At 41.3% G+C, this 124,109-nt stretch overlaps 2 protein-coding genes across 2 annotated transcripts; both read right to left on the bottom strand.

Annotated features, from left to right (window-relative positions):
- Window positions 1–20,396: 20,396 nt before the first annotated feature.
- On the bottom strand, window positions 20,397–26,929 carry ADGRF4 (adhesion G protein-coupled receptor F4). Its single transcript, XM_009937839.2, has 8 exons — window positions 26,852–26,929; window positions 25,887–25,923; window positions 25,592–25,752; window positions 24,741–25,031; window positions 22,713–24,077; window positions 21,982–22,023; window positions 21,820–21,879; window positions 20,397–20,435 (listed from the first exon to the last, which is right to left on the bottom strand). The coding sequence occupies exons 1-8, from the start codon at window positions 26,927–26,929 to the stop codon at window positions 20,397–20,399; spliced, it is 2,073 nt and encodes a 690-aa protein (XP_009936141.2).
- Window positions 26,930–35,291: 8,362 nt separating this feature from the next.
- Window positions 35,292–121,177, bottom strand: CD2AP (CD2 associated protein). Its single transcript, XM_075414947.1, has 18 exons — window positions 121,007–121,177; window positions 96,633–96,793; window positions 77,399–77,552; window positions 73,571–73,671; window positions 69,136–69,256; window positions 66,479–66,663; window positions 62,026–62,134; window positions 58,056–58,147; window positions 55,140–55,244; window positions 52,628–52,664; window positions 52,194–52,256; window positions 48,623–48,782; window positions 46,337–46,479; window positions 40,094–40,209; window positions 39,162–39,248; window positions 38,346–38,530; window positions 37,424–37,487; window positions 35,292–36,298 (listed from the first exon to the last, which is right to left on the bottom strand). Exons 1-18 carry the CDS (start codon window positions 121,008–121,010, stop codon window positions 36,257–36,259), a joined length of 1,929 nt encoding a protein of 642 aa, XP_075271062.1. The 5' UTR covers window positions 121,011–121,177; the 3' UTR covers window positions 35,292–36,256.
- Between the last annotated feature and the right edge of the window lie 2,932 nt (window positions 121,178–124,109).

Genomic DNA, 124,109 nt, shown 5'->3' on the forward strand with positions numbered 1-124,109 from the left:
GCACAGACAGCAGGCTGGAAATACCTTCCTCAGAAATAAACCCACTTTTTCTCTTACTGTTTTACACCTTTGCAAAATGTGTGACATGCAATGGCAATAGTGGCTTACAGGGGTGATCCCACTTCGAAGACATCTCTGTCATGTTGACTGTCTCCAGGGTGCCAGGACTTTCTGACTGGTTCTGCAGCTACAAAAGTGGTGCCAAAAAGTGTAGAAGATGGGAGTCAGCTCTATAGGGGCATGTTGCCCCAGACAGCATCTGCTGTGTCTAGGCATGCCACAGCAGGAGAGCAATAGGTGAAGACACCATTGTCAGCTTTGCTAGATGACTGTCCAAGAGATGCCGTCACCAGCAACACATATGAAACACAGGTCCGTCCTGGCAATGGCATTTCTACACCCATGTGTCAAGCATTGCGAAACCACCGTGCAGAAAATACCAGCAAAGAATATTCAGAACATTTTTCTGCTATTTTACCTATATTTTTGTTTACCATAAAAGCAGTGCTACTGTCCTAAACCAGCTCAAGAACGTAAATTACTTGTTTTCCCCTGCTAAAGTAAGTTTATAATTCCCTTAATCCTAAAAGCTTGTTCTTTCTTTAAATCATTCATCCTGTGTGGATGGATTAATTAAAGTGTTATAAAAGCTGCTACTGGATCAGTTACATTCACCGTCTACAAAAGACTCTGTGATAAACTCTTTTCTGGCTGGTAGAAGGTAGGTTAAAAAGGATGGGGTCATCCATGGAACAGTTTGTCTGAACAGCACCCGTTCACCTAGAATTCAAGCTCTGTCTTTGGACACAGAAACTCCCAAAGGCAAATTGTACCACTGTGTGTTTACCAGTGCCAGCTGAAACAATACGTCTTCTTTCTAAATTTATATATAACGTAAACATCTATATCAGATACAGAAATATATAGAGAGACACCATATTAAAAGGCTGATTTCCACGTAGCTAATATGTGATTTACAGACCTACATGAATGAAGAGAGAACACAGCACTAGGAAGAATGTTTGGAGCTATGAAATCTCATCACCCAGCACTGCAGGCAACCTGTGTGTAAGTCGATGATTCTCTCCTCCCCTCCTCTCCTACAGCTTGGCTATTTGTCCCTTTAGATTTTACCTTAGGTGTATTCTGACTTTCATCCAATGATGATTAGAAATCTTTCTGTAATGTCCAGCCTGAACATACACCTATTTGTTAACTGTGTTGAAATTCTCCTGCATATCCGATAACTCTTTACCTGTTCCAGCATTTATTTCCCCAGTGTATTGCAGGAACCAATATCATTTCAACCTTCATTTTGCCATCCAAATAAACAAAGAACCTTTAGTTTCTTTATGAAGAGAGAGTCCCCATTTCTCAGATCAGTTAGTCACTTTCAGAATCTGTGTTAATTTATCTTTGTTTAATATGAGACACTACATCCTAGATGAAGTTTTATAAGTATCACATACCTGGAGGATTCATTCTCCCTGTATTTTTTGAAAGACTTCTCTGATACGATTTAGGAGACCATTCAGCTTACTAACCACAGTGGAATAAGGGTCTGTGTTGAGCCCGTGATGGGACGGTCCTTCACGTCAAGATAATCTGAGTTCTGGAAACAACATAATAGTGGTTCCTGCCGCTACTTCCTAAGGGCATACCCTGTACTTTGTCCTTATCTACTTCATCCCATTTCCACTTATTTCAGACTTCAGGGTGACTGTTTTTATGAGCCATATTCCTACTAGGAAATTATTCCCTGTCACTGAATCACAGTCACGTACACTTATTAAGCAAATTGTGTACTCTCTGGCACATTTTTGGCCATGACAAACCAGCACTCTACCAACAAATCCCAACCATGCGCCAGGAATGATTCCCAGAAGATAGCCTGGATGTGGCCACACCATTTTGGAGGTCAAGGGAGTTTCATAACATTGAAATACTGGCTAGCTTCAGGGCCAAAGAGCTGTCTGTGATCCTACTAACATTCCTAGTGCCAATGCACCCAATGTGTGCTGTTTTAATCCCCTCTTCATTAAGCAAGATCAATTAGCATAGCTACAGAACTGGCTTATTGTTGCTGATTTAAATCAGCCAAAAGCAGTACATTTACCTCTGCTCTAAGGATGATTTTTGCCTCTATAGCAGCTAGGTGTGGGTGTAAAGAACTACAATCAGAAAAGTCTGTCAGTTCCTGAGGAAATATTGACATTTTCATTTCCCAGTCCATGTGATTTATGAGATACAGCTTAATACTGGATGACCAAATATAAACTATTGTAGTATGGCACTGCAGAAGCCAAGTAGTGATTTTTATTTACATTGAGAGGCTACTGAAAAAAAAGACTACCCATAACATCTAGCTACAAATAACTAGAGCAGAGAAATCGTGAGACTGTCACAGAATTCCAGAAACAGAACGTACATGACCTTTGAAAGTATAAAGCTTGCAGAATGGAGACCATATAGCATTAGTAAAAATGAGCATTTTGTCCTTTTAAATACTAAAACATATGCAAGATTTGACTTCTTAATTTTTTCCTTTTTCTTTTCTTCTTTTTAATATAGCAATTAAAATAATGTCCTCAAATAACCCCGAGTGGTATTTTTGTCTCACCCCAAAGCAATATTACACAAGATGCTAAAGATAGTAAAAGGAATCAATTCCTGTGAATAAAATCTCATTCTTTGACTAGTCATCATGCTATTCATGCATTTCTAATAAAAGAGTTACTTCTCCACTTCTTACTAAGGAAAGCAGCACCAAGAACTTTTGCAGTCTAAAAAAATGAAGCATAAGCATTCTGAATAACAATAAAATGGATTTTAAGGACTTTTTGATCATTATCTGAATAGGAAACAAATGTATATCTGCTTCTATAGAAGATATGTCGTGATAACAACAACAAAATGTTGCCTAATTCTTGAAACCTCCATTGTATTAATTGTACCTTTTCTCCACAAACAAAAGGATTACCATTTAATGACGAAGTACTATACCAAGATATTGCAAAGATAATGCCTTTATTGTCCTCAAATTGTGAACTATCATAAAATCCAAAAACCTTATACATAAATCAAACTATGGCTCATGGTGGGGCATTTCATCACTTCAACACGCACAGAAGCAAAGAATCTACTTTCTGATGTTATCATGTATGTAAGATATTAAGCATGTATTTAGCATAAGAAAGTTCAACCTGCTTTTAAATTATTTTAATATAATACATACATTTTTAACAAGATGCTTGAAGTTCTGATCCCAAAGTAGGTTAATTTGCAGATCATAAATGAACATAGTAAGAACTACAGTGTGAATAAGATCATATGAAGAACTGTAACTATTTAAGAAAATCTTGAGAGATTATATTCACTAAGAGACATAGATCAAAGAAGAGCTAGAGCACCGAGTGACTGCACCATGGAGGGGTGAAGATGTAACCAGAACTCATGGCCGTAGCTCATGCAGCTAAACCTGGCTCAGTCTTGTAAAAATCAGTAAGAACAAACTCATTTTTCTTTTTTCTAAGTCCTTCTTTTATGGTGTTCTCACTGCAGTATAAATCATACTACCAAAGGGATGGAGAAAACTTCTGCATAAATAAGAGTCCTCTACATTCAGTAGGTTAATTTTACTGTCTTCACATTATGAGAGCCTAATGTCCCACATGGCAACTGAGCAAAGTTCCAGTAAAAATGTGTAATCTGAAGTGCTATCCTCTAAAAACTTTATTTTCCTAAAAAAATAAAAGATTTGAAAACACGCAACCCCATGATGGTGGATCAGCCTTCACCTTAATCATTCCAAGTGTTCAGAAGAGGTCTATATTTTAAATCCCTTGCTGTTCACAGTCTCTCTCTCTAAATGGCGACACGTCAATGTTTTGATGTCTGCTGGGGTACTGGGATCTCCCAGTCAGAGGGCCGGACCTTATAACACGAACTGGAACTTGAAAATAAAGCCTATCCAAGAAGCAGAAAGTGCTTTAACAAAAAAACTCTTAGTAATTGTTAACATATCATTTCAACATAATGTGCCCTGGAAGGCACAGAAGTTAAAAAGATAATTACTGAAATGCTAGCTGGAGTTTTTATAACTTTGAGAGAAATCCCTTGCGGACAGGTAAATGGCTAACATCTTCACATTGAAGTAAAGAGATTAAAAAAAAAAAAGACTCATGACAGGGAACCACACGCTAACCAGCCACTGCTGAACTTGCTTAGATTATTTCAAGAGCATCAACACAAATTACATATAGACTGCACATCTGCACTTAAATACACTGGTAGGAGGTGGTGTGGTCCATATTTCCAAGGTCACTAAGCTCTTCTCTAGGAAAAAGTGTTTTGCCATTCATATTTGAAGTGAAAAAGAAAGAAACCACAAGTAATTTCACTCTGTTATATCAAGCCCACCAAAAATGGGAAATGCAGATCAAACTGACTGGAATGGCACATTGGCAATTTCTTTTAGTAACAAGAACAGCAAAGTTTTCCACCTCTATTCAGCAAGACTTTTATCCCAAGGGCTTATAGCAAAAGTGAAGTACAGAGCTACAATGAAAGTAAGAAAGAAAGGTACAAATACAGGTTTGATGAAGAATCCAGGAAGCAGAGTATTTTTCCTTTACTCCTGAGAAGTGGGGATGGAGAACATGAACTTAGCTTTGTGGTTCGGATGAGGGATGCAAAGCAATGTGGCCAAGGAGAAAGTTAAGCATTGTGCAAGTCCAACACAAAATGTAATAGCAGGATCATGTGTGCATGCTACACTGGTGAAAGTGAGCAGAAAGAGATATTCCAGTGTCCTCTGGGAGAGCCAGGGTCTTCCATATCTTGAATTCAGAGGGACTATTCATGGTTTTTAGGTCTCAGGGAACTTAGCTGCCATACTTTGGAAAACAGGAGAAATAGTCATTGTGTTGTAAAGAAGATTATAATTTCTGCTGAATGTCCCTTTGGTCCTCAGCCTGAGTCATCAGCTTGGGAATAGCCAACAAAATCCCCTGGGGCATTGTGGTGCCCAGCCTCGTGCAAAAGCAATCAGGCACAATTCATGGGGAGGGACATCTGTCACCCTCTCTGTGTACTAGCATGTGTCATAGTACACAAAAGCATGTGAAGGGCAAGGAAGCAGGATCCATTTCCCTTAAACATAGTGTCCCTGAAATAAGGCATCCAGTCCAAGGCAGTGTGTAAACTCCATAGATAGTGGTGACATGCAGGTACCTCCAGACTGAGATTCAGTCCCAACTCAGCATGGAAGTACACAGAGATATCCCATGGGAAGGGCTACACCCAAGAACACTGGAATTCATAAATAAGGCACTACTACACAGTACTTTGGGAAAAAGTTGTAAGGAATGCAAACCATTCAAAATATGGGAATATTTTGCTCGTCACATAAATACAATTCCTGCTTCACGAACTCATTATCTAGGAGGCAGACACTCACACAACAGTGAATATTTATAGGTACTTGGCTGAATTATTCTTATCTGTGTGTTGGTAAGGTCTCCAGTCTGTCCATGCCACAAAAAGAAAATGGATTTACTTTTGCAGTATCACAAACACACACAGTTCAGCCATTCAACCATCCCTACCAGCGCAGACCATGTAACTCACCACCTAGCAGCTACAAACCGCCACTGAAAGCTGCAGCCTGTAATGCGTCACCGGAAACATGCCCATCTGCCTTCACATGCACAATGGAGAAGATTTCTTATAATAATTTTATTTTGATCCTTTACCACATTATGGCCCTCTAAATAAAGTACTGGTAAAGTAAAGGTCTGCTTAACCTTGGAAAGGTCTTCTGGCTAAAATCTTTGATATGTCAACTACATGAGCTTGAGATGTGCGATATTATTTGTTTCTGAATTACTTATTAGGATACTATTAGGCTTGTTTCTTAATTCAGATAGAAAATCTAAAGAGACTACTTAAACTCTCTGGAGCAGAGAGATGTAAGTAAATTTCTTTCTTGTTCTCACATAACTGTACTATTTGATTAAAGGCTCACAGACATTGCACAGAAATGTTTTCTCCTTACACCCCAAAATAATACTAAAATTGTTTAAGCAATGATTTTCTATATCTATGATACCATCCATTAAATTACAGAGTGCCTTCTTCCCATTCAATCTCCTTGAGATTTTTGGAGTCCTGAAATATAGCTGTAATATTTCTAAGTTTCCAAGATTACTGTTCGCAAGACATCAGAGAGAATACTAAAGAGATACTTGTCTATACCTTTGTGATGGGCTTTTAAGAGTTTTGATAAACATAATTACGGTTTGTTTAATCAACAATTTGCCAGCCAGATTAGCGCATGTCATATTTATGCTAAAGTTCAAGATAATCGGTATATATAGGTGATTTTTCTGAGAAAAGTTCACAGGCAGAAATATTGCCTCAAGAATGTTAATTTAATCAAATCACACTGACATTTTCCCCTAAAGATAAATCAGATAATAACAGAAAAAAGTCACATCATCTCCTAATGCTAATGAAAACAAATAATATATCTAATATATCTTAGTACAAGTGACAAGGCTGTGCATTACCAAGAGCATAAAATGTTTCACTGATGCAGCCATTTTACACGTGCAAAAGTGAAATCATGCATTAACTTGCTGAGACAAAAAGATGTTTCCATTATTCTCCCTGAGGAATTTCTTTAAACCTTTTTTCCCTAATATGTGATTACATCTTACACCACAACTGACAGCCCCAATGAAAGAGGATTTCTTAAAATCCTCAATAGCACAGAAAATCTAGGAAAATCATTAAGACAAGGTGATTTTCTGAGAGTATATTTAGTGCTAGCGGCAAATCAGCAAAATCGTATCTTGATATTAAGAAAAAGAGAAGAAAGTCTCAAGTATGGAGGGGACAAAGGTTGTGGATTAATTAGAAAGTGTATGTTGGACATTCTTTTAGATTAGACACACTTTGACTAAATTTGAGTAAAACTTTCAGTCAGAGAGGTACCAAACTGGTATTAGTTACTCCACATGGGAAAGGCCTGGAACAAATACAGGTGTCAAGTAGAGAAACAGAGCAACAGAGTAGTAACCAGCCTTCTAATACACCTGCTTGGAATTGCCTGTAATGCAGGAAGCAGAAATGGAGATGATGTTTGTTGTTTATGTTACATTTGCAACCTGTGGTATAATTGTACTGCTAAATTCACCAAATTGTCTCCAGGTATTTCTCAGGAACAGCTCGACTGACACTAGCGAAGAGTTCAGCAAAACATAGGTATGAAAGTCGAGTTTTGGTATCAAGTAAACCCGAAGAAGAGTGCTTTCACAGAGAGACTGCAGACTTACAGTTTTCATAAAGTGTTTATAAGAATGTTCACAAATTGAAAAGAACCCCAACCTTTTTCGCAAAAGAATGGTGACAGGAAACTCAGAATAGAGTTCCAGTTTTATTCAAACTCTTTGTTCTGTCATTTTTTTAAATTTTAAACATCAGGATACAGAAAGAAGACTCATGAGTCATATAGGACAACATCCACATTAACAAATCCATACATATTGGGCATATAGCTGCTTCTGCAGATGATCCAGGACTTCCTTCCCTCTCCCTGTCCGTCAGCTGGCCCACCCCCTTGGTACCAGGGGATAAACATTGTGTGCACAGCTGTCCATGGGAGAAAAACGCAATTATCCTCTGGAGCAAGATCAGGCTCATCCCAGCTGTAGGGCAAGGTAGATGTATTTTTTATTTTTTCCAGAACTATTGCATTTTGCTCATATAATGCCTTGCCATACAGCTGAGGAAGGCCTAGAAGGGCCCCTGCCATAAGCAGAGGAAAGAACTCGGCTGCAAATGCCTCCTTTTGCAAATTTCTCCATTTCCTCCTAATATCCCTGTGGGTAAAGGGAATAACCTAAATGTGACAATTCCAGGGAAAGGGATGGCAAGGTGCAGGCTGGAGGCCAGGCGAATTTTTTCCTGAGCTAGATGTGGTTTGGATCTTCACCTCATCATCCTTGCTCTAAATAGTTGGGTCAATATTTACAGCAAATAAAAAAAGACAATTTCAGATATCAAAGATTTCTGAAAGTTCCCAGTAAAACCCAGCTAAAATTACAGTATGTCACACCAGTAGTACCATTCTATATATGAAATTAAAAATGTTTATGCAAGGTCTGTCATTCAATTTTAAGATGTCAAGTCTGTAAACCATGCAGACTCCCCAGCCTACCTGGGCTTTGTTGCCTTTTTGTACAATGCAAGCTCTTTGATAGACATTATGAAATAAATGCACCGTTTTAAGGTAAGTGGCTTAACATTGACAGGTTGCATATTTTCGCTCATGAAGGGAAGTTTTTTCTGTCCAATGGTAAAGACAAGATTTGTAGATGCCACTAAATCGTCTCTCCAAATCCTGACAGAGGGGATGGTGCTTATTAGTGCTGTTCCTGGTATATTCAAGTAATGTAGGAGATGCTTAGCAGTGAGCATGGATTATTATCCTGCACGGACACAGATGCCATCAAAAATGGGCTATGTTTAATAATCTCATGCACGCTTTCCACTACACTAGAGCTGGGCTCAGCAAGATGGAGAATTGTTTTACTGGGGAGAATGCAAGTTCCCTGTATTTTGCTTACAGGCTTACATGGTTATATGACTGACATGAATAATCTGGGTAAGGCTAAGGCTATATGCATCTCTAATACCTCTCCAGAACTGTTGATATCCGGAAAGAAGAGTTATGGTTATGCCTTGGGCCCAGGAATGAAAAAAATTCTGTCAGTTTGGTTTAGGACCTCATCAATAAAGATGGCAAGTTTTGATGTTAGTGTGTATTATCCCTTCAAATACATATTTTTGTGGTTTAAAAAAATCACGCATTTCCTTTTGGATGACTCTGGTTGATAAAGTGCTTCACGGGATGGAAAGCTCAGAGCTTCTGACACCGCAAATTCCCCGTGGGTCTGTGCTAACACCGACCAAAGAGGGGGAAAATCTATGACATTAAAATGACAGATTCCATTATACTTGCACCTTCAGTGGCTGTCTGGTCAGGAAAATGAAAGTGTGAATGTGCTGAGCAAGATGACTTTGACTTGTGAAAACTGCTTTTATCAAGGTCACACAAGCAGCCCAAAGTTTTAATTGGGCATCATCCCCTTACCACGGGGATGCTCACCTTGGCTGTCTCTGCCTTTACACAGCATTAACAAGCTGCTTTCAATGTGATGGGGAGTCAGACCAGCCATTTTGAAAGGTGCTCAGCTTACAGCCCAGCAGGAAAAGATGTTTCAGAGATGGTTGTCAGTGCTGCATCGAGCACACATGCCTAAAGAAGCTGAGAATTGAAAAAAAAAACTAAAACCACAGCCTATCCAAAAGTATATCAGACAGTTCCTGTGGCAGCTAAAGCAGCAAGCAAAAGGGTAAGAAAAGTCATTACTGGGTTCACACTACAGACAGGAAATATTGAGCAAGGATTCAAAGTCAGATTTTCATCTCAAATTCAACACTGCCAAAGGATACACAAGAATTGTTTTCATTAGCTTTTTCTCATAATGAAGTTGCTTTCAATTCTTTTGGTGGACCATTTCAGAGAGGGTGGAGGATCCTTCTGCTCCTCCCAGAAAATGTTTTTTGATTGTTGTTACTAAAACAACAAACCTCCAAAACATTCAGATTTTTTAACCTAAAGGTATTATTTCTTTGTAAGCAAAATGTTTTGGGTCAGGCATTTTTCCATATTGTTTCCATATTTTCTTTCTTACACACGGTTTGCCTTTTTAAAATCCTTCAGTCAACCTTTGGGGAAAAAATTCTTGCCTTCACCTCAGCCTCTCCAAGAAGCTACTGTCTGTATCTTTGATGATTAAAAATTAGAAGAAGGAAATTCATTTATGTTTTTCCTCTTCCTTCTCTTACATCAATGCAGGCAACAAAAAAAATCACATTACTCTGTAGCCCCAGCCATGCATGCTCTAACAGATATCACATCTTTGCTGCTGACCACAAATCAGTAAATTTTAATCCTATCAGAGATATTTCACTTCATTTATTTGGTGGTTTATTTTTAATAGCTTTACTTCTACAAAGCCCTATTAAGATGTTAACAGACACAATTTATTCCATGCACAGCCTCTTATTCACATTACATGGACAGATTTATTTTTTCCTGCACATAGAAAGTCTATGTAACGTATTTTTCACATTCATGTACATACACATACCTTGAAGTCTGGTTACAAAGCCAAAGAAATATCTTTCATCCACAAATTAATCTACCACTTCCTATCTTTACAGCATCTTAGTAAGAAATTTAGAGTTTATACACTGAGAAGTGTGCTGCTGGAGAAAATAAAATCATAAACTTCTCCTGAAAGATGCTACAGAGTTATACAACCTGAAACAGCATTAGGAGTTTCATATTTAGGGTTACTCTTTGGGGGAAAAAAAAAAAACTTACAGCAGCACTCGGTGAGTCTGTTGACAGCAAAGTGGCTCATCAAGCTGCCGTGACATTTTGGCTCAGATGTGAACATCCAGTGTGCAGACAGACCGGCTCTGCCCGGGATATTTCATGGCAAAAGCTTCCTCAAATCTAGGAGAACTGATGTCTTTCAGTTACCTTTCAACAGAGAAGGAACACAACTGGAACAATGCAAAATTATTACACTAACAATAATTCTGCAAGAAAGGCTGAAGGTTCACTGAATAGCCCAGAAAACACCAAAAGAGTTGAAGTTCAGATGGAAGTTGCCTCAAATGCTACTTTCCAAATCAGTATTTTGTTGCACTGATGCTTTCTTCATTCCTAACTTGTACAGGAACTGGGCTGAACAAATACCAAGATGATCTCGATATAAAAGCAAGACAACTGAGGTTACAGAATTTTTTACCTTAGTTGCTCCTTCAAACTCTCAGTTTTTAGTTACTTATTAGGACAATTGCACTGTTGTACGAGGGAACTGAGCAAAGCCCGTTATATTTGTTTTCTATTTTTCTTGTTTGCATGATTTCTCTTTACTGCACCAATAAAATAACTTTGATCTGAAAGCAGCAATAAAGCACTCTGAAAATCATGGGTTTACCCTGAAGAAATAATCCAAGAATTTTCATACTGTTTGCTTTTAATTACACTGTCAGAAGATCTACCTCTGAGCCACATGACTGGTGTTTATTTCCTGGAAACAATGACTTAGTTATGTCAAATCATATCAAGCTAATGAGAGTTCAAGCCCAGAGATCAGCAATTGAAAATAATATAATTTTTAACAGAGTTTCTTACATAGAAACACATGACTCCAAGCATAATGTCTGTAGGATACTCTTTTTGCCTTGTATCATCAAAATTAACAATTAAAAACTTTGGTAAGTGATTGTTAATACTTTTCTGCCTGCAGCAGAAGATTATCTTCTGCTACTAAATCACATCACTTCTACCTAGAAATGCACCGGGCAACGACTTTTGTTTATCAGGTACATATTTGCAAATATTTCTTTTACCTGTCACCAACATATTTCAGAGTGTAATTTCATAAACACATGCATAATGAAAAATATTCAAAAAGGAAGTCTTTGGAGTCTCTAGCATTATTATTTTTATTATTCACTTATACTGTGGCATCACACAGGATCTTGAACCATGGTCCAGGACTCCAGCATGCCAAGCTCTGGTCAACCATAGCACATATGGACTCGATGATCGTAAAGGTCTTTTCCAACCTAAATGATTTAATAGCATAAAAGAATAGGTCGTGTTCTCAATATTTATACTTGCTACTTAGGTCAGGTTTGTGTTACTCCACTTCACCAAGGGAGAAGTTAACCAAGGTCAGAGAATACAGCTGCCAGTGTTGAGACTTTCGAGAAATAAAATCCAAGGTTATAGCCCTAATGACATAAGTAATCATCCACAGAAATGCTTGGACTGGTCAACTTTTACAAAAACCTAGTTATCGACAACTTTCACTAAGATAAATAACATGCATGGATTTTTTTTAAACAGAAATTGAAAATACAAACATATGTAGGTCCCTGTAAACAACACTGAGGTAGATCCACATTTGAAGGTATTAATGCTTTGCTACATGAATGATTAGATTAATTGGGCAGAGAACCACCTGATGAGGTTCAACAAAGGCAAATGCAGGGTCCTGCACATGGGGAGGAACAACCCCATGCATCAGTACAGGCTTGGGGCGGACCTGCCAGAGAGCAGCTCTGCGGAGAGGGACCTGGGTGTCCTGGTGGACGACAGGTTAACCATGAGACAGCAGTGTGCCCTGGCTGCCAAGAAAGCCAATGGGATCCTGGGGTACATCAAGAAGAGTGTGGCCAGCAGGTCGAGGGAGGTTCTCCTTCCCCTCTACACTGCCCTAGTGAGGCCCCATCTGGAGTACTGTGTCCAGTTCTGGGCTCCCCAATTCAAGAAAGATGAAGAGCTACTGGAGAGAGTCCAGCAGAGGGCTACAAGGATGGTGAGGAGACTGGAGCATCTCTCCTACGAGGAGAGGCTGAGGGAGCTGGCCTGAAGAAGAGAAAGCTGAGAGGGGACCTAATATATACTTATAAATATCTGAAGAGTGGGTGTCAGGAGGATGGGGCTAAGCTCTTTTCAGTGGTGCCCAGCGACAGGACAAGGAGCAATGGGCACAAACTGAGGCACAGGAAGTTCCATCTGAATATGAGGAAGAACTTCTTGCCTCTGAGGGTGATGGAGCACTGGAACAGGCTGCCCAGGGACGTTGTGGAGTCTCCTTCTCTGGAGATATTCAAGACCCACCTGGACAAGGTCCTCTACAGCCTGCTGTAGGTGACCCTGCTTCAGCAGGAAGGTTGGACTAGGTGACCCACAGAGGTCCCTTCCAACCCTTACTATTCTGTGATTCTGTGATTCTGTAATTAAAGCATTCAGATTCTGAATGTGTTTAACTATGAGCTGTGGTTTGTCCCAGTCCTGATTACACTCAGCCTGATGCAAAACAACATACAATCCATAAAACATTTTGCTTTCTGAACAACTGCATTCTGAGCAAGGAATTATACAGCAGGATAGGGCCTGAAAACCAGTATCAGACCTTCTCCATGGCAAACGGGGTGGTTTTTTTGGTCTCATTAAAGAGCAAACACTGAGTTTTCAGCAGCTCTACCTGTGGTCATTTCTGCTTGAGGACTGGTGCCCATGCCCAATACATCCAGTGTTCTGTTCTGCACTGAGACTCCCCAGGCATCTCCTCCACAGAGGACACCAGCCTTAGAGCTATTCTTGGATACAATTATCTGCACTGATTTTAGAAAAGGAGGATTCAGGCTTACGCTCCCCACACACACTTCTTGAGGTTCCCCAAGAGAATTTCCACACTGTGAGAAATTAGGACTGACTGACAGCAGTTCAGCTAACCTCTGGAGAAAGATGACTATTCCATCATCAGAACAATTAAATTTCAGGCATATTTCAGCTGAAAATCATGCTCATTTTACTTATACAGCTTCACATTTTTTTCACCTCTCTGCAAACTAGTATTCATAGTAAAGCTGGAAGTAACGACGGCGTTTCTCACTCAGTCCATCTTTCTCCCCTCTGCCTCCAAGTTCCACTTCCATAAAGCACATTTGTTTTTAAGAATCTTGTAGTAGCTCAAGTGATCAGGAACACATGCCAGCTATTATACAGCTCTATAATTTAAGTGATTTATGATTGTGACAAGCAAAAAGGAAAGAATTCCTTTAGAAGAAAGGAGTCACGCATTAATCAGGAGAATCCCATTTTGTGTGCTAATTCCTCATAAACCCTCCCTAGTAAAGCATCCTACACAGAGGCTGCTTTCTGGTGCTGCTAGACAACTGCAGAGCTCCAGATTACCCAGCAGAGCAATCCTTGGAGATCTCGTCACCTTCTGCGTCACCCTTTGCTTTCAGTTTCCAACATAGCGACCGAGTTGTTTCATTTCAGTTTCAGAAGTCAACCCTTATTTTTTATGAATTCTATTCTTGTATTTGCAGCTTGAGTCTCAATAATGAAAAATTTTGCCTCGACTCCTTTTTTCTTGAGGGTTTTCACACACATTCATTACAGGAAGACGACCCAGATTTCTATTAGTTTAACACAGCTTGCAACCTGAAGGATGCATTTTTATACTAAATTAATTCTTCTGCCTGCTAGAAAAAAAATGGAAATCAATACAAATTCAGTACTACAGCTCCTCTTCTGAAAGGAAAAAGACAGGTCAATCTATCTAGCTTGCACAAAAGAAGGTTGAAAGGTAGTCTGCTTAATCTCAACGGTTCCTTTTGGCCTAAAAAAGAATAGCTTAAAAAAATAGCATCAGTGAACCTTTACCCAAGAGCAGACATTTTCAAGACACTTGTTTCTTGAGAGTTGGGTTTAGAGTCAGTTGGAATTTTACTACCAATCAGCACACTTCAAAGTCAGCCTTTAAATCTTGTCTTCCACAGATCTTTTGGCAGATCCTGACCCACATTATACCCTAGTAGCTTTACAGCTTATTGATCAAAAGGTCAAAAGCCCTCTACTCTGCTGCCCTATTCCTGCTACGCCCAGCAGAGCCTATACTTGCAGTCCAGGAGATAAAGAGAGGATTTCTGATGTACCTCTCCAGCTGGCCAGATGAATACCTTGGGCTCTCTGCAGCGAGCAGAGATTAAGATAACATTCTATAATAAAGCAGAAGCTAGGCAAGAAATCCAAGCTGCCCCAGAGCTCCCACGCCAACCAACCCAGCAATGTGGGAGATTTGCAGTTACACCACAACAGAAAAAAGGATTGCACGAATAACTGTCATTACCCAGAAGAAAAATGAACCCTTTACAGTGGAAATGGCGATTGCTCAGAGAGACGCATGATGGATCTGACGTGATTTAAACAGGCGCGTCGTACCCCAAGTCCGGTTCTGCTCTCTTGTACCACAAGAAGTCAGTGTTAACTACTGACATCAATGGGGTATTTCTGAAAGAAAAACACTCTTCCAAATGGGGCCAAAGATACCACTAATGAGTATTAGGGTTTACTAAAAATTGTCATCCAAGACCCATTGAAAAGGGAGAGGGGTGCCTGGGAATGGCCATCTATAATGTTAGAAAATCACATTTGGCTAGAGATAACAATGCTGAAAGGGAAAGACAGACCTGGGATAGTTATCAAGTGTTAAGGGCAGAAGTTTCACAGGCTGGGGAACCGCTTTCACACCCAGTAATTAGTGTTTACTGAAAGCCTGATTTAGCAACACCAGAGAAACAAAGCCCCACTGTTTCTCCGAATACTTGGTTCCACTACTAACCTACCCTTCTTAAGCAAGGGTATTAGAAGCTGGATAAATTCCAGCTAAATATAGCTAGATCTTCCAATAGCCCAGTAACCACACTAGTCTGCCTGTTCCCTGGCCAGAGACGCTGCAGCATGAATAAGAAGTGAATTATAAAACTCAAGTTGCAGTCTTCAGGAGTCGGAATGATCTTTCTAATCAATCCGTTGTTCAACGCTTTATTTTCAAACAACCTAAAAAGAGGATTTATTACCGGTCTCAATCCAAAACAAAAGTACCCCAAAGGGCACATATACATCTTTCATGTAGGTTGAAGGGCTACAAGTAAACACTGATGCTTAAAGCAAGCAGGAGAGCACTGGGCTTTGCAAGTTCAGCACCACTGGACAAAAAAAAGTGCAATTCCATTTATTGGCTGCCCTTAAGTAAATAAATTGACCAAAGGTGACCTTTTCCATTTGTGAAAAAGAACGACTTTAGCACGTGGCTGCAGTAATTAGTGACAGATGAACTATTTTTATAATCGGAAGAGGCATGCACTTTTTCCCAAAGTTTGAACTGGCCTCAAGGTGTCACTGAAGTCAGGCTGGGTTTCAGATATGATGGGAAGCTGAGGGCCCCGAGGTACATGGTGTCCAAGCAAATGCGACCTGAAATATAGATTGCATGTAAACAAGCTTACAAACTTTACACCATTAGAAAGATTTCTCTGTTACATCCAGATGAAAGCAGTTCAAGAGAAACACCTCTGACTACAGTGTTCGGAGCAAAACCATGGAAAGATTTGATTTGCATCAAAAGATAACAGAAAAGTTAAAATTATACACAACTCCAATGGCATTTGATATTGACTTTATCCCCCTTGGGAGAACGAAATCAAAAATATCTGGCTTATAGTGCAGAAGATGTTAGAAATCATAAACTAAGTCATCAGCAACACTCTGCTTACAGGACACTAATGGGACATCAGACCTAGGGGTCAGGGAGGGGGAAGACTGTCAGTTTTATAATTTTAACCTCATCACATTCACAAATGTGCTGAAAATACATTGCCATTGTATTATTAGCCTAAAAAATCCCATTGAAGCTGGATCCAGAGGAGGCAGCAGTAGTCCTGAGGGCCTCTCCCCCAGGAGTGGGACATTACCCTACAAACACTTCTTGTCTAGCAACACGTACTGTTAACACCTAAAGCCAAGGAGTCTGACCACAGGGCATCGCAACACTTCTCGGTGAGCCAGACCCAGCAGTACACAATGCCTTTGTGAAGGACCACAGGTCAGGCACCCACTGGTTCTTGGAGCTGCGGGCATAAGGCTGGAAGCATGCCTGGAGTTAGCAACGCCAAGATTCATGGTGCAAGCAAGCATCTACCATAAGCACATTTTATGGGGCAGCCCAGCAGCCTTGTTAACAACCTGCCAAGACTCTGCTGGTTTGGCATCTTCCTCTCTTTTGATTCACCAACTGTGAAGGAGATGCCTGTGCTAGCTAGAAAAGAGAGGGGGAAAATTGCCTGGCTCTGGAAAGGCAAAGCAAAACTTGAGGTATTTGATGTAAATTAATGTTCTGGCCAAGAACTTGTTTTGGTGTCAACCTTGACACAAGAGAATTCAATTTTACTAGCCTGGCCAAGGAGGTCTGATGTCTCTCTGTGCTTGGCCATGTAACTAATGTTGTGAGTCTATGGGAAAAAAAGGGTTCTCCCACAGATTATGACACCTGGTGAAGAGCAGCACTTGGGGTTTTCAAGTCTGATCACTGTGGCAGGCAGGGTAGAACAACTCCAAAACAAGCTCCTGCACATCCAGGGGTCTGTATGACACATTCAGCACTGACATTATTAAGCTGTTGCAACACTGGTAATTTGGGAAACTGGCAGAATTCCAACTCAACTGATTTTCTTCCCCCTGCCAGCTGCAATTAGAACTGGGCCATCAGGCCACGGCATTTAAAGAAATACCAGCTCACAACCCATAGAGGACAGCTACAGCTTTCACTTCTCAGAAACATTTATTCATTAAATGCTCCTAGTCAGTTTAATTTTAGGGTATTAAAAATAAAACTTCCATGCTCATCCTCATCCTCTACCATTAACTGGTTCTCTTTAAGACTCCAGTTATTTTTAAATAGGTAAATGATCATAAAACACAGCGTAAAACACTCTGCTGCGTGCCAGCTTCTGAAAATAAACGCCATACTTCAAACACCCTTTGATAAACAGCTTAGATGCTTTTCTCAGCGAACTGCAAATGAAACAGATTCCTTCTGCAGTGTTTTTGCCTGGGCAAGACTCCTGCTGAATTTCCTGGGAATTTGGAGGGGGGGTGTATAATCCAGGAAGCCTCATCCGAGACTGTCTACAAACCCACAGCTGTAATGGACTGTGGTGCCACATCCATAAGTGTGCACATGCGAGAGAAGGGTAAGGCGCTAGGATGAAGCCAGTTCTCCTAAATTTTCAGGCACTAAAAAAAAAAAAAAAAAAATCACATTTCATTAATAAATTTTCACTGTTAACAGTAAAACAAGAGAACAAAAAATACCAGCTGAGTTAAACGCCATCCCAAGTTGAAGAGTGGTGGGAAACAGTTGTTTTCTCCACGCTGTCGCCTGCACAGCGTGGTCCCCTTCCTTCAGAGGTGACAGAGGTACCTGTCCAAGGGTTTATGGCTGCAAAGGACACACGCTGAGCACTGACCAACACCTTCACCTGCCACTACGCATCCTTTGTCAGTCTTTGAACTATTCTTTAAAATACAGTAGCCAATTCATGAATCGGGTGTACAACACTACCATGATGAAATAAACCCCTCAAGCATGAGAGTCACGTAGCTCTGATACTACATTGAAAAAGGCCATACAGGGACTTGGAGGAGATGCTACTGATGCTGAAAAAGGTTTAAACAGGGACAACTGCAAGATAGAGGGAACTTAAGGGCAGGAGGGAAGGGAATGAAAGAAACAGCCCTCCAATTGCTTCAAGGAGAGGAAGAAGGTAAACACAGAAGATGCTGCTTGACATTATGGAGCAGACTTTGGGGTAACAGTCTTTTTAAATTTATGTTACAGCAGCACATAAGCTCAATTTTCTCTCTATTTGATCAAAGCTCTCCAATGTGCAAATGCGCTGTATGAAGGGAGCGGGGATAGTGTCTCGTTACAAGACCACAGTCTGCGAGGAAAGCCGATAAGAGAGAAAGGCACGAAGAAGGAAGAGAGTCCTGTGGATGAGAAGAACTGTCTCATGGCCCGAGGCAGAGCTCTGCCTTCCAGATTGCCCCCTCCAGAGCCCCAGCTTCTTCCCCCCGAGACATCTGGCTGTGGGTTTTTTCATAGTACGTATCACATGCCTCACACCCCACAACTCATCTGCCATGGCATTTTTCTCCCTCTTTGGTAAAGTGATGTTGATAACATTAAACAGTATTATTTCGATTCAGTCTTCTACATTTCAAACATATGTGAAGCCACATGGCGATAAGTGATTTCTGACTACTACCAGCTAATATTAAAGGCCATTTATCTACTTTTTTTTTAGTAGAAGAGGACAAGGACCACTTATTAGAAACAATGACAAAATTTCATCTTTATTTCCATTTTAAAGCATCGATTTGTCCTGCCAAGAGACAACAACATTTCTATCAAAGCTTTCATTAGAAAGGGTTTCTCAGACCAAGGACTGATTTTCTAATGAAACCAGGTACACCATCTGACCATTTCCTTTGTTAGCAGATTGCATGGGACATGGGAGATCTCCATCCACTTGATTCAACTCTGAAGTACATTCAAAGCTTGCTTTCCCACATCTAAAGAGGGAAACTAATTATTTGCAGAGTGCTCTTTCTTGTTTATCTCTGTCATCGTCTTGCAGGACTGAAAAAAGGATGAAAATTCTGTCCTGACAGACCAAAAAAGGGCTTTGTACTATTCCTCTGACACACAAGTACTGAGACGGAGAGAACAAATATTGAGATAGAGAGAATGGCTGTAAAGCAGAAATAGATTTATACCGTCCATCAGCCTGGGAGGATAGATAGAAATGATTAACACAGTGCCACCTAATAGAATCATCATCAGCTAGATAACACTCAACATTTGTACATCACATTAAAAATTAAATAATTTTAGAACAGTTCCACATGCTGTACAGATCCTTCTTGCACTCACATAAAAACAAAAGAAAGAAATTGAAGCACTGAAATGGCAAACGAGGACAAACTCTCCTCACAGCAGTTTTCACAAAGGTATGAATAAAATGTTACGTATTGGTGTGTTTCCTCCAAGGGTTGAAGCAAAACTGATGGTTTCCTGCTCCTGACAGCAGGTTCAGGGCCTTTTCTCTTCTGGTTTTCATGATGCTTCCCGTGGCTGTGCTCCAAGACAGTGCTGTCCACGCTTCAAGCTGGGCAGCCCCTTCGGCTCATCTCAAAACAGGATTTCTGTGTAAGAATTCTCCTTTTCCTCTTGCTGGTCAGATCCACTGAAGACAACTGTCCACTGCTAGGACTAGGAGAAAAGAAATCAGCAGGTCAGATTAGATTACATCATCCATGTATGTGGAGGTCCCATTTCAAACAGGAGGTACCTCAGAGTCCTGTGAGAAACACCACAGCAGACTGTCATCTTAAAATCTGACCCAGAAGAAAGTCTCTTACGTGTCTGGAGAAACTAGGAGGCTTGAACCAAGAGTATGCATAACCCATCTAGACATATTACATACTCACGATTCAAACCCCAGATACACCATCCCATTCTGAATCTCTTTGAAACACGATTTTTTTTTTTTTTAACAATCATATTGCATATTTCAGGTGTGACAAACCTTTCCAGCTCTCATGAGTTGTTCCATATTTACACTCCAGTTTACAAGTGGATGACTAACATTTCCGCCTCTCTGTTATGCAATGGTAAACACCTACATGTGGTCTCTTCCACCTAGGTGAGTGACAACATCGACCCAAGTTCTTAGGCACATGCAGCCATGGTTTCCATCACTTAATACTTTTAGTCAATGTTGCTGACTCATGGGATTATAGTGATGTTTTCATCTCTCTTTTCCAGAGTATCGCATTGGTGGTGACTTCAGAGAATTTTAACTTTCAGACTTTCAATCCTGACCTAATGTTTCACATCTTCACTGTCATCTGGATCCTGGATCTGTAAAAGCAGGAATTATAATCTCTGTTTGTTAAATAAGGAACGATCTCAAGCACTTCCCTTCTCTCTTTCATCTGTTAGGTAGGAAATAGTTCATCTCAGCAGAGGTTTTTGGGGTTGGTCCTTTGGTATAGTTTTGGTTCGTTGCTTTGTTGTGGGGTTTTTTGTTTGTTTGTTTGGGGGTTTTGGGGTATTTAAGAGAGGACCTTCTGCACCGCGTTTAAACTTAGAACCTGGACATTCTGCACTGCGTTTAAACTCAGCATGTGCAAGGCTGGATGCAACTGGAGACCAAAATGGAGAGGAAGGAAGCAGAAGAATCAGAAGCTGCACAAACGTGCTGGCTCTCTTGCACCAAATGACCCAAAGCAGACCAGGCAACACTAATAGCAGAAGGTGGGTGTAGTTTCCTTGACCTCTCTATTTTTCCCTCATAAACCAAGTACGTTTGGACACACTGTCACTAAAAGACATTCTGCAGCTCTCAATACTAGAATCAGGACTGACTAATAAACAGAATGGAGAAAAGCAAGGAAATAACAGGAGCACTGCAGACAATTCTTGTGAGACAGCTAAAGGGGATTGTCTTATATAAATACAGCATAAAACCATTAAAGCCATGGTGCCAAAAGAAATCTAACAAACAGCAGACAAAAGTTTCTTTAGGAAACACTAAGTCAATTATCTGAACACATCAGTCCTTCCAGCATTTTCCTAGGAAGCTGCTGAAACCTATTTGTTGCCTTGAGGTTTAAACATTTCCTCTTAATGAACTGCCCTAATATTTAAAAAAACTGAAGCTCTTCTGAGTACGCAGCATTGATTAGCACCAAACGTACTGGCTGGGCTCTGAGTGGTTTCCATCCTGAGCTGATATTCATCTGGAAGCAGAACCAGCCTCTGACATCCTAGAGCAGCCCCACTGTCATACAGATACGTATTTTTGTGAAGGTGGCAAACAGGTCACTACATTGGAATTATGGACTCTTAATTCTGTTCCTTACTTAGTCAGTAACCTTAAAGTAGATCTATTCTACAGATGGGAAAAAAGTCATAGACATTCTCTGTCTAAAGGGCTGTGATATCTACAGGTGAAAATATTTGATTAAAATACCATTTTTAATTTTGTAACAGCAGCAGCAGGTTACGTAGAGTTCATAAAAATCTGCTGATTACCACTGCTAATATTTAGAAGTTTAATAACCTCAATGTACATTTGAAATACCTGTATTTCCTTCAGCAAGCACTTTCCTTGGAAAAATGTTAAACTAGGCAAGATTTCGTGCATAGTTCCATTCTCTCCATGAACAAATAAGAAGGTATGTACGTTGGTATGAATTTTAAATTAAGCCATTGGGAGAGGGACGGGGCGGGGAATCTTTACCTTTGCTGGACTGCACTTCTGCTTTGATGAAAGGCAGTTCATCCTTAAGGCTTCTCTTGTCTGTAGATTTAAAAAAAATATTAAACATATTAAGGGAACAGTTTCTCAAAGTGTAGAAATTGTTCATATAATCCAGAATAAGTATTGAAGTGACCCAAGTACCTTTCTGTCCAGAAGTGTTCCAAATAACAGGATGAAGAATCCCTAAAAAATTGCAAAACCAGTTAACAAAACCAGCATAATCGCACAATGTTTCTTAAATGCTTTTAGATGTCATTTCCTTAAGGACAGATCTCCTCGCCTCTGACTCGGATAACAGCAATGAGCAAAAGGAGTTTACCCACCCAGGTCAGACGGGCTCTCTGCGAACGTCAGGAATGGATACACAACCCGTGCTAATTCTCATCACAAACTGGACTCATGGATTACACACCAGGACTTTCTCAACCCACTCAGCAGCAGTATTAGCCAAGCAGAGCTCAGGCAGACTGAGTATACAACGTGATGTCAGGCAACATTGGATGTCCAAACTGATGAGGTAAACGAAACCATCTTCAATGGCAAGTGAGAATTTTCTGCGTGTTTGTTAACTGACGAGGATGAGACTTCTTTGCAGTTACTGGACATTAACCAGTGTATTTTGTGTTTAACAAATTCATCAGTTTAATTCTTCATCACACTTTACACCAATTAGTTTGTCCCATTACCCATCTGCGTTTACTGTGTCAATGCAGGATGCCTAATGCATGTACCATGTAAAATAGTTGAGCCAAGAGGAAAGCTTAGATCCTGTTTTTGATTCACAACACACGCTGCCAGCCCCTCTTTGATCTGCTACCTTTTCCCAGGCTCAAAGTCTGAGCACATGCTATTCCCAGTCGTGCAGACTTTACCTGGAAGGCATTCAGTAGTGCAAACGTAACATGGAATGCCAGAGAGCGACTGTTGATGATCGTTGCTAATCCAAACCCCCAGGTGAGACCCAGGAGGGGTGTCAGAAGTGCAACGTTTTTGCTAATTCGGATCACGTTGCTCAAATCTTGTGACTTGCAGCCTTCTCCAACCGAGGATCTCCCTGTCTTCATCACAACCACTATCACCACCACTATGTTCACAACAATGATGCTCAGAGCAGGTACAACAAAGGCCAAAAGGGCTTTCGTCTCATGCCAATTGAGCCAGCAGGCTCCACTCCTTAAATACCCATTTTTTGGTTCAGCAATAGCAACAGTGAGGATAGATATGACCAAGGGACATCCATATCCAATAGAGAATGCTGTAGCTATGCATGCAGATCTTGTTATCTTAAAAAAAATTAATAATAATCCATACAGAATCAAGAGGCCTAGGGTGAACATCCAAAAAAACAAAGCAAGATAGAAGAAGTGAAGGAAAAAAGTGGCCGCTACACACAACTGGTAGTTTAGGGCTGTATTGTGCACAATAGCCGCCAAAATGAACAAAACATCAGCAATGAGAAGCGATATAGCAATGTTGACCAAACAAAAATGGCGCATATAGGTTATTTTAGTTTTTGTAACATGATGCCAGACAACAGTCTCGATGATAAGGCAAAGAACCAAGCTGAAAATGGAAAGGCCTAACCCTACACGTGTAATGTAATCCAGCACTGCATTGCGCAGCATGGTGGGGGACATCAATATGGAGAAGGATTTGACTGTCCGATGGTGATGCTTGCAGAGGCAAACAACACTGCTGATGTTGTCCGACTTCATCGTGCACGCCCTGTTATCCCATCTCCTTTCGGTAGAGTGCCACCCAACACACTGCGCCTCCACGTTCTCCAGTTTATTCACCTTTTCGAAGGTGAGCAAAATGTGTTGGAGCTCTTCTGGCAGAGACACTGATAACACCAGTCCATTCACAAAACCAGGGTCCAACTGGCTGGTTTCTATAATGGCTCCAAGCGTTGGAAATGCAATACTGACAGCTTTGAAAGTCTTGGGTAACTTCAGAAGCTCTTCTTCTGGAATGGCCAAGTGCCCAGTGATATTGCCTGTGTTAATGAATTCCATAGAAAAATCAAAGGTCTTCCCTGAAGTATTTTTATGTATGCTGTAGCCTTTTGTAGAGATGAACCGTTCCTGTACACTTTCTGACCCATTCCTTAGAATAAGTTTCCTGGCAAATAAATTCACTGAGTCCAGTAATATCGAACTGGCATTTCTGTCCCTTACAAAAGCCCAGTTGGAAATGATGGAGCTGTTGAGAATATGGTTTGCTATCCTGCTGTAACTCTGAAACAAACAAGAAGAAAAAGGTTATTTTTTTTATGTTAAAAGAAACCAACAGTTATTCCACTGGCAGAGCCTCCAGAAAGGATCATTTCATTCAGGAGTGATTTCCATAAAAGGAATATACTTTTTTGACAATCAAACCCAAACATCTCATTGGCATGAGTCACTAACAGAATTGTCCTATTCTCCTCATATGATCGCTCAAAACACCCTTGGAGAAGCAAGTATAAAGCAAAAATCAGGACACCTAAGTTCTATTCCAGACGCTGACCCACATTGCAGGCCTGCTTACATCACCTTCCCTACATTTCTTTCTCCGCCTCTGTGATTTCTGTGTTCATCATGGAAAGATTTCAGTTTCCATTGTGCAACACATGACCGCACAGCTGTGGGTCAGCATCTCCAAGTGTCATACTTTAAAAATAAATCCTTCCTTGTACTGCTCTCCTATGTCTATAACAGCAGTTCCTGAAAACTTTTCCTTTTAAAGAAAGTAATTTCCACAGAGTATTATCACCATACATGAATAGGTCGAACAGTTTCTCTGACAACAAAACATGGCTTTCTCTGGAAACTCTATCCAGGTGATCTCCATGGACAAAACACTGTACAGACGCTCTGGCAAGCTCAGAAACACCTCTTGAAGCTCATAAAAGTAAATACCTGCATTTTTCCTCTCGTGACATTCTCTGATAACAGCAGGGAAACCTTCTTTAGCAATTCCACTATATCAGCAATATTTCCTGGAATGGTTGGTGAAGACAGGATATCAGGGATGATGCATGAAAAATCAGCTTGGCAGTTACTGTTTCTGTCGTCATCAGCACCAAAATATTTTGCTCCGTCTCCAGGCTTCCCATGCACTGGCTTTCCTTCCCCTAAAAAAGGAAGGCGTCCTCCAGCAACACTAACATGTCCTCCACAGCTTGGAACGAGTTCACGTTCAGAAATCCTCTGGAGGGAGGAAAATAAATTTGAGAAAACTAATGAACAGAATGAAAATGAAACTACAGCTACAACCCGGCCAGAGGTACAGTGCTGGGGTGTGCAACATATGTGCAGATGGCCTGAGACCAGGGACCAAGGCTCACCTGAGAAGAATGTCTTGCTTGTACAACATGAAGGAAGGGGCAAGAACTAAATGAAGTGCCTTGTTCTCAAAGTGACTTGAAAACTGTTCTTTATTTTGTAGTTCAGGAGAATTCACCACAAATCATCTGTTTATTACAGATAGTTGTGATGCATTTTTCTCAGGTTCACTGTCGTGGTTTAGATCCACGCAAAGAACACAGGCCAAGCGAACATGGCAATTTCATTTCTGAATTGTGTTTCCACACAGGGATTTCCTAAATTCATTCAGGATTTAACATTAAGTCAAAGCCTGTTGTCAAAGTAATCTGTGTTTTCAGATCGCATTTGTTCCCTTTTCTCAGGATTTAAGAGGAACAGAGGAAGGGGGTGTCTTTGCCAGAAATTATGAGCACATGCCAAAGCAGATGCATAAGATACAACACCTGAAAAAGGGACTGAACATCCAGGCTTGCACAGGTGTCTGCGAACATTTGCCACTTTCTGTCTTCGCAGACGAAGCTTGTCTCCCCACGGAAGGAGGGAGAACAAGGCTGAAGACACATAGCTCCGTTCTCTTTGCACGGAAGGAGATTTACACACCCATCTGGAAAACAAGCCAAGTACATATTGTTATGAGGTGTAAGACAGCACGCCCCTGGTCCGTGGTGCAAGCATCAGGGGTAAAGTATTGTTAACCGATAACAAAGAATTAGAGAGACGCATAGCTATTCACTGTACCTTGCTGATTACCAGTCTTCGATTCCTTACCGAGAACCTGAAAAATAAGGAAAAACAGAAGGGAGATGGAATGTTAAAATAAAGAAGTAAAAGATGACTCCTTGGCACAAACTGGAAAGGTGATTTCAAGGGCAAAATAGTCCTTTTGAGGTCCAGAAGCCTTTTCAAGGTCCAGAATGCAGAGGTCATGGCCTCTTGCTCACACAGACCAACTGAGAACTCTCTGCTAACAGTTTGTCCCTCTATATTAAGCCTTTAGTTGCACCCTTCTGCTGAAGCAACACACTCACACATGCTCCCAGCAGTTATTACTCAGCCAAAGTCTGTGTTAGACGTAAGCCTTCCAGTATTTTCACGTTGATGAGAATATTTGACTTGTTGATAAGAATATGTGATCTATATGACTATTGCCGTAAGACAAAGGTACATTTGTACAAATATATGAATATCCGCTTTGCTCCTCTCCTGATCGGGAAGCAACGCCAAGGTGGGTGTCCCGGGTCCCGCAGGCAGGACCACTTGCTGGGACTGCATCTCGTACAGCTGGGCACAATCTAGACCAGCGACCATCACTGCTTGGTCAAATGGTCACCTGCAACCAGCCAATCCCTGCCAGTCGGGAAGCAGAGCTTGGATATGTGACGCCCTGGAAATCGCACAGTTATTGCTGGGTAGAGCGGGCTGAACGGCAGATTTCTAATGCTCCAAGAGTTGTGCTGGAGGTTGCTTGGCATATTGAGCGTATTAAATACTTCAAAGTATTTTCTCCTGTAGTGACAGGACGAGGGGCAACGGTTTTAAACCAAAAGAAGACAGATTTAGATCAGATGAGGAAGACATTTTTTATGATGAGGGTGGTGAGGCACTGGCACAGTTGCCCAAAGAGGTTGTGGATGTCCCATTCCTGGCAGTGTCCAAGGCCAGGCTGGACGGGGCTTTGAGCTACCTGGTCTAGTGAATCTTACCCTGAGAGCAGCGCGTGGCGCGGCTGGGAAGAGGTGCACAGCCCAAAGGAGGAGGCAGTGGGCCACCCTCACATCCATCGCCTCGCATTGACTGCTTTCCTCCTGGAAGAAAGATATGCTAAACTTTAGACATCTCTGTTTTCACTTTTGAACACAGTCCGGTTCCTAGTAAGAAAGCAGTTAAACCCTTCCCAAAGACTGTCCTGACGGGGCTTGTAAAGTGATTTTTAGACATTTATCATTGATTAACTTTTGTACTGTGAATTATTTGTGAACCTTTCCTTAAAAAAATAAAAAATAAAAATCCGTCCAACACTGGCAGTTACTGCATCAATAATTTACTGTAAACTGTGAGGTGGAGAGCTTATTAAAGCAGTTCAGCGGGTGGGTCTCTTCCAAAGCCATTTAAGACAGCCCCGTCTCCACCGAGTTCAACACTGCTGCTCTCCTCAGGAAGTTCCTGGTGAGATCTGCCATGTGAGGTAGGAAACTTGGGCCCTCGGGCCTTGGATATCAAAATCTGAGAAACAAGGACCAGAATGAAATGTTATTTACCTCGCAGAAGGATTCAGGCCTCTACTCCCTCCATCAAGTTTCCTGTGGTCCTTGGCAAAGGCTTAATATCCTGGGATGCAACTTGTTACAGGCATATCTGCCGGAGGAAAATAATCCATTAAAGGGAACAAAGGAAAAATCATGCATTACATCAGATCTGATTATTAGATGTTATATAGGTCCAAGGCAAAAGAAACAGCTGCTGTAGATTCTAAAGATTTGAGACACTGATCTTCTGTCACTGGATGTATAAGGAGATTAAGCCATGTACTAAAAAAAAAATAAAATGCATAAAATAGGTGAGCTAAAACACTAAAGCACGAAACAAATGCAAAGTGGCAAAGTAGGATGATGGCTGCATTTCAGGGGATGCACACACAAAAAAGCTCATCAAATCACCATGCCTTGATAGAAGCCACTCAATTTCCCCCCCCCCCCCCCCTACACACTGACCACGACTGAGGATGCTGAAACAGAAGGGTCCTGCACTGGTGGAGCAACGATGTATTTTTCTACCAAAGAAACTCCAAGCTCTCACCATGTGATGGCACCAAAGGGTCAGGCACACAGCTGGCTGCCCCTTTCATCTGCGACATTTCCTCACCTGAGACCCACAGGTTTATTACTTAATTATGAAAAGATCATAAAAGGAAGAGCTAGATTGCATGGAATTTCTAAGTTAGCTCTAAAGAAGAACATTGTGCCAGCGTCTAGGATTCGACTGGTATTAGTAAAAGCATTTTCTGGGTTTAAAGCTAGCAACCTTTAGCTCTTGTAAGGAAATAAAATGGGCAAGGAGAATTGAACCAAAAGACTCAGCTCAATATTGCCAAAGAACGGGAGGTGGCTGGGAAACACCTCGAGGTTTCAGGCAAAGGGTTGTATCAAATTCTTTTCTCATTTCTGCAATCATTAAATGTTTATTGTATTCTCGTAGCCCTGATTCCATTTCACAACTGGGAATCCTTGAGCTCATCGTGTTTCATCACTAATTAATTCATATTCATTTTGTATTTAATGACTGATGTAACTCCACCTAGGGCTGTTACCTTCAAGTGAGGTAGAAATCTGGGATGGCTCCAGGCATCTAAGGCTCACCGAGATACTGGCCCACGTTACCAGTGAAACACCAGTCTCACTCAGCTGCATCGCTTGACTCCTCATGGAAACCACCCAGTCTCACAACTGCAAGAACATGACAAGATTACTATGCAGCAATAGAAACTTGGAGCAAAAGAAGTAATACAGCAGCAAGTCACTGTCACTTCAGGGAAAAACCCTGGATACACTGACATAAGGCCATTTGAAGCATATACAGCTATTCCTTTCCCTCCAAGGCATCCAATTATGGTACTTTAGGTAGAGGACAATAAGTATCTAACCATAAATTATCTACTACCATTAACAGGAACACACAGTGTGAACGCAGAGTATCAGTGATCTCTTGGTCCAAACTCAGGCAACGCACTATTTTTTTGGAGAAAGGACCATAAAGAGCAACTGAGCTGTTAATCCAAGACACCACAGTTAGAAACTTGACACTTTTTGAAAATCATTCCCTGGGTGAAGAACACCTCGGCCCTCCATGCACCCATCCTTGCTGGGATTCATTCACATGTGAAGGGCAACGGCAGGAGCACTAGGCTATTAATTTCACCTCCTTTTTTAAGAAACTGTAAACATGTTACTCTCTTCCAGATGTTTCTGCTCCATCACTCCATCAGGGCATAGGCACATAAGCAGCTGAGATGTCAAAACCCTCTTACGTGGAACAGACTTTCTAGTAAGAGGACACTTCCATACCCTCAGGTATCTCCCACCTAACTCAGGAGATTGCCACCAGCTGCTGATCCTCCTGCTCCAGCTCATTTCATTTGGTCACAGCACCCCAGGGGGGAGGGCAAAGCTCCTCAACAGGAGGGAAAGAGTGAGGAGTGGCTAGACGGTCATTATGAGAGAGAAAAAGCCTATTAAACTGTAAAAAAAGGTAAAACTGATCATGTATTAGAAAGCAATCCTGATGTTGGTTAATGTATCATAGCCTTAAATTCAAAGCCCTTACTCTGCGACTTCTATTGGTTTAAAATCAAAGTGTTTTGCAAAACCTTACAAAACCCTCCCTCCTTTCCTCTACCCCAAGCACTTCTTGCTTTCAGTTTCTGTCAGGACACACGACGAGGCAGCCTGGCCCCACACGGTTGCAGCTACCAGAGAGCTCAGACCAAGCAGCGACAACCGTGGGAACTACACACCAGGCTGGTGGACCCAAGGTCTCTGGCCAAAGGGTGCTCCACCACCTGGGGTCACAGCTTGCCCCTCTCCACTACTCCAGAAGACAGCCCATACTTAACTTTATCTGCACAAAAATTACACGCACATATTGTACAGAATAAAAATTGACACCGGGCTTGCCATAACTAGCTAGACAAATCTATTTTCCCAAATGCTGCAATCTCGCACTGTGTGTATTTAACACTTAAAAGAAAAATATTAACTCCTTTGTTACAGAACCTAATCTATTATTCTTAGGGCTCGAACGGCTACGTGGCTAGCTTAAAACTCAATAAATCGCCATAAAGTGATCGCTTGCCATTGCTACCTAGCAAGTTAAAAAGGCGCAGCAAGAGATCTTAGAGTCTGCACAGTCATTCAAGATAAAAATCAAAGCTCTTAATTATACAGAATGGTATTAGTTGTATTTTTAAAGGGATCACACCTGGAAAACATGAATTTAAGTAAAGCAAGTTCTGGAGAAGAGAAGGCTCTGGGGAGACCTTATTGGAGCCTTCCAGTACTTAAAGGGGGCTTATAAGAAAGATGGCAACAGGCTTTTTAGCAGGGTCTGTTGCAACAGGACAAGGGGTAATGGTTTTAAACTGGAAGAGGGAAGATTTAGACTGGATATAAGAAAGAAATTCTTCACTCTGAGGGTGATTAGGCACCGGCACAGGTTGCCCAGAGAAGCTGTGGCTGCCCCCTCCCTGGCAGTGTTCAAGGTCAGGCTGGATGGAGCTCTGAGCAACCTGGTCTGGTGGAAGATGTCCCTGTCCATGGCAGGGGGAGTGGAACGAGATGATCTATAAGGTCCCTTCCAACCCAAACCATTCTATGATTCCAAGATCTCTATGGTAACTTTAGATATAAGAAAGTTTCAGATTTTCTTAGAAGTGACAACACCATGATTAGAGACAAATTACAGAACTACGAGCAAAAAGATCAGAGGATAATTAAGACATCTAATTCTTTCCACCGACCTTATAAACCAGCAGAAATAAGGGTGAAGTAAACACAGCCTAGGCAGTTCAGTGCATTTTAGCTTGCAAATGAATCAATTCCACAGACCACTGATAATTTTCAAGCAGTTCTGGAAAAATGTTGGTTTGTGATCGTACTTACTGTTTTCAGAAGTCTGGGTTCTGCTGCAGGCGGAATTAACAGAGCTGGAGATCCTCATTATACCACAGGCGAGTGTCTAACCATTTGTCTGCTGCCATCGTGCTCCAGCCTCACTCTTCTGGTCCTACCCAGCACTGCCTGGGTGCTCTGATTCATTTTTTTTCTCATGAAGAAATAACCTTGGGCAACAGCCTGCTTCTTTTCTTGTCCGACTGGATTAACACTGAGGAACCTGCAGATGACAATAAAGGTGTTGCACTGCAAAATGATAAAACAAGTTACAAACACACCCACAAAACTGCCAGATTGCCACCTTTGCTAGGAGTCCACACAGATGAATCACACCTATGTGGTTTGTACCCGTCCTGGTGGAGGAGGCATCTTCTGCTCTTCTGTACTTAACAAATCTTTTAGACTTCAAAGATCAAAAAAATTCACGATCAACATCTGGCCAAGTTAATGCGTTACCCTTCATAAATCAAAGATGACACTACCGACAGTATCTTGCACAGCTAAAACGCTCGATGAGCAAGTAATCATCTTTCCTTTCTGGGCTGCACCCATCGTAAGGGTTGGGAGTTTTCTGCTGAACCTTGTGCCATGTTCACTGTTGGCTTTCTTAATACTGGCTCAACTCCAACAGCCAGATCTCCAATAGCCAGTAATTTACAGCAAGTAATTTATTAGAAGCAAAATTTCTAACTCTCTTTCTACTCACAAGGCTGCTTTGGTCACTGATTTTTTCCACAGTCCTGCAATGTGTTTGTCACGAGCTCCTAGCGTTTCCTGAGATAATGTCACTTTGTCTGCTACCACAATGTCAGTCAGTCCTCAGCCACAAGGTAGGTCTCCAGCTTTAGCCTAAAGGTAGGCATTATTTACTGTTCTGTTTCGATACAGCCAGCTTTACATCTCTCACGGGTATCAAGTAGGAATTAAGCCAAGCACAAGTGGACACAGCCAACGCTACCCACTGGGACAAGTTAAATGACTTGCACTTGATAGAGCACTGAGCAGAGATGAATTAAAAGGTGGCACCTTAGCAGCCTTTTAAGTCAGAAGGGCCAACGTCCAGATCCATGTCAAGGTACGAGCACCTGTTTTAAAAGGCGGCTTCTCCAAGTCACCTGGAGTTGTGCTTCTACATGCTCCCTGCGCCTTTGCTATGATGGCAAGACTGAATACCCCTCAATTCTCCAACACTTCCTCAACCTAAGCAGTAGTCCTCTGAAGGACACAAAGGCTGGCCTACTTCAACATGGACACACGCACATGCTTCTCCCAGAGGGCAGAGGTGTGAGTCCATGCTTCTGGGGGCTGAGATCATTCACACCATGACTTCCAACAAGCACGGAGGGCTCTTCAAACCCTGAACCAGTGGCACCAGCCTCACGCTTCACAAGCTGGTCAAGGCTGGCTGCATTCTTCAAGCTGGGAGGTATGTGCCCAGGCACCTAGCAGGGAGTGGTTTGTCTTTTCAGCTCTTGCAAAATCCATTTACCCAAGATGTATGAGCAGCTGCTTTGACACCGCTCTGAGAAAGCAAACATCCAGCAATCAGGAACATCTTGGAGAACTTTAACAGCAGCCAAAAGTACGGCAGCTATGAAATCTTGTTGTTACCATTCCCTTTGGAAACAGTTAACAGACTTCTGCTAATTTATGACTTAAATACCTTGTATTCATTAAAAAGTTCAGCAGATACTTTGCTACACAACTCATAGTCAAATCTTGAAATACATTACAGGTTTTCATCAGAAACTTTATTCCCCTAAAGCAACATTAATGAAAAATGTTATCTTCACAATATCGGTTAAATAAATTTTTAAAAAATAAGCAGACGTATATTTTTATTTTAAAAAAATGTACCTTCTATGCAAACAAAAGCTTCTTAGAGAATGTGACGAAGATTGAATGAAAAGCTTGAAGTGTAAAAATGACTTTCTGTTCTCTTCTTCAGTTGCCTTTTCCCTCTTCCATACCTCTTTTAAACATGCCACAATCTCAGTCTTCAGTTCTTCACTAAGTATTTAAGAAGTGATTGAAACACGCCTTTAGCCATGTTACTGAGTGGTAATAGGGATCTTAATAAAAAAAAAAAAAAAAAAAGGCTCTGAAGATGCACAGTAAGGTCATAGAATGGTAAGGGTTGGAAGGGACCTTATAGATCATCTCGTTCCAATCCCCCTGCCATGAGCAGGGACACCTTCCACCAGACCAGGTTGCTCAAAGCCCCGTCCAACCTGGCCTTGAACACTGCCAGGGAGGGGGCAGCCACAGCTTCTCTGGGCAACCTGGGCCAGGGCCTCACCACCCTTCTAGTGAAGAATTTCTTTCTTATATCCAGTCTAAATTTACCCTCTTTCAGTCTGAAGCCACTACCCCTTGTCCTGTCACTCCATGCCCTTGTCAAAGTCCCTCTCCAACTCTGTTGCAGGCCCCTTCAGGTACTGAATGCTGCAGTAAGGTCTCCCTGGAGCCTTCTCTCCTCCAGGCTGACCAGCCCCAGCTCTCCCAGCCTTTCCTCCCAGCAGAGGGGTTCCAGCCCTCAGATCATTGCTGGGGCCTCCTCTGGCCCCGCTCCAACAGCTCCAGGTCTGTCCTGTGCTGAGGGCTCCAGAGCTGGACGCAGGACTCCCGGGGGAGGTCTCAGCAGAGCGGGGCAGAGGGGCAGAATCCCCTCCCTCGGCCTGTGCCCACGCTGCTGGGGATGCAGCCCAGGGTATGGTTGGCTTTCTGGGTTGCCAGCGCACATTGCTGCGTCATGTTGAGTTTCTCATCAACCAGTACCCCCAAGTCCTTCTCTTCAGGGCTGCTCTCAACCCATTCTCTGCCCAGCCTGGATTTGTGCTTGGGATTGCCCTGACCCATGTGCAGGACCCTAGGTCTGTTCAGTACAGACCAACAGAAAGAAAAAACAAGGGAACAAAGAAATACCAAGAATTTAACATTCCCGGTTAGACCTGCAAAGAAAAACAGTAAGCTTTCCAACTGTTTGGATCCAAAGCCATCCTGACAGTCGGGAACCAGAGCATCCTAGTGAGTAAACTGCAGTCTGAAAGCCTCAAAGGGGGACTACATAAATAATCATACACCTTGCTCCCACCCCTGAACTCCTCCTGCAAAGAACAGCATACAAAATATTCCTGAATAAAACTGAGCAGACATTTCAACAGGTTTTTAAACTTCTTTTATTTGCTGAGTTTGGATAGCATGCATCATTTTACAGCACCGGTAAACAAGTCAGTGAAGCATACTGCTCTTAGGAACTCGTACTGTGGAATGTCTTCAAACCCATTACCCGCTCCCCCTCCACTTCAGTACGTAACACTAGCTGAAGACAAGACAGACATATATCAGGGCAGCTTCCCTATGGCTAAAAATATTCGTAGCAGCGACCTTAAAGGAGGGTTTTATTCAATCAAGTCATTGCACTTGGGTCATTTATTGCTATAGCAAACAAGGGCCATTAAATAACGAACACCCTTTGTTTGTAGTTTTATCTGATTGTCTTGTTCTGTTCATCTGCTACAAGCTTACACGCAGACACAATTTCTGTAATCCATTCCGAGATTTGTTTCATGCTCTAATCACAGTGAAGCGCTTGTATAACGAAACTGGCTATTCCACTAGGCTCAATTCTTGCTTTTCATCACCTGACTTAGAGGTATGAACTCTAAGTAAGAGTTTAGTGTCTGACGAGAAGCATTACTGCTGCACATTATTCCTCAACGTAAAGATCCGGCTCAATCCTTCATCTGTGATGCATCAAGGCAACCAGAAGTTAAAACATTAATATTGAACCAGCTTATTAGCAATGTGACTAGCAAATATTACCTAATACTTGCATAGTACACTAATCAAATTTTATGACAACTTAAAATCAGCAACTGACAAACATCCTCCAATTGACTTTTTGAAGTTTGTATTTTATGATGCATCAACTGTGGAAGAAGTATACTCTCAAGAAGTAACACACTCCTGTCACTAGCTCAAGTGACATACCACATAATTACTAGGTTTATGACTGTTCCCATGAATAGAAACTTAATCACTTCTCTTACAGATGAAGCTGCCAAACTATGTGACATGTTTTTGTCATTTAAATTCTAGTAGACCAAAAGGGAGATAAGGTGATACTAACAGATAGAATGCATTTGACTGGTTTTCTAAAGCTGTATGTTTTTTTAATTCTATAATCAAATGAACACATCAATATCATTGTCTCCCATCACTTTGCATATTATTTGTATATTATTCTGGCGCACTATGTTGAGCTCAAGGGTTAAAGCTAATGGCAATCCACAAGATTTCAACTGTTTTCCATAAAATGTGAAAGACACTGTCTTGGAAACCAGCGCAATGCTGTCAAAGCAACTGTTCCACTCACTCATTAAAATACAAAGGTGTTATTAAATTTAGAGGTACACAATACACTGATAAAGTTTATGGCATAAATATATAAATATTGAGACTTTCTGAGAGTATCAAAGTTCCAAAGGAATTTATTTGGAGATATATTATAAACAAAACCCAACTATTGTAAAAACAGATCAAGATGCGCATTTAACCACTAAAAAGACTGACAACCTCAGTGTAGATACACAGAAGCACAGACGTCATGACTTAAGGTTTACGTTTTCCATGCTGTAGTATTTTAGGCACAACAGGTTGAGTTAAGACTGGATTCTAGTCTTGTTTCTGTATTTCTTGCATTTTGCGGTTTTAAAAACTAATTTTGTCATAACTTCATGATTCAGTCCTAAATCCCTTTTTAATCCAATAGTGCAAGTGACAAAATGCTCTGCTAAACCACTCAGATTATATCACTCGTTCTTACTACAATGCATAGGAGTTTCACCTGTTTCACTGCATTAACAAATTCCTATCTCGTTACTCAATTTAGAAACAGCATATTATTAATATTCTCACTGCAGACAGGCACAACAGCACAACCCTGGGTAAAACTGCCAAAATTATACAAATATCATATATTCCCTTTTGTGTGTACGGGAAAAGTAGTGACTACAATTACGATACAGTTATTCCATCCCTCCCAATAGACTATTTTACAGATTAGTTGTAAAGATAGATCACCCTATTTATAGTATAGATCTCTTTAAAAATTAAGCTACAGGTATTCAATAAAAATCTATTAAGAATTCCCTCTCCTTTCTATACAGATTCAGTAGTATTTTCAAGCAAACCAAAAAATAAGGTCTGCAATTCCAGCACAGTAAGAAATAAGGCCTCTTTTATATTGGCAAAAAAATTACACCATTATTCTTTTTTGTTTTCTTATGTCTCTGAATAAAAGACTATATTCCTTTTTTTACTATATTTTTTTCTGTAAGACTGTAGAACACCAGCATCCATTATTATGAAATGAGTCAGTTCTCCTCGTGTTCAGCTTTGAATTCCTGGTGAGTTAAAAACATTGAGTCCATAGCTGTCTCATGTAGACATCACTGCTTTCTTCAATTTTTCTACTTCAAGCTGGAAAATGGACATTTTGAAAAGAAGAAGAGTCAATATTAAAGTAGCAATAATCTAAAATCTTTCATCAAAATTATAACCTTTGTATTTCAAAGACACTTAAGTCAACCAAAGCGTAACACAGAAGCATTTGACAGTTCAATATTTACATCTTATTTTACACCACTTTATTGCTAAATAAACAAGAATTTAAAATCATTAAGAATTTGCCTATAGTTCTGGTACATCTTACTGGAGAAATTCACTCTGAATAAGCAGCCAAAGCTGGGTTGTGGAATCACTTGCACGCCCCCAACGTAATGCTGCACCATCACCTCAGACTAACTTCCCAAAGCAAAACACCGAACCATGATTAATTTGTATTTCTTTAACTGGATTTAAAGGATACGTGGAAGTTACCTCCTCTTCATCCCCAGTGCATATTTAAGGCAACATCATTGATTGCCATAGAGACGCATTAAAAAGAGGACTCAACAAAAGTTCTTCTCAACTTTCAAAAGTAGCTTTGCAGTCAATAAGAAGTACTATTTCACAAATAAAATGCTCTTTTGTACCAGACTGAAACAGTTTTCTACACTGAGCTCATCCTTTTAACTAAACGGCATCATACTGTAATGCAAGTAGCCTTCCTCATCAATAAATTGAGAGGAGTGGTATTCATTCATAAGGAAATTTTTCAGATGCATTTTGTTCTTTCGGCAAATTATCCACTTCATATTTAAACAGTTCATCAAAAATTTAGGAAAAGTTTACTTTTGCCCTGATTTTCTTCTGATTACAGAAAGCAAATTTGTCCTTCAAGTCTTACAAAAGCAAAGTATTAATCTTCTCTCTTGGAACACATCCAGATGGATGCATCTCTAGCAAAGAGCAGAATCTAGCAACACTAAACTGAACTCACATCCCAACACTCATATTGTTAAAAATCATTTTCCAGATAAAGCAAGCTGCACCAAGACGAACTGTGAATCTTCTACATACATCCGACTGCCTCATGAAGCATTCATTCAACACAGCAATAAAAAAAAGGCTGAGCAGGTTCGTTCAGACTTTCCTGTGGCACCAAGTTGCAGAACACTGCCTGCATACTTCTAAACTTCACCCCCCTCAAATTGCTAATACTACCTCCAGATTGCTTCGCAACAGCTTCTCCTCTTCCAAATCCTTCCTTAGTTTTTCCAGTTCTCTCCTAATAGCAGTTAAGAGATCAGAAACACAAGTTAGAAGGGGAAAAAAATTTCACATTACTGAACACGAATCACAGGCCTTGTTTAAATTTTACAAGAGGAATTCGCATAACTGTCTGATGTTACACCTTACAAATAAAACTCCCGCAAACGTACATGCCCACTAGTGAACTGGTACTCAAATCTGGTGGACCACAAGCTTCCACCAACTCTCATCATTTCTTCCTTATCACTATGCACTTATCCCTAACTTATAATCACGATTTTAAGTAGACTAGTTAAAAATTTGTACTGTTATTTTACTTGGACAGTTGAATTTAAACCAAAATAACCTGGCAACTTGTACACAGAAAATAGAAATTCTTTAGAATAGACAGTTCCTAAAATATGTTTTATTTCAGAACTGTGTTCAGGCATGAAAGTGCTTAGAATTATCACCAAGTCGCTGAAGAACTAGTTCATTAATCTCCAGAACTCATAATTTACTAGTTTGCTTTGGGGACCAACTGATCCTGGTGTTTTATAACCAGTACCAAAATGAACGTCTGTCCTGTAAAACTAAAAACAGAAAAGGTGTACTTCCCACAGACTGGTCTTCATTATGTTTACTCAAACACCAGTTGCTTTTTTCTTGTACATCATTCTCCAAACGCAACCCTAGCCACATGCACACAGGTGATGGGGCCACCATGATCACCAATTTGAAAATCTCACAAATATCTGTCCCTACTATCAGTCACGTCAATACTGCAATTACATGTGTGCAGTGTTACACAAGGCCAGCACATGTACTTATGTTAAATACCACAAAAATTATCTACTTTTCCTTTCATTGAAAGATTGAGCAGGAAAATATTTACCCATGTTCTTTCTGCAGTGCGTCTACTAAACCCATCAAATCTTTAATCTGAGTCCTGAGCTCTTCCACAGAAATTTTTTCATCATCCGTTTCTCCTTTAAGCTGGATGTCTCCAGGAAAAAAGTTGAGTATAACAGAACTCGGTCTCTGAGATGAAGATGGAATTGGTGGACTGAATGCAGATGGCTGAAAAAAATGAATCAGCAGAAAGCTAAGAAATGAAATCATACTGACCACTTACAGCACACAGGTAGTACTGTTATGGGAGCTACATGCGCACAAGTTTCCTTCATTTTCTACCCAAAAGGTAAAAAATCATGTCCAGTTCAAAGGGACTACTGTAGTATATAAGACACAGTTATTTTATACATCTCTTTATTAAGAGGCTCCTGCAGTCACTAAAAGAAAAGTGCTCACATTGCAGTTCTCTATACCTTAGAAAAAAACCCAAGTGATTTAATGGAGCCCATTGGTTCATTACAAACAATCTTTGTGCGCCTTTCTGATCTGTTCAGTTGTTCTGTCTGTCAAGAGACTAAAGGCTGAGCAGACATGAGGCTTATTTGGGAAACAATATCACAGTTTCATGCTACCTGATACAATAGTTCTCATGAGAACTGATGAGCTTTATACTAATGTATAAATGAGCTTTATACTAAAATTTCTAACATGAACTCTGTAATAAATGATGTGGCTCACTTGCATTTAAATACAACCATTTGTATTTAGGTGGTTGTATCAATTTAAACTGGAAATATGAACAAGACGAACAGAACACCTAGTTGCCTGGTACTTCTCTAGCTCCTTGGTATCATACCTTTTTCGTTTCAACTGGCTTTGGTTTGGCACTTTCTTCTTCTTTCTGCACCTTCAGATTTTTTTCTGGACTCACATTTTGACTTGCCTGATAAACCATTCACAAAAAATGAAAATGTTTTCAGAATTTAAAAAAAAAAGTAAACAAAAAAGAACTGTCACATGTTTCTAAAGACAGAACAGAGAAAAAGAAAAACAGCACCCCAAACTTCAATTGCTACACTACCATCATTTTCCTTCCCTGCCAGTCAGAACTTTCCTTCCCCACAACACTCATTCATCTGAATTTAAAATAAACATATGCATTCTGGGCAGGATTTTCAAGCATCTCTGTAGTACTTAACAAGTCCTTGATGTTTGGGAGCCTGTGGGTGCCTCTGTAAAACACAAACATTACAAGGCAGTAACTGTAGAAGGTAACTGGCACGACTGAGCTATACAATATCTGACAATATAAACTGATTTCAAGGACTCTGCATCACCTGATTCTCATGGTCTGAGAATCTCATGACTTAGCACATGTGATCACAAGTCCCACATTACACCAACATTAAATCACAAATTTGTTGTGGTCAAAGACTACATCTATCATTAGGCTTGTAAGGCAGTAAAGACACTTTGAGAGTCGTATGTACGCACAACACCTATTTCATCGTCAGTGATGCTAGAAGAGCCGAGTGCTTACTGCAGCAATACCCCACAGACCAGAAAGACTCCTTCAGCCACGAGGGAGTCGCATTATTTCCCTTATGTACACCTCCCTCCTGGGGAGGGAAATTCCTGTATCAAAAGGCTTCAGGAACTGAACCTCGGCCGCATTTTGCATTTCGCTCTCAGGTAAATGGCCCATAAGACTGTTTTCCCAGTTCAACGCTGCTTCCTGGGAAGTCAGTTCTTAGTTCACTGCTAGGAAAACCCACCCAACGTACTCACAGGAATACTGCTACTGAAACGCGAAGGCAGCCTCCTGCCAGTCATCTTGGGTCGGTTTGCAGTGGGGTGTGATAGATTAACTGAGGTAGCTATTACATCGTCAAAGCTTAACAGATCTAGAAAAAGACGAAAACACAGACCACCATCAAGACCAAAAGGTTTAGCTGTGTTCTTTTTTTATCACTTTTTTTCCTTAAGACAAAACAGAAAAAAACCCAAGAATTTATCAGAATTTTTACAGTGTCAAAGGTTTTCAGCCTATACAACACACGAGCCATAGGAATCAACTACATGACTTTGGCATATCTGGGAAACCACATTTCCCCCATTCAAAAAAAATTAATTCAACTGGCATTTAAATGCAAGCTCCCAACAGAAGAAGTGCTGCATAAAACAGACCAAACAAGTAACTGGAGAGAAGTGTATTTACGACTGTTTTTTTGAGAGGTGCCATATTCAATTATTTAAGAGAGTGTATTTTCTTGTCGCTAAACTTGCGGGAAAAGCATGAAAATCCAAGTTTAGTGACTAAGCCAAAAATAAAAGCAACGTGGTAAACCACATGTGCAAAGGTTCATGAAAGTAATTTAACAAGACATTAACTGCAAGTATTTCTGTGTAGGGGAGTTTTTTCATATGCAGTACTTTGTCTCAAATATAATACACGACTTCAGAAAGTCTGCAATACAACATTTCAAAACTCTATTCTCATACTTCATTAAATCATACAGATTTCTGCTGATTAGTCGCTCTGTGCTCATAGCTCTAGGTAAACTCTCTCCTAGATCAGCAGAAATTCTTTACATCCTATGGGAAGACACAACCTTAGGAAAAAAAAAAAATCTATTAATAGGAAGAACAGAACATACCTAACATAACAACACAAGTAGTTCACCTCATTATCAATGGGACTTCTTAACTGTTGCTCCACAAAAATAACAATAATACTTACCTGTCAACAGATGCGTAATGAGACAGGTTTTTGATTATTAAGATTATGGACAATATCTATGATTTTACAACACAAATTTATTTGACTTATTCTGGAGACTCTAAATGTTTAACTAACACACCTCACAGAATTTACTACAGGCACCATAAGTAACATTCAATGTTTGAGGTTTTGGTTTGTTTGGGGGGTGGTGTAGTGTGCGTGTGAGGGGGTGTTGAGGTTTTGTTTGGCAATCCCTGATTTTTACATGACATTATGATTTATCAAACAGAAACTAAGACACTTTCCTTCCTATTTTCTCATCCATTTTGAAGCTACAGCAAGAGATCAAGTAAGAAAAAAAACCCCTATGAACACTGGGCCAAAACCAATCACGCCACTTCAGTGTTTGCATGACCTGAAGTCATCCAATTGCTCCAAGTTTTATTCACGCTTAGCCAAAACTAATTTATATCTGTAAGAACTAGGTTTTCCACTGAATGTTTTAAGGGATTTTAATGTCTTCTACTCTGTGTTACTGTCCCTGAAGTCCTTAAAATATTCACATCTTTCGGACATCCCTGACCTTACCTACTTCATCATTGACTTCACCATCTGTTGCCTTGTGGAAATGTAAGCTTTTTTAACACTATCTGTTACCAATCAGGTTTGCTGCTTTTTAATGTTATTGAAGAGAATGTAAAGACAGCGTTTTGTTAACATGTAACCATATTTGCAATTAAAAAAAAAAAACAGGAAGGAAAACAAAGTAGGAAGAAACAGAAGCGTGATGAATGGCAAGCAGCTGACGGAAGAAGAGGATGAGGGAGAAATAAGTAACTATGAAGGTATTTCTGTTGTAATCTGTGCCAATAAAATATTTAACTTATTAGAAGTCAAGAAAAAGTGACCAAAAGATATATCTTCATGTTGTTTATTCATTTATCAGTAATCCCAGAGCACTAACCCATGCCAAAACGTAAACCTGGATTTATGTTAGTCAGGTATTATTAAAAAGGTAACAAGAAGGCAAGAAAAAATATATGTCTTTTCCCCATCTCAGTATTTTTTGCTTTTAAACGATCCTCCTTTTGTCATTCTATAGAAGTGACACATCATTTGGCAGTAAATTTAATTAAGAACTATAAATTGCATTGCTATTATGATTGTAGTACCAGCTCTGTCTCCATGAATAAAGTAAACATCAGGCATATTAAGAACATACGAAGAATAAAGTGTATTTCTGAAAAAAATACAGTATTTCACAAGGCTTGAAGATGAAGACTAATACAGTCTTGAATTGTGTATGATTTAAATATAGATGGTGGGATGACACTAAAGCAAGGAGGGATTTTTTCTATCTCCAAGAGCTTCTAAAGGAAACTGCTACCCCTGAGACAATTGCTCAGCATTAAAATATTACCAGCACCTTACAGTCAGAGGGAATTCTGACTGTACTTCCATTTTCTGTTTTACCTTTCCATTTAGTTGCTTTGATATTTCAAAACCAGATTAAAACACAGGCTGGTGGGGATTAGGGTTTGTGGGTTTGATGGTGGTGGCTTTGTGTGGTTGATTTGTTGTGGGTTTGGGGGGGTTGTTTGTTTGTATTTCTTTTTAAACAGCATTCCTAATTATCTTAGGAGAAAGCTTGTCCCCACTGAAACCAATAGAGATACTGATCAAACCCACTGAAATTTCACAATTTACACTCATTTCAGTCAATAAAGTGATTTATCAATTCACTTTCTTACAGACAGCCTGTGGGCAATTGTTAAAGGAAATCCCATAATAGTGTCAAAAGAGCAACACCACACATCTGTGGACAGTTTGAGTCAAAAACTGATTTTAAGGCTGAGCAAGAGCACCTTTCTTTCTAGAAAGTTACTTAGGACAGACCATTAGAAACGTCTCTTCTGCAAGCTTAACACGGACCCATATGCTACAGAACTGTTAGGAGCTTTAACAGATACAATTAGCTGAGAGGTTTTGTTAAGGTTTGTGAAGGCTTCAAGTATTCATACCAGTTTGTCTTGAAAAGCCTTCACAAAAAGAAGCAAAGCTGAAGGGGTGTTTGAAGAAATTATGGTTCCAACATCTCATGTGACTGGGGTTTAAAAAACCCGTGACAGAAGTAAAATGTATTCAATATTTCAGAAGACAAGACCTCATATTGCAGCCCTTTTTCCTATTATTCATCTTGCTGAGATTGCACCCCAAAAATCTGGGGGACAGATACAAGCTTCAGCATATTTAAAATTGCAGTCAGCAACAGTAAGGTATTTGCTACAATTAAGCACCTGCCTAATATGTAACTTTCAAAAATACTATTTTATAAGACTCATGATACTAAGTAGCCAACATCAGTGGATTCAGTGCCCGAATTGCACAGTTTGTGTGTACAGAAAGATAAAGCCATTCAACCTACAGACACCAGAAGTGCTATAAGCATGGAACACATTTCATTATAAACACTAGGTTTCGCTTATCAATAGCTGGACTGTCAAGTTATTCTTATTTTTATTTTCTTTTTGGTTTTTTTTCCACCTCTTCAAGTTCCTAACTGAAAAGTATTCTTTAAGTAACTTCTTGTTTAACAGCTCAGGAAAACATGCATTCAAACAAACAAAAAAAAAAGGCATTTTAAATTGAAACCCAAATATTTTAGTATCAATAACTGCAACTGAAAATTACGCTTATGACGTTAAGAAGAGGCTATGCGTATGGCATAAAGCATTTGGATTTCCTTATAGATTGTTATCTTACCAAAATGGAGAAGGGTAGGGTAATTTCCTGACACGTAAGAAGGGAAACATGGCAAACAGGATAGGAAACAAAATCTGGAAAGAAAAGTCAAGGAGAGGAATGTCTAGAAAAAGATTCTGAACAAAAAAATTATTTTACAAAGCAGGAAAAAGAAACATTTGTAGAAGAAACAGAATCGCTTTACATGTTCAGCATGCTAGTATGACAGCTTTAGTCTTTTACAGTGCTTTAATTCTAACCAAACAGAGAAACATTTATGCAATTTTTCACATAAAGCTTCAAGAGGAGCTATTTCAACACAATCAATGTTTCCGAATGCTTTTGAGTATTTGTCCTTATCTGATGGCCGGGGGCCTAATTTTGGTGTGGGAAGGGTCATTTTTTCCTATAAATACACAATATTTACAGCTTCTCCTTAGGCTAAATTGAAAGTGCCTGAACTGACACCACACTTCATTGTCAAACTAAGTCGCAAAAAAATAAGACCCCAAACTTCTTTTCTAAAAATTCATTCACTTCAGGATCTCATTCTAAAGGGTAGAGGGGAATTAAAGAAATAAAAATAAAAAAAGAGAGACTCTGCTAATGCAGTTGCCAACCTCAGCCATATATTTCCCCCCATGTTTTAGTATCTATTCTAGTTCTTGTAAGATTAAACAATTTTAAACTTTATCTAAGGACCTAACATCTTTGGAGCTTTATATAGCCTTAGCTGCTGCATGGAATATTTTGTCTTCAGCACTAGAAAGCATGTACAGACATAAAGCATGGGACTCATCACACTGTGCTGGCAGGAGGTTGGACTAGTCTTCTTTCACAAGAGCAGTAAAACTAAAAGTGACTTCTGCAGGTAGTTCTAAACAAGGGCTGTTTCACATAACAGAGGGTTTTTGAAACTTTCCTTAAACAGCAGCTCCTTGACACGCTCAGCGCTGCACCCCTGCACAGACTGCCTGCGCCTCCCCCGCTTGCTGGGTGCCCAACAAGGAGCACGGAACAGACCTCACCCGCTCGCTCATCATGCACCCCTGTCCCCTGCCCAGTCTACGTATTAAAATCTTGAATTTCTTCACGAGCCTGCAAAAATCTTCTATTAGCAAATCAGAATTCATAGATTTTTTTTTTCTAAATCTGTACAAAATTAGGGCGGTTTTATATACAGATACTTAATATCACAGCTACTATGTTGTCACTCTGGTTATTAAAGATGACAAAATAAATATACTTAAATTAAAAAAAGGCATTCCATCTGTTTTCACAGGGAGTTTTTTCCTGGGGAGAAATTATACTATGCTACACAATAACACATCTAGTACAATCCTAGAAGGCTTACATTTTTAAGGCTAGGTTGTGCATCGTTTTTTCATCTCTCAGCTTGCTTTGGCCTGAAAGTTTCTTCTGTACCCTCACTCAAACTCATCTTTAAAAACATGGCATATCACAGCATATGCACAGATTTTACTGGGGAATAAAAAAAGAACTTATAAATACTTCACGGTAACACTGATATTATTTGTAATATTTCAGGATATTTTAATACCTGCTGAAGTCCAGATTTCTGTGGCTCAGAAAAATACACTGTCTGTATTAAAAACATACATGAACTAACCTTTCCTCACGCAAAGCATTTAAGCTTAGAAGCACATTTTAAAATGCTTAACAGAAAAATGAGGAGTACTCTTTCCTACTCATAAACTGCTTCAGTTTAAAGCATTATTTTTATCTCCCAGATGAATTTATTACACTTTAGGACCAACTATTCTACAACCTGAAAATCATAATCAGCCTAAAAAAAAAATAAAATCAATCAAGTTATACTATTTTAAAATGTATTACTATTAAAACCTTTACTGCAGGTCCAATTCACTAAAGCCTCTTCTGCAGTGGTTAATCCTACAATAAAAATAATTTGGAGTTTAAAAGAAATATATGCCCACAGCAGACGATCTCTGCTTAAGAGGCACACGGAGGACTGAGATCAGTTGTAATGTCAGTAAAAGACAAAAGGTAACTATATAATAGCTCAGAGTCTAATCATCAATGTGGGTGCTTTAATCAGTATTAAAGTTTTTACTGGAAAAATAAGGTATGATAAAGTCATAATCTAGAATAGCTATGAACTTAATCACAGAATGCTGAAGGTAATGGCATTACTAAAAATACGCAAGTTAGCTAGAAAAGCAAAAGTTATCTGAAATGCAAGAGCAGAACAAACAGAACCAGTCAGTAAGGAAAACAATTTCATAAAAACTCAATATAAAAGTGGCAGCAAAAAAAACATGCTTTCAAATTAGAATAACAGACTATTACCTCTGTTTTTCCCTTCCTGTCAACTGTTAGAACATGGAGCTCACCAACTACATCCAAAAGCCTACGGACATCTGTTCAACGCTCACTGACTCTTACCTTCAGCTACCTACAGCAGTTCTAAAAAAAAAAATAGAACTCTGTGGTATTTTGAATAAATTACTTAAAGCTTATTCTAACCTTATGAAGTACTGCAAACTGAACAGAATGACCCAAAAGGACATTTATTCTTTCCTTACCTGATTCCTTAGAGCTCTTTACCACAAGTGAATCTACCTCTGCTGATTTTGGTCTAAGTGGTAATGGTTCAGAGTCTAATTTTGGTTTTGCTACTGGCTCAACTTCAGATTTTGGTCGAAGAGAAACAACTTCTCCGTTAGATCTGTGGTAAGAAAAAAACGACAAGACATACGTAGTCAGGAGATTAAAGAGCTTACAACTGAAACATATAAACTATTAGAAATAATGGAAAATTTTCAGTAGATTTCATTATTTTCTAAAGCTTTGCTTAAAATCAAGTCTTTCAGAGAGTAATTCTAGTCCTATAAAAGACAATTCTTCTGTTCCAGCTCCCGCAGAGCTGTCAACCATGTGCAATTCCTTTGTAAAAATAATCCAAAACTTTTACTACAGGGCACATTTTGGAACTTAAATCTAAAATACTACACTTCAGTGCAACAGAAAACAAGAGGGCTGAATAGCACCTTCAGTAATATTTCCTGAGATATTCAGAAACATACTGAGACTCCCTGACAACAGAATCTTCCTGTTAAGAAGAAAGTTGCCTAGAACAAATTATTTCCCTCTGTGTATAAAATATCTTTTATTCAACCACGCATTCTTTGCACGTCTGGTCATATCATTCAGGGACAAAAAACTATCCTGTTCAAAAAAAATATACACACACACAGAAAAAAAAAAAAAGAACAGATGACTTTTTCATTTACAAATCCTGCCATCATTTATGCCACAGAATAAAGTCGATAAATGGACCAGCTGCCAGCTTCAATGTGTCACTGTCATTAACTCATCTCCCAAATCCTTTATTTGGAAGTTTTATTGCAGTAGAAAAAGAGACAGCAGCTTTATCTTCCTAGAGCAATGTTAAACTTTCAGACATTTAAACACATTTAAATACCCCTCAGATTTAAAGTTTTCAGTCATTAAAGGACCACAGTTTACTACAGACCTTTATTTTAACTGCACATGTGTATCCCTTTACATCTATAATTATTTTCTAAAATGGGGTAGGGGAACATGATTTGTGACTTTAAAAAAAAACAAAAAACAAAAACAAAAACAAACTTTACTTGGTAAACTCTAAAATACCAGACACGGAGAACACAATTACACACTGAAAATCTAGAAAGAAGTAAGATGGCAGTGGTGTAACTCCTCAATCAGGCACCCAGTGTTCCCAGGGCTGTGCAGGGTGGGATCAGAGGCAGTTCTGCCTAGACAGCCCTCGGTTGGAGCCAACCTCCAAAGTGTATGCCTTACCCACACACCCTTTCCCCACTGCCCTCCTCCTCACTGCCATCTCCCTTTAGATAGTCCTCCTTTTGGTTCAGCTATACGGGACCTGTTGTAAAAAAAGATAAACCTTGACAAATGCTTGCAGCCACCCTGTACCTTTGCAGGTATTTGAGGTGCAAGCTCTTCGACATAGCAGCTATCTGCTCCTTTATTTGTACCAGGCCAAATTCACGTTGACGTTACTTTCTCATGATTCTTTCAAGTCAGCTGAACATTCCAAAGGGACAGTTATCCGTCAGCAGTTTATCTGTAGTTTTGGGTAAGGAGCTGGCAAACACTTTGATGGAGGCAGAAAGGGAAACTGTGTGTGTGAGGTTGTACTGATGCGAAATCAGTCTTGGCAAAACATCACAAATAACTGTTACAAACTGATGAGAAAAAAAAAAAATTAGAGGTGGATCTAAAAGAAAAAGTGAGAGATTACTTGCTGTTACCCTCCCTATCTGTCGAGTAACTCAACTGAGAATACTCAAGACAGAGATTGGATGTGGTTCTGTAAGGAGTGCTTTCCTACCCAGAACAGCACGAACTACAGCGAGTACCTTCCGTGCAGGTACTAACCGTCCTCATCTCTTCCTTTCCGGCTATCTTACTCCACATAAAGTGCTGAAACATTGAAAGCTGACGCAGCTCAAACCCTCGGGTTCTTTCCAACATGGTAATAATTCTCAAGTGCCACATCCACAGATTCTTTTAAAGCATACTGCTATTGTAGCTACAACATCTTCAGTACAGGGCAGGCTTGTAGTAAAGCAGCCCACAGATTTGCAGCTTCACCTGACCCATGGTTAGTTATGCCGTGATATTTCCTCCAAGATGGACTTAATCTCTTAAAGAATCAGAAAGTTAGAAATTCACATCGATACACACTTGGAGAAACAAGACACTGGCAGGTGTAGGGCAAAACTTGTCCTTACATCCTTTTCACCCTAAAAACACATGAAGGAAGATAAAATACATTTGGTGTATATGATTTAAGTTACACTGACCTGGATACAGATGATGGCAAAACTGGTTTATCCGGACGTTTTGGGTGCAGAAGCCCCGCTCTCAGTAAGCTGTTAGTCTTGCTTGGAGGAATAGGCTTCTTGGGTGGTACTTGGGGAGCCTGTGGCTTCAAAGGCTTCTGATCCAAAGCTCCTTTGTCATCTGACAAAGTAAGTCACCACAGCATTTTAAAAAACCACGTTGTCTAGAATTCTTTCAATGCCAATCAATTAGAAAGTAATTGCTGCCAGAAATACTTTCTTTGAAGATCAAAGTGAAAAACAGATATGCAAGTGTCTTAAGGGATACCTCATCAAAACACACAAACTACCTACCTGAATTTAAAAAACATTATGTTGAAGTAAGCAAAATGTCTTTCTACTGACATGAAACAGTAGCAAGAAATTATGGATTCTCATAACTGTACTGCAAGTGACAGCTACGAACCAAGAATCTCTCCGTACTGCTACCGCTTTCTCTTTTCTATGAATTCACCTTATCTCCTCTTAAAAAGGTAGGGTTTGTTTTTTTGTTTTGTTGTAACTAGACTTCTTCTACACACACAATCAGCATAATGCATCTATGGAAAAAAAAGGGGGGGGGGGAGAATATTTATCTGAATAACTGAATTTATTTTAGATAAAGTCTACCTTCCTACAAATCCAAGATACAAATTAAGTACAGATAATCTAACAAGAAAAAAAAAGTTAAATCTATCATTCAACGACTGCATGACCTAATTGAGTATTGTCCAGAGAAGGTGACATACACATGTGAGACACTGAAAAATTCAAGCTGCTTCACAAATACTAGTTGAATAGTCTTCAATTTATGTTCCCTAATCACACCTTGTGGGGTATCCTAAGCATAGCTTCTACTTTTCCTTGTAAAACCATGCTACAGCTCACTCAGGCATGCAGAAAATATTGCAGATGTAAAAGTTATTGTTAGGTTACAGTGAGGAGTTAGTCCTTTACAATTACTGCCCTTACAGGGCAATAAATCAGTACATCTGGTTGAAGAAACTGACCTTCAGCTTTGATTCTCCCTATCCTCCCCTCCTAGGACTTTGCTTTTAACCGAGTATTGGTCTCAGGTAAAATGCTGACATACACTAACCATTTGGGTGTAGGGTTGGAAATTTGGCTCAGCTCCATCCCAGCTAAGTGCCTGAACTGCCAGGTCTACGACTGACTTCCTTTGGAGCAGTCCTGCAGCTGTTGCCTGTCAGCCCTCCAACTGTCAAGTGGGAAACCACCGATTTTCTTTCACAGGAATACTTGGAAGTAATCAGATCATAGTGATACTTCTGCAAAAAAAGCATTATCCAGGGCAGAATTGTCTTCCTGCTCTGGGACATGTGAACACTGGGAGATGTGAACAAAAAACCCTAAACCAGCTGGCATCCCCTTCCAGTCTCTCTCAGTATTGAGTTAAAAAAATATAAAATACTGAATAGCAGAAGGATGTTGCCACACGGTGGTGCTGACCGCCCTGTGTGAAACAGCCCGTTAGCAGTGCTAGCTCCTTCTGCCTACCGATCCCACAGGCAAGATTTAAACTCTAAGCGCCCAACAGCAGTCAGTATTACTGAAGATCAATTAGCTTTCTTTTAGCTATGCTGAACACAAGTAGAGAAATACGCCTTTCGATTTTAAGAATAAGTTGGTTCATAAACAGGGCAGAAAAAATGCTGTCATCAAATGGTATTACTGAACTTCCACCTGGCAGTTTGCCTTTCAATTATTCCCACGCAAAATCTGAATATAAAACTGGTCCACAGCTAAGCGGAAAAAGGTAATACCAAAGGTCAAGATTCACCGCGAGCACAGAAGTTGGATGGCTCTGCTGGACAAAATGACATCCCTCCTTCCTGGATTTTGCTCCGCAAGGAAAAAGGTAAGAGTTGGCTAAAAATGAGCAGCTTAGTAATGGAATTAAAAAAAAAAAAAAAAAAAAATCTGAAGACTTCTACACTACACAAAAATTTCTACATGATATCACTAAGTGTCCTTCACTATAAATACACAAATACTTATGGAGTACTGCTTTTAATTTTTGATCACAGTTATAGGCGGATTTATTAGTCTCCCAATAGGCATAAAGAAAATTGCATGGTTTGAGAGCTTGTGATTAAAGCTGTTCGGTTAATTTTTTTTTGAAAACTAATTACAGTATAATTTCATCCTTAATTAATTTAATCACTAGTATCATCATGGTTATTTTTCCACCAGTAAAACTGCACTGATAAATGAGCATTTCTTCTGGTAGAACACGACTGCTATCTAAATAAGTAACTTTCAAGACCTGACCTTCAACTGAATACAAGATAAACATTTCCTCCACCAATTCCTGTACCACAATAACGGACAGTTCTCTACCTTACTTAATTTTTCAGAAGCTTTCATGTTCCTAAGCATTTTGGATAGTGTCATTCAATATTTTTTCCACCTATACTCCTCCATGAACAGTTGAACTCCGCTATGCAAAGGGTAACACCATCGTACAAAGAGAACCAGTCCAAAATTAAACTTACTTCAATTTAAACAAATTTAAACTTATAGAGAGCCAAGTGATCTAAATTCCTAAAAACATACAGTTGATCTGAAGATACTGCTCCAACACGAAAATAATTTGTTTTGCTCACATGCAGAGGAAACATAGCTGATATTAGCAAGTATTCCAATGAAACACCCGAGAACGTGCTCTGTTTAAAATGTGGGTTACAAAAACTGCCCAAGGAAGCCAGGAATCCTATCCAGCAGGCTTACTTGTTGAAATGCTGTTTAGCCACGGTCAGCCACAGTTCATGGAACAGAGTATGTTTTTGTAATATGGTTAAGCCGCAGGAACATCAGAATTTCTTCTTTTAAGAGCCAACCAGCATGTATGTGTAAGTTTCTGACTTCTAAACACCATCATAACAGTTTAACGGTTTGACTTGGCAAGTTTCTCAAATATGAAAAGGAGCCTTTTGGAAACCTGCCTGGGTGATAAAAAGGTGTCCTGTAAATTTTACGTATAAAGTGGTACACATCTCCATATTCTGTGGAACTGGACAACATGGAATACAGCAAGAATTAACCGACAAGAAATCTCAATTTCTGAGCACTGTGACTGTAACCACTTTAAGGAGTGTTGCAACTGTCCCGTGTATTTCTTTCAAAAATATTTTCCATCAGAGACCGATTTTGGCCACAACATTCAGAAGCAGTAACAAATGTTTTCATTTCTAATAACCTACTATTGCTATTCAAAGCAGCAGTTACTATCACAGAACTATCCTTAAATTAATTCAATAGTAAATGCGTTCTTACGCAGTGTAACAAATCTTTTTCAGAATGTAATTTAGTAACAAAAAATAAACATTCCATAAAAGCATAGCTGCTCTTCTAATCACTCTAAAGACACTTCTGTAACTTCACAGACGCGACAACTTCCGTAGATGGTATCAAGAGAATCTGTACGATGTCTTCCGAACAGGCACATACTGCAGTGAGCAGCCAAGCTAAATACTGTGACTTGTAAACAAGAGCACGGTCTGAACTTCACAATGCAGAAAACCGGTCTCACCTTTTTCTTCAGGCCTCAAAGAAGGGAATTTCTTCTCTCCAGTTGGCAGTTCAGGCTTTGGAGCTGAATGCAAAAATAAACCATAGACATTTCTCAAAGAGCTTTAATTATCTTAGTCACTAACTAAAAATACGACATACACCAATTTGTGTTTTTAGTTTTTCCTTTGCAAGGAGCGTAATACCACTTATAAACACTCCTTTGAGCCCAGAAAACGGTACGCTGGTATTCAAATGTTTCCAAACTAGGCTCCATCATAATTTCAAAAAAATATATAGCAGCAGTAAAACACATAAAGCACAAAAAGTAACCTCAAACTGTGACTATAGGTGGCTGCAGTACTAGGAAATGCAAAGCTACTTCTGATTTTTCTTTTGAAGTCATGCACTGCTTCTGAAATCTAGTATTTCCTCAGACATGTACCACCTACGTACCTGGACTTTTAACTGGAGGCGGAGGTTTCTTTGGCTTCTACAAAATGAAAAAAAAAAAAAAGGCAAATAAATAAAAAGCCAGATATTCTCCAAGACAGACTTCTTTGTGTTTTGTTTTACATACTGTAACATCTAGCTTGTTTACTAGCTGATTTCAAAGTCTTTCACAAAGGAGGCAATCAATCCAGACAGGAATCACAGAGCCCGGGAGGAATTCCTCTGAGACCTGCCAGACAACGAGTTGCAAAAAAGGAACAAAACGCAAGTTTCTTCAAGTCAGATCAGTGCTTCAGCAACATGCATGAGCAGCAGGGTGTACGAAGAAGTAAAAGCTAAGAATTACATCCTTTCTAGTCCAAAGAATTGCTCTGAGCACACCTATTTTAATTTCAATATGTAAACCTCAATCTTCGTTAGTATGATGCAATTTTAAAAGAGTTATCAGGTAAATTTTTGAAGCAAAAATGGTCACTTTCACTGAAGAAAGAAAAGGTTCAAAATTAAGTATCAGAAGAAATATTTCAATTAATTTCCAAATTACAGCAGTGTAAGAAAAAAAAATTGGTAGTGGCATTTGCAACGTAAACACTGCAGTTACATGAAAAACATTGTTTTGAGCTTCCTTACCACTGTATATTTAAGTGGGAAAGGTGGACAAACTGCTGTAGTCACTAAAAATTTACAAAGCATTATGGTGCCATAGATTGTCCATTGAAAATAACTCTATTTTAAGGTGCCGTCACTCGTCACCTATCTTAAATTGGTAAAATTGAATTTCTCTCCAGTTGAAGTAGTACTGGCACTTCTCGGGACAGCCATTGCAAGCCACTTCATCTTCAGAATCCGATTCACGCACTTGCTCTAGAAAAGGAGTCTTTGTGGTTGTACGAAGGACAAGACTCGCTAATAAAATGTTCACAGAAGCCTACAAAAACACTTGTTTTTATACAAGCACTGCTGAAACCTTATGGGCTCAGTCTAATAAAGCCCGTCCAAAAACGCCTTGCAGTGGGTATTTTTGAAACAATTGCCATGGATGGATTTCACTTCTGTGCCCCTACTGCCACTGAATAAGCTCTTCTTAATGCAGAAACATTTTATTCTGACAAGTGAAATGTAATTAAGAAAGCACGAAAACTCATCTTAAATGTCTTTCTCTAGTTTCAGAGAACACAAAAGCTACTGAACTTTAGTAACAAGACCGTATTTTTTTTCTTTCCCCAAAAAGTGAAGACATTATCCAGCTGTGCAGCATTGCTGCCTATATAAAAACCAATTACACTGAGAGTACAGCATCAACTTCCCATTATAAGATTCCAATCTGTGTTTTTATTCAGTCGATATCAAATAGCTGGTTACAGTAATCAACCATCCAGTGCCTTGAACTTTAAAGGTGCTCAGTGCAAGGTGAATCCCCATACTGAGACACACCACACAAAGCAGAATAAAGGATCAAAGTAAGGTCTGCCTACAGGAAACATTGTTTATGGTAAAAAAAACAGTCTTTTTTCCCTCTCAAGGGAGCAATTCTGTATTGCAAAACAGCGATACTACCCACCCATCAACCCTCAAATCAAGTCAGCTGTATGTTACAGCATTTATGCCATCCTTGCAAAGCTGAGAATCAATCTGAAAAAGAAAACGCTGACTACAGTTTCTGTGTGTCAGGTAACTGAGGTTAAATGCTAAGTTAATAACTATCTGTTAAATTGTACCTACCAATCTTCTGTCCCCAATTCCAGACCAAATGGCACTAAATTACCACAAAACTCTGTCCTGCTGAGATACAGGCTTCAACAGTTAGATGCCCTGATCTGGAGCTGAATCCATCCCATCTGGAGATGACGTACATTTGCGAATTAACACAACCATCTTTGCTACACAAACTTGTCAGCACCCAAACATCACACTAATCTTAACAAAAAAAATTATAAAATAAGAACCATAATTACGAGACCAAGGAGTACCACATGAAAACATGAATTTCTACAAGTTAGCACACAAGATGGTAAAAAAAGTACTTCTAGATCCCACCCAAAGCTTAACCTTGACACACTCCAAACTACTGGCAAATCTTAACGTGGAAAAATCCCAGTCCGTCCCACAGGGGTCATTCAGTATTTTGCAGTTATAGTTACAGGACTACAGATGGAAGAGACCGACTGCTTACCTCCAGTAAGCAGGTTTAATTCAGTAATCAGTTACACATAACACCACATCATCAGAACTATATCCTTTTCTATACGATTCCATCGTCCTCGTTAAACTTCTTAAATATTAATTAAACTTCTTAAATATTAAACTGAGGCATGCTTTTTGAGATTAACAGTAATTAAACAGAAACATTAATCTTTAAATCTTTTTTCTTGGTTATAGCTAATTCAAGACAATGTTAAAAATTGCCATGATAGTAATAACATTTTGTGCAGCATAATGTGCTGTGAAGTCTTTTATTACTTGCATTTCCATCAATACTGTTTTGTGATACTAAACAATACACATAAGAACTTACAGGGAAGTCTTTATCAGATTCTTGTATTTGAACAGCAAAATTATCTGGGAAGACTCCTTCTTTACCATTGAGTTCTCCTTTCCACCAGCCTGGCTCTCCAGTATCCTAAAATACACAACAGGATGTTTCAATCAATATTTACTTCTTCCCCAGGACAGATACAGTTACAGGAACAATTTTTTTGCTTTTACCTATAATACACAGTAATTGTTTATCTGAAATATTGCGTTTGTAAAAGGAATACTTCAGCCACCTTGGCAAGGGGAAACAGATACAGATCAGCTCAGGTTTCGTTGCTTTTTGTTGCTTTCTAAAAAGCAGGATGAAATTATATTACATCACATATTAGATAAGGATTAAAGATCTGCAAAGGGTACGAAAGTACATAAACCAAGTTATGACACAATGCACTTTATTCACTATTCTCAACTTTCTTGACCATCAACTTAGTAAATACTTAAGTGTCATTGGAATAACAAACAATTCTACCAAATAAAAGTGATTCTGTTATGATTAATTAAGTGCACTGGTCTCAAAAGGATGAAGAAGCAAGAGGATATACCCTAGTGAAGGAAAAACTAACCACATTAAGATGTAAGGAAAAAAAAAAAAGGGAAAATTCAGTGGCACAGAAACTCACTACATGATCTTATTGGATCAAGGCTTTAGTTTATCCATAACAGAAAGTATTATATTATTTGAACATTACAGCAGTATATATACCCACTTTCCTCTGTGCCTTAGATCCAAAACACTGCAGATGTCACTCCTCCATGCAAGCCCAAGAGAATTGCCGCTGATATGTGCCACCATCAGCAGCATCAAGTAGCTAATCCCAAATATCAGTACACAAAATGACAATTCAGCACTCAGTTCAGCTAAGACACTAACCAGGCTAAAGAGAAGCGAAAAATAAAATATAAAATAAAATAATTTTTAAAAAATCCCACCCCACATTAAACTAAAGGAGGAAGAAGACCTGAATAGGTGATTAGAGCTGAAAGTGAAAGTCTGCTAAAGTTTTTTTCCATTTCTCCCACCGTCCCCCTTCCAAATAAGTACTGTTAGAGTCCAATTTCTGACTAGCGTGCTGTCGTGAGTGGGATACGGCATCTATTGCTAAACTTCATGTAGACAGTGCTGAGGCACGCTAGCAAGTCAGAGACAACTCCATGCAAAGGGATCACATGCGGAACAAGCAGAAAAGAAATGGCTGAGGGGCACCGGATTTACACAAATTGAACGGGCTAGAAGAAAATACCTTAACACTTGCAAGATCAAAACCCTGGACTGAGTCAGCCACCTGACAGTTAAATGAATACACTTAGACTTCAGCAATGGATTTGGAGGAAGAGCTCTGCTCTGGATAACTCTTTGCTCCAGTTTGGACTAGGGTGTGCTTTGGGTAAATCAGTATTAAAAAAAAAAAAGAAAACAAAAAACAAAAACAAAAAACCACACACACACAAAAAAAAAAACACAACAAAAAAAAAAACCCAAAAAACCACAAAAAGAGAGGCAAGAGACACAGGGAAGACAATCCTCTGGGAAAAGGGCTGCCGTGTTTAAAAATGTGCCTTCCATAACTACACTTTTCCACTGTAATTATAGTCAATAATGCTGATAATATCAATTTTCTTGTTAAGAAAAGTGGCAATCTTTTCCATGAACTTAAAATCCTTCTAAAGAAACAAAGCGTTCCTTTTCATCTGCAACTGTGCAAAAGGTGAAAACAAACAAACAAAAATGAAACTTTCCACTTTTTTTAGGCAAATTGTTACTGCTTAATATAGTAGCATGTAAACAGTAGCTGACAAAAGACTGCCGAGTACTGCAGGAAAATTAAGTGTGGGTAGGTTCATTTTTTGTTAAAAACCATCTTTATAACAAGATGAACTTTCAAAAAGGTGTTTTCAATATTCCACACAAATAGAAATATTCAGCTAAATAATCACCTTTCTCTAAACAGCCAGGCAGGATCATTAACTTCTGTAGGGTTATTCTGAAACGCAAAGTGTCTCTAACACCTGGCCTTCATTCTCCTACCGAAAACATTTGGTCAGCTTTCTTCACAATACCTGGATCACAGAATCATGGAATGGTAAGGGTTGGAAGAGACCTTAAAGATCATCTCGTTCTAACCACCGTGCCATGAGCAGGGACATCTTCCACCAGACCAGGTTGCTCAGAGCTCCATTCAGCCTGGCCTTGAACACTGACAGGGAGGGGGCAGCCACAGCTTCTCTGGGCAATGAGTGCCAGTGTTTCACCACCCTCATGGTGAAGAATTTCCTCCTAATATCTAATCTAAATCTGCTCTCTTTTAGTTTAAAGCCATTCCCCCTTGTCCTATCACTACACACCCTCGTAAAAAGTCCCTCTCCATCCTTCCTGTAGGCCCCTTCAGGTACTGGAAGGTTCCAATAAGGTCACCCTGGAGCCTCCTCTTCTCCAGGCTGAACAGCCCCAACTCTCTTAGCCTGTCCTCGTAGGAGATCAAAACCAGTTCATTACAGAACTTAATTTCTCGCCTTTTGACATGATAATACTTCCCAAACACCATCTCTAGGCCAGCCTGCTGTATCACCAGAGAAAAAGTACAAGAAGTTCTGAAGGTGAAAGGGCTATTTGCAAAGCTTTTCCAATTTCCTCACTGAGAAGGCATTTGGTACTGGGTGTATGCTGATCCGACTGGCCTTCGAGGAATCTAAGATAACTTCCCACTCTGGAATGATCTTTAAGGACATCTGTATCTCCACTGAGTGCAGAAGCACAGAGTTGACCTCATATGAGATAAATCAGTCTATGGGAATATCTACTCCAATAGATTCTCCTGCTTTCATATTTTACACATTACCTACTTGTACAAAACCCACTAAAGCTATATATGTGGCTCAAGCAGAGCGAACATCTTACCTTACTGATTATTTGAATGATCTCGCCTTCTTTAAAGCTGAGTTCATCATTTGAGCCTTCATAGGAAAATATTGTCCTGCAATATTCCTTGGCTGAAACAAAGCAGCACAATTACCAGACACTTGCATACCATGGGTAGTAATATACATAATATCAGCTCACTTGTGCTGTCTGAAAGAAGAGCTCAGGAATTAACACTGTCATCACACTTCCCTTCTTGGCCAGCTATCAGAGAGTGCTTTGCAAGTGTTCACTATGTCATTCATATCACAAGAAAAACAAGATTATATATTTACAGAGCAACGGAGATTAATCTTTCTGAAGTCAGTAGTTTAAGCTCTAAAACATTTTTCCACAACAGCAACTTAAGTATTCAGACATCAGAGGGAGAAGAGAGGAGCATACTTTTCAAAAAATTGACCTAAATTTCAAATTTACAATCCTAATTAAATACATGCAATTGTTTCAAGGTGACAACCGTTACTAACACGTACAACTGCAGAAGCTTCAGACCCCCAAGCAGCACATTTGCTGAAATTCTGCAGTGAAATCACGTCACTGACGCAAAGGAACTCCTTGGTTAAGCACCTGAAATCAGAGCTCATCTGAGTGACCAACTCAGACAGTTACAGCCTCTTCTGAAAAAGTAGAAAGAATAATTTCTTTCTTTCCATTTGGTACAGTTCAATGAGTAATCCATTTAAAATTGTGATAATGATTTCAGGTGAGAAAGCAGGAGGATTTGTTTTCCTTTCCCACGCCAGAACAAAAACAATGTGAGAAAGGCCAAAACACATCAATACAGAAATCTTGATTGCAAAGCATTTTTTGCACCTTTTTTATCCTCAGCACATCTAAAATTATGTAGCAGATAAAAAGGCTGTATCTGACAGACTAAGGAAGAGGAAACAAACAAAATGGACTCTAACGTGCTGCCACAACCTATCAGGTATCTGGCACCGACACGACGCACAGGCGAGCGGCTGCATCAACCCTCCGTTTGAGAGCAGCACAAGGTCCAGGCACCATTAGGATCGTCTGCCTTTTGCGTAACGACTGCCTTTTGCTGGATGGGAAGAAAATAAATGAACGAGTTGCAACTGCATCTTTTTAATGTTGTATTTTGTTTAACGGAGTCATAAAGCTGTAGTTAAAAGAAACCACAACTGTATTCTTAAATAAAAAACTACCTAGGTCAGTGCCAACCACTGATAAATGCAAAAGTATGCCAAGCTAAAGAGACAGATATATATATAGATATACATAGATATGTACCTAGGATTATTCATATGGTTACAAGAACATGCATTATTTTAGTGCCTTATCTAGTGATCAAAAATGCTCAATTATAGATTGATTATATTGTGGTTTGTGAAGAATTACAGAAACATCAGAAGAACCCTGGCAAGGAAATCAATGTTTAAATCAAGGTCCAAAAAAGAAGAAAGGGAAAAAAAAAATAAAAAAAAAAATCACACTAACTAAAAAAAAAATTTCAACAGGTGCACTACAAATGTCAAATTCAGTGATTTTATTCGTTAGTGATGAGTAAGTGTAACACAAGTGTAATACATTTCTATACACCCTGATTCTGTAAAAAAACACCCTTTTCCTTACTGCCTGGGGATTTGGCTAGTACAGCTGAACAACACAATCCTCCTTTTCTCTCCTCCTTCTCCCAGCACTTCTCCCCTCCTCATATTACACCGAGTCCCACAACAGACAGAAAATCCTGCCCAAAAGGGAGCCTTTCCCTCTTCCCCAGCTGCAGGAGGGCTGGAGACGGGGAGCCCTGCGGACTGCCCAGCTGCCAGCCCCAGCAGTCGGCACCCCCCGAGAAACCCAGCCATGGACATTAAAAGTACATACGATTTGCCACTTCGGCATCTTATTTTGTGAGCCTGATATTCTGCCAGTAGTTAAGATGCAGAGTCCAGCTAAACTTTCCAGCACTTAAATCTAAGATGGTATTTACAAAACAGTAAGTCTGAACATCAGTAATTCTTTTTAATAAAAGGTAGCTTAAAAATGACTCTTTTCCAAAGACTCGGGACTAACAATACAGTAGCAAGAATCACAGCTGTTGTATTCTAACATAACGGGGGGGAAAGAGGGGTCAAATTGTGATTATTTTATTTTTTTAAACAAAATGTTTTTACATACTTGCACCAGAGGCCAAAACAAGCTTCCCAGAAACAGTGGAGCCACACCAAAATAAGCCACACTAGTCTAAACATTTTAGAGATCTCTGTTTATTTGCTAACATATTGAACAGAGTTTATTTTAAACTTGCTCTCTCAAAACCAAGGATGATATACATAACCTGTAATATGGTCTATATTAAAATAAAAACACTAAGGAAGAAAACCAAGCCTTCTTCCAAAGGTTGGAAGGTGTTCATAAAGGGTGTCTATAGGTATCATCTACTGATGTTCCCCTACAATATCTATTACTACCATATTTAAGTTCCTCTCTGATGTATTTGTTTCGCTGGGGAGCAGAGACTAAGCACGACTACAGATCAGTCCAACTGTTATGCTTTTAGCATGACATGCACCTTCAAAAGAGCTGAATACTGTATGTTCTGAGTGTTCAGCACTGAATTTTCAGATTTTTTAGGCAGATTTGGGTTAATTTTCATGCGAAGTTTTAGACAAGGCAAATTTCACAATGCTCAGGGCTCCACTCTGTTGCTGGCTCTTACAGCAACAGCACTGGAAGGGTTTAAAAGCAAGATCCCAAGACTATTCCAATTTCAAAGTTCAGTAAAGATTTCAAAATTTGCATGTAAGCATCAACTTCCATCAAACGCATAGTACACAGACTTTTGAGACACGCCTTGTGAAGGCAAATGTAAGTATTCGCTACTCTCCAGCCATTACATCAAACACTTCTTGACAGTAATCAGCTGTTTGTAAGCATGGTGATGCCATTTGTGGCTATCACATTCAATAAAGCCAAAATACAGCCAAAATGGCATGGATGCCCTATATACTTCTATAGTTACAGAAACTAGGGCTCTGACTAACAAACTTGCCATTTCAAGTGCCCTGTTGTGCTAGGTTACACCACTCTTGAACACAGGGAAAAAGTCAATTGTTAGTTGCAATTTTCTTATTTCTGCAAATTATGCATTCCAAGTAAAGCAACTCATGCCAAACTAAGGGATTTCCACATAAAACAAAAATATACTTGGAATTACAATATAAAAGTTGAAAAAATGCCTGCTCTGGAAGCAGGCGAAATGAGCTGTCTACACATCACATAACTGAAGTTAATTTTTTATATGGGCTTGGCACTCCCGCAAGATGTTTTGCGTTGGTTTGAAAATATCTCTCTAGATAAAACTATGCAATTTGGTAGTTAAATGAAGTCATAAATTCTTAGAGATAACAAAAAAGAAAAATAAAAAAGAAGTTGTTATAAACAGAATCACAATGGAACTGGATTATCTAGGGAACAGACTTCAACAACACACAAGTACCAACTTTCTGATGCAAGAAACTTGGCGTACAGTTATGACAGCACACTGGCAACTCCACAGTAAATCCTGAGCCTAGAGAGTCACTTCTATAGCCTAGGGACAGAAACTGAGTTAGGGGACTGCTCCTTAGCAATGGACTTCCAGCATCCCAGCTGAACACTAAAAGCTAGGCAGAAAGTCAGTCAGTTTGGGCACGTCAGCATAACAAATTAATAAAACGGGGTTGCTGCAATAAAACTTCATATCCTAGCCTTACTTTGTTCTGGAAGACAGCCCTACAAATGCTTGTGATTCATTTTCCACAGAAACGCAAGCAAAAAAAATCCTTCAGACTTTTGCATTTGCGTAACTCCTCAAAAGTACAGAACATTATACAAATACCCAATATACACAAAAATTTAAGATTGTAACACAAAAAAATTGACAATCAAATGCTTCTCTAGAGAAGACTACCAAGTAATCGACATATATTTCCATCAGCCTTACCTTTTGGTTTACTTTCCGCTTCTGACTTTACTACTTCTGACAAGTTTTCAGTTTTCGTTGTACTGGGAAAGTGAATTAGCTTTGTTCCAGAGGGATGGTTAGGTGATGGCTATATGAACGAAAGAGAACTTTGTTAACAAAAACTCATTATGAGTTCTAGTTTTGATTAGGCTACAGAACGTACTGAGGTTTTCATTAGTTGAGATGATGTGAATTACCATCTCCAAGAGATTCAATGGGCTTTTCCATTTACTAAACTTACTGCAGTTATTTCATTACAGTCACTGCAATTAGAATTTTGTCTACTGATTAAAGACACAGCACAGCTTTCAAACTGGAAGCCAATCTCAGGACATTGTCAGATACACTTTTGCAATTGTATTTCAGCAGTTCCAAGTGTTAGTCTTCCATTATCCTGAAAATTGCCTGAATTTAACAGCTCTGCTGAAAGTATCTTGCTGACCACGCTTACTTTCCACTAGAATAAAGCAGGAATATTCAGTACCCATCCACCACCTCAGCCGCAGAGGCAATGAGTTTTTAGCTACTCAGACAAAGGTAAGAGCACACGAAAGCCCGTCCCAGCTTCCCTTCACTCTCGGCAATTCGTACAGGACAGAACCAGAACAGATAAATATCACTAGAGATTTCTCCTGAACCAAAAAAAAACCACAGAGGCACTGCAACTGGTAACAAGTTTCAGAGTTAGTATCTAACCAAAATAACTGTTCCAATATTCCCCCCCCAGGAGACTTACTGACCTGCCAGGAAGATTCAGACAGCTTCAGCTGCATCTACTCTGAGCTACAAACATAGAATATGATCTTACAGTCAGTACTTACCTGAGCAGCCCTAACAGCACTACTGATGTGAAAAATCCCATTGCCTTTAGTAACTCTGTTCATTTTCATTCACAGTTAAACTTTGCAGACTTGCTACTGTCAAAGAAACTAGATTTAATCTCCTTAAAACCAGAGGATGCCTGTGGGCTGGTGCTTGGTACCTCTGACATACCATAGAGGAAGCCACAGTCACTTGAGATGTTCTTGGAGTACATAAGCAATTTAACTCACTCCAGAATGCTATATGAAGGAAGCACCAAAATAACCCACCTATGAGATTAAACAGGTCCAATGTAAAAATAGTTCTCTACATTTCCCCCTTCCAAAATGAGATGCAATTAGAAGTGCAAGGGGAAGTTTAGGCAGACAGGGTATAAATAGCCTGAGTCCAGGCAGGATGCTTGGGACAAGCTGAAACCTATCTGCCTGTCTCCTGCAAAAGCATATATACACTTGAGCACTTGAGATACATCAGCACTCAGCCTTCCTCTGCTGAGCAGTCTCTGGATTCCCCAAGGGAAAAAAGCCCTCTCTGCTCTAGTTTCCTGATGACAGCTTTTTTTCTTTACTGGCTTAAAGACTGCGAATGCCCTTCTAGCATCCCTCCATCTAACTTGAAAGTGAGTTGAGCACAAAGAAGCCACCCATTTTCACAAGACCTTCACGAGAGTATCTCCCTAGGGCTCTCCAGGCTGTTCTGTAAGTCTGTCCACCTTTGGGATGACTTTGACAACAAGCATCAGTGGAATATTAAGCACCAAACTCCACTGTTTATTTCATTGTCTTTAAGCTATGCAAAATTGTTTTCTCACTTCATTTCCCCTCTTGCTGAGAAATGGCCTACAACAACTTTCCAGACAAGCCAACTAACAAGAGCGCCAACATATTTTAGTGTTTACACGCAGTCGAATAACACATTTCAAAACATCTGAGCAGACTTCACATGAATTGAACATATTTTAGATAGGCTCTTTATACTCCCAAGTGACAAGGCAGGAAGTATGGAAACACAGTTTTGAACAATCAATGCCATGACAAGAAAGCAAGTTGAAAGCTAGGTCCTGAAACCCTGGTCTAACAGCATTCACATGAAAACGTCGTGATCCCACAGGCTCTTACTTCAGGGGACCACACCTGGAGAGAACCAAGGAAAATCAATGTGCCTTCACAGAACCACAGAATGGTCTGGGTTGGAAGGGACCTTCAATGATCATCTAGTTCCAACTTCCCTGCCGTGGGCAGGGACACCTTCCACTAGACCAGATAGCTCAAAGCCCCATCCAACCTGACTTTGAACACTTCCAACAATGGGGCAACCACATCTTCTCTGAGTAATCTGTGCCAGTGTCTCACCACCTTCCTAATAAAGAATTTCTTCCTTATGTCCAATCTAAATCTACCCTCCTTCAGTTTAAAACCACTGCCCTTTGTCCTGTCACTACAGACCTCAGTAAAAAGTCTCTCTCCATCTTCTCAAGTCCCCTTTGAGTACTGGAAGGATACTATAAGGTCTCTCTGGAGCCTTCCCTTCTCCAAGCTTTAGGAGATAACATTCCCTGAGCCTTAAACAGAAGGTGACACACTTTCAACTTTCGTTTTCTGAATCATCTGATGTTTTGACTGGACCAGAAACAAAGAGGACACACACCATTTCTACAGGAGCATGAACACTGCTCTTAGCACTGCTACAGAGGGCAAACACATTCAAGGAAGTCTCTGTCCCTACCCTCTTCCCAGGGACTGGCCCCACCTCTTGCCCTGCACCATTACAATTACTTCTCCATAGCAGCAGAGGAAAGCAAATCTGTCAGCAAAACTGCGTTAATGACCATAACTCACAGACAAAAACCTGAAATTGGACAAAGATTTTAAATGCTTTCTTGATCACCTGAGTAAAAACTGAAACACGGGATTATCTCTGCTGCCTTTATGAAAAGCTGAAAATCCATTCAGAAGCTCTTGATATAAACAACGCATAAGGTGAAGATAAAGGACTGAGCATTGCTGTTGTGCTTCCAAGGTGTAAGAGTACTCTTGGGTTCAGATCCAAATAAAACTCAAACTAAAGCAATTTCACTGTCATCACATTATCTGCTCTCTCCTAAGCTTTATGTTCGGCATCGGGAATAAAAGTGCTCCTTATCCCACTCACTCATAAAAAAGGGGGAAAGAAAATGAAAGAGAACACAAAATTGTAGAAGAGTATTTTTCAAGCTTACACAATCTGTGCAGCTCATTAACCTAATACAACACCAAAGCCAAAAGCCTGGCAGCATTCACTGAGGGACATTTACAGTGGTAGTGACGGTTGACACCTAGAACAGAAATCTCAACATCCATCAAAACTTGGAAGGAAACCCCAAACCAAAAACTAAACAAATCCCAGAATATTCCTTGTTTTAAAGGCCAAGTTTAACTTGTATAGGAAGACTTAACATTTTTGACCCAGATTATACACAAAGACTGTTACAAAGAGAACTACAAGTGACCTCGTACTGCAGACACGTTTGACAATCACAGAATCACAGAATGGTAGGGGTTGGAAGGGACCTCTGTGGGTCATCCAGTCCAACCCTCCTGCCGAAGCAGGGTCACCTACAGTAGGCTGCACAGGACCTTGTCCAGGTGGGTCTTGAATGTCTCCAGAGAAGGAGACTCCACAACCTCCCTGGGCAGCCTGGGTCAGGGCTCCATCACCCTCAGAGGGAAGAAGTTCTTCCTCATGTTCAGACGGAACTTCCTCTGCTTCAGTTTGTGCCTGTTGCCCCTTGTCCTGTTGCTGGGCACCACTGAAAAGAGCTTGGCCCCATCCTCCTGACACCCACCCTTCAGATATTTAGAAGCATTTATTAGGTCCCCTTGCAGCCTTCTCTTCTTCAGGCTGAACAAGCCCAGCTCCCTCAACCTCTCCTCATAGGAGAGATGTTCCAGTCCCCTCACCATCCTTGTAGCCCTCCGCTGGACTCTCTCCAGTAGCTCTTCATCTTTCTTGAACTGGGGAGCCCAGAACTGGACACAGTACTCCAGATGGGGCCTCATCAGGGCAGTGTAGAGGGGAAGGAGAACCTCCCTCGTCCTGCTGGCCACACTCTTCTTGATGCACCCCAGGATCCCATTGGCTTTCTTGGCAGCCAGGGCACACTGCTGGCTCATGGTTAACCTGTCGTCCACCAGGACACCCAGGTCCCTCTCCGCAGAGCTGCTGTCCAGCAGGTCCCCCCCAAGCCTGTACTGATGCATGGGGTTGTTCCTCCCCAGGTGCAGGACCCTGCATTTGCCTTTGTTGAACCTCATCAGGTTCGTTATGTCTTACACCACAGGGCTTTGAAATGACAATTTTTATATCAGCTTGGTTTTCCCTCTCTAATGTTTTAAACACCAAGACATTTGAATAAGCCTTTCGGATTCAATGTTAAGTATAACTTACTACAAAAGAAGTTTGAGGGAGTTTTTTTTGAGCCCTTTGAGATGATTACGGTCATATTATGGAACGATACCGACAAATTTTAAGACGGTCAGCATATTCAGCATCTGTAAGACACTATGTCTTCAGATTCCATGTCTTTATTTTTACAGGAAACCCCAAAATAACAATATGAACGACTACAAACCTTATCTTGCTTTTTATCTTCTGATTCATTACTGGATAATCTTGTCTTAAGTTTCACTGAGCCTTCTTTAAAGATATCTCCAAATCCAATACCTCGTATTTTCTTTGGCTGTGCTGGTCCAGATCCAGGTTCACTCCCATTTCCTGGAGAGACCACAGGTGAGGTAGGACCACTGAAAACAGACTCTGAAAGTGAAAAAAAGGAAAGAAAAAGTATTAGTATCTGAAATTATTTATTTGCTTTTCTGGGGAAAAAATTGGCAGTAACACAGCTGTGTGCACTGCTCTTGCTAAACAGCTTTTCTAAGAATATTATTGTAGCTGTAATACCTCCCATTTGTTCTAGTCATATATTTAACATCAGACCATTTGAAAATGACACCAGTGTTGCACTGAATACTCTGGCAACTAAGTCATTAGATCACTAATATTTCTTGCTGTTTCTTTTATCACTCAGACTCCACAAACTGTTAACGTCAATGTCACATTTTCCGTTAATTTTATGAAACATTGGTTATGCATTCTCTGAAGATGTGGTTTTAGTCCAACATTTAAAAGCTTGTCCTTTGCACAGCTATAGCTGCTGAAAGCCATAATCAATAAAGGTCCATATTGAGCCCTACCATGTTTCAACAGCCACAGGAAAAAACAGTGTGGTTCAGTAGCAGAGTGATGCCTCTTCAAGGCACCAAAGTGAAATTTTCCTATTGCTCAAAATGCACTACCAAAAATACCTCAAAAGAGTTTCTTGCAAATTTATTTAAATAGCTTTTTACCCTGATAACACTCAAAACCTATTTTAAAAAAGTGAAACACTCAAATCAGACATAGTTGTTTGAGATTAATCACTGGTAGATAACAAGTATTTAAGATTCTTTTAATTTTTCAGTTTCAAGGGACAACATTTAACCACCCCCAAAAATGTAGTTCAGAGAAGAACTTCTTTAGGCATTAGGAGGTTTTAAGACTTTTTTTATTTCTTTTTAAATTTTTAAGTTACAGTCAAATCTGTTAAAACCTACAAGCTAGAATCTACAGGCAAATTATTTCTATCTGCAGAACTCCAGCAGCTAGTAATGTGAAAACAGACAGCATTTATAAATCGAATTCAAAACAGCCTCCACATCTCTCAGCCTTTCAGTTCAGTTCTTCTCAGTGTATTCATGCCTGAGAATTGCAGCAAAGATTAAAGCCTCTTCCCTCAACACAGATTTTAGGAGTTTTGATAATACCGCAAAGTCACACTGCCTCTTGACTTCAGTTTCTCACCTTACCTCAACCGAGTTACTTTTCCATTAGTTATATCCCTCTTGGATATCTAAAAGCATAGCTAGAAATTTCACTGATGAGAAAAGTCCAGGTTGCATGTTCGAAAGACCACAGCTCAGAGAATGAGGCATTTACAGTTTCCCAGGAGTGAGGAAAGAACTAGCAGATACTAGAGATCCTGACTGTGAAAGTACTGAGCATTAAATATAACCCCGGGGGGTGTGCAGGGCTGAAAATCAGAGCTTGTTAGTTACTGACAGAATACACAATCACTGCCACTGACTGTTCAGTCCCACTGATTTCAGCATTCTCGAATTAAGATCAACACATACCTGTTTGTAAAGTCATCTCACCAGACCCCACTAAACTCAGGGAACTTGACCTCCAAAGAGACAGCCACTGAGCTATTTGGGACTGCTCAAGTCAAACAACTCTTATTTTACACTACAGCAATTATTTCCACAATTTACCAAAAAAAATTCAAACCAGAATTTTCTTTCCTATCTCTGAGCAACCCTTTGCTAGAAACAATCAATATTGAACATCCTGTAAATGAGAGCACACATTACTAAAAGGAAAAAAAGATATCATTGTTTCCCTTGAATACCACACGGCTGTCTTTAGGCACTGAATAATCTGTGTTTAAGAATGTTGCCCCCGAAGAACACTCCCATTCCAGCAGTATCATATCACAAGTCCCCAGTCTTCAAACAGGTCTTCACAGACAGAATGCCTCTAAAGTGCAGTTTCAGGTGAACACAGTAATGGCCTGCAAACACGCACCTGCCTGGCACCACTCAGCTCCTTTTCAGCCACGGACCATCTGCTTCTGCCCGAGCTATACAGTCATAGCCACAAAGGAACAGCTAAATGTAAACACTGCCTTAAAGGCATTTTATTGTTAGATTAAAACATAACAAAGAACCAGGGCCCCCTTCACAGGATTCATTTTAAAGTTGAGGCTCTCTATGCTATTCGGCTCTTTAATTCTCAACTAACATGGCTAATCGCTTAAGTTATCCATGTTTCTCACAGAACTCAGGTCTGTGAGAATAAGACTGAAAAAAACCCTATTAAATGCAAGAATAATTTTATACCCAATACTAAAAAAATCTCCACTCTGAGTATGATCAAAATTCTAGTGATAAAATGCAGAATATACATTTGCAAGATCAAAACCTTGACTGCAATTTTATTAGAAGTGTATTCGGGAACAAGACACCTATCTTCATACTCAGCATTAATATTTTTAGAAGGAAATTAAATACTTACCCTTTTTAGGAAGCTTGAATTCTTTACAACTTGTGTTGTACTACAATCATTATACTCCAAATTACATCCAAAATCTAAAATGACTTTGCTAAGGGTTTACAACAAACAGAACACCACCTGTGTCATCCAGAGCGTCCTGTGTTTCTCCATCATCCGTTGAGTCCAATTCTTTCACAAAGTTTGAAGGAAACAACCCTGCCTTGCCATTTAGTGTTCCGCTCCACCAGCCTTCTTCTACCTGTGTAGAAACATTTTGCACATTAGCAGTAAAGCAAAAGGAAATTCCTACCAATTCCATCCATACTTCGCTTATAAAACTGCACAAACAACCTTCAGAAAGTTCAGATGACCGTGAACTCTCTTGTAAAGAAACCTATTAAAGATGTAGAAACAGCAAGCAAGAAGAGGAATAAGAAAATAATTTACTGTCACTTCTATCACTGTTAAAATGTTCATGAAATAAAGATGCAACTTCCAGCCTGGCTTTCTAAGGAAATTTTGACATATTCTTGCTGTCCATCTGTCTTTGTCTTGTCCAGTTTCCACCAGTCCTATTCCCACTGGTCTTGTATCCACTGAATGGCTTCAAACCATTTTGATTCAAAAACACAAGTTCCAAAAAGATAATTTCTGCAGATAACATTGGGTAGAACAGAGAAAAGTCCTTAAGGACATGACAGAGTAATGGAAAACTAAGCTGTCCATCCTTTCTAACAGGAGGCAACTGGCAGAACAGCATAGACCTAGCTCTGGTTGTGTCAGAAGTACAGACACTTTCCTACCAGAGCTGGCCAGCTGAGAGGCACGAGGATTTTGTGGTGGCACACAGCAGTCCTAAGGACACCAGTCTGCTGGATGCCAAATGTTGCTGGCTTTACTATTCACAAAACAACTCGTTTTTGCACTGGAAATAAACTTGTTCAGGAATTGGGGAACATAATGACTCTAATGCTCAGTTATATGCTTGGATTCCTGGTGTGTCATTTACACTGCAATACTCCACAACTTAATGGAACAGTTATAAGGAATACCCCACGGTCCAAAGCAGAACAAGCAAAAGCTGGGCATGCACAGGTGACGGTGTAAAACAACGCCAGAAGACTGAGTGAGAATCGTGCCCTTCAAATTTATGAACAGTTTTCAAAATGTCTTAAATAAATTGAACATATTTGCCTAATAAGCGCTATTTAAAAACTATAAGTAAGGGTGATTTTCAAAATCTTTCATTTCATTTGCTTTGTTTTGGGGCTGGAAAGCTGTTTTTAGATAAGAAAGAAAAGCAGTGGGGCGGGGGGGAAACCCAGCAGCTGTTTACATTATCTTTTTTTAGCCTTGTTTTGTAGGTCACTGCATCTGACACACAGGCATAGTTTTTAAACACCAGCCCACCTCCAGGCAAGCAGAACGCATGCAAAGTCTGGCAGTTACAGACAAGCAATGAAAAGAGCACTGTTAGTTTTAAAGGCATCCTGGTGCTCAAATACAGCTTTGCTGTGTATAGTTCAAATGCAGAGTCTGGTGCTCTAAAACAAATTTTAAGCACAGATTACTGACAAGTGCTGACCAGGCTCTGATGCCTCATTCTTTACATAATACATTACAGAAAACTAAAATTCAGATGCCTTGGCTCACCCATACTACACCCAAGAGCCATGAGAAAGGGACTTTTAATGCTTTTGATACAGAAAGCAACTTGGGCATCCATTTATTCTTCTACCAAGAAACAAGGTCAGCAAAGCAGTTTACAGACTTGCAAGCAAAGCGATGCCAGTTCAGAGACAGTCAGGAATAGAATAAAAATTTGAGCGTAATCGCTTCAGCATTCTCACCAAACTGTGTTTACCTGACTATATACAAACTATATTACCAGAAAAGGTATTTTAACTGACGTTAAAAAACAGGTTAAAAAAGTTCGACACGCTTTGCTGAAGAGCATCTGTGCATCTCTGGGTGCCAGCAACACATATGACAATTTCACAGCTCTTACCTTCCATTTCAGAATCTTACCACATGGATACAATCTCCACAAGAGGGAGTTACAGCTCTGGTATGCACATCAGTACTGGTTTTGAGCATGAATTCCATCAACTTATAAGATGATGAAAACTCAGACTTCTAAACCAGTGGGGGGGGGGGAGGCTGAAACAAGCAGTTTTGCCAGTCTGATATATTTTTTTTTAAATAAAAACTTCACTAATTAAGTCATATGAATTTCGATTATGCTTGATAACACAGCATGCAAATATGACAAGTGTAACACTACAAAAATAGATCTGCTATTTAGTGTTGCATCTGGCAGGAGCAGGGGGAAGCTATGAAGGAGAAACAAAAGTTTTACAGCAATGACACAGTTACCACGTGCCCTTTGTGCATGTATTCTGTATGCAAACCCCACATGTTCTGTAAACAAAAAACCCTGCGGATTCAGCCAGCACGTAGCACAGGGGCCTTCTTCCCTAAATGCTATGTCTGATCCTGGCAGCTTGCTCACTTCACTACTGGCCATTTAATTTCTGAACCCATCTGCCTCCACCTTTGATTTCACAATCATTAGTGTCAGGTGTAACTACTCACTTTATGAAAACAATTGCAAGGGCTAAATACCAAATTAATCTCAGGTAACCGGTAGAACTGATCCCCTTGTGGGGCTGATTTTACCTTATTTTCCCCACAAAAAAGCAGCTAAATGATCTTTCCTTGAAGTAACAGTTACAAGTTATCTGCATATATATAAATAGCACCTTTTATATATAAATGGAAGCAAATCGTCTCACAGTAGTGAGGACAAGTTACCCAAAACAGGTTATTCCAGCATACTGCACAACCAACGGACAGCATTTTCTACCATTCTTTACACTTCTGGTCCATCAGTTCAGTTTTGTGCAACAGACCTAGCCTACACCTGCCAGGTCTGTTGTACACCACCATAAAACCAGTGTGCAGACAGCTCTGTGCCAACAGTCAGCTACAATATTTTTCTACCTGGTAGCATCTGCCTAAAAATTCGATTAATATTTTTTTCTCAGAAGTAGCAAAGGTTGAGTACTACAATTACATATTTTCAAATCATTAAGAATGGAAGAAGCATGGGGACCGACAAAAAAAAAAATTGAAAGAATTAATTCCATGTTTCCTTAAGAAATCAGATGAGGAAATGCTTTGATCTTTTTATTCTGTTTGGCTACTTGATCATTGCTGATACATCACACTGAACACCCCTCCCAAAATAATTCCAGATGTTGACATGTGTGACCCAAAACAGCAGCTTCCGCAACAGTTCACTGCACACACTCTCTCCTGTAAATGCTTACACCAGACCATTCACAGTCACGACTGCTGTGCACAGGCACTATCCACAAATTAAACTGGTGAGTTTATCCAGGAGCTCTCCTTTACAAAACACTCTCACACAACGGTATTTATGAAACTGTGATTTTAGTGAGCAGGTTTTACAAGTCACTTGCTCTTTTTATTCAAAGAGAACAAATTCTCAAAGACATTAGTGCAAATGCATCTAGAAACATAACATTTTCCTTGCTAGGAGAATGGAAAAGTCCTTCCTGGCACTGTCTGGATCCTGGAGAGTTAGCACTCTCTTCAAAAGAGGTCACGAATGTGAAAAACACAGTCTCATAAAGCTACTTAAAAGCACCACAGACACATGTCTAGGAAGAAAAATTCAGTCTTCTCCTTCCTGAGACCCTCAGGGAGGTAGAAAGAAGAGATGGCACCAGTGAAGGTCAGAGCATGCTGTGCAGAAGTTTTCAGCCTAGTTCTGAAAAGGTTCCTTCCACAGTCACTCTGGTCTTTTCTGCAGGTTCCCCAACAGATCACACTCTCGTAAGAGATGCTCTTCCCACACATTCAAGCCTCCCACAACACAAGTTGCTACTGAATGGAACAGATACCAAGGAAGCATGTAGGTAGGGAAACATAAGAAACCTCCACCCCAAACCCCCACTGAAATACACAGGGCCTTTGCCATCAAAGTCTGAACATCAAGACATATCTTTAACTGTATTTCTTACCCAGTGGAAAAGGAAGGCCATGGAAATAATAACAAGTTGTTGAATGCATTTATATGCTCTGTATTTTTGTATAAGTGGGTTGAAGTATATTGTACTACAGGTACAGGCTTCTGAGTTGAATACTGTTACTATTAGTTAAACGCTTCAATGAGTTTGCAAGAAAGCATGAAACTGGAAAATCAGGGCAAATAACATCTTTCACCTAAACCAACTTAGAGTACGTCATCTTAAAGACAACTGGTCAAACAGTTTTAGCATAAGCATCCTAAAACAGGAGTCTGTGTAACAAACAGATCACAGTTTATTGCTGCGATGATCAAATACTTCCCCTACACATCCAGGGGGTCAGGATTAGATCCTGAGAGAAAACTAGTGAGCTATTAGATTTAGCTTCAAATATACTACTACCTACGCTACTTTTCCCAACATCCTTGTAATTCAAGTATTCAGGAAAAAAAAAAAAAAAACGAACAATTTGAATTTTGGCCCTGTGAAGAGACGATTTGCTCTGCAAAACAGCTTACCTCTTCACTGATGTCGATCACATCCCCCGGCTTGAGTTCCAGCTCATCCTCATTCTGTGGGATGTATTCGAAGAGCACTTTGCACTGCCGCTTCTTAGACCCTGATTCAAGGGAAACAGCAAAAGTAAGAATGCTTGCAAAGGAAAACTAGGCTTTCCTCCACTTAGCTCCCGAGGATCAACTCTGACCAGAACACCTATTAGTCAACCCAAGAAGCTATGTAATGTTTGCTGCTGGTTTTCCAGTTTGCTTGTGTCACTTTAGGCTGGTGAGCTGTATCTTAGAGTCTGAAAAGCACAGAGCTTCCCAGACTGTCATTTACAAAGAAATTAACACTACACTGCCAATTACCAACATGCTGTAAAAAACATGTTGACACAAGCAAGTCAGATAATCCCCAGTACTACTACTATTTTCAAACTATTTACTGCAGAAAACTGCAAGAATGACAACTGCTGCCAGTTGCAGTGTTAGCACTTGCTTGGAAGAAAATGTGCAAGTTTGAGCCTCCAGTCTTTAAGCAATACTGAGAGAAATAACAAATGTTTTGTTCTGCACAACACTGAAGTGCCAATAGCCCTTCTGCCCTCTAACAAAGACCTTGCTAACTACAGGTCTGAGGTAATGCTAACATTTGCTCGGCTCGTATTTCAAAATCCAAACTCATTTTTATCTGCAGATGCAAAAACCCTCCCTTTTCTCAGTGCCAGTACCGAGTCGAGAAAGTCAACCTAAGCTTCAACCAGCAGTGTTTTGACAAAGGCAAAACTGAAACAAAGTGCAGTCCTTAGATGTTTGCCAGATACCATTAAAGCTCTGCAGGCATTAAAGAGACAAAATGACCTCCCGAGAGGGAAGAGCACTGAAGTGGCTTCCAACAACCCCTGCAGCCAGAGCCGTGCGAACCTGCGATTGCCCCGTTACTCTGCACGTACCCTGGAGTGATGCTGCTGCTGAACCCGGAGTGCAGGCATTTCTCCTTCAAACAAGCGGCCATGCCTTCGGACCTTTTCCAGAGCAGCCAGCATGCTTTGGAAGGCAACTGTCATCCCAAGCTATGACCCACACAAGCTCCCTACCCTCCTTAAAAACATTCTGTCACAGTTTAAGTGAAAATATGAATCAAAAGCTTGAAGTGGTAAAGCTTAAGCTTGTCGGAGTTGTATAATTTTCTCTTATACTTTGCACGCCTTCCACATTCGAGCTTCAGCAATTAAGATTAGCTGGGTAAAAACATTACCAAACACAGATATTGCCTCCAAGATTGATCCTTGTCTTATTATAGCAGCATTAAAAGTCCAAAGTCAGACATTCAGAAGACCGCCACACCCAGCGTCCTCAGTACAAAACACACCAGGCGTCTGAGTAATATTCAGCATCAAAAATGTGTGAGAGAGGGCTCACCAAATCAAGAATTTTCTACATGCTGGTCTATGGTCTGTGCTCTAAAGAGCTTAAAAGGAGCAGGATACAAATAAACCAAAAGTATGAAGCTCTACGGGTTATTTCTAATAAGATGTAATTGCTCACATAATACAACCCTTAACTCCACTGAAACTCATGCATCAGCCAAGAGTGATTGTTAGGTTAACAGTAATTGCAATTAACGGTTCACTGGCCTTTACTACCTCCTACATCGCTTTCAGGGCTCCTCCTTTGCACGGCATTAACCGATACTAAAAAAAGAGGCAAATTAAAAAGTCATGGCCATTTCACATAAATCTGATCTCAGCATTCCTTTTCATTTTGTAATTCTACCTGAATGGAGGAGAAAACAAACTCACAGATGCATCTCACATCCAGAACTCTCTCTCACCTGAGGTGTGTTTTCAGTGATACCCAGTTTAGAAAGTACTGCCTACCAGTTTTGAAAATCCCTACATGAACCTAGGAAGATAACCGATCCACTCAGCAAACAACACTCCAGCTTCACGTGGTGCCGCAGGACTGCTGGGCTGGCAGCCTCCAGGCAATCCTGTCCCTTTCCAAAACAGCTTGTCTGGCTTCAGGTTTTGTTTGTTTTGCACAGGGTAAACCAAATTTAGCCCTTTGTTGCCACAATTTAGCACACCTTCTGTATTTTCCTTTTCCTGAATAAAGGCAGCCATCTAACCGATAGGAACACTGCCTGCAGCTTACTACCCATCCAACCTAAAATACCTGAATTCAGCGAGAGCTGCACATGAGAACATCACAAGGAACATCCTTGTGAGGCAGAGACAGACCTACTTCACCACACATTGGAAAATTGCGACTAAAGAAGCTTAACTTTGTTTTTAACATGGTAAGTCTCATTGTACCAGGTTAGGAACCAGAAACTGAAAGCCAACTAAGCACTGGAAATGTTCTGATCGGAGCAAGTGATTGCCCAGGCACAGAGCTAACATGATCTGCAGGAGCTGTTTAAACAGTCTTCCAGGAGAGAGGGAACAGCAAGCAAAACGGCAACGCAGAGATCGTTGTTGTGCCAAGTAAACAGTTGTGTGCCTAAAGGAAGGCACATGAACACCATTTTTTTCCAGGAGGACGAGACTAGCCAGAGCACTGCAGAGTCTGACACCAAGATGTACCTGCCACCCAGCCACAGTCGCCAGCATGAGGACAAGACGTGCTGAATACGGGATTGTCCCAGGGTTAGGGAGACCAGAACGAGTAGCTGACACCTGAGCTGCCACCAGCTCATGTTCATAAAATAACAGAATCCTAGAATATCTCAGGTTGGAAGGACCCACAAGGATCATGTTGAATCCCTTTCAGAGCCCAGCTGCATTAACATAGGAACAGTGTTAATCTTTCAGGCTAGATTTTCAAAAGCCTGCTGATGCAAACAACCTAACAGGCACATATGTGCTACTGCCAATATGCACATACAGATCAGATTCACAAAAAAGTAATTTTGAAGGTAACATCCTCAGTTGCCTAGAAGAAAGCTTCGACAAAGTTGTAAATCTATTGGTCTCATTTCAGGGCTTTACAAGACAAACTAGTGGCTCTTCTCCTTTTATGGGCAAAAACTGAAAGCATAAACATACCAGAAACAGTAAGTTCTGAATTCTTTCTTTTAAAAAAAGCAAGTTTAAAACATAAATGCCTGCCATCCCTTGTAAGAGAGAGAAAGTGAGAGTAATTTAGAGCAATGTCTCTTTAAAGACTGAGGTGTCCAAATAGAAATCACAAGTCAGTGTTCTGGATGCAGAGAATGCTACGTTTTCTGCTCTCGGTTTTGTTCATCTTGATTTAAATACTGGCATTAAAACACAGAAACCACAGACGTAGAGGCACCGAGTCTGCACACCTGATCATCCTGGGGGCTGCAGTTACAATCAAAGGAAGACCACTGCTTTTTCTTAGATGCCACCAACTCCACTTTATTTCACACAAGAAGCAAGCCTACCAAACAAGAGCAACCTGAACTAGAGAGTCTTTCCTTGTCACAAAGCTCCGACTTTGTAGCAAAACTTTTATGTCTAGAAGAAGTGACCAAAGGAAGATTTTTGATTATTATGAACAGGTTTGCAGGTCGCTTTCAGGTACCTGATGATACAAGCAGAGCTCACATGAAGTCACAGAGCAACTCTGTGGAATCTGGAAGGGGTCTAAATCCTGTTCCCAGAAAAAAATCATCCCTATTGCTGCTGTTAAGAACTACATGTAAGCTTTCTGCCCATGCATCCAGGAGCAGAATTTGTCTTAGAACCAGTTTTTCCTCATATGTCTCTAGTTCTCTTTACAACCTTAAAACTAAGTCAGACATTAAATAATTCATGTTTACTAAAAAAATACACGTCAGCAGCTTATGCAATTCAAGGAATTGGAAAGACTACATACTCTTCTTGAAGCTTTTGGACGGGGGATGAGGCTGAAATCCTCCTGCTGGAAGCCCATAGCTGCTCATACGCTGCACAAGACTGGCTACATTGCCAGATTTCTCCCTCCTGAGTGGTACGGCATCATCCTTGGGCTCTACATCCTTCTTAACTTCCTGAAACAAGAGATTTACAAGACTGAGAGGCCATTTAATTACCCAAGAGGTCAATATTTTTAGACAGGCACTCCAGAGACTAACAGATTTCAGGTACTTACCACTTGATGTTTAATGATGTATTATACCCAAAAATCACAGAATCCTGCACCTAAACAGACTAAAGGCCTTAATAAAATTAACCCTTCCATACAATCACGTAAGTAAACAGGTAAGTTGATGTGCTGAGCAAGTTCAGAAACAGGGGCAGTATTTAGCCATCTACTTCAACCCTAAGAAAATTAGCTTTGACCCCATAATTCCCATATTACAAGTCTTAAGTCACAGTTCATATTTGAAAGCATTTTAAAAAATATAAAAATTACTTCAATGACAGACCGATAGGGTAAGGCACTAAATAAAATATTTTAGCATACAAAACTGTCTTAGGTCATAAAGCTCAAAGGTTGTTTACAGATAAGATGCAATCGTACTGCTGAAAGACACAAGTGGAAAAGAAAGTGAGATACAAGAAAAAGTGGGAGGAAGTGAGGGGAAAGGTGTAGGAGGGGAGTAACGGAGACATCATTTTTCTGATAATTGTCTATCATCTTCCTATCTTTCTAAATTAAGGTGTTAGCACTGGAATCGAACATGCCAATCAAGAAAGCACCAGTTCACAGAAAAGGCTACATACTCAGCAGTTACTCCACTGCATCAGCTAGGTAAATGAGACTCCACCGGAGAACTAACACTCTGAAAGAAGCAAGTCATCACTTTGCACAAGAAGAAACCCATTAAGTCAGATCAACGGCCCATCTAGTGCAGAACACAGCTCCCAGCAGTGGCAATCCCAGGCGCTCTCTACAGAGCTGGCCTGCAACCCAGATTTTCCCACATTCCCAGAGCAGCTGTAAGGGTTTCATGAGGGAGGTACCTCCCCTCCTCTCTCCCTTTCATGTCTGCAGGTGAAGCTGTCTAAGCCCTTTCTGCACCCATGGTCTTCTCTGCCTCCACAGCTTCCTCAGGGAGAGTCACCAGATATTCACTCCCTGCTATGTAAAGCAGCTCCTTTCTCTCCTGTGCTTTAAAGGTGACACCTTACTAGTCCCAGTGCGTGCTCTCCACCACTGCATTTAGTTTTTCACTGTCTCCGTGGCTGTGTAAATATTGATGACATCCCCTCTGTTGGCTTTAACTGCTCAACTGAAGAGTCCCAGTCTCATCAGCCCCCGTCTCACCAGGCAGCTGCTCCATCCCCTTACCCATCTAGCTGCCTGTCCCCACCCTGGTCTCAACAGATCTGATGACACCTGGCACCCTGCCGGTGCTTTGGGCTGTCACTGCACCCTGAGCTGGGGATTTTGGGGAACTGACAGCAGCACCACCAGATACTCACCAGCCGATGCTCAGCTCTCAGCTGGCAGTTCCACGCAGGCATGGTATGGATTTCCTATTCCTATACACACTACTTAGCATTTACCTGCCTTCAAGCTCATCTGCCACCCTTGCTGCCTGCTCAGCTCTCTGCCATCTGCATGGCATTGAACTACATAAGAGTTTAAAAGCATTCACAAAATGGGAGTGTCTGCTGTGAAGCCATCTCTCCAGATGACCGGAGATGCTGAACAACGCTGGTACCACAGCCAGCTCCTGGGGAATCCCATCACCGGCTCTCCTGTATCTTGAGGTCACCGATAAGCCCTTTGCTTCTTATTCTTTAAGCAACTTCCAACTCCTAAAAGAATTTTTCCTTCCTTCTCACAGCAACTTCATTCCTTCAATAACTTGATGGAAAACTTTATCAAAGACTTTCTGAACATCCAAGTGTGTTACATCCACTGAATCTCGCACACCTGCGTTGCTTAGCAAGGCCCCCAAAGTCGGTCTGCTTTCCCACCGCCACAGCCTTACAACGTCTTGAGGAAAGCAAACACCCATAAATACTTTGCAGCTTTCCATGATCCATTTCCAGACAACTCTTGCATCCATCACCAGTAGCCACTGGTTTACAACTCCGCTAGTTATTTCAGCTACAGCTCCAACAAAATAATAATACCTGAAAACAATATTGGCTATATGTATATACACACTCTTATTAATGTCGTGTGAACTCTTAAACACGAGCTTTAGGATAACAAAACTCATGCATTGATGAAATGCCAGAAACTGAGAAGCATATTCAGCAGGACCTCTCTGGTGCTTTCTGGAACATTAGGGGCCATGCTATGTACTGCAGCAGTCCAGCTGGAATACTCAGCAGGTCTGGAATGCTGCTAATGCTTTCAAACAAACTACGAACCTCAAGTCACACAATCCAAAACACCTTCTTTTTTTCCCCCGAAAGAGTAGAGCAAGTCGAAAAAGCAAGACTACAGACAGCACAATTTTTCCTCCCACTCATCTACATTACATAAAGAGGTTTTTCAGAAAACAGGCAAGCAGTTCTTGCTGTTACTTTCCTTCACCCACAGGGACCTCTGCCGTGGAGGGCTCAGCTCTGCTGAGAGCCCATCTTCCAAGTAAAAAAGAAAAATCTCCAAAATAGCACAGCATGTCTACCCCCTGTTCGAGCAGGCATTTCACGTTTCAAAGACTTTGTCATTCTCAATCCTATAGTTGTTTTTTGGCCAGTTACTTGCAAGTCTGATAAATCATGAGGAATTAAAGGTGGCTACAGCTGAAAAGCTTGCCACCCGCAAAATACCTTTCTATCTGCCTTACTGACAAGGCCATTCTGCTCAACTGAAAAACATATCAGTTGAAAACTTGCCTAGAGTGGATCCATCCCTGGATTTTTAAAATTATAATCTTTTGTTATGCAATTTATACAGCCTCCAAAAGCCTCCAGCTGCTCCAGGAACTGAAGCTTCCCCAGTTAATCAGTTTCTCAATCATAACACTTTCCAGTGAGAAGCTGGCTCCAGGCTCCTTCCCCACGTTTGCACTTCATGTAAAACTTCAGAAGTGGCATAATTTTGTGAAAAGCAGAGATGCAAAAGAGAAACGGGGAAGACCTACACAGACAGCCTGGTCAAAAACACAACCTACTTCTAACAAATTAAGAAAAAAAAAAAAAAAAAAAAATCACAGACCACTTCCAAATGCTACAACAGGCTTATGTAAGGCAAGCATCACCTTTATCAGTGATTTGTAGTAAACAGACAATAGTCCAGCAGCAATATCAAAGGCAGCAAAGTAATTGATAGGTTACAAACTACAGGAAACACGGTGGAACAAAAGCAGCAACCACAACAAAAGTCCAAAGACCCAACGATGGAAAGAGGAATGCTTGAGCGACTTTCTTGCCTGGCTTGAGTTAGTAATTGAAGTGGTGACAAGTAGGAAATACTCAAAGTCTAACACAAGACAAGCAATGGCAAATGTAACAAAAAACATAGTGGAATTAGATTAAAAGATAAGAGATCTAAAATAACTCTGTGAGCAACAGTCACTTGAAGAAATTCTTACAGACAGATTCAAAGGTTTAAGATTTATTGATGAAGAATTTCATTAGCTGAAACCAGAAAGAATGACTGGACACTGGAAGAGACTGGTACCACCAGACTTTCCCAACACAGCTAATATATGAAAGTTGAATACTTCAATACTTAGGTAAAAGAAACCTTCCTAATCTAAGACATACAAAAGGAAAGAAGATACAAGGAAAAGATCAAGAGTATGAGAGCAAAAGAGGAGCACAGAGCTGCAAATCAATCGGAAAAGATTTGCAGTGAACAGACATGGCTAAGGGATGGATACCAGCCATGCCTGTATCGCAGAGCGACAGTGACATTTTACTTCGTGTATCAGAAAGCATGCTGTGAAGGTGCTTTGCAACAAGGAGAGGAAAAACAACCACGCAAGAGTCTACTGCTATAGCAGCTAGTGAGAAACGTAGTTCTGACAAAACTGCAGAAGAAGGGTTAGTAAGCAGTGCATGGATAAGCCAACAACTGCTTTTTTTCCATATTCAACCTACTACCCTTTAGAATGTCCTTGCAAAGCAAGCGCTGGTTTTTTTTCTTGTTAAAGAAGAACTGCAGCATTAATTGTCCTTCCTCAGGGCATTAAAAACCACATTGAAACCAAATCAAGTTAAAGCAAATTCAGGAATCCCCAGTCTCCACACCTGCATGAGGTCCACTACACCACAAACCTGTATTTCACATCAGTTCTAACAGCAGGAAACTGCTCTAAGGCTTGTTTTCAAAAGCACATGTCAGGATCTTCCGACATACGTACCCATCACCACTGCCAGCAGTTTCATCCTGAGCATCATCACTGTGATGCTCTGACCTTTTGGACATACTAAGGTTTTACAAAGGCAGTCACTTCCAAACAAGATACGTATCTGTTTGGATCTCTGAAAACTGACACTAATAGATTCAAGCATTAATAAATGCCCCCTTATTAAGAGTCTGCAATTTTTACATCTCTGCCTGAACAGCTGGCCCCTTTCAGCTGCTGAACACTGACACCGCCCACAGGTCTCCTCTCTGAAACACAGATAAAACGACCCAGGTGCTACGATATCCAACCTGAACAAGCTGAAGACTCCTATTCATTGGCTTCACAACAAGCAAGGCATTTTTCAGTCTTTGTTTCTGTTGTTTGTCAGCCCCGAACACCCAGACAGAGAGAGTCTGTGCTGTGACAATACCAACGAAAAACCTCCATGACGTTTCAGCTTGTTTTGAGATGAGGCCACCACCAGCTGCCCGCCAGCAAAAATGAAATTGAAATCTGACATTAACTGCAGCTGGAAATTTTAATATTTTTATTATGCCAGTCTGCTGCAGTTCAAGGCTTGTCAGTGTTTCCATTAGCAACGCAGATTTTATACATTTATGACTTGGCAGTAGAAGGTCAATACAGACTGTCTCTTGGCATAAAACATATTCAGCTAGGAAGTAACCACCCACTCTTTCTGTTGCAAACTACAGCACTAGTCCTAAAGGTTTGAAGCTTTCATAATCTCCATTAAACGCGTATTTCATAACACTTACAAAATTTGCTGAAATCACTACAGGCTGATATGCAAAAACGCATATAAATATAACTCAACAGCGAAAAAAGATTGGGCTGACCTTAAGGGGCTTTTGTTTTAATTGCACCTGTCACAATCCCTCAGGGAAATGTATACATTCATATATAAAATCTCAAAATCATTTAGGGACAGCAACATGTGAAAAAAACAATTATTCTTCTTGATACACAGACAAAAATCCAGCATGTCTAAATTCACCTATAGCCTCATCATGCCCATTAAAATAAACAAATAAGCCGGCAGTTACCGACCTACTTTTGAAGCGAGCGAGCAGACAGCCTTCCCACCACCACTGCTTGCCCTCACATCGCTCAGCGGGGACAGCAGGATCCTCCCCGCTCCCCCCGCCAGAAGCGTGGAGCACTGAGATCAGCCGGGCGCTGGAGATGGAGAAAGCGGGTCAGACCGTCTGAACGGACATGAGGAGTGGATCGGTGTAAATATGAAGTCTGTTCCTGAATTAGAGGGCACAGGGAAGTTCATCATCCAGCCAACCTAAATTCTTAGCTAGATTCTTCAAGCATAAATATTAAGACTTTAGTTGCCCACCTCCTTCTACCTATGTCATTATACCAAGAACAATCATCTTTAGACTTTTTAGGTTATTTCCACCATAAACTACGAAACACCAGCTTGTACAAAAGCAATGCACACTTCTGTTATTGGCAGCTCAAGCTGCCAAGATCTCAAGCAGCTGAGATGAAGAACACACAAATGTAAATATCTGAGCCTCCACACACAAATCTTATCTCTTCTCTTCCCCTTTTCTCATCTCTTTTCTTCTCCATCAGAACAGCAGTGAAGAACCCACAGACTGGCAAATTACGTTTATGATTCACGTCTTTGTGGGCACCAAACAAGGAAGTCAGAATTGAACCTGTCACAGCCTTTAGGGGAGAGCAAGGAATTGGAAGTTTGTGATAAATCTACACACAATAGTTTTGTTTATGCAAGTTTATCTCTTCCCCCCACAGCCTGCAAAACCCCACCACTGAAAAATAACACATATGTATGTGTGTGACTATACAAATACATATAAGAAACTGTGTGGCTGCATACAGATGAGATAGCCATAATCTGTTCAAGTTCAAGGCAGGTGTTAGTCTCTTCTTCCAAGTAACTAGCGACGGGACAAGAGGCAATGGCCTCAAGTTGCATCAGGGGAGGTTTAGGTTGGATATGAGGAAAAATTTCTTTACTGGAAGTGTGGTCAGGCATTGGAACAGGCTGCCCAGGGAGGTAGTGGAGTCACCATCCCTGGAGGTGTTCAAAAAATGTCTAGATGGGCACTTCGGGACGTGGTTTAGCAGGCATGGTGGTGTTGGGGTGACAGTTGAACTTGATGATCTTAGAGGTCTTTTCCAACCTATGATTCTATGATAAGCGCAATGAAACACAGTGGTTCCTGGAACACAAAAACCTTCACATAGCTCATTATTTAAGCACCCATTACCTCCTGCATGTACAGCCTTAGTTGCAGCAGCAGACAGGCAGGCACAGGGCAACTTTAAAGGCTCCAGTCTCTTAAATCTAATACATCCCACACCCTTGCATTTTGCCAGTGTCTCCTCCTTGAATAAAAAGTATGTTTTCTCATCCTCAATGAAGATGCTCACAGAGGCAAAATACTGAATAACGGCAAAGAAAGCAAGCAGCAGAATTTTCAGCTATTCCTATCTGCCCCGCTCCTTTGCCACACTTGCCATGAACTAAAGGGACAGATCAAGACAATGTATGAACCAAAATAGCTGAGAAGCTCCTGAGCTCTTTCCCTGGAGCATTTGGGAGGTCAGCGCAGGTTCCACCTCCTGACAGAATTGCTCGGCTGGGAGAGGTCTCTGACTCCCCAGAGGATTAAACGTTATTATTGAAAACAGAAACAAATCACTTCAAAGATGAAAGCAGTTACCATCCAAAGAAGGGGCAAACTTGATAACCTTTGTTTTGCAGGACAAATTACCTCCTGGGCATGTTTAATGTGTCACAGGTTGATTTTTTTTTGGCATAATTTATGGCTAAAGTGGGGACTGTGTACCAGTAAATCACTGGGTTTATTTTTGAAGTGCTGACCCACAACTGGGCTGAACCAACAGCAAGGCAGCATCACTCCTTGTCTCTGCCTCTTCCAGAACTGAAACAGCTTCATATTCTGCCAGCCCAGTCCAAGGCATCTCTGTTCAAGACTAAGGTTAGAAGAAAGTTTCCAGCTGCCATGAACCCCCAGCAGTTTTCACAGGAGCTACAGACACATACTGCTATGGGAGGGACTGCTGCTGTAGTGCCTCAACGCAGCACACCACTCGTTCAAAGGCCATTATTGGCTGAGTTGGGCTTTGGAAATTCCCCTAAATGTATTTTTATAAGAGTTTTACGCAGAGCTATCCATTAACATCTAAGGTTTTCATGTGCTTTGAACATGAGAGCACACAAAGCAAGGATGCGAAGTCCTGTAGATCAACTTCTCCACTGTTAAGTGATGCCAGAAGACATCTGTGGACTCTCTGTGCATAGCGGTTTCCTAAATAGTTGGAGAAATATTTTCAGAAAGTTGAATCATAAATATTTGTGCCTGCTGCAGATTCAAATCACAATTTCTAACTTTTTCCCTCCAAGAATAAAATATAATTAGCCACAGAAGAAGTGAGTCAAGCCAGGCTCAAACTTCTCCAGTTTGCAGACAGAACCCCAGCATTTCCTTCTATTAAATCACACCCACATCATGTCACTCGGTACGAAGTTTAACAAGTTACCAGTATTTTTACATGTGTTATAATCTATGCTAAATACAGATCATATAATCATACTGCATCCCTGTTAGGAAGAAAGGCGTCATCACTCAGGCAAGGTATCACTTCTTTATCACAAATTATAAAACACATGGAAATAAGCAGGATCTCTGGGAAGCATAAAATAATTACTGAGTCACCTCAAATGTACAGACTAAAGCTCAAGCCATTAAATAAATGTAATATTTGAAGGCAAAAAGCAGGCAAACAACTGGACTCTCCTAAATAAGGAAAGTTCATCTCCTCCTCTCTACAGAGGGAATGTAGAAGCAGGCTTGCAATTTCAGATCTTGATACAGATTTTATATACATATAATTATTATAAATGCATATATTTTTATACATATAAATAATTGATTTTTATTGTAGAGAACTGGATACCTATAAAGGTTGTGTCAAACAAATGTCAGAAAAGATTCTGGTCTGAAGTTTTGTTAATATTCGCAAAATGCAAGAGAGCTGAAAATGTGTAGTGTCTTAGCATCCTAAGAAGCTTTTGCCGATGTTAAAAAGACTCCTTGCATCTGCTTTCCACTAGGATCAAAGCCCAGATGCAGAAAAGCACAGCAGCCAGATCACCAAGCCTACCAACAGTAGGAGAAAGAACCCTAAATTAACAGGAGTAAGTAAAGGAAGCACAGAAGTTTACATCAATGTTTCCCAACCATTTAATTCAGGAAAAAAAAAGCTAGCCTTAAAATTGTTCTAAAAATAATACCTAAATAATATTTTATGGTTCTGCCACATTCACAGCCCGATAAAAATATCTTAAAATGTTAATTGCATTTCTTGTCTATTCTACTTGCTTATACATACGAAAATTTAATTCTATTTCTTGTAATTGTTTTATAGACTAACAGTTAATGTCCTGTCAACCACCAGCCACAAAACAGTGCTTTATATCAATGAAACTAAGAATTGCATGTGGCAGAGGGCAAGACACAGATCCTGCTCCTGCAGCACATGGTGTTTTATCAAGCCTCCCACACAAGGGAAGGCAGGAAGACACATTTCTTTCCCTTATCCCAATTAAGTGCTTCTGTTGCTGGTCCAGAGAAATGTGTGACCCATTAAACCTACAGGTCCACTTTGATGTTTAACTCATAACATCCCTCGTTCCTTCTCGCCATCCTCCTGGCTTCCTGCATCTGCTGTACTCAGCTTTCTTCTTCCCTGCATCCCCTTGCCAGGGCACCCATCTCTCCATTGTCCATAAAAGCTCCAGCATTTCACTCGTGGTCACTGCTGCAAAAAGGTTAAAGCAAGTCAGATCACTGCCACAGTCCCGTGTCAACTCCTGCCCAAGACACAAAACTAAATGCTTATGAGATTTGCTGAATCAAGGATAAAAATATAAACTTCCAAATCTCAGTGAAAATTAAAAGAGCTTTGAAGATTACATTTTATCAAAGATTAACCAACATTTTTAACTAAAACCCCATCTTACTTTCTGCTGCTGTTTTATAAGCAGAGCGAGGTGACAGGGCACCTGCCCATCATCATCATCAGTTTCTAACAGTTTGAAAGCCTACTACACCAAGTCCAAAGCTAATGAACCACATACATACACTGAAATAATATTTTTAGGAAGTGAAAAGTATACAAAAAGCTTGTTAAGCCTAGCAAACATGTACCACATCTAACTTTGAGATCAGTTCATTGTAACACATAGCACTCCCTGTTCAAGGAAGGAAAACATACATTCAAAAATAAATTTAATACTGAAAACACTACAGAAGAGGAGAACTAACTTCTCCCCTCCAAAACAATGACATATCCAAAAAAAAAAAATTCACAAGTGGTGCAAAGGTTACGAGATGACAGGCCAGATGAGCTAGCCTCACGCCAGTTTAAGTTTCAAGTTCACAAGTAGATTACTTCATTCAACCTCATAAAAAAAGCAAAGGAACGGATTTAATATTAACTGTGTTGGGTGTACACACATGTTGATTTATTAGACACATGGCAAAGTACTAAAAATACAGCGTTGGAATGCACGCCCTGAGCCTCCCAGGATGTAGCGAACATTACATACTACATTACCTGGACAACCGACCTTTTCAGTATTATTACATAAGCTAATTCCAAAGCACATATTTATGGCTGTATTTTAGACTGCTCTATACAATAAAGGTCTAAACTTAAAAGTAAGTTTTCTGCACATGTCCAGTCAATTACTGGTGACCAAAACGCTGGCGATGCTTTGTGAAGTTCACTCGATGACGGCTGCGAACACCATCTGCAGGAACACACCCTGTTTCCAAGCTCCCAGCCAGAGCATGGTTACCTTTCTCTGGGGCTCACAGAGGAAGTTATAAAATTACACACAAATCAAGCATAAAAAACTAAATAAGGAAGGGCAAAAGGAGCAGACTGTTTCATATGGTTAAAGGAGTAACTACTTGTATATACCTGTTTCCCCTTCCAGACTAGCCTGTGCCACAAACCATTACACCCAAAGCGAGCAGAGCTATGAGTATCCAGGAGTGCGCAGCTACAACAGAGGAACATCGCAAGCCGATAACGCCACTTGGAAAAGCAAGAGGCATATGTACAATCAAGAAGCTTGGATAACTCAAATCACAGAGAATAATTAACACACTAAGCAGGATTCACACAAGTCATTACAGGACAGACCTGGAGCTGTGGGAGCAGGGCCAGAGGAGGCCAAAGCAATGATCTGAGGGCTGGAACCCCTCTGCTGGGAGGAAAGGATGGGAGAGCTGGGGCTGTTCAGCCTGGAGAGGAGAAGGCTGTGGGGAAACCCTATTGCAGCCTTTTAGTACTTAAAATGTGCTTTTAAGAAAAATGGGGACAAACTTATTAGCAGGGCCTGTTGTGACAGGACAAGGAGTAATGGCTTTAAACTAGGGGAGGATAGATTTAGATTAGATAGAAGGAAGAATTTTTTTTTACCATGAGGGTGGTGAAACACTGGAACAGGTTGCTCAGACAGGTAGTGGAGGCCCCATCCCTGCAAACATTCCAGGCCAGGTTGGACAGGGCTCTGAGCAACCTGATCTGGTTGAAGATGTCCCTGCTCACTGCAGGGGGGTTGAGCTAGATGGTCTCTAAAGGTCCCTTCCAACCCAAAGCATTCTATGATTAATCACACTTTGTCCTGTCATCCTTCGAACAGTACCTCAAGTTCCCTTCCACATCAGTCCAGCCACTGAGGAGGGATTTAGGAGCTCTTTCCATTTCTCCAATGCTCTTGGCAACACAGTATTTTGAAATACTAAATATCAAAAGAAGCACCAGTGTTTTCTTCATTCTGTGTTCGCATTCAGCCACAGAAGAATTAATGATGCTACAGATTTTTACTCTTAGAGTGAAATAACAATTTACAAATGCAAACGGAAACCTTCTTGAGATGTGATTTTTTTAAAACATTCTCATCTAGAGCCCAGAAAGGGCCACATCACTTCACCAAAATTTCTGCACTTCAATAGCTAATTTTTGAGGAAAGCATCTGTAACATTTCAGATCTAATAGTCCATCAAGATAAATAATTCACATAGCCACATAACTTTCTCATACCATATCTTTCCAATTAACATACCTATACTGCCTTAGAATATGAAATAATTCACACATCACCCAACCAACACCAATAAGGCAATAAAATCCCAGTGTGACCATAGTGACGATATGAAAAGACAACCTGGCACTCAGGTGCCCACAAGTGGCTGTGTTGGCTCAGCTGTGTCAGCAACAGCAGCTCTACGGTTCAAAGTCTCAAACCATCTGCAAAATCAACCCAACCTCAAGGCTTCGCTTTTTTCCCTTCTTCGTGCCAGATACAGTCAGTTTACAGAGGGAACTCACAGGGCCAGGGCCCAACAGACATAAGCCCAAGCAGTCAATCCAGTGATTCAACTGCAAAAATCACAGGAATAAAAATAATCCATAATGAGCTCTGAATGCTAGCAAAAACTCTTATATATTACTATATGCCTATGTATCAGTGACACTGGCTACATCTGCCAATGTTTTCAGCTGTTCGTGGTTTTTTTAGTGTTATTTTTGGAAACAATGGTTGCCCCATAACAAACAAGGCTCACCCAAGCCATGTATCCTGACATTCCAGTTGGGAGAAAGCTGTTTCCTTGTTTATTAAGACCAAAATAGATGGCTAGCAGAGAAATGTCTCATCCCACAAGCACAGGAATTACCACCGTTCTTGCAAATCCCAGACACATGCCGATAGACAGGATTAGCGGGAGCAGCTCCGGCAAACCCACGTGGCACCCCCTGATAAGACACTCTCCAGTGGCACTATTTTCTCCAAAAGCCAGAAGAAAAATCAGCAAGAACAACGGATGGCACCATCGTATCGGCAACAGGTCTTAAAAGCACCAGCTTGCATGCTCAGCTTCACTCCTTGCACCCATCGTTTCTCTCATATACGCAGCACTGAAACCAAAATTACTTAATATGGCTTTCAATCTTGCATGTTATCTTTGTTTCTGAAAAACAAGAACCACCAGCTTTGAAGCAAGCATCGCCTTCTTACCGGCAGGGCTGCCCGCCTCTCTCCGGGAAGCTGACAACACCCCTGAGCTCCCCAGCCTCAACCCACTGCCATGACAGTTTCCTCAAAACAACAACAAAGCAAAGGAAAAAGCTGTATAAACAAAAATATCATTTGATCGATTTGGATTGACAGAGTACTGTGTATCTAAGTTTCTCCAAGGCTTACCTAGATGCAAAGAATTTGGACAGAACACCTAGCAGAGGAGCAAACCCCAAAATTCCGGCAATAAATATGTTTTATTCCATTCTATAAAGACATCCTAATTACTTCAAACTAGATGCACATGGCTTATCCTACTTACAGTGTTTAAAAGCTTAGAGTTACTAATCTGGTTTTTTAATTAATGTTACTACACTATTTAATAGTGCCTAAGTTAGAATTAAGAACGACCCAGAAGAGAGTGGCACTATCTTGCCCATGATCCCTCCCGACTCCATGATTCCTGTTTAAAGTTCTGGGCGAGGTCAATTTTTTCTTTTTGAAACGGAATTACGGAAGACGCTACGCCTGAAGGAGCTTTCAGCCAAAACTTCTCTCACCGGTTCACAGCACGCTCGGTGCTTATCAGCATCCCACCAGCGAGCACATAGGAAGGAGGCAGCAAAGGCACAGCCTTAAGCAGGTAGCGCAGCTGTGCTAATACTCTCAAGATTTGGTCTAGGGGGGCTTTTAAGGGAAGCAACGGCGCTTGAGTTTTGTTTTGTTTATGTGGACAAACACATACCCCAGGAAGCTGAACAAGAAAGTAACCCCTAAAAACAAACTGCCCTTTTTAAAAGAAATTCTTCATGCAAGCACCACAGTTGTCTGCAGCTCCTAAGCGTCTCTACACACTACAAAAGGTAGATAAAATTACTTGGGTTTGGTTTAGCTTATCACACAAACAACTCTAAGGCCAAGAATTTTCACTATATATTAAAAAAAAAATCTGAAAATTATATTGCAATCACAACTTTAAAATTTGTGCTGTTGTTCACATTCATTACCCTGAAATGCAAAGTCTATTAACAATATTTGATGTTAAGAACATATGGAAAATAGAGCAAGCTTACCGCGTCCAAGGACATATTTGCTCGAACACACCCAGCGTTGCAGGTTTGTTTTTTTTGGTTTTTTTTTTTTTTTTTATTTAGGAGGAGGAAGAAAAATGTCACAGTGAGCAAAGTTCACATGTTAACCTGAACAGGATCCAGGCTCGGCGCCGAGCTGAGCGGGAGCAGCCGCCCACACCTGTGCAGGCACAAAGCTTTCTGTGAACCAGCTCTCTCACAGACACGTCCTCTGCTCAGGGGGCAGCTCACGCCATGCATGTCCCAAAAACACAGTTGCAGAAGTGTCCACCTCACTCACCAGAACGCCCCCGAAGCCTACCAGCAAACTTTTCTACCTTAACAGATGAAAGCTACTAATTAATCTATTCACTGCTCCTCCCTCGTTTGAGTTACTGCCTTGAGCTTATGATCGAACTGGTTTTACTACAGTGAAAAGCCATATTACTCACAGTATAGCTAGTAACAAAACTAAGATAGCAATAAAGGAAATAAAACAAGCAAATTCTGTTCTTAAAAACCTTCTCAGCTATGTATGGACACAAATGTTCAAAAATGAGCAAAAGGATGAAAATCAAATCATCACTTCCAGCTTATCAACGTTGGCTGAAGAGTGACTAGAGCTATGAAAAATAAAAATAAATAAGCAAACAAACAATAAAATACACAACCAACCCCAAAAGCCTTCCACATGGCTTAACATCTCAAAAAACTTCACACATTCCATCTAACAGCATTACAGCACTGCTCCAACCCATACTGGAGATGAACGTCTGTGTGCACATTTTGCACCGTGATGAATTATAGAAAAGAAAAGCCACTCTCAAAGAAAACAACAAGTCTACTAGGTTTTCACTGCTAATTCCTTTCAGGAATTTAGGAAGCTGTTTATTTTAAATTGCCCATACAGGAAGAGGGAGAAAAATGACAGTAACAATGTCAGGAACAAGAACTCCATTTCAAATATTTAAGCCCCACTAAAAGCGTATGTGCACACACTTCAAACAGAAATTTCAAAACAGGTTTTGTTAACAAAATTGGAAATCTATGCACTCCAAACTCCAACACTGCAATACAAGCAGACAGTCTTTAAAAAGACTTATTATTGAAAAGTGAATTCAAGGAAATTAGCTTCACAAGCGGGTGGTGTAATTGCTTGTAACTTTTTTACTTACTTGTTTTCAACTATACAGCCACAGCAAGCTTCTCCACCACCCCTGAGCTCTGGTTTCAGGACTGCTTCGGCCATCCCTTCACCCCCCCTCCTTCCCTCCCCAGCCTTTACAATACCTCCTGCTCTCCATCCAATGCAGTGACACTGTCACACTAGTACCTGAGGATGTTCTGGAGGCTTTATGGGGTTCCCCTTAACCGAGTCTACCTGTTCTTTTTCTTTGAATACAAAACAATGCAAGTGGAAGTCAGCATCAAGAACTGCACCTTTTGGGACAGACCATCTCAGACTGCTGGTTAACCCGACGAGCTTGCAGAAAATGCCCAGGCCCCAGCCGGCACTAGGAACCAGGCACCACCAAGCTCCAATCCTTCTTCAGGATCTCACCAAAGGGCAACAAGTCTGGGTAGAAGCCAAAAAAACCCAACCAAAAAGTTACCAGCAGATGTTATAAGGTACCAAGCATCAGCATCACATCAGTATCCACGGGAAACTTCTCTACATTCCCTTCTACATGTGAGTATTTCAAAGTCATGTAGTGCTTAGCTCACCTACTTGTCTGTACAACAAAGTAACCTATCTGAAAACACAATGTTAGCTTCCTTTGCTGTACTTCTGACAGCAAAGAGCCAATTGCATGAAATGTAAACCCACGACATAACCTGCTTTGCAATATTTAGAAGACTTGAGGAAAAAAAAAGACACAATCAAAAAGCACAACTCTAACAACTCCAAACAAAGTTGATAGCACTTGGTCATACTACAAACTGAAAAGATGCATTTGTCAAAACATGCAAAAGTTAAAGCGTGAGCAGTGGTGTAAAACGTCAGTAAATCCTATGTATTGATGACGCTCAGAAGAAAGGAACAGAAGGGGACTGATCTGCTTTAGCAGTGATGATACAGTCTGAATCTGGGGCATCCAACACATCCGTCATGCAGCCACAATCCTCCTGTCAACATTCTGGTTGTCCTTCAAACAAGCAAGAAGCAGCCGCACGCTGCCTGGCAGCCAAGGACTGTTTGCAGCTGCCACCAAGGCAACCAGCACTTTTCCTGCCCTCGGACAGGATGACAAACAGACAAACGAACAAAATCAGCAAAAGCCAAACTACCTGGAATTAGTGGCTGCCCCCACATCTCCTGCAGCTGTCTGACGAAAATCAAGGGCTTCTTTTAAAGAGCTCATCTTCTCTAGAAAGATCTAACATTTGAAAAAGAAAACATGTCCATCTTCACCCAGTTTAATCCGTCATAAATGTATTATATTTTCAAATATTGTACATGTGAAGAGGCTAGGCAAATCTAGTGGATAACGCGCGCACTTTCAGCTTCAAATGCTAACCCTTTTCAGATAAGCACAGATTATAATTTACCATCCAAATTCTGCATGGAGAGGTTATACCCTGGCCTCAGTTCAATTCTTAGCAAACCAGCATATATATCACGAAAAAAACGCCAAATTTATCCATATAATGAATTCAGGCCAGATCCCCATCTAATGCCTGAAATTACGCTCATAACAGGAGTAAAGAAGATCCTTTCAGGAAGAAATAAATTTTCAACTACAGTTTCAGAATCTGGCATCCAAACACATAAAAACTAAGTGCAGCCCTTGGTCCTGTCCACATCTATTTGCTCTCTCTGGTCACATTTCTACTGTCCTGACCTGGGAGATCCCCCCCATACACCCAAGGTCCCCCCAGCCCTCCAAGCCTAGTGTCCTTCCAGCTGTTTCCTCCTCACTGCATCGTTCAGACCTTCAGCCTCCTTATTCCCTTTCGTGTGGGTCGTAAGAACTTCGCAGTATTTATCGCTCTTCAGTATCCTTCTTGTCATTATCCCTCCCAACCAACTTGCCACACTTCTCTACTCTCAAACCTACATCCCCTTGCAGGAGCTGTAGGGAGGGTCCTGCTTAGAGCAGAAGACACTCCTTCCCATAGAAAGCACCAAGGATGCAGAGGCCACCACCGCCTGGTGGAGGCAAGCTACTGGGCGAGGTAGCAAATGAGTAAATCCGTTTCTCAAGGGACTTTCCTTGTTCATAAGGCCAAAGTACAACTCTGCTGCAGCCTGTTTCCGCTTCCCTCCCGCAGTTCTCCCACACCTTGCGGGTGTTAACATCGCAGCAGGCCAAGCTGGAGTATTTGAGTTCAGCCGCTGAGGCTTGGTATTTGCACCAATCTGGTCATAGTAGCGTTTCATAGATCCTGCAGTATCCACAGCCTACTGCAGTAGCCAGAGAAACCACGCTTCTCTGCAACAGCTTTCCCTGAAATAGTCTCTCCAGCTATCACTACCTGTAAATTAACTTTTAAGAAGAAACTACAATTAAATTGGCCATGAAGAAAACCATGACTTTCACTTCCCTAACAATTAATGCTTTCCCATCATCTCATCACTGCACAACACCCTTCCAGCCTACGCATATAGTCTTAAAAATTCCCAAGATCAGCCTTATAATTGCAGTCAACTGCGGCACCAAGAAGGCAAGTTATCCCCTGTTGACATGAAACCAAAGAAGTAATTTTCTTTTACTCAACTTCCTTTACGCTTCTCCAAATCCCCACGCCTTCCAGAAAACTGACTGTCCCCTATAATTCAGGATATTCGACTGCGCCACGCACATATTGAACAGTTGTGTAGTTAAAAATACCTGGAGCTGAGAGACATAAAGAATTTTCAGGATGGAAAAAATTTAAAACAAAACCCACAGCTGCAGAAGGGCAAGAAAACACCTAACATGTTTAGTTTTTAACATAGAAACAGGCCACGTCCAACCCCTCTCTACTGATCAGTAGAAAGACGGTCTTGATGACACAAGAACCAGAGAAGAGCTGTGTCTGATATTTTCTTGCTATGTGGCACCTGAGCGCTCATTAAGTACATCATCACTACATTAATCATCAAAACACCACTTACAGCAAAATTACTAGTTATACTGCACTCAAAACTCAAAAGAGATTCTGAACGAAACTACAAACAACTTAAAAATACTAGACAAGTGAAAGGCATTTGTACAAACTTTTCCTTGGTAAAAGACCCCTCTGAGAGCAACTGGATTATCCCCATCAGTTTTAAAAGGTAGATACTTAGACCCCTCCACAGTCAATCAAAAATGAATAATTTTGCTTTCTCTGTAAGATGAACAGGAAAATTGTCAAATTTACTGCAAGCAAGAGTAAAGAAGCATTTATAGCACTGGAGAAATTTCCCCTTAGGTTTAACGATACGAAAAGTATCCCATTAAGATACATTAGATAATTTTGGTTTGCAAAGAATTAATTTCACTTCAAAAGAGACGGAAATATCTAAATTCTCTTTGATTCTACTTTACGGAAGTGACACTAAGGAATCCTTGAAAGTTACTAAAAAGTTTAGAAAGCATAAAGAACTAAAGCATAACATCTCCGTAACACTTGCATGGTTTAGATGAGAAAATCTTTGCAGCTCAGCAGACTGAATTCCAGAAGTTACACGTGGACTAGCACACCTAGCTGCTTTGCAGACTTCTTAATTCGAAGTAAGTAATAAATAGGTGCGTACTCAACATCACATGAGGAAAATTTGCAGAAAAAAACAGGAAAAATGTGGAAGGTGTAAGCAAGAACTTCAATTAAAACTAGGACACAAACATAGAATACATAAAGAAGGTTAAATAAAAGGTCTGAGAAGCAGTATCTCACAGCAGAAGACAACAACGGCGAGCCAGTCGCACAGCACTGAGGAAGACAGAGATCCCAGAGCAGAGGATCTTATACAGAAAGACGATGACTAACCTGGTGACGTGCCAGTGCCGCAGCCCAGTGGAGCACAAACCTCACACCCTTCCCGTTTCAGGTATTTGCTGATGATGAACAGGGAGCCCGGTCAGGAAACCAAACAAGCTGAAAGCCAGCCTGATCTCACAGTTACCCTTTAGCTGGACACACTTTCTGCCCTGTCCCTCTGCACGGTCACGAAAGAGGCAGTGCCAGCAGCAAGGAGCCCAGCGTAGGGCAGAACTGGTCCTTCAAACAAAGCAGCTTAACCCAGGCTGAAGCACCCACACAACCACAGCCCAAGGATACAGTTTTTCATTATAGCTGAGCTGACTGAGCTGTGACCCCACTTTCCGAACTCTCTCACGACTTGATGTCTTCTCTAGGGGTAGGTTTGGGGGGTTTTTGTGGTTTTGGTTCTTTATGCAGCTCATCTCACTAAAGTGGGTAACCATAGCTACAGACAGCTGTTAGTGCACCGCAGCAGCAGGAAGGAGACAGAACATACAGTGCAAGGGTACAGACCAAAAGAAAGCTAAAGTGAATCAGAACAGACAGCAGAACTCACTCAAACAAAAAAGGCCTTCAAAAGCATACTAAAAAAACATAACCATCGAAAAGGTGTTCCAGTTAAAAAAAATCACCTTGTTACAAATACAACTGATGTGTATTCTAACCATTTCAACAACAACTAGCCTGTTGTATGATCACAGTCAAATTAAGTCAATGCAGAAAACTCACCTTCACAAAATTGTCAGGAAACATGCCCCTTTTGCCATTTAGCTCCCCTTCTAGCCATCCTTCTTCTTCCAGTTTTTTCACATTCCTGATGATTTCCCCAACTCGGATCGTTAGCTCGTCATCATGCACTGCATCATAGTCATATTCCACGATATAGTCCACTAAAAAAAAAAAACACCACAGTGAATGCAACTCAGACATGGAAATGCAACTTAAAAGCCACGCACGTACAAAAAGACAGACCTAAAGACAAGTTTTTCCCTTCAAGCAACACTCATTTGTGAACTGCAGTGTTCCCAACCATTTGGAGGGGGGGAATCCGACAGTCGCCTACTAGAATAAAGTAAATTTAGGAAGATGTCACCAGGTCATATTGTGGTAGTAGGTAAGTTTTTGTGCATGTGTGGTGGAAAGGATTGCTGGCAGTGCAGTTTCTTTCCCCCCATCCCACCAAGTCCCAGCCCAAGATTTACCAATTATGAATCACTGCCCTCAGGGCAAGCGTTTGTTACTCAACACATTTTTGGGGCTAAGCAGGGAGAAAGGTTCAAATTGTGCATGCAGGGTATGTACATGCAATGCTTTGTTACTTCTTACATTTGAATATGCTGTTATATCTGAAAAAAACTGATTGCTGCACACACAATATTTTTGCAGGTTTGATCCCAGAAATGTAACACAGCCAGAAGGTGTAGCACTGACAGTATCATACAGCTTAATCTGTACAGACAGTTAAAAGGCACCCTCCTTCCAATTCATCTGGTTTTGTACGAAGAATAAGCAAGCGAGCTTTAATTTTGATGTAATTAAGTTTACCCAGAGGAGCATAGCAGTATATTTACATACTCGTCCATCTGTTGCACAAGATCCATGAGAGCTGCCTACTGACAGCTTAAGGCTTGTTTGGCAATAAAGGTTCATTTGTTCCTCAAGATATTCCGTTTATGTCACAAATTTCCACAAATCTGCAGTAATAAAATAATCTTCCCTCTCACTCAAATGTAGTCTGGATACCCAGGCACCACCAAACTAACACTGTTCTCCACGAAACCTCCCTCTCCTCTGCAGATCACAACAAACATGCACAAAGACAAGAGCACAACAGGGTTCAAAGATGGAAATCCAGAATGGCTGTAAAAGTTTTTGCCCGGGTTACTCTTTATTCTATCAGTGCACAATAATATCCAACAATTACTTCACAAATTAAGGAACCAAATGGGAGAAAGTATTATGTCCTGGTGTCAAACTTACAGCTCTATTAAATCAATGTATAGTTCTGATCTGTGGACAGTTTTGCTCAAAGGCGCTGCGGCACGCACGTTGCAACGTAGCCTTTATCCCGCTGCTGCCTACAGACGAAGTCAGCAAACCCTTGGTAGAAAACAGAACTACATGATGGTGCCACGAATACAAGAGAAGCTAGAATGATCTGTCTGGCAAACTATTTTCTGAATACACCCATTAACAAAGGAGCCAGTCAAATATAAGCATGAAGACTTAGTTTTGCTTTTTTTTCTTTAAGAAAGAAAATTTGAGCAGCAGTCATTACCAGAGTCATTTGCACGTGACACACACCCTGGAACTCGTAACATATGCTTTTTGTGCTTTATACATGTATTTTTGCCAAACGTATTATTTAAGCTTGCTTCAAAGCATCATATTTCCCCACCACTGCCTGCAGCAAGCACAGTAGTTTTGTCTTGCTTCTGCACTGAATTGTTTTTTGAGTGGCTGACATGAAATACTGCCCAACAGACAGGAAATTCTGGCAGCCACAGATCATAAAGACAATGGCCATTCATCACCTACAATCTGGAAATAAAAATGTCATCTTCCAACCAACTTAACCCAACCATTTTGGAAACCTACAAATGCATGAGAATGTAAGAAATACACAAGTTAGATATTTCTCTCACAATAAACTCTGGTTTTAAGCACATGAACAGGTATTATATTCCAATATACACACCATAGGACAGTTTTAGGAAGTTAAACATGGAAAATGGATCAGAACGGTGTCAGTCATGGTAAATGCCTACAGCACTGCAGACTACGACTTGAATTGCCCAACACCTGGTCCTTTTTCCACAGAAGCAGTAGGTAATCATACCCACACTATGTCAACATGAACTAATTATTTTGAAAGCTTCTTTATTTCCTTGGGGGAACATTTCTGTATTTGTGTTTGAAATGCACAATACGTTCATCCTGGTCACTTCTCCAGACTGCAAAACATGGACTCAGTCATGCCAACCACCAAAGGAGGGTCTCAAGAACCTCCCGGTCATCATTCATGTGCCTCTGTGTTCCAAAAACAAACAGCAGTAAATGAACATCAGCTTTTTACATTTGAAATTTAGGTGCTGAATTTCCTCCTGTATTTGTCAGTGACACTCAATAACATCCGCGCTCCCTTGGATAGATATATAAACCAGATCTAACTCTGCTGTCTCGCCTGTTAAGTAAGAGGGGTCATGGGGAATGTGAAGATAGTTTCATCCCACACATTTTTTTCACGTGCTGACACAGAAACACCAAGAAGCTACACATGCCACTACTACATGGTCCTCGAGAGGAACACTGATCAGTTTTGGTTTTCAATATTAGCAAGCAGCACTAGATGAACTGTCCAGGTAATTCACACTATGGTGTGACAGGCAAGAAACCATTCTACTACCTAACCAGTCCAGATCAAATAAGCCTCTGAAAGGTCTTCAAGTATAACATTTACCCAAGCAAAAACAGCATCCAGTGGTGTCAAGAAAATGTTTTTATGGAATCACAACTCCTTACAATAATTAGGCATCAGGTCAGTCCATGGACTATACTTCTGAATGCCTGAAGCTTCTGAATTATACTTCTGAAAGCTTTACTCAAGAACAGAGGTGACCCCAAAATCAGTCAGCAGTAAGCTGGACTGCAGTAATGTAAGCTGGCCAAAACTTTCAAAAAACAGCAAGTCTCAACTGCTGGAAAGTGCAGCAGAACACCTCAGCAACACAAACTACCAAAACCACCCATCTTACCTCCTCTCTGCTTTTTTACACAGCTTTCTCAATTTCAAACCCAACTCAAATCAATTATCTGTAACTTAAAAGTCCATAATGACCAAGTCTTGGATGAAAAATAGTCTTCTGAAGCTTAAGCATGAACACTGTGTGGTTAACCATGCTTTTCTTGTGCATCCAGCAGGACCACAGCTCACCTGAGAGGGAGACAACATTCTCCTGAGTTTTCACAGGCAGTATTGGCCATCACAAACCGCCTCCCACACTGCATGCAAAGAAGATGTCTTTATCCTAGATCTCTAACAAATCACTAGAAATCTTCTTTTGGCAAGAATTCATATACAAGACATCACCTGGCACATGCTTCCGACCAAGAAAGAGGGAAGGAAACAAAAAAATGACAAGCCAAATCAGAGTCAGATTGCTTAGAGTATTATAGAAAATAAATTAAAACAGACTGTAAGAACTGACAGAACTGATTTAGAAATATAAGACTACGTTCAGTGCCCTGGTAGCAGTCGAGGGGCTGGAAGCTCCGTTCAATGAAGCATCAGAGGCAGCTGAGCCAGTGCCACCCAGGAGCACCGGGTGGTTATAGTGGGAATCAGAAAAGCGGTGTAGAGGAAATCATGCCTGACCAACCTGACAGTCTTCCACGATGAAATGATTGCTTCACTGGATGATGGGAAAGCAGTGGATGCTGTCTCCCATAACATCCTCGTACAAAAACTGATAGCATACAGGGCAAGATGAGTGTAAAGTGAAATGGACTGAAAACTGTCCAAAATGCCAGGCTCGAAGGGTTGTGATCAATGACACAGTCCAGCTGGAGGGGAGTCACCAGTGGTGTGCCCCAGGAGTCAACGCTGAGTTGTTCAGTATCTTTAATAATGACGTGGATGATGGGACTGAACACACCCTCAGCAAGTCTGCAGATGATACGAAACCGTGAAGAGTGGCTGACAGACCAGACGGGTGTGCTGCTATTCAGAGGAACCTCAACAGGCTGAGGAAGTAGGCCAACAGGAACCTCATGAAGTTCAAAACAACAGGCAAAGTCCTGCCCCTGCGGAGGAAAAAATCCACACACCAGTACAGGCTGTAGACTGCTTGGCTGGAAAGCAGCTTGGCAGAGGAGGACCTGGTACGTGCCCTTGCAGCAAAAGAAGGGCAACGCCATCTTGGGCTGCATTAGGAGCAGTATTGCCAGCATGTCAAAGGAGGTGGTCCTCCCCCTCTGCTCAGCACTGATGAGACCCATCTGGAGCACTTGGTCCTTGTTCTGGGCTCCCCAGTACAGGACAGACATGAACCTACTGGAGTAAGCCCAACAAAGGGCCATGAAGATGATTAAGGGACTTCATACAAGGAAAGGCTGAAAGAGCCAAGAGAAGGCTCAGGGAGATCTTACTGATGAGGGTTTGGAGAAGATTGATTGGTGCCCAGTGAAAGCATGAGAGGCAGTGGGCACAAACTGAAACAGAACAAATTCCACTTAAATATGTATATATACAGACACACACATACACACACTGCAAGAGTGATCAAACAATGGAACAGTTTGTCCTGAGGGGTTGTGTAGTCTCCTTAGAGATGCTCAAAACCCAACTGGACATGGTCCTGAGCAACCTTCCATAGCCCACGGCACTCTGAGCAGGAGAGTTGGACCAGATGATCTCCAAAGGTGCTTTCCAGCCTCAGCGATTCTATGACTGATTCAAGCCAAAGATACAACTTAGGTGGCAGTTGTCAGTCATCCAGCCATGACAGCTTTCCAACATATTTAGAGAACTTCTCAGTCAGCGTTTTTTGAAGGTTTTGACCTGTTTTCAGGGGCAGGGGTTTGATTAAATCACCAGTGCTAAGTAAAAAAAAGTACTGACTGGATGCCTTTGAGGGAAAGGTGCTTATAGGAGGCTTTATGGGAGCAGTCTGTTCAGCTCTTGGTTTCGAGTAAGATGATAGCCTGACTAATGAAATAATAAAACAGATCAAACACGTCAAAGCCAGGCAGTTCCATCAACAATCACAGACTACGTTGTTCCCCATGGCAAACACGAAACGCGTCCATCTAACAACACTGTCTCTTTGACCAAACAGCTCACGCTGTCAGCCAACACAGCAACGCAGCCTGCACGAGGCATTCAGTCACCGCTGGCACAGGTGCACTCTCCAGTTCTCCAAAACTTACACTACTGGCTCCTCTGCCAACCACATCCCAGCGCCAAAGCAGAAGGCAAGCCTCCCACTAAGCGTGGTCGCATAACACCCATCGTCACCAATTTTAAACATAGGAAGTCTTCAGCTACTCAGACTCTTTCTCAAGTTGGCTATTACAGCTAACCAAGGCCCCCTGGGAGCCCCATCAAAAAAATAAAAAGAACCCATAAATATATCAAGGAAAAGAGTGGAAAAGATACTGAAATTCTAGCATGCCTGTGTCTTCAGTAGAAATCACCAAGTGTCAGACACATGTCCAAAGAGCACAATTTCACATTCTTGTTACTTTGTTTAGGATAGTAGAATACTGTCATAATCCAGTGACCTTTCTGTAGTAACCAGAAAAAGACACAAATCAGATACAAAGTAAAACCCATGAAAAGCACATTTAACAGCTTATAAAAAAACAAAACAAAAAAGTTTGTGGGATAATTAAAATCCTTGCAAATAACTCTCAAGCTATTCAGGAAGCCTTGCTGAAACCTGTTGCAGACCTGGAGGGACAGAGTCCAGCATCAAGCAGCAAGAGAAGCTTGAGTTGCATGCCATGCTCCATAAAGGTCTCTTCAGGCAGGTTTTAGGTCAGTTCAGATTAAAAGTCATTTATTGGAACGTGAACCCTGGAAAGTTGTGCAGCCTCCAGAAGCATCTTGCCAGCAGAACTGCAGTTACACTAGAAACTGAGATTTTGCTTTTCAAGTTTATCATAACAGACAGTTGTTAGATGCCTGAAACAAACTTTGTTAGGTACTGTTATTTCCACTTGTACATCTATCACAAAAAACCCGAAGTTTAGTCTCCTATAAAACCAAGCTAACATTTTTGGTGTTATGTATGAGTACATACACACAGAGTTACAAAGGTATTTAGTTTTATAGCAGACAGCAAGCTTCCATTAGAGACAAAAGACAACAGAAGACACAACCTTATCCTTTTAACTGTTATACTTTTCTTCACAACTATCTCAAAATCAGGTATCAGACTGAAGGAGAAAGCTCCTTCCAATTGCTTTCCCCCAGAACCATTCCTACAATTTGTGAGATACGAGAGTTCCAGCTGTTTAAATAGTAATACCATAGTATACGTTTGGCCACTGAAGACAGATCTTAACACTGAAAACGCAGTCCATTTGTTTAAATGCTCAACAACGAAAACACCTCCATAAGCATTAAACGTAAGTAGTGGTTATAAGCATGGGGTTTTTTCCACTTCAACATCACATAATTCCCTGTTACCCTGACCTGAATCACCAATGACAACACACATGCTCAAATAAGAGATCTGGTGAACTCCCTACTGCCTTTAAAATTCTAGCCCCTGCTTCCAAAAAATCGCCTGAGTTTCATCCTGCCAAGCTATCCTGGTAAGACACAAGCACAAGGTGAGCACCAGGGTCTGGCAACCAAAGACAAATCCCTCCTGGCCAAGAGCCTCCACTGCTTTACATCCAGGCTCCTTCCCCAGCGCTCTGCATCTGCTCCCGTGATTCACTCTCCTGTTTACACAATGACCCACCTTGACCACAATAACCAGTTCCCCAAAGATCAAAGAATTCTTTTGGGGTGCAGATGTGGGTTCGGTCTTCCTCATACTGAGTAAGGAAGCGCCTCACATTTCCCACTATTGGGGAAACCACTCTGACCATCGGGCTTGTGCAAAAAAAGGTATTTCCCTTCCTTCCCGGCCCCAGCAGCCATCAGCATGAGAAGCAGCTTAGGGACTGAACCCTGAATCGATGGGAACAGTGTTTCTTACTTTCCTTCTCATGGTTCCCAATACAGCTACAGCAACAACGGAAAGGGGGGAACCTGCAAAGTTGTGCTGCCAAGACATCTTAACCCAAGGATGCTGTCATCCCATCCTCTCTTCCATGCGTTCACATAGAACCGTAGAATAGAATCATAGGCTGAAAAAGACCTCTAAGATCATCAAGCCCAACCATCCACCCCATACCACCATTCCTACTAAACCATATACTGAAGTGCCACATCTACATGTTTTTTAAACACCTCCCAGGATGGGGACTCAACCACGTTCCTGGGCAGCCTGTTCCAATGCCTGACTACTCCTTCAGCAGAGAAATTTTTCTTAATATCTAATCTAAACCACCCCTGATGCAACTTGAGGCCATTGACTCTCATCCTATCACTAGTTAGCTGGGAGAGGAGACCAACACCTGCTGCCTTGCCCCTGCTCTGCACTTAAACTAGTCCTTATTTATACAACTGGTGAATCAGATAAAGAAAACAGCCCAAGCAAAAACTATTTAGTGCCAACTTTATGAAAGTTTATCTCCCTAAGATGGCTCAGTGCAGGGTCAGAGATGCAGGACTGCATAAAACCCAACTTAGATCAACCTCTACGTCACTGATACAGTCCAGATCAGGAGCACAATTCTCAATAAAGCTCCAAACCATCCTCATTTATTGTGCTTCAGTTCACAGTGTGGAGTAGTCTCACAGCAAGGAACCTGTATTTCTTTTCGCTGAAACTAAATCAAAGATATGCAGCCCAGGAACACTCCTAATGCATGCTAATCTTTAATAGGCATTATGTCCACGGGATGAGACTAGAACTATAATGATATAAAAACGTCCAAAACGTGCAATATGAATTTCAGGTCCCTAACGCCTGCAGTTTCCCTCCACGGATCCCCTCATCTTGCCCCTCGCCCCTTGCTGCTTTGCACATAGGCAAAGTCTGCCATGAAACCACATCCTAACATAAAGCATAAAAAACACGAGGCCACTGGATTCCTGTCAGCTCTGCTGGTAGGGATGCAGTTCCAAGCTGTTAAGAAACTGAACAAGGAAAAAGTATATTTAACTAATGGAGACCACGCAGTCTACACATAGTTTACGGCAGAGTTCACCACAGCTTTCAGTGAGTCAACAGTTTTAAGTCACACTACACAGGACAGCAGACACTTACCCGACCAGAGCCATCACATTCGTGCTCCACATGAAGGACTTGCAAAACAGTTCCATCACAAGGACTAGTGAAAAGCGCTACGCATCCCAAGTAAGATGTTCTGCCTAGCTCAAAAAGAGGTCTCTGTCTGGCCTCGGAAGTAGCAGTGACACATAGCAGAGCCATTTCTACCTGTGCCTGCTCCCCAGTGAGCCATACCAGTCATGCCAGCTCCAGCCCCGACGAACAGCTCTGTACCAAGACAGTTACGTTGCTTCCTGCTCCTGAAGCTTTGATCCCCTCCACGCCAGCCAAACAAACTTCTGCTGCCACAAGGAAGAGACGTGGCAGAGGAGGTACTCTGCAGTTTAAGATAAGACTGATCTCATATATTCAAATATTAATTTAAGGTCTTAAGTGCCCTAAGCCATCAGGATTCTTTCATTAGTTTATAATAAAAACAACATAATGCCAATGGAATTGAAAGATTTTCATGCTATTCTATGTATATTTTCTTTTAAGCATATACAATTAACTCCAATTTGCTGTAAACTGATAATTCCAGTGGTGGATTATTTCACAGACAGAGAACCTAAATCTGTAGAATTTATTAGCTCAGGTGCTGGGCAAACAAACATTGCTTTCAAGCATCAAAGACACCTTCAACATGAACAAACAGACACTGCTGGAACCCAAGCCGATTCTACATAAAACCAGCTCAGCTGTGTCCACCCAAACTCTGGGACCTCCACAAACACCCTGCTGCCACCCAGCAGGGACTTGGTTTGGATCCAAGGAAGATTTACTCCATTTGAAGCAACAGCCTTCACACTCGCTCCACACACACCCCATGTCTCAGAAGGCTCATTAGGTTCGATGCAGCATTAGATGAGCCACGGCAAGCAGCCACCACGCTGCAGAGTCAGGCCAAACTCCCAACAAGCCTGTTCCCACCTCTCCGGCGTAAGGGCCGATCAGAGCGAGCCCCATCCTCGCCAGAGCTCGCAGTCATGCAGCGCAGTGCTGGGGCAGCTCAGCCCTCCAGCCCCAGCCCCAGCCCTGCTTCCTCCACCAGATTAAAATTCTTTTCAGATGGGAATTTAAAAGTCAAAGCCTTTCCAATCAAAGACCATAGCACAGGTTATCAAGAAAACATATCATTCTTCTGGGATATAGTGTATCATTTCTACCCCAAGTGGCCACCAAAAAGGTGCTGGGTATATGTGATGGTTTACAAGATGAGTTAGAAACTTAATGAGTACTCTTCAGTGCTTACAGGGAGAATATTTTAGACTGTTCTAAACACAGCTTGTAGGAAAAAAAAAAAAAATGAAGTCAGAATAAACACACACACTGGGGGGGTGTGGGGAGGAGGAGTGAACCACCACACACCAACAAAACAACTTTCAAACTTAAGTCTCACAACATCCAGTATCACATCTGGGCCTTTCCTTACCCTAAATTCAGCATCAGCAGCCCAGCTACTGTGAGCTTCCCATTCTGATTAAATACTATGAGCTTCAAGGGAAACAAAAAATTACCCTTAGAAGAAGGGAAGGAACAAGCTGGAAGAAAAGGTAGTTCTGTTATTTTCCTAAATCATAGGATTACACCACTTTTTATACTTTCTATTGATAATGGAGATCTTACCGTGTCCTTCCAGTATATAAAGGGGGCTTATAAGAAAGACTGAGAGAGACTTTTTACCAAAGTCTGTAGTGACAGGACAAGGGCCATTGGTTTTTAAACTGAAAGAGGGTAGATTTAGATTGGTCATAAGAAAGAAATCCTTCACTCTGAGGGTGGTGAGGCCCTGGCACAGGTTGCCCAGAGAAGCTGTGGCTGCCTCCTCCCTGGCAGTGTTCAAGGCCAGGTTGGACGGGGCTTGGAGCAACCTGGTCTAGCGGAAGGAGTCCCTGCCCACGGCAGGAGGGTTGGCCTCAATCTTTAAAGGTCCCTTCCAAATAAAACCATTCTGTGATTCAGACAAAAATCTTTTAATGAGATTTTACCTAGGTGTTAGATACTGATATGTTCTTTTATTTGTATGGTGTAACTGACTTTAGCACGTTCTCTTTCAGAGACTTCTTGCGATCCACAAGATCTATCAGATCCCTCATTAAAGTTTCTCACACTTCTGATTTTAATTCTACAGCTGACAGGCAAGTCTGCAGAAGTTGGCCAAACTGAAATTAATTTCAACCACTCAACACTTCTCCCAACAAAACCTTCTCGCTGCTATTGCACTGACATCCCAGTAACTCACAGACAGTACGGTGCCCAGCCAGCTCCAGTCACAGTTAAAGTCAGTGATAAGGTATTTGAGTAGTTTTGCTTTTTTCTTTTTATTTTTCTTTCTTGCCACCCTGCAGTTTTCCACCTTGCCACTCTGCTATTTTTCCTTACTCCTTCTATTACTTGCTCAATGCTGCATCACCCCGTTCTAGCACAGACATTTTCTGCTTAGAGCAACAATCCCTCTACATGAATAGCTTGCCTAAAAAAAGGAAAATAAAAACAAAAATAGCAGTATACCCATGAGACAGCCTAAAGCCAGAAGCCTTGTTTCTGTCAGCACAGAACTGGTCCATCTGGAAGCCGCCCTGAATCCGCCTGGCATTTTTAGATTGGGCAAGTCAACAGTGCATTCTCCAAGAAATGACTCACCACACATTTTTAATAAAAGATTATGTCTAATTTTACAGCCCTGTAAGAATGGCTGAAATAATTAGGAAAATCAACAATCGAAAACTGTAAAAAAAGTACACTTTTTCTCCCAAACTATTTCAAGCAATGAAAAATCACATACTGCATTCTAACAGTAACCATCTCCAATACGAGCTTCTGAAGCTGGCTCCAGCACAATTAGCACAACACTTCATGAAGGAAATTAAACAGTATAGCAGAAATCCTGCCCAGTAGCCTGCCCTGAAGCATTAAATACGCAAACCACACATGCCTCATTTTCCCACTCCAGGCTTCCATAATTTTCTAGAGTGCATTCCAGTGCTTACCACTGATATGACACAACAAAAAAATTAAAAGTTTGTCAATTCTCACTCCCCTAAAGCAAATCATTTCCACACATACACTCATAATTCTACAACTGTATCCTGTAGATGATAAGCCATCATTACAAGCCCGCTGGGAAAAAAGCATTTTTGTGATACATTCCTCACTGCAGGTACATCAAACCAACTCTAGAAGAAGCATCCTATCATGTCTTCTCCAATATTATCAGAAACACTTGTCAAACTCCAGTGCAAATTTAATAAATGTTAAAATTGTGGATTTGATTTACCTCCTTGCTTCTATGAGCACGAATTGCTAGACTCCTCCCTTCATAGCAAGACACAACACGGAAGTATTAAGAGTAAAATCTCTACCACCTACAGGTATTTTATACTACCTTGTAAGGACAGAAGAGGTCACAATATTTTACCTGGGAAGTTACATTAAGCAGAAAGTGATGTTTTGTCCTACTTGTTATTTCCTTCAGTGTGAGCAGAGCTCAGTGCAAGAAACCAGCCTGGAAATGAGAGATGACACCTGCAGGAAAGCTAGCAAAGGTGAAAAACTGCTAATAAATTAATATGCAGGAAAAAAACCAGGGAACTTAGAGGGCACAGGGAAACAGACTTTAAAAAAGCACACCACATTTTCTTAAGTCATGACTCAGACAATGTTCTGTATATAGATTTACACCTCTTCCTCTGTTCCTTTCCTCAAGTTAATTTTATAACATTTTGCAGAACATTCAAGGTGAGCCACAAAGTGCCAAATTACAAAAGCTGCTAGAACAAAGCCATGCCAAAAAGCTCTGAAGAACAAAAAGATCATACCTCATTTAGATTTAGTTCAAATCCAAAGCATCAAATAAGCAGTAAAAGTATCACAGGGTCAACACTGTAATTATAGGTTTTTCCCTTAAAACCTCCACTAGATAATTAGCTCACAAAAACACATTTGCAGCTGAAGACTCCGTTGCTTATCTTAGAATTCTTTTTAAAAAGTCATCCCCCTCAAAAAAAAAAAAAGAACAAACTGTACTTAAATTTGATAAAAGTTTCCTTCCTTCAATATCAGGACTCCATGTTACTACAAAAGCTTCAGCTCCTCCTGCAGATTTTTTCAGGACTCTTCTAGCCAAAAAGGACAGCGGGATCCTAGCTCCAGGTTACAAACTCATGAGTTACAAAACCAAGAAAGTCTCCGAAAGCCTTTTGGGTTTCAACCAAAAGAAAACTCCTTTCCCGCTCTAAAAAATGCAAAAATGCTTTCATAGATGGCCTAGAATTTGGCACATACCTAATTCAGAATGACAATTAGTATTTCTGCAAACATGGCAAGAATCTGGCTTTGGAATACATTTATGGAAACTTAAAAGCATCATTCGGAGCATGCACAAAGTGTTCCCTTCCTCTTTAAAAACAGGCATGATGCAATAGTCTGAATGGTCCCAGACTGGGATCTTGCAAAAACCACGGAATATGCTTAGCATTAAAACAGGGACAAGTGTTCCTATCTGACTTCATGCTGTCAGGACAGTCCCTAATAATTATGGCACTAATAAAATTAATTTACTTTTTAGTGCAGACATTTTAGTCAATACAAAGAACCTGAACTGTTGATTGAAAAGCACGGAGAGAAATCCTTCTGTAATGGATTTTTACATAAGCCAGTCAAAACGGCCAATGCTCAAGGGCACCCCACAATCTCAATCACACAGTTTTAAAGGAGATAAAATTGCTTCATTAGCTCAATTATGTTCTAAAAGTTAGGAGATCAAGTCCTCTAAATATCCCTTTGTAACTTGAATTTAGAATGATTTAAGCCTATCTTATTGAGACTGCAATCTAAACCTGCGTGATCTGCAAAACTTCCAATAGAAACACCAGGTTTGAAAGGACCTCTGGAGCTTGCTTACTCCAAACTGGTCAGAGCAAAGCGAACCCCAGAGTCCAATCAGGCCACTAGGGAATTCTCCAGCTAAATTTTGGAAGTCTTCAAAGGATGTAGATAAAACAGTCACCCTGGCCACCTTTTCCAATACACAATTTTCATCATAATTTTTCCCCATTATATTCAATACGAATTACCGTTGTCCTAACTTGCAGCCATTGATTTGCATTTTTTCACTGCACCTCCAAGGAGAGTATGTCTTTCTCTTCTCCAGGCTAGACCAACTTCCTGCACACTGTATGCACTAGCCTCCTCACCAGACTCAACTCCCCAGTTTGCTGGCATCCCCCTTGCACTGGAGGGGAAGGAGAAGCAAAACTGGACACAGTATTTTCACAACAGCCTTGTGAGCGCCAGGTAGCGAGGAACAGCCACGGCCCATGACCTGTTAGCTACTGTCCTGCTTGTGCCACCTGCTAGAGTGAGGTTGTTCTTTCCTAGATGTTGGATTATCCACTTGTCTTTTTGGAGTCACAGGAGTTTCCTGTTGGCCCATTTCCCTGCTACTACTGCAATGCATCAACCACCCCCACCCTTGTTCACCATGGGCTTTTTTAAGTAGCTGAACATAACCCTTGAGCACTTGAGAAACCAGGCTCACACGAGCACCCCTATCAGCCCATCCTCCCTCTTAGCTCTCAGTAATTCTCCCTCTGTACACCCATTTGGTTGAAATATGCCAGAGGAGCAGCATCTTAAAAATAAGAGCTGAACTTGTTTTTTCTCTCCCAGAGTCAGCACTGAAGCACCCAAATCAGTCTTCCCTGAGGAAAGGGCTTCAGGACTGCCCCAACACTGTTGCTCTTTTAACCTGATGGTTGGCTAATCACCAAATATGCAGCTTGGAAGCAGCTACAGCATGTGCTGTGTCTTGCAGAGCTAATTGATAGTCACACAGAACGATCGGTATTTGAAGAATTTGAGAAGGGAGCAGAGGCCTTATGAGAGGTTAGGAAAAGCTGTCTGGGGCAAGGGATATCAGTCGCTGAGGTGAGGAGATAAAGCATCCGAATGCAAGTTCATAGAAAGCTAACCCTCACCTCCACCATTCTCCACACATTTACTTTAAGTCGTAGTTTGGATTTCAGAAACACAAAGCAAATCCTGTTGACTGTCCCCAGGCACCATCCTGGTGACCCAACTACACACAAAGTACAATCAAGAGGAGGGAAAAATCAGCAGTATCACCTCAGCTTTTTAAAAAACACTGGCTGGGATTTACCACTACAATTGCTGCTCAGATCTGCAAAAGCATGATAGCATACAGCAAGATCCAGCAACGCTGCCATGACAGGAAATCAGCATGGTCATGTTGCTGCACTAAGACGGCAGGCTGTGTCTTATTCTACTGACAGCACATCTCATGTTTCATAAACAGCTTTATTTCACCTGCTATTCATTCAGCCTGAGGCTTCCTGTTACTAGTTATCTACCTGGTCAGGTTTTCTTCTACTACCTACTCATTAGAAGCCACTTACATTACAACCCACACACATACATATATTATGATTCTCTCTCAGTAAGGATGCAGCACGAAGATTGAAAGAGCAAACCCTCTTCCCGCAAAAGAGTCTAGTAAGATGATGAACACATGAAAATTAGAGCAAACAATTTTACACACTTTCAGTCGTCCTTTTATTTGAGAACCACATTGTTAATTCACACACAACCCTACAGCACACACAGCTGCAAGAAATGCCGTGGAGCTCTCCTCAATCGGCAAAAGGTCTCACCTGAGACAGCTTCCAATTTCCCCACTTCCCTGCACGACATCCTTACACAGGTACTGGTATGCAGAAAAAGCAGATCCTGTTGCACTTCGGCTTCTCATAATGTGAAAATGTTAACATAATGTTTTTAACTATCTTCCTACACTTCACAACTCTCCTCGCCTGTGCTGAAGGATAAGATCCATTTTCAGTACCACAGTAGTTTGAGTCAAGCAAACGCAGCACCATATTTGATTTTCAAGAGCAAAACAGCATAGCTTATAACAACTTGTGCTTAATAAAAGGACTATATTCTGCTGTTTGCACTTCTCTGAAAGATCTTCTGTCTCCTTATCTACCATGCCCATGATAGTACAGAGTTAACATATTTGCCTTTGTCCTCATGTCTGCAAGACTTACTCCCCTCAGCACTTCCACTGCCCTGATTTCAGAATGGCATCTGCTCTAACCTGGCTTCAGAACAGTGCTAACTCAGATGAACACAAAAAGAAGTGTTGTTCGGGACACTGAGGTTTCAAACAAACAGTCCATAGCCCACTCTTCAGACAGTCACCTGAAACCGCCAACGCTCCCACCAGGCAGCCTGCAAATCTAGCTAAACTTGTGAAGTCTTATACTAAAAACTCCGAACAAAAGAACATTCTTCACTTAACCAATTAGGAAACCAAACAGACGGGCTCTGCTTTTCAGGAATGGTCGCTTTAGCCATTTACAGAGAACAGAGTTTCTCACAGCAATTCCAACAATCGGGGGATGAAGGAGTCACCCTGCACGCTCTCTCCCTACGCATTCCCATACCGCTGCCTCTTCCCTTGTGCTGGTCCTGCAGTTGTGCTGCTCCAGGGTGTGCCGGTTTAGTTCGCTGCCAAATCAGCCAGCTGGTTCTCTTCCAGTTGGATTCAGCTCTGGTCAGTGTCTTGAACTAGACCATCCCATGGACACATGATCGCTAAATCTGCCAAAAGGGAAGATTAAAGAACGCACCGATATGGGCATCATCCAGGTGACTGATGGTACCAAGAAATGACAGATCTAGAACTTCCCTTGGCAATTTGTTCTAGTAGTTAATAACTTTCCCAACAGAAACATCCAGATCTTAAAATGAGCGCAAGCAGCAGTATAATTTACCTTAAGTTCCAGGCAGGCTTACTGTAGTTAATCTTGCATTTATTGATTTATGACAGTACTAAATAAGCCAAACTCCATAAAAGCATTTAAGTGATGGGAACATTACAGTCCAGCCCAACTCCAGTAAATTAGGATACGGAAGGACAGAGGCCTTTTTAAATTTTTTTTACATACTGTCCTCAGTCTTCTCAAAACATACACATTACTGAGGACAACCAAAATCGAAACACAAAAAGTACCTCAATAACAAGTTCTAGCTGTTTAGGAACTGTTTTGCTTTTAAAGGTAATATTAAACCAATTATAAAAAAAAAAAAAAGAATGAAAGTTGCAGGCACAGTTTAAAAAGGGCACTTGGCTGGCTTAAAATGGATGGGGGAGTATGACAAGGAGTTTAAAAGAAGCATTTTAAAGACCGGGAACAAGAAAGCTCTGAAATAATCAGTTTGCTGGATCACGAAGACTTAGGGAGAGCAATTAATATAGACACTCAGAAGAAGCTTATTAAATTTTAGCTTGGATCTAGTGCAAAGTAATTGCAGGCTGAAATGGAAAAGGAGAAAAACTCTCCCTTCCCTGGCTCCCAAAATACAGTCCCATCACAGTCCCATCCAGTCTCTTGCAACAGAGCTCATAACTGTGCAGTCAGAGTAAGGCCATTCAGCTCGCTGACAAGATGGCAAACCTGACACACGAGTTTCTTCCACACCAGCCAGCTTATCAGCTCACAGCGCGGACTCGCAACCACCAGAGCCACGGCAAGGCAGGACAAGGCATCACAAAGCTCTGGCCCTTCTTGTCAGCAGCCTGAAGTTATCTCTGCTGAAGCACAGCGGGAAACTGCACCCACAGGATGACTTCAGGACAAGAGAGATTACATGGAAAGCAGCCTTAAAACAAATCCACTCATAACTAAAGATACAGCTCAGAGTTAAGTGATGTGATTCTCCTTTACCAGACAGTGAAAACTTCATGAAACTAGCGGTTTCATTTCTTCAAGCAGCAAAGATGGAGACTTTTCTCCCCCCAGCCCCAAAGATGTGTTGAGTGGAAACAACTTGAATCATTCTGAGAAAATTGCTTATTGTTCTGCTTTTGTATTTTTCCTAAAAAATGAAGAAACAATGACGCTTGGGGAGAAAAAAACCATACGTGGAATTAAACTGGTATGTTTTAAATACATCCACAATCAAACTGAAGAGCTGAAATTAGAAGACAACGATTTCTATCAGGCACAATTTCGATGACTGCTGTAAATGTGCTGCAGCTGACACTGCTGCAAGTGGCATCCTCACCCTCCTGCTTCCATTCACTCTTCTTGCAACCATGAGCTCAGTCTCAGTTTCTGGAGAGCCAGCCTGGTTGAAAGCTAATCCAGGAAGACAGGGAAATTCCTTCAGAAGATTCAGCTCATACAAGCAAGGGAAGAGGAGAATACTCACTAGCCAGAGGTAAGTGAAGGGTGAGACTTCATTTCGGCGCCAGCTTAAAAAGATCAAGCTACGTATACAGTCAAAAGCATTTGACTAGGACTGACCACTTAGTAATTTTATCCCAGAGGCAGAAACGGATGACTTAAGAGTCTTCTTTAAATGGTAAGTCTGACAAGTTTCCAGGAACTTGGGTAAAACTGCCTTCTTAATTTAAAACTAAAATAAAAATCATTAATAACTCCAATACACAAAAATCTATTTGCAGCAGCTGAAACTCTGCTGCTGGGGAAGCAAGATAAAAAAACCAAAAGATATGACCTACTACTGCTTAATTCCAAAACCATTTACATATCCCTCTGCTGTCAAAAAATACCACGTTCATGGCGATTTAGGCACTGCTAAGAAAACAGCATGAGCTTAACTCATTTAAATAATTCAAAATAATACTTTATCTGGTTGAAGCAATAAAGGTGATAAAATTCCTTTTGAGTTTCTTAAACCGTAATGTCAAATCTATACTCAAAGTTTACAAACACAGAGCTCTGGCATTAAGGCACACAAGCATACAGATCCCCGACTCCTCCACAGTTCAGCGCAGAGCTCCAACTGCAACCCTCCCCTGTAACACCACAAGTCAGCACTGTCCGAATTGCTGAAATTGAAGGAAAATGGTTAATTCTTTTTAATAATTCAAAATATCAGATTACAATGTATTCCACTGAAAGCAATCCTGCCTAATAACTTGAGCATGTTATGGGCAATATACATTCCTTTAAGAAAAGTTAATTTCATGTTCTGAATGACCTCATTTTATATTCTCTCCAGTGTACATCACCCCAAAAGTGGAAAGATTTAACTCATTTGGCAGACAGATACAATCTGTGACTTCTCCTTCAGTCTGATCTAGGACTCTGGCAGTGGCAGGTCTTAAGTTTTTCAAGAAATGAAGATATGCTGTTCAAAAATATCTCTAATGCTTCATTTTCTTCATTCAGGATTTCTGAAAAAGCAACATTTCATACTGATTTTATATAAAGAAAGTCAACTCTGCCTATGGCTAGAGCAATTAAACAAAATCCCACCCAAAAATACTTGTTGGCATTAATCAGAGAAAGTAAATAGCTTTGCTGGCGTTGTACCATTATCCAAATGAATTTAAGTTTACGCTAAGAAACACACAATAATTTAGGGTGAGAGGAACCTACAGAGGCCATCTAGGTGAACATGCTGCTCAAAGCAAGGCTAGCATCAAAATTAAATCTTTGGTACACTTTTGTTCAACATAGCAAGAGAACACTCTAGGAAAGGGGCGACTGAACAGGCAGTTTTAGTACTTCAGTCCTGCTAACAACCAGTGCAACAGGACAGCCGAGGGCGATGCACAAGCAGAGATGTGCTCACACCAGCACAGCAACAAAGCTGCATAAAACTGTTTTTCATCACTGCATGAGCAAGAAGATAAGGGACAGCAGAGGCACAGGCATCACCTTAACAGGGAGCGGGCCACATTTTAGAATGTTAGCAAATGCACAATTCAGAGTAGAAGAGAAAAGCAAGGTTCCTGCAAAGGCAGAGTGTCAGGGAAGAAAAAGGTGAACTTAATTTAACTACATTACAAAATATAGGAAGCCAGTTTAAAATAAAAAGGAACAGAATAAAAGGGCTAAACCCCCGTAGTGGACCAGAGACAGGTTTTAAGTGCCCAGGTTGTAATGACAGGTTGGACTAGCTGCTAGAAATCGGAACACTTCAGAACCAGTAGCAACGAATTTCACCTCATCCGACTTACCCACTTCTGTCAAGATGACCTAAGTCACTTTAAGCACTTTCATTGCTGTTCTTTCCTAACAAATCATTTTTATGAGACCGGGTTAGGGAAACAGCGAACCAGCGGTCGTATGTGACAGTATCTCCAAGGAAGCAATGTGGATGGGAAGAGCAGAGCGACGACAGCCAGAGCAGGAGAGACCAGCCAGCTGCCTCGCTTAGCCCCAGACAGTACAGCTGCCGGACCACACATTCTCTGTGTTTATGCAACAAAAACCCACTAAGGGACAAAAAAAAACAACCTAAAACAGGCAGAAAATGGAGAGAAGGCAGCCAGTGAAGGTGAAGAGACTTCAAAAGCAAGATCACTCTAAGAACTGTTAGGAAAACAAAAGGAACAAAGACAGCAAATATAATTACACCCCAGCATGGAGTTAAGTCTTCAACAGCAAGAGTCCTGAACAAGTCTCCACACCCCAAGGAAAGTGCTATCAAAATTAAAATAATCAGCCAAGTAGAAATGACCAGCACCTGGAACAGCTGGCACATGAGGAAAGTAGATGTATGGCGGCTTCTCAGGCTGAGGCCACCAAACTATCATCTACCATTTCTCCAAAACAGAAAAAGGAGTCAGGTGGAGCAAGCAGCAGCTTGAGAGGAAAAAACCTCACACTGAAAGGACGTATTTCCCCCCCATGCACACCAATTCCTGCTAAACAGGGACTGTCTCACTGCTGCAGGCAGTTGTGGAGGGCAAGAGCCACATTCCTTTTTGATCCTCTTTGTACAAAGTACCTGCTGGTCCATGACCACCTATTAAAAAAGTCCAGTGAAACCACAAACACCTTTGAGCAAGTCCATAAATTACTAATTGCCAGATCATGAGTTCTTATTAAAAAAAAAAAAAATAAAGAATTTTCCATGACAGACCTGCTTTCTATACCCTTTTCCTCCCTACCTGCCCCACAGACACGACTCTGCAGCAGCTCTTACATTCTTGGAAAAACAACAAGGCAAGAGCTGAGCTGACAGAATCTCTAGCACCTTTTGATGGGATTTCTCCTCTACCTTCACCCAAACCCAGTATTATCCATCAACTCTTGCCAGTTACTGTAATTTGGTTTCCCAGTAGCTTAGGCACCTCTCTTCCAGAGGTCAACTTTCCATCATCTTCGCTTTTAGTTTTGTCTAGAAAAAAGACGATGATAGTAAGAAAGCAATTTGCTCAACATCTTCAGTGCAAGTACAGTTGGTCTGTGACCATTCGGCTCATGGAGTACCCTAGTACAGAAAGGTTGCACTAACTTGTACATCTGATTTAAGTCATCTTATTCTTCAGTAGTTTACTGTGAAGAAAGTTCAACTGCATATTGTATCTTACATATTTCTTGGTAAACATACCAGATGAAGGTCTCACAATCTATCCTACTGCTTTGCTGTGTTTCAGTTGTTTGTTTTTAAAATTAGTTACAGAACAAACCTTGAAATAATGTTTTAACTGGTTCTTGTAATACTACTAGTGAATACTGAAACAATTTGTCACTGTAATATCTTAAAATTATTCAGTCTGCTTACAAAAACCTTCCAGATTTTTTCTATTGACAACATGAAGGTGAAGAAAGCAAAAGGCTTCACACAAGTTTAACGTTCAATGAACTCACCAAATAGTTTCTGTAGACAAAATATATTTATGCATATTTATACTCCTTCTGTTAGCAATGAAGAAGTAGGTCTGGCTTCTTAAAGTATTCCAAAGTTATAAAATTCTCTAAAGATGAAATGCGGCAAATTCAAATGTACTGACTCGTGAGAACCACAAATCAAAGCCTGCACAAGTGTTTGGAAATAAAAAAAGAAGGGGGGGCAGGGAAATGCATACAGCTAAGCAGATACTGACAGCAGTCCAATGGATTTCAGTGTACCACTGTAGCAATTTATCAACTGTTGCTGTAATATTTAATTCTTACTTGTGATGCCGTTAAAAAATCAGTTGGACGCTGCAAATTTAGCTCAATCTTCCTGTTAACATGTAAGTTGTATAATCAAACCATTTCTCAACCATAATTAGGAAAATTATCTGTTATTGAGCCACAGAAGTAAACCAGACAGATGTTACAATACACCGAGACATAGAACTCTACCTCCCTCTCAGTGGCTACCAACCCAAGGGGGCAAAAAGATAGCTGACTCAAAGTTTTTTTCCCCCAGAACATCTGCATACATCATTTTCCTTCAATTAATCTATTTCTCTATCTATTTGTAGAGCCATATATTGAATCCCCATGATTAATCTAACAGAGAAGGCAAAGAATATTGACAGAGCTTAAGCATGTAACTGGCCATTACTAGTAACTTTATACTGTCTAGTGTTTGTCACCTCTAACATCCTCCTCCCCATCTTCCAAGTGTCTGAATGAGATCTGCTTTTGCAACATTAATTTCCAGCTACTTCAAGAACATAAAAGAATCTGTTCCAAGACATTTTGTATTTCTGCCCTTCTCCTTCTAGTTCCTCCAGAGTCACACTGCTCCGTTCTTACCTCTCCATAAATCTCAGAAACCCTTGAGTCTGTCAAACAGATAACTCAGCGGTCCCCTCCAAGCCACCTCTTGTATGTAAAATCTCTTTCATAAGCTGACATAAGACAAACAATCTCTTATCAAGAACCAGCTCTACCATGACGTCATTAATGAAATAACCAAGTAACTTCTCCAGGTAAAAGTGAGACCATCACTAAATATAGCAAGTGCACTCCAAACTCCAGTCAGTTCTTTTTCTGCTCTTATTTTGAGAGATGTTTTACTGTACGTTCCTTCCCACTTTCAATCACAAGAGAGTAACACTTGAAAATTTGAATAAAGGATGACACCTTCATAGAAAATCCGTTTAAAAGGCTCTGGGATCATTCCGCAATCATTTATAGAGGTTTGCCAGTGTTCTGGCAGAAACATTTCTATAACTGCCCACGCACACAAACTGTTATGCTTGTAACAACCCATGAAATAACAATACTTGACAAGGAGTGTATGCACCCACTCAATTCAGTCACCTCTGGAGCACTAAAAACATACTGTAACCAGAAGAGGCGGAGAAAGAAGTGACACTTAAGAAAAGGAAAGGCAAGGAAAAATACATAAAACAACGTCATATAGTAATCATTAGTCAGAAACTAGACTCAGTCCTTTATTAAGTCTTCTACAGTGTTCCTAACTGCATACTAACAATTTTAATAACCCAGACCTACCATACATAAATCCTCAGTTATTTCACACTTCAGCATTACACAGCCTGAGTTCAAAAGGTTTAATTAGCATACTAAACCTTTATGCTATAGAACCACCATCGCAGGCCACTGCAATGTCCTGGGCAGACACTTGGCACTTGCAAGTAAGACAACGTAGCCCAAAAAGAAAGAAACAGTAATTCCTACCTATTCTGAACAATCACAGGAAGCATCAAAATGTGAGTTCTTTAGAGACTGGTTTGTATCAGAACGTGAAACACCGATTTCACTTTATAGTTTCCGACTTCATTTTAAGTGTGCTTTGACCACGTAAGACAACTTCTTTTAAAATAAAACCACTGAAATCACGTCTTTATCACCAGGAGGAACACAAGTAGGGAGGAGCGCTTACCCCTTCACCAACTGCACATTGGATCTGCACACCACGCGCTTCTTTCCCTTGTTTTTTATACAGGAGAGGGAGGAAGCGAACCTACACAAACCCTAGGCATCCTTCCACTTCAAAAGCTCACATCGCGCCCGTCAGACGTGGCACATTTGCGCACAGCAGCGTCAGGACACCCGCAGCTCGCCACACCAGAGCCACCGCAACATGCACCCGCGCATGCAGCCCTCCAGAAGGGCATCAAGCAGCTGATGTCGCACAGGATGGCAGAGCAAGGGGTGCAACACAAGCAGAGATAACCGAGAGAGGGAAAAAAAAAAAAAAATAATCACAGAATGGTAGGGGCTGGAAAGGACCTCTGTGGGTCATCTAGTCCAATCCCCCTGCCAAAGCAGGGTCACCTACAGCAGCCTGCACAGGACCTTGTCCAGGCGGGTCTTGAATATCTCCAGAGAAGGAGACTCCACAACCTCCCTGGGCAGCCTGTTCCAGTGCTCCGTCACCCTCAGAGGGAAGAAGTTCTTCCTCATGTTCAGATGGAACTTCCCGTGCCTCAGTTTGTGCCCATTGCCCCTTGTCCTGTCACTGGGCACCACTGAAAAGAGCTTGGCCCCATCCTCCTGACACCCACTCTGCAGATATTTATAAGCATTTCTAAGGTCCCCTCTCAGCCTTCTCTTCTTCAGGCTAAACAAGCCCAGCTCCCTCAGCCTCTCCTCGTAGGAGAGATGCTCCAGTGCCCTCACCATCCTCGTAGCTCTCCGCTGGACTGTCTCCAGTCATTTGACCCAAAAACGGTCAAATGGACCATTCTGGACCCTAGTGGGGGAACTCTGGATAAGAAAAGCGGGCTCTGAAGAGAGGTGTTTAAGTTGCTTTTTTGCACTTCCCCACGCAGACGTTCTTACATTAAAAATTATACCCAGTACAAATGATTGCTTCGAGCATAAACCTGAGCTGGCACATTTATAAAAACAGGAATCCTCCGAGCCGTCGTACACTTGCTTTTCTTAAACCGACACCTCAGTGGAGAAACGGGCAAACGCAGCTCAGACTGAAGCGGGGGGGGGGGAGGGAGAACCCGAAAGAGCTGGATTTAACCAGGAGAACTCGCCCTCTCCACCCAGCCCCTCCAGCCAGCCCGCACCGGATCAGGGTCTCCGCCACACGGCTCCAAATCCCGCTCTCCCCGCCACGAACCACGCAACGCCGGCGCTGCCCCCCGCCTCCTCGCGGCCCCCGCCGCTGCCCCCCGGGTCGGGCCGGCCCCGAGGGAGCGGCCCCGGCCTCTCCCGGCCCCATCCCGCCGAGGCGGCGGCGCTCACCCCCGCACCTGCGGGCACCTGCGGGCACCTGCGGGCACCTGCCGCCGCCGGTTCCAGCCCGCCGCAGCTCCTCCGGCCCCGCCGCCGGTCCCCGCCTCCCGCCAAGGCACCGGCAACCGGCAGCGCTCCTTCCCCGGGGGGGGACTTCGGGGGCACCCCGGGCCCGCGCCCTCCCCCTCAGACAAAGGCCGGCGGGGGCGGCCCCAGAGCAGCGAGAGGAGGAGGGGGGGACACGATCCCAGCCCTTCCCCGCCGCGCTTACCCATGCTGCGCCCGCCCGCCCGGGCTCGGCGGAGCAGCTCCCGGTCCCGCCGACGCGCTCAAGCCGGGCACGGCCGCTCCATCCGCGCACGTTGCGGGAGTGCAAGGGGCTGCTCCGAGCCGCCGGCGGCCCGGGGCGAAGGCGGCCGCACACCCGTCCCGTCCCGTCCCGTGCCGCCGCCTCAGGCGAGCTCCGCCACCGGCGGCCCCGCCCCCGCCCCGCCCGCGGCGGGGGTCGCCAAATCCCGCGAGAGCCGAGCACCGCCCCCTCCCCCCCACGCCGCCGTTGCCAGGCGGGATGACGTCACCGCCTCGTCCGCGCCCTGCGTGGCTGCTTCCCTCCCTCCTCCCGCCCCGTGGCCGCCTCCGCCGGGGGGAGGAGCGAGCGCCCCCCCACGCCTTAGGGAGGTGCCGCCCGCTCCGCTCACGGGCTCCGGGTCGGGCACTGCGGCCCCTCAGCCGAGCTCCGGCACCACGGGGGCTTCCCCGGCTCCTCCCCGGCGGGCTCCTGGCCTCTGCCCCCTCCTCCCGAGCCGCCCGCCCTGGCGCGGTTCCGCGAAGCCCCCTTTATTTCGGGGTCGGTTCTGGCCGGGGGGGGGGCGTCCCCGGGAGGGCGGCAGGGGTGCGCAGGGGGAGGCCCGGGGGGGCAGGCGGGCGCGTCCCCTGGGCCGCGGGGGCTGTGCGGGTTTGCGCGGGTTTTCGGAGAGTTTGCGGGGTGCGTGCGGTTTTTTTTCAGAGGTGCGTGGGGAGCGGGGAGAGCGTCGGGCTGCCACTGTCCGGGTTCTTTGTGGGAAACTCAGGAACGAGTGAAAACGACTGCTTAGATCTAAACCCATTTAAAGAAAAGACCCTGACCCGGAGGGCAAAAGGACAAGCAAACACGGTCTGGTTTTGATGAAGATCGGGGAATATAACGCAGCGGGGCTCTCTGAAATGGAAATGCTCCCTCTTCCCTGCTGCAGACATTCTTTTCTGAGCGGTGCAGAATGAGCCCTTTCAGCCAAACTCGGGACAAAATTAGCCAAAAAAGAATGTCAACTATTTCCAGGAGTCAACTTTTTGCTTAGCATCTTTCTCATGGAATATAAACAGAAAATGAGTCAGATAATCAGTACTGAAGGCAAAATGTGAAGCCTGAGAGTGCAAACCAGCAAGTACCATACTGTAGTATGATATTTGATATCATATTTTATCTCCTTCACTGTGCGTTGAGGCAGACTGTGCTTCCATTGCTTCCGACAGCAGAGCTGGAAATGTACAAGTAATAGAATTTCCTTGAAGTAGGTGCAGCGTTTCACCCTGACAAATGGTCCCATGATACTCCCCTTTAGAGGAGAATCCATATTTTTTTTGTGAAAATAGAACCTCTCCCTCCCCCAGATGTACAGTAGTTAATAGCAAGAGGGGATTTGGGGCAGAAAGGAAACATCATCCTTAGAGCTTGAAGTCACTCCCAACAAAAATTGAGAAAACAACTTCCCTGAGGATGAATTATCCTCGTCTGTCTTCTCTGTAGGTTTTTTCCACTTCCTCTGAAGAGCTACATACTAAAAAAAGGATAAAGGATGAGAGGAATTATGAATTTGGCCTGATGTAGTAATTTTTACCTTTTTAGGCCCTGCCACAAGGCTAAGTATGTGCATACAAGAGGAGAGAAATACTAATAGCATACATCTTTACAGAGAGTGGAAGGAGCTCCACGTAGCCATCGTTCAAGAAGCTGGTTTGAACTCGGCCAAAAGCTCATTCCAGTTTGTTTAAGCATTGTTCCTACCTTTGGATCATCCCTGAATACTCATGCTGACACAAAGTTACCTCTGCCCTGCTCTCTTCAGTCCAGAATATGGTGGAGAGCAAAGCGATGGTTCTCAGTTCCTACTCTGTGGACTAGTGAGATGCTGGCTTTTTTAACTTCTCTCTCTTTTATTTTTACATGTCTTGGTAACTGTGGCAGGGGCTAGCTCAAAGCCTCTTAGCAGTCCAAGTACAAAACCTGAATTTTATTTAGAACCCATCTGCTCTAGTGATAGTGCACCAGCATCCAACTTGTCCTGAGCTTTAGCCCCCATCTCCTTTTAGTACCAGTGAGGCAGAAGTGGGATGGTTCCTGAGGGAGCTGCTCTGGCTGCCAAGCCCAAAAGTCATTTTCTCTGTGGACACCTGGCTGTGGTGCTGCTAAATCCATCGTCTGCAGCCCTGTGCTATTTTCTGGTTTGCCCACGTCCAAAGCTGGTCCCTCTCTGGGGCTCTGGTCCGTGAGTTACGTGGCGCTGAACGGTTGTGTCTGCCTCGTGCTTCGCTGCGTTCGACAAAGCTTCGCTGCAGTGAGTTTTGCAAAAATGCAAGAGTCCGCTCATGCGTAACTCAGAGCAGCGTAGGGACCCGCATTTAGCATTCTTATATGAGTTGGCAATTATAATACATATAAGGAAAATACATCTGTGCAAGGCTGTTAACTATTAACTATTATGGCTCAACCGTTAAGCCATGTGACTACTTCGTTTCTTTTCTATATGCTTTATGTCTGAGGTCATGTGCTAATTTCTTATTTACCAGTAATTACCTTCTAAATCACCTACAATGCGTTCCTTCATCACTTCCCACTTCAATAAAAGCTGAAAACGTCCAATTAGACATTTTCACTTGGATATTGTGCAATGACTAGTATTTATACAGTCTTTTGAAAATATAGTCTTGCTGGTACACTGATAGATATGCAGGGAACACTGGATCTTGCTTTTTATTCAGTTATTTCTTTCAGCTCAAGCAGAATGGAGAGCACAGACATTCTGACTCTCTGGAATTAGAGCAGATTTGTTTCCGAGTATTTCCAAATCCAATTAGGTTCCCTAAAATAACTGTGATTATTTTCTCCTGAGATGGGGTTTCTTCAACAAAACTTTAAAAAATGAAGGATTAGCTTTTTGAATGCTTTATGATTGAGCTTAATGGAATATCTGAATTTAATGCTTGTCTTTGAGAGAGGAAGAGTTCTGATGTGTTCACAGATCAAGACAATAATTGCTGTTAGGGTCAGTAACTGCTATCATTTTATTTTACAAGAGAAATGGTTGTGTAGAGCCTGAAGTGTACGTTTCTAACAT

Source organism: Opisthocomus hoazin, chromosome 2 (genome assembly GCF_030867145.1).
Source record: "Opisthocomus hoazin isolate bOpiHoa1 chromosome 2, bOpiHoa1.hap1, whole genome shotgun sequence".
NCBI classification, from domain to species: domain Eukaryota; kingdom Metazoa; phylum Chordata; class Aves; order Opisthocomiformes; family Opisthocomidae; genus Opisthocomus; species Opisthocomus hoazin.

Excerpts from the sequence above, each read along its gene's own strand:
- CD2AP (XM_075414947.1), bottom strand. Across the intron at positions 73,672-77,398 it reads GTCCAAAAGCTTCAAGAAGA|GGTCTAAGAAGCGGCAGTGC; the intron begins GTATGTAGTCTT and ends CCCTTGAATCAG. Across the intron at positions 52,665-55,139 it reads AATCTGATAAAGACTTCCCT|AAGCCAAAGAAACCTCCGCC; the intron begins GTAAGTTCTTAT and ends TTCATTTTGTAG.
- ADGRF4 (XM_009937839.2), bottom strand. The coding sequence starts at position 26,929 with ATGGATGTGAGGGTGGCCCACTGCCTCCTCCTTTGGGCTGTGCACCTC. Across the intron at positions 22,024-22,712 it reads CACTACTGAATGCCTTCCAG|GGATTCTTCATCCTGTTATT; the intron begins GTAAAGTCTGCA and ends GCAATTTTTTAG. Across the intron at positions 21,880-21,981 it reads GAACACTTCTGGACAGAAAG|ACAAGAGAAGCCTTAAGGAT; the intron begins GTACTTGGGTCA and ends TTAAATCTACAG.